Source organism: Coloeus monedula, assembly GCF_965178545.1.
Source record: "Coloeus monedula genome assembly, chromosome: 6".
Classification (NCBI taxonomy): Eukaryota; Metazoa; Chordata; class Aves; order Passeriformes; family Corvidae; genus Coloeus; species Coloeus monedula.
The window spans coordinates 12,269,906-12,390,111 of NC_138786.1; the positions used below are offsets into that span (position 1 = coordinate 12,269,906).

Here is a 120,206-nt window from a genome sequence, read left to right on the forward strand (position 1 = left end):
CCCACCCACTTCTTTCATGGCTGTTCCTAGCATCAGTCCCACAGAATAAGGTTTGCATCCAGCATTTGCTCTTGCCATGCCATTCTGCTGAACTGTATAGGAACAAATGGTGTAGGGAGCACCTTTTTATCACCTTTTTGTATCTGTTTTATTTAGAGCTTTGTAAAATCATTCTCCCTTTGTTCAGAGTAATGCAGTTGAACCTTTTTTTTCCTGTTACTTTTCCAAAAGAAGGGGGCAGGTTTGGTAGGTGCAGTTAGTGTGGCTGTGCTGTTCTGATGTTTGGTGGGGATTTTTTGGTAACAGTTAATTGGGAAAGATAATCTTTTTAAAAACACACATTCATTCTGGAGAGAGAAATACAGTGACGAAAAATAAGCAGTTCATCATGCAGTAAATACATAATGCTAAACTGGCCAAAATGTTTACAGGCTCATACCTGATTTGAGGGGAAAAAATAGGCTATTACCTATCAATTATTTATGCTTCTTTGGTTAATGCTGTCAGAGTTCATACAGTGATACTTTATACAAAAATAAAATGCAAACTAATAAAGACTTGGTTTAAATGTAATAAAATACTATGATGATAAGTTTATACAGAAAGAAAAAAAAGCCTTTACCTGCCATAAACTTTAACCACCTGATGTTCTGTAGCTGAAAACATATTCATGAACTGGAGACTATTCCACAACTTTTTCCATTACAAAGAGTATTTTTCAAACTGTTCAAATGGAACTTACTAGCTGGATGATCCATACTTTTTATGTGTTTTAAATTCATGAATATGTTAAGATTCCTGCAGTGAAACTATTCAGAGTTAACTTTTTCTGTATATTGTCAAATGAATTTTGTCCGTAGTGAAGAGACTATAGGATACTTGAAAATACTTGAAGAAATTGTACACGTACTTCACATCTTTGTAGCTCTTTTATTTTATACCTAGAGATTGGCTGTTAAACTAAGATAAAGCATCAATACCTTATAAACTATATATTTTACTACATGGGGAAATCACTGGCTTGTTTTTTTTAAGGGCCGTGTTGAAGTTTACATTATAATGACAAAACCAGGTACTGTTTTCCTTTTTTTATTTTTCCTGTGACATTTCAATCCATTGGACATTAAATGTGAATTGGATATACAAAGCAGTTTTACAGGTGTAGCTCATTTGCTGAATTGCAATAAAATTTGTCATCTAACATGAAAAAAATAGCATTAATGTGCTATTTTCAAGAAGCCTGTTCTAATTTGGCTGATCATCTGCTCTTTGTCTGGCTGCAGGTCTGTGGGACATTTTAGTGGCTCGTTTCAGGAGACCTTTGTTGTACAGTTTTGTGTCTGATCTGTTCAACTAGAGCTCCTCCCTCCCAGCTCCAGTGTCGCCTTCCCCCAAGCCACCCTTGTCAGTCAGACTGCCACCAGTGGAAGAGATGCCTGCTCAGGAGTCAGGGAATGGGGCAAAGGGGAAGGCAAAGGGACTAATGCAGACCTTGGAGGGTGTCTGTGAGTGCCCACACCTAGATGTGCTACCATTCCCTCTGTTTCAAACTGTGTGAGGTCATCACTGAATGTTCTATACCACCAGGGAAGACAGAGGGGAAGGGGTTTGATCATTAATTTGGAGGTATCTCTGTTGCTTCACTTCTCACACACCGCCTGGTCTGTGGTGGAGCCTTTTTTTAAGCAAAGCAAAATAACAAGTGTTAATATCACTCTTGGGGGAACCACATCAATCTTCCTGAGCTGGGGCTGGTGCTGCATTGCCAGCAACTGAGGGTGTCACCCCATGGGCTGCCTGGGGACATGCAGAGGATGAACTCAGCCTGAGCCATGCTCTGGTGAGATGGTGCTCTGGCCTCATCCTTGGGCAGGTTTGGGGGTGCAGTCGTGGACTTGGTACCTGCTGGGGGTGTGCTGAGCCTGTGAGAGACACCAAACCTGCCTCTCAGGAGCTGAGGCCATCTCTGTTCCCTGGGATTTGGATGGACCTGCTGCTCCTGATTCCTCTGAGGGCACCACAGGGATGGACGTGGGGCAGGCCTGGATGGAGCTGAGGTAAGTGCAGCCTTGGAAGCACATTCTCCTCATCACGGGTGGCCTCAGGTCTTTCAGGTTTCCTCGAAGGAAGAGGAGCAAAATGAGCAGGGGCCTTGGTGGGCAAAGTGTGTTGTGCAACTGCTGGGTGCACAGGCAGGAATTGTTTGCTGACTGGTCCAGACTCAGGTCTAGAAATGTTACCATTTATTGTAGCAATGACTTGGGAAGTTCTCACAAAGAAATACACATGTCTAGGAGTTATTTCACATGACAAAGTGTCTCCTTTATTTCCCTATTAACTCAAAAATGTGTGTGTATTCATAGGCCGTACTGTATTTAGTTCTGCAATAAACAGGAACTGTTCTTCATTTCAGTGACAGTGGTGTTTTAAGATGCAGATCCTACAAACATTTAAAATGTCACTGGTGGATCTGATGTTTGTTTTGGGAAAGTTTTTCTACAAGTAGCATAAAAAGACAAGGCATATAAATTACATGAGAGGGTTTTCTATACCCCTTGTGACCAGAGAACCCCCAAATTTCCTCTCTATCTCAGATAAGTCCTGTGCAGGTCCTGCTGATTACTGAACAGGTGTTATTTTTACACAGAATTTAACAGCCTATTTGGTAGCTTGGAAAACCCTGGGACACTAAGATGGGAGGTGCAAAAATTTGAGTGACATGCTTCAAAGAGAAACAATTGCTCAAAACTCAGTGTAATCTGGAGATGAGCAAAGCTCAAAACTACAGCTCTGAGGTATTTTGTGTACTTTGGAACAATTAAATATTTGAAAGTATTTCTTCACTTGTCAGCCTGCTCCTTTCCCTTTACTGTTCTGGCATCTCCCCCCACCCCAGCCCTCCCAGTTGTTTTCAGCTGCTGTCACAAGTGCTCATGGTAACTCGCTCACTCATGCTAAATTTTGGGTCAATATGGTGCACTATTGCTCAGGCCAGCAGAGTTTCTACTTCTCATTAAAGTGCAGATGAAATGACAATCTAGATGTCTTCAGATAATGTTTGCTCATCATTAAATCATGAAATTTAACAAGGATTATGAAGCATAAAGCAGTTTTTAACCCAAATTTCCAGACAAAAGTATTCATCTCTACTTGAGACATCAGATGTACAATTTCTGAAGCAGATTTTACATCCAGCTGCTCTGTGGCAGCTTAGTCTTGGTCTCTCAATGTGTGGCAACTGCAAATGATAGCCAAAGTGGAGGGCAGAGGGGAACTAGGGAATCGCTGTGGAAGTAGCTGTTTATCACTAGCTATTTTCTTCCCTGAAACTTTGGGGATTTTTTCAGCAATTTAAAATAAAATCAAGTAACAAACAGTCCTATTTGGGGTGTCTTCCTGTCCAACTGCCCTGGTATGTTTGTTTTTCTTTCCTCATACTTAACTTAGTGCTGAAGTTGAGTCTTAAAAATTTTTCTAGCTTCTGTCTCCCAGTAAAGATCTTGGTACCCAGAGCAGTCATCTGTCACTGTGACTCTGTAGTTGAATAGAAATAGTTAAAAAGGCTACAAGAAAGGCATCTGAGTTGAGAGGTCTGAGCTTGTCTGGTTTGTGTCTTTAAAGAGATGTTTTAATGGCAATTCTTTGTCATAAACAAATGTGTGTTATATGTGAAGTAATAGCCAGGATCCTTCACAAAGCACTTAAGAGATTTATGTATAAGAAATGGCTTCATTAGCTAAGATAAATTTGATATTGTTCTGTTTGTTTTCCAGGCTGCAGTGAGATCTTTTGATCTAACTCAGGCATTCCCAAATATTTATGTCTCACTTTATGTTTTAGTTTACAGAAGTAAGAAAGATGCTTTGCTTTTATGGTGCCTTAGAAGGCTTTAGATATTTTGGTTACACAACTCTTCAGTGTCTCTTACTGGTTTTTCTGCTACGCTCTTCATATGTGTTCCTACTTTATGTCTTTAGCAAAATCTTGTGATGAAAGTGAATTAGATTAATACTGGTCAGGTTCATTGAGGGAACTGGTAGTGCCTGAAATGTGTACCAGCTTTCTTGTAAGGTGGCTTGAAGTCATATGGCTGGATGGGGGATGGCTTCTCTGTACATTTGGGAGAGCTGTTTAGGGAGACACCTTGACTGATATTCCTGGATGAGAGATGCGCAGGTGTGCCAATTCCCACCCTAAGTATGATGGTTTATTCATGAGATCATGGAAGCTGTCGAGAAACCCTTCATTCATTTATTGCTTTCTGTTGGTGAGGGAGGATTGGGGTATGGTGCAGGGCTGGAGAATCCTTGGAGTGTTTAATGAGCAGCTTTATGTATTTATAGATGAGATTGACTGAGACTGAAACCATCCAGGAGACACAAAAGGTTGCTTCTCATTGGATTTAAAAAGAGAATAACTTTGATCATTTCAAAAGCAATGAAGCCTGATGCTCCAGTGAGAAAGGAGAGTGGTAATTTATAGCTGCCATTAAGGGAACAAAGACAAAGACTGAGGGAAAGTTTCATTCTGAAGATTTACTAATGTGTATAAACCGCCCTTGCAACTAGAAACAGCTCGGTATTTCTCACAGAACAAAACAAAAGAGAAAGGGCAGTGAAATGGGGATGGGAGGGAGGGGTGGAAGAGAATACTGCCTGCTTTTGCTTGCAGCTTGAAAGGTCAGACATTATTTAGGAAATTATAATTTCAGTGAATAATGTATGAGCCAATTTTACCTGCCAAAGGAGTGACAGCTGTGAGAAATCCCTAGCTGGGAATGGAGGTGGGATGGGGCTGGGTTGGGGGTGGGGTGATGTGTGGGTTTTGGCATGGCCTTCAGCCGGGGATTCACGCTCTGCAGTGGGGTGTAATTACACGGTAAAAATGTCAATATTATATTCTTGAACAAACGCAAATGAGGCTGGAGCGAGTCGCGTGTGTTCGGGCTGCGACAGGCTGCTCGCTCGGGCCTGTCTCTGCGGCGGGCGATGGTTCCCGGGCCGCGGGGAGCCCCGGCTCGGGCACAGCTGCCGGGGGCACCCGCAGCCTGCGTGTGGGCTATTCCCGCTCCTGCGGGGGGCAGCGGCTCCGCGGGACACCTGTGTTTGGGGCGCTGCGCAGGTGGGCGAGCGCCGGGGCGGCTGCCGGGGCTTCCACGGGCGCGGATGGGGCGGTTCGCGGGCCGGGTGCGCCCACCGCGCCCGGGGCAGCGGGGCAGGGCCGGGCAGGGGAGGGGGCGGCCCGCCCAGCCCTCGCCGCCCCGCGCCCGCTGTCAGTGCGAGGCGGGCCGGGCGCCCCAGACACTCCCTCCGCCGCCGCCTCCTCCCGCCCGGCGGCAGCGGCAGCAGCGCCATCGATGGGGTCCGGCGGCCGCCGCGGCGCGACGGGGGCGAGGGCGCTGCCGCTGCTGCTCCTGCTGCTGCCCGCGCCGGCCGGCCCCGCCGCGCTGCCCCTGCCCGGTGAGTGCCCCCTGCCCCTGCCCGGTGAGTGCCCCCGGTCCCTGCCCGGTGAGTGCCCCCTGCCCCTTCCCCTGCCCGGTGAGTGCCCCCGGTCCCCGCCCGGTGAGTGCCCCCTGCCCCTTCCCCTGCCCGGTGAGTGCCCCCGGTCCCCGCCCGGTGAGTGCCCCCTGCCCCTTCCCCTGCCCGGTGAGTGCCCCCGCTCGCCTCAGCCCCGGACAGCGGCTCCCCCCGCGGGGCACCGGGCGGTCCCGGCTCTCCTCTCCTGGCCGGCCCCGGGGCGGGGGAGGCCGGCGGCGAAGGGAAGGAGCGCGGGGCCGGTGCCGGGGTGAGGTGCGGCCGTGGCGGGGCTGTGCCCGGCGCGGGTCGGTCGCTGCTCGCAGGGCGCTCGGGCTCCGCGGGTGCTGCCGCTGCCCCGGGAGCGGGATGAGCCCCGGGACGGGGCACCTGGGGAGCGGGGTGTGAGCGGCGTGTGCTGCGGGTGAAGCTGCCTTCGGTCCCCGCGGAACAAGCCCAGGGATTCTCCCGCCGCCGCCTCCTGCCAAGTTGAAGGCTGCGATGTTTGCTCATAGTCTCGTTCCTCCAGGGTCTCTCTTCTGCTCTGAATACTGTCACTGCAAGGGGAAATCTCGCTCTCTGTGCCTACGGGTTTTTCCTAGCCCTCTTTTCCATGCCTTTCAATGCATTAGTGCTGCGGCTTCTTGTTGCGGTCCTTTACCGCACGCTGCAGATCAGAGGGGCGGTGTAAGAATAACCCAGCAGAGCCGCGGTCCTGCCGCTGGCACGAGAGCTGATTGATGTCTCTGTGTCCTGGCTTAGAGGGAAGCTCTCTCCTTGCTGTGTGTTTTCTGGGACCCCTCTTGCCGGGACAGGTGTGTCCCGCTGGCTCGGGTAGGGGAGAGCTGGCGGTGCTGCGGGCACACAATCAGCACGTGTGGCTGATGCTGCTTTATGCCCGCTATTCTTCCCTGCCCATCCTTTCTTTCTGCCCCACCTACCTGAGTCCCACTAGCTGGAGGCGCGCAGCTATTCCCCTTGCACGACTTGCTCCTTCAATTCACTGCCTCCCGTATTTTTTAATGGCTTGACTTTTCTGCTTTGAGAGGAGGCAGATTCTGCTGCTCTTCCCAGCTGTTTTCCACTGTTTCCCACCTTCTCTTTGTTTTCTGGTGGTAGCATCTGGGGACCCCATCACTGCTACTGGAGCTGTGTGCACCTGAGAGCAAGGAAAGCACTGCTGCTCTAACACTGGCTCCTTGCCTTGTTTCCCCCAGCCAAACCCCAGGAGGAGTTAAAACCAAGTGAACACTTTCTGCAGTTGGCAGCTGCTGCAGTACCTACAGGCACATTTTGTGATTGGGGAAAAAAAAAAAAAGAGCAGGATGAATGCTATAATTGTAAATGGGAGAAGTGCTGGCTGAAATTCCCCTTTAGAAAGTGATCCCCACCATAAAAAATGGCTGACTATTGAAGTAGTTGCCTTCTGCTGATACTCATGCCCTATTTCTTGTTTTAGGAGGCACTTTTTATACCTGTGTGGACTGTTGCTTCTACAATTCTTCTTTTAAGCCAGTTGCTGGAAATCTTCCTGATTCCATGTTTCAGCTTTCCTCTGCTGTGTTAAAAACTTGTGCTGATGTCTTCTGCTGCCTGTAACTTTTCTTCCTCTTCTGTCTACGCTTCATCTCCAGGACTTCTTCCTGTTGGTGTTTCCCTTTCTCTTCATTTCCTCTTCTCTGAAGTTTCCACCTGGATATTTTGCTTCAGTGCTTTGAGATGGCTGGCCAGGTGATTTGGCAGTGCTGCTTACCAGATACTATTCTTGTATTTAAAAAAATTTTTTTAAGATTATACATCTTTTTAATGGTAAGTCAGTCTTTTAATGGTTTGGTGGTGACTTTGAAAGTACATTTCTATTGACTCCTCTTGTTATTTTAAAAATCATTGGGCTTCCTGCAGGTGATGCATGGATGTGATCATGAACTCTTTTGGTGACTGCTTTTGTTAATCAGAAAGATTAACAATCTCTGATGAATCTCTGAGACTATCAGTTGAATTTCATGGAGCATCTAGCCCTTAAGAGATTGTTTTGGATGTATTTATAAATGTGCACAAGATCTTAACATGGGCTTATCTGAATTGCATATAAATACATCTGTGTGCAGGTAGAATATTACACAAATTGAAGTGCAGATACTGTCTCTGCATGTTTCTGTCCTGACACACAAAACCACACAGTATTCTCGTGGGCACCACAGAGAGGTGCTCAGCCTTGTGATCTCCTCAGGGATGTGTTCAGGAGACATGCCCTGTTCTCCTCCTGCTGACATCTCTGCTGAGCCTGCTGTCTTTTCACAGATGTGGATGAGTGTGCCCTGGGGCTGGACGACTGCCACCCAGATGCTATTTGTCAGAACACCCCGAAGCTGTACAAGTGCATGTGCAAAGTGGGCTACACTGGCGAAGGGAAGAAATGTGAAGGTAAAGGGACCAGAGCACCACGTTCTGTCTGTGTCAGCATGGAGCATTTCTAAGAAAATAGAGCCACTAAAAATAATGGGGGACGATTTTTGGATCAAAATAGTCATTGTTTCGTCACCTGATTTACTTCTTGTTTACAAAATTAAAGGCCTACCTTGCATGGGTTTTCACCTGTTCATATCACTCAGCCTGATAATGACGTTGTTGTTTAACCAGCAGCCTTAAAAAATATAAGCTAAAGCTGCAAGGGGGTCTCAGGGTGTTTTCTCAGTCACCAGAAACATTCAGCAAGAAATGCATTAAATATAGTGTATTTGCAAGACAATGATGATTTTGGACAGCAGTTGCTGCTTGCATTTACGCAGTCACATCCCTGTCTATAACACTCAGGCAAGCATCCATCATACTGACTTTTGCTTTATTCCTCAGACGTTGATGAATGTGACAATGACTTCAATGGGGGCTGTGTCCACGAGTGTTTCAACATTCCAGGGAATTACCGCTGTACTTGCTACGATGGCTTTATGTTGGCTCACGATGGCCACAACTGCCTGGGTAAGGAGTGTGTTCAGGAGCAGTGTGGGTGGTGATGTGAACACTGCCCTGTAGCTGCATCCATGGGGAACACATGGCAATCTCTTGGGCTCAGTCAGTTCAGGGAGAGAAGAATGTTGCATGTGGGACCAAGGATTTCCAGGTACTGATGTGCCATCCCAGTGTGGGCCTTTCCCCCTCTGTAATTGAGGATCATTGTGCTATATTTCTGTGGAGTGCTTTGGGTTTAAGGGTGTCAAATGTCATCTATTATTATGCTAAATGAGTTTATAGAAAGGAACATGTGCTATCGCTGTCCTCTCTGTTCCACAGTTAGCTTAGTCAGGTTGTCAGGTGTGCTTCCAGGCTTAGCAATCGTCTCTCTCAAACGTGTCTGTAATGTGGGGGCTTCTCACTCTTAATGTGTCTGAGTATTCCCAAAAGGAGAGGATGATTTGGAGCGTGCAGCAGCTGTATACGATGGAGGCCACTCAAGAACAGAGGGACCAATCCCAGTGCGTGGGTTTTCCCTGGGTGGTTAGTGTGAGACAAAGGACACACCTCTGGAAGGGTTTTCAGGGCAGCACTCCGCTGACCCTCCATGCACACTCTCTCTCTGACCATCTTTTTCTTTATTTAAGACGTCGATAGTCTCCTTTTTGTGTGCCAACAGGTGAAAATCTTTAGCAAAGGGTAACAAGGCCTCGTGGCTTTGCTGCGGTAGGATCCTCTAGCACCGAGTGCAGCAGTGCACAGAAAGGTGGGAGCTGTCAGCCTGCTGGCAGTGCTGCCGCAGAGCCTCGTGCTGCTGAAGCTGTCCTGCTTCCTGGACCCCAGCTGGGCACCCCGTGTGGCTCAGCCCTGTGCTGCCTGTGCCATTTGCTTTTTTGGACATGGCTCAGTTTTCCTCTGCTGCTGCTCTCCATGTGGGTGTGCCCAGACACACCTCCATACCCTTGGCAGTCAGAGGGAAAGCTGCTCTCCCTGCATAACTGAAGTGAGCTTGGCTGGGGCACTTCCCACCAGTGTGTGGCACATCAGGTGGGGGTCAGACCACCCCCAGGCTGTATCTTCTGCTGGGACAAATCAGAAAAGCTCTGGAGTATTCAGTGGGATTGTGTTGGGGTTTACCTGCTGGGAACCTGTTGTGTGCCCAGCTTTCTACAGAGTAAGAGGAAGAGAGGGTGAACTTACCAGGTTCCAGATATTTAACTAAATAAGGTAGAGAGGGAAACAAAATATCTGTGGATACTTTAAAATAACAGAACATCCATCTTATTTTTGCGTTAGTGTAAACACAGAGTGGAGTTCAGTTGAGGTTACCATGAAGGGCTGGATGTGAAGGAACACACAGCCTCTGACAATGGCACCAAAAGGCATGTGTGTATTCTCTTTGTACCCAGGGCACGCTTCAGCTGGGTTGTTTGTGACCAGCAATGTAACTTAGACCAAAATCTACCACCTGCTGTGTCACTATGCTCAGTATTGCATGGCAGACCTATAAAATAAAATGTCATTGACATACAATGAGGGTTTTACCACTGATGTGCCAATTTTGAGTTGTGATGTAAACGTTAAATAAATATTTTGGCATGCAGCAAATTGGATCACATCTTCTCTTAATCTGTTTATTTACTTTGTTCACGCCAGGGTTGCCCTCCTCTCACCCTTATTTTTGAAGATCTCGGCTGTGTGCCTGGGTTTAAGCCAAATAGACAATTACTTGTTGGAAAGAGATGATTTTTTTGAAAGCTTTCCAAGGTCTGTAAGACAGAAACATCTGCTGGAGTTCAAATCTATAGCACTAAAGGCTCGTGGTGGCTGTTTATTCATGATTGTTTGCACATTCACATAGCTGCAGAACTCTAAAATACTCAGCTCCTTTGTGATGGACATATGTCAGCCGCTCTTTTTCTCCAGCAGGTCACATTCTTTTGCATCCAATTGGCTTACTCACTGCCTTCACTAGACATTAAATCTGTTGTAATACTATGTTATGCTTCTTACTAAAAGCCTCTCTTTCTCCTTTTTTTTAAAAGACAGCTGTTTTCTGCCAGAAATGCTACAGTGTTAACTTAAAAACATTGTGCTATTAGCCAGGAACAATGAACAGAACAGGGAGCAAACATGATGTTACAGATGAATTTGCAAATGAGACCAGTGCTTTGCCTCAGCAGGGTTTTGTCCTGTTTTTAAGGGACTGAGCATTTTTGAGCTCCTGTTACAATTTCTGAAAATTAGGCTAGAAAAAGTATTTGGTGGTAGTGGTTACAAAAAACCTGTGCTTATTAAGGGGTAAAATGCCAAAGAATTGGGAGATTGGGATGGGCATCTTGTTGTTCAGAGGCTTAGCTAAAGTTTTTCTACTCTTTGGTTCTCTTGGTTTTCTAGCATGCAGAATCCTTCTGTGTTCTCTGGTGTTGCTGAGGCTCTGAATGTTGCAAAATCAAGATTAAAACTGCTTCCAGAATTTCTGCTCTTGTGCTTGACCGCAGTCAGGCAACACAGCAGCAGCCTTGATGATGAGTGATGATGTCCTAGACTTGAGGGAGGAGGATGATAAATCAAACCAAGTACCAGAACAGATGTGGTGTGTGAATTCTAGCTAGGGTGAAAGGAAGAAGCAGGGGATAGGTTTTTAACTGAATTTGAGGTTTGTATTCTTCTTGTTCCTCATTTGCTTCAGGATGTGGAGGTTTCTGGGAAAATGCCTTTTATAGCTTGGATGGGTTTGGATCCAAAGGGTCTTGTCCCATTGAGCCAGACAGACCCAGGTGTGATTGCTCAGCTGGATGTTCCAGAGCTGTGGAGTGCCAGTGCCAGATCCAGCTGCACTGAGGGGCACGGAGTGTTCCCATGGGTGCTGGGGGGCCTGACCTGGCTCTGCCAAGGCTGCTCCTCCTTAGCTGTAACCATCAGCTCTGGTTATTTGGGTTGGCCAGCATTTCTTGGGAGCCCTGTGGCTGCTTGGGCAGACTGCAAACAGGGCAAGAGCGGCAGCAGAAATGCACTTTCCCAAGGGTGGCAGCACAACTGCAACCACGGGGTAGCCCGGGGTGTCTCAGCTGCCTGGGTGGTTCCAGCCCGAGCCGATGTCTGTCTGTACCGTGGGTTGGTGTGAGCACGAAGCTGATCTCTCTTTCCCCTCTCTCTTTCAGACACAGACGAGTGCATGTTCAACAACGGTGGCTGCCAGCACGTTTGTGTCAACACCGTGGGGAGCTACGAGTGCCGCTGCAAGGAAGGGTTCTTCCTCAGCGACAACCAGCATACCTGCATCCACCGCTCTGAAGGTACCGCCCCTGCCCCCGGGCAGCGAGCAGCAGCTCCTGACAGAGGCAACAGCTCTAAACCATCTTCACAAGTATTTCTAAGTTGAGGTTTTCAAAGCTGTGAAGGGTCTTGAAGTCCTCACTGCTTTTAAAAGGAGCAGTGCGTCAGAATCTTCTAAGAGGCTTTAACGACGCTACATCCCTTCCTCCTCTTTGATCCCACCTGTGTGTCTGCGGTGTTGTGCTTGTTAAAGGCTGTACTCCCCGTGTCCTTGATGCTCTGTTGTGCAGCTAAGCTGTGTCCTAATCCAGGGAATGGCAACAAATGGAAAGACAGCAAGTTCTGACCATTTTCACTGGCTTTAGTTACAGGGCAATACCTGAACTACCTTCAGATACATTTTAGATTCCCTGTACAGTGTTTAGGTTTCAGCTAAGAGATTTATTGTTTGTCAGCCCCAAAGGTATTCAAACCTAGTGCTTTGTTTTGAGTGAAACCTTTGTGAAGCGACCTTTGAGAGATCAGAGTCTTGGATATCTAATTAGACATCAGATTGAACAAAATTATTTTGGATGCCCTTAGGAAATACTTTCAAGTGGTTGCTCAGATCAGGGAGTTGTCCATTGAACTGTACAGTGAAAATCTTAGTAAGAAGTATTTAAAGCTGCAAAGCTTTCTTTAATCTATGTTGGCATAACTGGAAGAGGAATCTGAGCATGAATAAACAAATCTCACTTTAAAAATCCCCACAGTGAGGAGATCAACATTTAGAGACACATATGGCCATCCACAGATGAGGGTGCTGAGGTGGCTGTCATCTGGCAGAGCTGAGTTGATCTTTTGTTTGGATTCAGAATTTGTGTTCCCAGTTCCTCTGGCCCTGGGCTTGGTCTCACGGGGACCGGGTGGTTTCTCAGGCCGTGGCTCCCGTTGTCACTGCAGGGGCTGAGCCAGGAGTGGGGGCAGGCAGGAGGGCAGCAGTAGTGGGACAAGATATGTGGCTAGCAGGGATGTGAGTTTGTGTGCCTCTGTGGAGGAGGTCTCTAAGGACAGAAACTGGTTTCTTGAACTCCTTGTCTTGTCTGATGCCAAGGGAGGAAAAACTTCCAACTCTTCACACTTGCTGCTACTTGAGTACATTCTACTCTCCTGAACTGACAGCAGCAGCATTCCCTATTAATATTTGTTCCCTAAATTGTACCTTTGGAATTCTACCTCTCTTCTTAAAGATGCTTTTAATTTCTCGTAGCTTTTTTTTCCCAAAGAGGCCTTTTGTTCATAATACCGAATACTAAACTTAGGCCATTTTCTTTGGAAAGGAAAACAAAGAGGGGAAAAAATATGTGGGATTTTTTTTCATAAATACTGTCAAATAAAGTACATCTTTATCAAAACCCATCTTAAGAAAAAACCCCAACACGCTGTTTTGCCTGATACATTTTTTTCTTCTTAGTAAAACACTGAAGTGTTTGTTTTGCTTTCTTTAAAAGCCATTTTTTTTCACATTTTCATGCTGTGACTGTTTCCCTCCCACCCCCCTTCATTACTATAAAGTACTGCTCGGGATTCCCCACCTTTTTTTTTAACCCTTTTTTTTTTTCCCTTGGGTGGGCATGTCTGTTGTAAGCCAAATCTCACTGCTTTATCTCTCCCCTCACTTTGTTCTCTGCTTTTCTGCTCATTTCTGGGACTTCTGTTCTCTGCCTTGTGTATGCATTGCTCAGTATTCATACTTTATTGGTTCTGTTTCGAGACCTCACAGCACTGATCAAAGTAGCTTTTGTCTCCTACTGCCTAGACCATCTACTCAGTTGTGCTTCTTCTCTGTAAAATGAGGGAATATTTCCTTCCCTGTCTCCCAGCCCAGCTAAGATTCTTCATGCATTAATACCTGACAGACTTTCCTTGTGGTCTGCTGTATTGGCCTTTAAATACACAGAAGTAGAGTGAACTGGAGCTTAAACCACAGGAACTGAAACTGTCCTGGGAAGTTGTGTGCAATCCTATTTCTTTCCTTGTTTGCCTGCTGAAATGAGTTGCTCTTCATCTGTGTGGGAGAATGAATTACCTTGGGAGGCTGTTTACCCAGGGAAAGGCTGTTTCGTGGCAGGGCAGCCATGCATGTGCACCTCGTTTCTGGGTTCAGCTTGCCCCGTATTGGAGAATATAAAAATTTGAAGGAAAACAGGTTTTTTTGTGAGTAAATATGTAGTACATCTTTGTGGCTGATATTGCTCTGGATGGCAAATCTTGCTGCTCTCCCTTGTGGTATTTCACAGTCATAGCTCTCTGCTTGTTGGGCTGAATTGATGGGAATGAACAGGATCTGTAGGATGAAAGCCACGTTTCAAATTGCTGTGTGGATGCGTACACAGGGCACCATCTCACTGTCACTCTAGGAGCCTTGGCTGTGGAGAACAGGGATAACTAGAGAGCTTTTGGGGAAAAGTTGCCTTAACATGAGGATGTAGCAAGCATGATGAAAGACTAAAGCATTCCTGGGATGTCCTGTTCTGCTGGCTGTGCTGATGCTCCTCACCATTTTTCTATTAGAGGATGCCTCTGAGAACCTCTTCTAACTCTTTATATCATTGCATCCTCTCCCTCTGTCCTACGGAGTGCCTGCTTGAACATGCCCTAAATGGAGCCTTAATGCTCTTAGCAGATTGGGAATGTTGTCCTGACACCTTCCGTGCGAAAAAATACAAAGATTGAAACACAGATCATACATGTAAGAGATTAATTTAGCATGACCTGATAGGGAAATACCATGCTGGCTTTTTTTGCCTGTGTTTTGCCAGCGACAGGAGTGCTCACATTTCAGGCTTGCTGGGTAACTTCAAGAAGGTCCAGTCATCAGAAAGGACTCATCTGGCTTGGGATCTGCTCAGCCAGGCAGGCGCTGGATTCACCTCTTTTGGCTGAGAGTGGCAATCCAGAGTCATCCATCCCAAGATATTTGTGAGACAGTAGGGCAGGGTCTCCTGCAAGAGAAATGGTGGGTCTGGGAAGTATGTGATGGGATTTGACCAAAATTTGTTTGGGGTTTGGTTCTGGACCACAGTCTGCCACTGCAACAGCACTGGAACAATGTGACCTGGGAGACTTTGTGTCCACCAAGGAGTTTGCAGTCGCACAGCTTTTATGGCTTTACAGATGTGTTTTTAATACAACCTTATGAAATGGGGCTTGGAGAGGTTTATGACCTTTGGAAATAAGCAGCAACCCCATAGTAAATGCTGGAATGTGTGAATGTGGGTATCTTCTATGAAACTGCCTTTTGGGTAGCTAGATTTTGGTGGGTTTGGTGGAGTACCTTGTTACACAATGAATACTTTGTTATTAAAATGCATCCTGGTCTGGAAAGTGCGGCTTTAGCTTTCTGTGGAGACCTGATTGAATTCTGCTCTCTCAGAACGGAGCAATCCCAAATGGAGCATAGAAACCATTTGTTTGGTGTCAGTGAACTTTACCAAAGTACCTGCTTGAACAGTTTCCCCTTTGGTAGCTCAATAGAGACAAAAGAATGACTTTGTTAACAGAAGCTAAGCTGCTAATTCCCTTAATGCTCTCTAACCCCTCCGAGCTAACAGACCAAACCATACTGCATGCTTAAGACCAGAACTTTCACAAAAACACCAGTGCTAATGAGGCTAATTTGTGGCCTCATAGGTTGTCTCCTTCCTTGACTGACACAATAATGGGTGACAGCTTTCCTGTGGGCTCCTTGGGCTGTGTCTGTGCGCTGCAGGTTTTGAAGCCTCATTGTCTTGTTGGACTTCTGGAGAGTCCTCACTGTGGGAAAGGAATCAAAAAGCCAGTAGAGCAGAATAATCTGGGCTCTGCAAAGTCCATTCTTTTGTTGCTTAAAGCTGTCTTAATAGAGAAAGGGTCCTGTAGCTGGTGCTTCAGGGGGCGAGAATAGCGGTGTGGAACAAGGACCTAATTGAAGTGGAGTGGAATAATGGTGACCTCTGCCTCACAATGCAGTGGGTTTGTTTCACTTAGCTATAAGGCTGCCAAAAGGGCTGTGTAAGTTTAAAAAATATATAGGATGTGGAATTGATCACACAATCCCTTTCCAGCAGCATGGTCACCCTTTCTGTTCTGCTTCTGATTGTGCATCTGCTCAGCTCCAGTGGAGTTTGCTGGGGTGGTGTGGGATGAGCCCTTGCAGCCAAAGTGTGCTCCACTTGGTCTTCACAAATGAAATGTTCTCACTGAGAGAGAGAACATTTTGGTGTAACTTGTCCTTTTAAAGCCAGATGTACCAAGGGAGAGAATTTGATGGTAAAGTTATGCTCTCTGTATACCCCAGGAGAGCATTCAGATGTCTTCTCTTTCCTGGTTTTGTAGCACTGTAGAGGACTTCATCAAAAATCTGTGGTATTCTGTTAAAGAAAACCTATTTGGTCTAATGATCCCTTTGGGTAACTCAGCCAGCTGCTGTGTGTTTTTGTGTTGTGTGTGTGCAGACTGTACCACCTTCTTGCCAATGGCAAAGCCACTGATTGCACTGAACCACAGGGCAAGGTGGAAGAAGTTTTTACAATTATTTTAGGAGCTATTCCTCCCCATTCAATTGACTTTATCTTTTTGCAAAGGCCAGACGAGACACTCTGGCAGTCACTGAGTGCTGTGTGTGGACTGGCAGAGATAAAAATGGCAGAATGTTTTAGGAGGTGTAGCAAAAGAAATAGAGTCACTAGTGTCACACTGGTTCTTCATTTGGTTAAAGCAGGCACTGGCACTAAATTCTGTCTAGCTGGGAAGGTGTGTAGAAATACAGAATATGGTAATAATACCCAGTGATGTTATTTTGGGTGGTACTTACTGAAATCAGGAAAAAATTGAAAACAAAATGGTTAACAAAAAGAGAACTGATATACAGCACGTGTGCAATCTGCATGTTGGCCTGGTGTCTACTTGGTCACTGCTGAGATAGGTTATGACTCTGGGAATCTGCTTTGTAAGCCAGTAATTGAAACTGGGATGACCCTTGTGACTGCTGTTCTAAACATTCCTGAGTCTGCTGGCTGCTCTTTTAAGCAGAGAAATAAGAACTTCACTTTGGACTTGGATCTTGCCAGGACATTTCCACTTTTATAAAAGAAATGAGGAGGTTTTATGAACACTGGTATAAAGTGGGAGCATTGAATGAGAATGCAGGTGCTGCACAAACCTGTGGATGTTGCTCTTTGACCTTGCAGTCAAAGAACATGGGCACAGAAAAGATCACAGAAGGAGAAACCTTGGGGCCATTGACTATGCAGGACTGGACTTGCTGCCTTTCCTCTCTGTAAGCTGACACTTCTTGTCCCAACCCTGCGGAGCCTTCCCAGGGTAGCAGGCTGGAGTACGTGTGTGTATTGAACTGACTTTGTTGCCTGCACACAGAGGTGCTGAGGGTGCTGAAGCTCTTGTACCTTTCCTGTTTTGCAGAAGGCATGAGCTGCATGAACAAAGATCATGGCTGTGCCCACATCTGCAGAGAAACGCCCAAAGGAGGAGTTGCCTGTGAATGCCGACCAGGATTTGAGCTGTCCAAGAACCAGAGGAGCTGCATTTGTAGGCAACATTCTGCATATGCTTATGGTTTCCCAAAGTGAACAAATGGTGTTCTGTTTGCAGTGAAATGGGATTTGGTATGTTTTAGCTAACGAGGGATGATACGCCTGAACTGTGTGCATTTGAATTAAACCAGAATTGATGTCTTTTCTGGACACTGTCACACAGGTCAATTAACTGCTGTAGTGTCTGTAGTTTGGGAGTTGTGCCATCATTCATAATGATGGGAAGTTCAGCTCCACGAGAGAGCTCTGCACTGTTTCAGTCTCACAGAGTCCTTCAGGACAGGGGCACATTAGGAAGGTGTGTTGGATGCTCAGCTGGCGATGGAATTGCGCACCGTCCTTCAAAAGTGCTGGAAGTACTTGTGAGAGTGACATGTGTTTTCTTCCCAGTGACGTGTAACCACGGGAACGGGGGCTGCCAGCACACGTGTGATGATGCTGATAATGGGCCTGTTTGTGGGTGTCACCCCAAGTACGTCATGCACGTGGATGGGAAAACCTGCCTGGGTCAGTATGCGGTGGAGGGAAGTAGTTTGCTGTCGATGGCCAACTCGAGGATGGTGTGGTGGTGCTGTGTGTGTGCATGATTAATGCCCCTCATAAGAGCATGGCTAGAAAATGTCAAGGAATTCAAAATTAGGGAACCTGATAGTGTGTGAGTGAGTTGGTTGGCAATTTATGCTTCCCTATATAAGTAGCTACCTAATACTATTGCAACCTGTAATTATCACTGGTCCCCCCTGAAACACAAGGCCTGTCACTAACCAAAGAAGGTTTCCTTCCCTCTAGGGTATTCTAGGTTCAGTTTCTTCAATAGCATGAGTCAGAGAGTGTAACCAAGGAGTACATCTGTTAAAACTGGGACTCTGAAATCAATTAATGTATAATTTTGGCAAGGCAGTTATCCAGTAAAGAAAGTACTTAAGATTGATAAACTCTTCCAGTCTCTGGAAGAGTTTGTTGTCTGTTGATTGAAATCAAATGCTCAGGCATAACTGGCTGGTCGTTGCAATTAACCCACGATAGATGATGACAGTGAGCTCCTCACAGAACAGTTCATGACAGTTCAATTAGTTCTTTCATCTTGTTGCTGTTTGCTACATCTGTAGCACATCTTTTGTTTTGTTAAGAGTACTGAAGCAAACATGACTTGTAAGGAAGCCACAAAAGCAGAGTATTCTCATGGTTTTGACTGAAGGGTCTTCATGATTTTTATTACTGCTTGCTCTTTAAAAATTATTTATTTCTGCCTGGCCAGTTCCGACTGTCTCTGATTCAGTGTGTGATGAAGCTGTTTGAGTGTGTGTGTGTGTGTGTGTTGGATGTCAGATGAGGATTCTGGTCAGGGCACCTTTACTCACTTGCTTTTTTCATGTTCCTTACAGAGAGGCAAGAGGCTGCTGTTGACATTTCTGAGGGAAACACTACAGCAGCAGCTGATGTGGACAAGAGAGTGAAGCGACGGTTGCTTATGGGTAAAAGTGCTGATCCAAAATAATTCTGCTGCTTGTTGAAACTATTTAGATCAAAGAGTTGGTGTGGGGCTTTCTTGGTTTTTTTTTGTTGTAACCTTCAGCTCTGGGCTGAATTCTGCCTGAGATTATCCACTCCCTCTTAAGGAGATAATATTATTCCATAATGTTCAGACCTCTAAATGTATAGCCTTGTTTTCAAAAAGAATGACAGAGGAAGAAAGAAGATGCACTCTGTCTTCCCTTGGAGGTTGAACACAGCGTGCCAATAGTGCATGTGAGATGAGAGACTGGGAGGGAATAAGCCAGTAGAGCTCTCAAAACTTGACAATAAGTAGCATATGCTTGATGCTGCAGAAAACGAGGATAGAGCTAGAAAGAAGGCTTCAAAAAGCAGACATTAAAAAATGTTCTTTGCAGCTCTCTCAATCAATACATTCTGTGTAAAATTGCATTTGTCCAGCCTGTGAAAAGGTTGTTAGACTGACTGAGGTGATTAGACTGATGACAAGAGGATGAATGCCAAAGAGGGAGTTATTTCTGGTTGGTTGGCTGTGAAGAACTGTGTTTTAGGAGTGTTCACTAGAAAGATTTGGTGAGATTGAGACACAGTTTGCATAGGGGGCAGTGAGAGGAACAAACTTTGGTTGAAATGGCACCTGGGTTACCAGGCTGAGGGGATGCTCAGTGAGGGTGTTATCCACCATGACTGGGAGCACAGGTAATGTGGGAAGGTGAGCTGGGAGGGATTTAAGGAAACTGGTTTAGTAGTGCTGAGTGAAACCAGGTGTTCCATTGGTGGGACGTGTCAGAGGATCAGGCGGGATTGAGTGCAGGCATAAGGAAACAGACTGACAGTAAGAGATTCATCATCAAGGAGCAGGGATTTGTGTTTAAGACACAAATAGAATACCCAGAAGATGGTATTTTGGTTCCTAGAGTTTCCAAAAAAACCTGGAAATAGCTGAGGCAGGGATTTTGCCAACACATGCGTTTAGCAGTTACTTGTGTGTTCTAGGCTAAATGTTTGAATAGCAATGTGCTTGGTACTGTGTCTTGTATCCCACAATGTTTCTTGGTACCATTATAATTTCCCTGAGCAAACCTGAGCTTCGTCTCGTTGGCCAGAAACGTGTGCAGTGAACAACGGCGGCTGCGATCGCACCTGTAAGGACACATCCACCGGCGTCCACTGCAGCTGTCCCGTTGGATTCACGCTCCAGTTTGATGGCAAGACATGCAAAGGTGGGTTTTATACTCCTGGACACGTGTACCAACAACTGTAAGGTGTTACCAAGTCCTGTAGGGTATTAATCTCCTAACAAAGGCAGCCCAGTGTCCAGAGGAAGGCTGGTGTGTGCAGTCTCACCGAAGGAAGGACTGCACCGAGGGTAGAGGGTGTGGTTTCCTCCACATCAAGTGTATAATGTGCAGAGATTCTCTTCTGCTCTGCCCTCCGTCTCTCCACTTCCACCTCTTGTGCCTCATTTTTTGGAGGTGAGGTTTGGGAGAGCAAGAACAGCTCTGTGGCCAAGCAGAGGCCAGCAGGTGTGTGGGTACTTACAGGTCTCCAGTCCAATAGCAATAGCCTGCTGTACTACCCACAGCCAGCTGGACATTAGAGCAGTTGGTAAGTAAATACCAGTGTGTAAACGGGGATGTGTTTTATAAATATGCACTGGGCCAAGCACCTCTAATGAGGGCACTGGCAAGGACGAAAGGCATGGTTGGGTTGTATATCATATTGCTTTTCCAGTAATTAGATGTTAAGGCTGTTCTGCTAAGCAAAAATGATGAAATCGCCAGACCTGAGTCAATTGATATTAGATAAAGGCCTCATTCTACTATTGCCGTGGAAAGGATGGGGTAGCTCAGGAAGTCTCTGAGATTTCTGCAGGGCTTATGAAGAGGAAATGGAGAGAATGTTTAAAACACTAAAACCTCTTAGAGAGCCTTGGAGTCAAAGTGTTTCCAAACAGAACTTAGGGAATGGTCTTTTATGAATGCATTACCCAAATGCAACTGACAGCAATATATTAAATGAGAGCAAATAACACTGTCCTGGGGCTGAATGGGCTGGATCATTCTTAAGAGTTGGATCTGATCTTCCTTACAATTTGTGGTAGTCTCACTAGATTTTGTTTCTGGGCTCCTCTAACCGACTGGACGTGACTCTTTTCTGCATCTGGCACTGGAAGTAGGTTGATTGCTGAAGCTCTGTTTATTTGCTGAAGGCTTTTTTTTCTGTTACAGATATTGATGAATGCCAGTCCAATAATGGAGGCTGTGATCATTTCTGTAAAAACACTGTTGGCAGTTTTGATTGCAGCTGCAGAAAAGGATTTAAATTATTAACAGATGAGAAGTCCTGTCAAGGTATGTGCACTAGAGAGACAATGGTACAACAAAAGTAGGACAAATCAGCGTGGCTTGGACATCTACTACAATGATGAAGTGATAATGGACTCCAGAATAATTTCCATTCCTCAGTTTGGATTTTTTTCTTCTGAAACAGCTGTTGAGTTAATACAGTTGGCTTGATGCTGTTGTAGGAGATATGTTCAATGGCACAGTGAGATATTATCTGGAAGGGACAGAGACAGCATCATCTTAAAAAGCTCTCTACAAGGTTAATGCTTCCTCCTGCCTTAATGATCTTAAAATAATTTACAGGGAAAATTAGGCAATGTCTCTCTCTCCATCTTACTGACTGATTCACCATTACAGTGAAACTATTTTTTCTTAATAGGATCTTTAGTTGCCATGAGCTCATTATTAAGGAAAAAGATATAACATGATCTATGAAATTACAGGTCTGTAGACAGACTGGAACCCCTGTTCTCTAAAACACCTCGGAGCATTTGCTCTTGAGGATGACATGGATTTCTCCTGTGAGACCTACAAAGCATATTTGCTTTGCTGTATAGTGGCTGTATGTATAGATTTAGCAATCTTGTTTAAGCTGCTTAAATGCACAAAAAATGTGAAGATCAAAATGGTCTGTGGTTGTGGAAAAGCAACAGGATAAAAAAATGTCAATTCAGTCAGCCAAATGGGGAATTATGCCGTTTCCTAGGCAACCAGCTGACATTAAAGGTGAATTTCAGAAAACAGAACTGACCAAGAGAAAATAATTTTCACCTAGGGTTTTGGTGCATTCTTATCCTTTATAAATAGACAAAGAAGGACAACTATTTACACGGGAAAAAATTGCTATATAAACATCCGATTTTCAAGATAGCTTGTTTTGGTTTTTTTTATTAAAACTGTTTACGGATGTATTTTAAAGACATGCATCTCCCTTTTGCCCCTGCCACTTCTGTTACTTTCCCTAGGCTGCTTCAAAAGTGGTATCATGATGCATGCCAAAACCAGAGGAAAAAGATTGATGAAAACTCTTAGTGAAGTTGATGCGAACTTTTTTTATGTCTTGCAACATTCTTACCTGGCATGCAAAATGTACTAGCACAGCAATTTTAGGTACTTTTGATGGTATAATGAATGTTCATTCTCAGAGAACACTGTGATTCTCAGCAGGCTTAAATCAGGCACTGTAAATTCATGAAGAGCTTCATTCAGGGAGAAAAAACAAAGGCAATGCTTTCCTTTGTAGACTTCTTTTCTATGTAGAGTAATCTTAATGAAATAAGAGTTTTGTCAGCAGTTTTCTTCTCCCATAGAGGAGAAATAATTTGTTTTAAACATAATTGTAAAAATGTAGCATCAGTTTTTGCACTTGCCAAGAAAAAGCTTGTTTGGCAAACCAAGCGTTCTTTCTAAAAACTGTCATTTTGTTATGTTACATTATGTGCTTTGAAAGAATCTGCTTAGTTCACATAAATCTGCACATCTCTGCAGTTGTTGAACTCTGTTGGCTCCTCAGGGCTCCCTGGCCAGCCTGAGAGGTTCTGATGCATCCCTTTAAACCTTGCAGACATTGACGAATGCTCCTTCGAGCGGGCGTGCGACCACACGTGCATCAATCACCCCGGCACCTTCGAGTGCACTTGTAACAAAGGCTATGCCCTGTATGGCTTCACACACTGTGGAGGTGAGTTACAGACACACACAGGCCCTGGCACAGAGGGCTGTTCCCACAGGTCTGCTTAGTGTCCCTGCAAGACACAAACTGAGGCAGATGCAGGAGGCCTACGGAGTACATTTTGCTCCTTGCTGTGATAATGAGACACAGCAAAAGTAGAAACTGATCCTGCTTATTTCTGTCTTTGCTCAAGTGATTTTGCCTTTACACCGTGCATGCAAAAAGGACCTGTAACTATTAGGACAAACTGATGGGTTTTGTACTTGGATCTGAAATCCATAATTCAATACAATTTTCACATGCAGAAGAGTCATTGACTTCAATGAAAAGTCAGTGGAGTGGGACTTGAAGAACAGGAAGCTCTGAGTGACTCTGAAAATTACAGTTCTGCAGGTTGCTGTTGTGCATGTGTCAGATCCTCATGTGATGAAGGTTGGAATTTAGCTGGTGTAGTACCACTTTAGCCTGGCCAAGATTAATACTCTTAAATTTTTTATGTCTTTCCTACAAGAACGGTTCAAGGAAAGAGAAAGCTGTTCGTAGAACCTTAACATGTGAAAAATTCCCAGAATTGACATGAGGAAACATGAAAAACTGGGACACTAAATTGAATCAAACTTGTTTCATATAAGCTCTAGGCAAGGCCTTACTGCCTCCAAAGTTTACTTAATTCTGAGTAAGACCTTTTTATTTCTGAGGCAGAATGAGCACAGTTGGAGATGACAATTCAGAAATCTCTGTGTGCCTGTCCATTCTACCCTCTACCTCTAGAAATTCTGCAAATAAGGTTACAGGGCTACAACATCACTGTGTTTTATTCTGACGAAGAGGGGAACTTATCTGGATAAGGAATAACACTGTCATGTGCTCTACTTAGTAAAAGAAGAGTTCTGGTTGATTCCTCTGCATTAATTCAATTTCTTTTGGCTACCAGTAAGGAAAAGGAACTGTAATTTTGCTGTTGGCTGTTAATTGGCCTTTTCTTGTCATACCCCTGTGCAGAAGGTGTTAATCCCCATACCACAGTAAGTCCCTCATTGACTGGCAATCACAGGCTGGTCAGAGGTGGTAGGGTACTGGGAATACACCTTCTGACCTCTGTGGAAGAAGTCACTAAGTGCTGGGGGTAAAAGGTTGCCATCCTAACAAAAAGTCAATGAAAACCAAAGATTTGGGCTGCTTTTGTGGTATCTTAGGCAGCAGTACCAGTTTAAGGTGTTGCCTTCTTTCTCCATTATTCTTCTGCTCATTCCTACCCCTGCTGTCTCAGTTCTGTTAAGAGCATATTTTCCCCTCAAATCAGACTGGTTTTGTAATGCCTTTTGCAGTGTTTTCTAACAAAATGTTCCTTAGAGGGTATCTAGTTTGGGGACAGCAGTGACAAGAACTTACTGCCACTGAGATATGTGTATGTGGAAGTAGGTACCCTCAGATGCACAAACTTTATGGGACTTTCAAGAGGTTTCTTGATGGCAGCTTTCTGGGTTTATGTACAATTGCCCTAAAGCTATGGGAGAGAAGTGAAGCCCTCCTCAGCATGGATCCGAGCAGAAAAGACAGAGACCTTTTCATTTACCTTTGTTGAAATTCATGAGATTCCTATTGACCCATTTCTCCAGGCAGTTGAGGTCCCCCTGAATAGTGTCACAACCATCTGGTGTATCAGCCACTCCTCCCAGTTTTGTGTCATCTGTGAACTTGCTGCGGGTGAACTCTTGTCCCACCATCCAGGTTTAATGAAGAGGATAAATAGTATTGGCCCCAGTGTTGACCCCTGGGGTACAGCACTGCTGAATGGTATATTCTGCATCAGCATGCAAGTTTGCACTAGAGGCTGCATGTGTCGTGTTGTCAGTGATTTCTCCTCCTGTTGGCATTTATTGGGCGGGACAAGGCCCCAGAATTGGCCAAGAGAGACAAAGGGGACACAATGGTGGTGTTTGCCCACAGAGCCAAAGTGTTCCACAGCAGTTGTCTCTATCAGAGCCCTTTGGAGGGTTGGTCAGTATGAATCCTGCCCATGTTCTGTCTTTATTTCAAATTGGAAATATTAATTACCCAGACAGAGTGCAATACAGATTTGACTTGATCTGCTTTTCTTAGAGTTAATTCATAATTGCTGATGCTGGATATTGTTTAATTATGAGCCACCAGCATTTGGTGTATTTTGACATTTATCAAAGGATTTCCATGAAGACAAGCTATTTCAAGGTGGGTGTCCAGGTAGCATTCCTGCAGTCTTTTCAAAACCCTACTGAACAGTATTTGTGTCCACATTCACCTAACAGAGTTAGAGTGCAGAACTTGGGGAAGAGGAACTTTTAAAAAGTATTTTGTCTTTCCTCTGTAGATATTAATGAATGTAGCATCAACAATGGTGGTTGCCAGCAGCTGTGTGTGAACACTCTGGGAGACTATGAATGCCTGTGTCACTCTAACTACAAGCTGCACTGGAACAAAAAGGACTGTGTTGGTAAGGTGTCTAGTAAATACATTTCTACTCCTGATGTGTCTAACGGGCCATATGGTTACAGTCAAATTTGATGGTCTGTCCAGTTAAGTGGTGTGAGTCATTGTTCCCAGTATTCTGTTTTAATTTTTAGCAAGGCGCGATGGTAGTGATGTTGAAACTCATAAAAACAAACAGAAAACCAACCCCAAAAACAGGAGATACTTTGAGGGATTTTGATGCTTTCTTTCCTGTGCTTTTATCTAGCTCATTCTTCTATTTCCTTTTGTTCCTCTGCATGAGAAGGTTTTGCTCATGACAAAGGAAATTACTTCTGTGGCGTGACCTTCCAGAGGTTTTATTTTGCTTTAATTTTCTGTCTAAACAGCATATTAATTGCATGGGTGCTCTCAGGTACTGGCTATAAAAGCAGCTGCACACTGATTTATCAGTAGGGTGAAGGGAGATGTTTTAATTCTGTGAGTGTTTGTTTTATCTTATTTAGAGACAAAAGGTGCCTTGTCTGATAATGTGTCACCCAAGGTATTGCTGCACTGCATTAAGAGTGGTGGGAGTGATAGATGCTTTTTGAGCTGCTCTCCGGATGTCCAGGTATTCTCTGGTAAGTCAAAGCTAACAAAACTGAGCATGTGATCCTGGACAGAGTGTAGGAGTGGCCAACCTCCTAACTCTCATGGAAGACCCTAGAAGTAGTCAATAAACAGATCTTTCCTCTTTCACTGCAGATAATAAAGGGTTGTATCCCTGACAGTGTCCAGGAAAGCCCCTCTTCCTTGTCTTTTATAACCACTCTACCCTCAGATTCCCTTCTCACGACAAGTCTCTTTTTGAAGCTGGGGAGGACAGGGAAGAATTCTCTGTGCTCCCTGGGCCATTCCTTAATTGGCCCTGAGAGGCACTGGTGAATGGGGCAAAGGCATTCCAGCCCTGCGTGGGGTCTGAGATTTTGCCCACACAGCCCCTCCATCCCACAGGACACGGCGTGCGCACTCAGCCGGCGCCTATGGGACAGATGCTGTTTCTCTTCCTGAATCCTTTAAATGGCTTAGGAAGAGACAAGTTCTAATGTGGAGTATTTCATGAACAACACTGGATGATGATACCAATCAATTTAAAATGTGTTTCATGCTACATGAGTCCTCAGTGTGTGCACTGTGCCTGTGTCTGTACTGTCTGTCTGTCTGTTAGGAACACAGGATGCCTACACCCTCACCTGTGGCAGGTCCTCTCAGCTTAAGAAAAAACAGCAAAATGCAAATGCTTCCAGCTGGCTGGGTAATCACCACGTTTACTGTTACATACTTTGATTTCTTTTCATTGATAATTGTGAAACAAAGGTATTTCTGTTGACTTTCTACTTTCCTTCTTCATTATAATCTGTCTCTTTTTTTCTTCCTCATGATTGTAGTTCATGATTGCCGCAGAAAATTCCCCTTATGTGGCTTCATCAGCATCATTCAAACTGAGACTTAAAAATAAAGAAAAAGATCAGTAGTGAAATAAACAGCTAGACTCCTTTTAGTTGTCCAGACAGTATTGACAACATACAACGTGTTTAGGTTGAGCTGTTGGACAGTAAAGTTTAGAAAGCATTTACAGCCATAGACATAAACTACTTTCTGAAATGATGTGGAGTATCTCCTTTGATTTCAGCTCACCCTTATTTGTTTCACCCAGTAGTAGATCTGGTCTTGCTCTCCTTTCTCTCATTTTCTTTTTTCTAATAAAATGCACTACTCTTCATTCTAATTCCAGTTGTGAACCAGCTTCACAGCAAGAGGGTTCTGGCATCTCATTAGGTTTTCTGTGATGATCACTTCATATCAGCACATTTTTTGTTGTCATCATTATGATGTGACATTAGGGTTATCTTAATTTCCTACTCCTTTTTTTAAAAATAATGAGTCGTTGTTTCTTCCTGAAGATGCTTCAGCCATCAAGATAAGCGTAACCTTTAAATTAAATGAAGGAAAATGTAGTTTGAAAAAGACTGAGATGTTTCAAGAAGGTCTGGAGCAGATGATACCAGGTATGGATATAAAAATGCAGGTAAGCAGGTTAGAGCCATAGCTCAGGGGTTAACTGCTTTTCAGATATGAAGTACACCATAAGCAAAGCATAGTGGACTGTAGGCTTTCTGTTCTTCACTGACTTCATGCATCATGCTCCTGCCTGGCCATGATTCTTGTAATGGTTATTTCAGATCCCAGGATCTCCTTGTGGCATCCTTACAGTCTTGCTAGGAAAGCCCTTATCCTTTTTTTTTGTAACACTGCTAGTAAATTCTCATTAAATTCAATCATTCTCTTTGTTCTTTTGATTTCTTCCTTTTCTTCCTCTTTTTATCTTTGTGTTCTTTCCTTTCTCACCTGCTGCCTACTGTCTGATGCCTCACTTAAGAATCTCCTGACCTTTAATGCTGACTCTATTGTCCAAGGGTTATTCCTCTTTTCTCTTGTCTTCCTTTCACACTTCAGCAGCCCCAGATGGATGCAGTGAGGTCAGCTCTTCCATCTGTTCCAAAGCAGAAAGTATAGCCTGGGAATTTACAAAGTCAGCAGAAAATGAGGAGGAGTACTTTAAAAAAAAGAAAAAAATTGGGGGAAGGAGTCATTAAACAATGTGATGGATCAGTGTGTCTGATTGTTTGTCCTTAGCAGAGTAACAGCGAGAAACTGCGCTGAACGCTCAGTGTCAAGTCATGTAGTCCAGAACCAGAGCTTATTCTGGGTGTTTCCTTTAACTAAACCTTATTTCCTCATTGAAACCATGAATATGGTCAGGATTCTGTGCACCAGCTGAGAGACTGGCCAAACTGTTTGTTTACTGGCACATGGAGGTGATTGTTTGCTCCTCTTTAAATCTTCATGATGACACCTGTGCTGAGCACCGGTGAATGTTCAACAACAGAGCTGGCCTAGCTTTTGCTTCCTTTAATTTTGTTCACACAGAGAGACAAAATTCAGTAATGGAGAGCTTCCACTATGTAAACCTAACGTGCAGCTCTGGCAAGAAAGCTCATGGAGCCCTCAGTAGACTGACAGCGACTAGAGAGATTTTTATCACTGCAGACTTTGAGCTTGAAACAAGCCGGAAGGAGGTGACAGGTTGGTTGGAAAATAATTCCAGGTGCGGTTTGAAGCTTCTTGCCATTTGCTTCTTAATTTCTGTATTTTTCACTTCTGCCTGCATGCACAATGATGATAAAAAGTATCTCCTGTTTTGAAAATTAATGTTACTGCTTCAGAAAGAGTGAGGGATGGGGATAGCTTCAAAGAGCTGCCCTGTGTATTTGTCCTTACAGATTCCAGGCTTGTTCCCAGACATCGCTTTCTCAGTGATTTGAGTTGGTTGGTGTTTTGAACTGGGTGGGATTTTGTGCATGGTCACTTACAGCAGCTTTCACCCCTGATGCTTTTCAGACACGTGCGACGTGCGCTGTGCCCGGAAGAAGACGGAAAAGAGGTTCCGTAAAACCATCCGAACCTTACGGAAGACGGTCAGCAGGGACCAGTTCCGCATCCGCGTCTCTGGCACGGACCACGAGGTGGCCAGGAAGGCTCTGAAGCCATCGGAGCCACAGCAGTCCTGTGGTGTGGGACAGGTGCATCCAGGGAACAGATGTGGTGAGTTAGGTGGGAATTGGGAATGAAGCATCTCGTGTGTTTCACTGCTTTGCTCAGGCCTGGCCAGCTCAGAGGTGGAAGTCCCGGGAATAACATCAAGCACAATGGCCTTGACATCACCAGTGTTGCTTTTAAGACTACATTTAATATTCAGTGTAATGCTGTGTTCCTGAGCTTGTGCACATCTCACTTCTCCCTTGTCCCAAGGAAAGGCTGCTCAGAATTTGATACAGTCACATGCACTTCGCTGACTTGAGCTCAGAGTCCCAGAGAATCTTCACGACAGAGTTATAAATTCATGGAGAGCAGGGGGTTTATAGGCCAGCACTGAGAAAAGTCTTAATTATCATGGCACTGGAGGGCACCACCATAATGCAGTCCATAGTAAATGCTTCCAAAGCACAAAAGTTAAGGAGAGGGGTCAGATGTTACATCTTAACAGGGGCCTAACAACCATGACGGCTAATTCAGGCTGCATGGGGTAGGCAGCGTGTAGGTGGATTGTGAATCAGCAAGCCCTTAAAATGCCTGTCACATTGAATTAGTATGTCTTCTAGCAGCAGCATTTGGCCTAAGAACAGATTTTCCAATCCAGTTCTGCTAACTCTAGAAAAACTTGGATTTGTAGAACAGAAAAATTGTTTAAAACATCTGTGCGAGCAAGCAGGGAATTACTTAGGAAATATTGGAAAAAGCTGTAAGGTTTCTTTTTTTTTTTCTTGGAACATAGCAATAAGTCTGAAAAACTTTGGAAAGTTCACCAAGATGAGTTTACAAGGATGTGTTCAAGCTTTTTTTTTGGATGCTAGAGGAAGGCTTTGAAAAACTATGTCTCAGTCCAGTTGTACATAACACAGTATGACTCTGAAAATGTTTGTGATTTCATCTGGAAAAACAGCAATGAGTAAGCTAAAAATGTTGCAGGTGGAGAAGGCAATTTGAATTACAATTAGAAACTGGAACAGTGAAGAAACACAATTTTTTTTAATGTAGCTGCAGAATCAGTTTAATGTCGCAGCACAAATGAAAAGCATACCTGGCACTTCTGTGCTAGTTCAAGAGAGGAAGGGGGCTTTTGGGGCAATGCCCGCCTGGAAAAGTCTCTGGTGTGGTGATCATAAACAACCTGTCCATGGTTAAAACAGAGTCACTGAGCATATGAAGACAAAGGTTTTGAAGAACAATTTGTAGAAGTCAGGCCTCTTCTGTTGCTGAATTAGTGCCACAGTTTATTCTGGACATCCTGACAGGTGCTGCTGTGAGCAGTGGAATGACCCTGTGTGTCTCATGCCTTATGGTTTGATTTGCTCATGCCCAACAAGGTGCAACCAGTAAATGAACCTTCCTTTCTTCAGCTGAGTTATTCAGACCATATCCTTGTGCAGATTTGCTGTGATCAAACAGGCGGTGGAACTTGCACCGCAGTCTTTCACTTGCAGGGGTGTTAAGAAGGTCTCTCTCCTTGTACTTGTTCCCTGCTTATTTACATTAAATGCACAGAAAATCAGTATCTTTGAAAGCTCTCTGCATCACTTGTCAGGCTGCTGGGAGCTGGGCAGACAGCTCATGAGCTGCTGAGAGGACATAAAAGTACAGACAGAGGCAGCGTTGTTACGTACGGCTCATTTCCTTAGAAAAAGCTGATTGTCCCAGGGTGAATGGTTAAGGTAAGCCTGGGGGGCTGGTGCTGCTGCTTGGACTGCCAGTCAGATGGAGCTAAGAAATAGACTGGGGAGAAGAGAATGGAGTGGGAACAGTGAGAAGAAAGGCAAAAAGCTAGCTCAGGGATGTGTGGGAGAGAGTGTTTTGGGTTTTTTTTTCCTTTGTTTTGATCTGATTGTTTTGCAGAGCTGCTTGGGAAATTCTGGACAGGATTGGGGCTCAGCTTACCTAGATATGCTAGTGGTTCTAGGGAGAAAGTGACTCCACAGCAAGAGATACTGCTCAGCAGATGGATTCAGTGCAGGTGGTAGAAGTGGTCTCTGGACAGCAAAGGGACTTTGCTCAGTCTGGCCAGAGGAGTAGGAAGCAGTGAGGGAACAAAGTAAATCAAAGGGACTTACATGTTGTCTTTGATGCAGTTACTGAGTGAAATGCAGGTTTTAGTTTATTGTTTTCAGATACTTGGAATATGGCTAGGTTAGATACAGTTTCATTTATTCAGTGAGTCTCTGCTGGTCGTCTTCCTGTGGTAGAATTCTCCTGGCAAGCACTGTCTGAAATGTTATTTATGTTTGAGCAGTGTCAGAGGGAAAGCCCAGCTCCTGCTCTGACAGCTTTTGTGCTGTGTAACTGGTCTGTAGTCGCAGCAGCAAGCTAAATTTCATTTGGTTTCACACTTCTGGTGAGGTAGTTCTATCCCTGACTTTCCTGTCTTAACTCCCACTGTCTTGAGTGGGGCACAGCACAGAAGAAAAGCTTTAGAAAGGCACCAGGAACAAATTAGATGTGGTTTCCAGGGTATTTTATAATTCTTAATATGCTGGATGATTGCACGTGTGTGTCTGCAGTTCTTTAAAGAGCTGTTGGTGGTAAAAGGGAATTCACTGCTGATTCCATGGGATAGTGTAGTTTATTTAAAGTTTGCTGTTTGATGTACAGTTCTGTTTGGGATTTCCTGGTGCTTTAGAGGTTCAAGTGTTGCATTTTTCTGCCTTGTTATGTGTGAGCTGTGTATCAATGATAAGCTCATTCAGCATTGGCTCATGTTGGTTAATTCCATGAAGTCCTGTGTATGGCTTCCAAGGAGCAGCCAGTGATAGGTCCATAATAATGGATATCACATGAAATGCATATAGCAAAAAGGGAACTTTCATCAACCTTCCCAGAGAACTGGATTCTCTTAACAGAAGTATGATCTTCCTGCATTGAAGTAGATCTTAAGGTAACAAACGTACATTTTGGAATGTCAGTGTGTCAAGGCTGCATATGAACCCTCTGAGGATGCTGGAAATGCTACATGCTTCCTTGAGAGGAGATTTGTCTTGAGGAGAATGCCGTTTCACTCACTAGTCTGGCTACAAGTGTTCCTTCTCCAGTATGAGCTTGAATTCAGAGAGATTTAACAGCCAAAATACTACCAATTCCTTTTCAGAAACTGATTTACCAGAAACCTCCATATTGAAATAAAATAAGTTCAAGCAACAAGCAATTTAGCTGCTTTTCCATTGCTTAAAACTGTCATACCTTGATGACATCCCACGGAGTCAAAAGCACACCTTGCCTGTTCCATTTGTTATTTTTTTTTGGTGTTGGACACACCAATACTTTCAGAGGAGGAAGGAGGCAACGAGAATTACCATTTCCTGAAATGGATGCAAAAAAAGGACATGACAGCATTTCTTTGCTCCACAGTAGTTGCAAGTGGATTCACCCAAAGAGCTGTAACTTCAGAGAACAGCAGGCATGAGCAGCACAGGCACTGCTCTGATGTAAATGATGAGCAGCTTCATCTTGTGTGGGAGGTGTCAGCGCATTTCGTTGCTCAGCATTCACCAGTTTTGTCTCCTTAGCTGAGAGGGTGCAAATACCATATAAACATTTCATCCAAAATGAGTAACCACATCTCAAAAGTTTGTATGTGGTATGATACAGGCATTAGGAAAGTATGAGGAGATCTAAAAGGAAAAGCAAAGAGCTGCCTGCCCTTGCAGTTGTTATAATTAATAGTTGTCTTACACAATGGTTGTTGGGTTTTTTTACAGTTTTATGAAAATCCAAGAAGAAGAAATGAATTATCAAATGGGGGGAAAGGGTGCTGTTTTTCCTGCTAACCTGCTAGCCCTGGCAATCATAGATTCAAGATAAATCCTTAGAATGCGTAACCATCTCATGTGACCTAAGTGTGTGACCCACTAAGACACAATAACTTAAAGGATGCCGCTTCAGAATCAATTTGCATCACTTGTTGGTGATTTTCCTTATAAAGTCAAGGCATCATTCTTAAGAAAATGGTGAATTGGTGGATCATGACCTCCTTTATGAGGTTCATCTTCTCAGCCCCTGAGATACTACAGCATTTGTCTATAGGAGCAAATGCTCAAAGGCTAATGTGTTGAAAAGATGGGAAGAGCCTTTAAATGTCTTTGTAACTGTTAATCCTGGTTCCCTGTGGGCCCCTCTCTTCCCCCCCCCCCCCCTTTTCTTCTTCTTTTTGCATCAGAAAAGCTTTCACTTTTTTTTTTTTCCTTTAAAACATCTGCATGAGACTCAAGACCAGGTTTTTAATGGGTATTGAAGATAAACAAAGGCAGTGGCTGCAGAAATGAAGTCTACTAGAGGCAATTGGTTCTTTTGTTCATTTGGAGAAAAACAATCAAGTTTCTGAAAAAAAGAGCAAAGCCAGCCCGTGGAATTGTGATTTAATGTCATTATTTGCAAATCTTCATATCTGGTTTTGACTGGGTATTTCCCACACGTCAGGAGGGGGCATGCAGTTTCTAGTTTTGCAAAAATGAAGCTCATAAACTTCTGTATTTGTTTTATTTAAGCAAATATCTGGAAAAGTTGAATTCTTAGAGGTGTTTCTTGTGGATTTTTGGTTTTTGTTAATTTTGTTGGGCTTTTTTTAAGGGAAGGTTCATCCTAATTTTATGCACAGTCCTATGGAGCTCTGTGGGATGATTTCTGTGTTGGAATAACGTCCCTATTATTAATGTTACTGTAATTGAATCCAACACTGTTTGTTATGCTAAATTGGGCCCCTGTGAATGCTGTGAGCCTCTAAACAAGTTTTCCTCATTACCCCAGCTCTGTGCTCCGGTGGGGCTGGATGAGAGGCCTGTGTTTGAAACACTTCTAGGTGGACGATGAGGAGGAGCTGGGAGCAACTTACAGGGAATGTGTTTGTGGATTGAATTATCTGGACACTTGTACCACTCTGAAAAGCTTGGTTTGATCTAGTCACATGAAGAAACTGATATATTCATGAGCTTGAGGCATTAAAACTTGGACATGGCATGGAGTAATTCTAATATTTGCATTGAATAGTGAGTATTTCTTAGACTGTAAATGGCAAGATCTGTATGTGGGTGTGCTGATCTTGTACTCTTTTCTCAAATGCACATAGGATCAATCAAAGCCTGAAGTGCTTGGTGTGTCTCAGAAGTCAGAGCTTTTTTCAGCTGGTTTTGAACACCCTGTTACGGTGGTGCAGTGGTGGTAGCTAGTCAACCTTTTTTCTTTCTGTTGTTGCCACCTCTTAGGAAAATCAAAAGGAAATACTTGACTCAAACGGTTCAGATTTAATGGAAAAATTTTCATTTGGCCCAGATTTAGGATCTCAGTGATATTTGAGGAGGTTTTTATAAGTTTACTTTCTCAATTCAAATTTTCAAATATTAGGCACTTGGCTAAATAATCTGGGAAGATTTAGATTAACTCAAGTTGTATTCCACAGGGAGCTCCACAATTTTCACAACATGTGGTTTCAAGGCAAGTAAGATGCAGATGGTAAAGCTGTCAAGAGAGATCTGATGGGATAAGTTCTCACATCAACATTTCCACATAAGTTGTGGGTTTGATTCCTGCCCAGGGCAGGTTTCCTTTGAACTCTGATAGATGTCCTGCTGTTCTGCTGGACTTTGAGCAAGTTTAAGAAAACTGAAGTACAGTTTTAAGATTGAATTTGTATGGTCAGCGTTTCTGTTCAAAATGCAGAACAGAGACACCCCTTCTCCCAAGTGTAAAAAAACCAAAAGCCCAAACCACCCCAAATTTGACATGTGATTAAAATGAATGGAAAAAGGCAGGCTGAGGGGAAAGAGCAGAGAGCAGCTATTTTCTAGCAAGGCCACTCAGAGCGTTGACTTCCCATAGAGCCATGGAGTATTATGAGGGAAGGAGATTTACTCAGGTCTTTCCATTTCTCCTAGGGTTCTAAAGTCAGTAGCCACTTCTCAGAATCACCTTTCCTAACCCTGAATTGTCTTTCCTTGTAGTGGAATTGTAAATAGTGCTCTTTCCTTACCTTATTAGGAATGCTGCAATGAAAGCCTGAATTCATTCATGTTTGTGGAAGTGCACAAAGTGTACAGAGATGAGTGTTCTGTAGGAATGTTTATAAAATGGAGAAAGGCTTGAAAAGTGTGGGAGCAAATGAATGTGTGTCCTTATGAGGGCAGAAGTGATGTGTGGTGGAAAAAGTTAGAACCAGGAGCTAGGACTTCCTCACAAGCTTTCATTGATAAGCTACAGAGCATGGCTTAACCTGCTGCATTTTATTTTTAAGCTAAGGAGGAACACTCACCTATTCCTCTCGGTGTATCAGCCATAAACAAAACTCTTCATCATTGATCATGACCGGTAGTTAATGCCCTGCTTGTTGTTAGTCACATATCCTGAAATGAAGCCAAGGCCAATTTAACTTCCTAACAAAACAGCTATTCACTGAGTGATTTATTGGAGCTATAAACTAAAACTAACAGTTTATTATTGTAACAGGTCTTAAAAGGACAGAATTTTTCAGCACAGCTGAACAACTGGAACAGTGTTTTGTGCCTTTCCAGAGCAGGGTAATTATTAAATACCGGCACTGAAGCCAGCTCTTTTGTGAAAAGTTTGAAAACCAGAACTTTTCAAAGATACTCATGAATATTGCTGGGCTTGCTAGATAATATTGAGGTGTGTGTTTAAGTAAAATGAGTCAGATTGAGTTAGTGCTGTCTATGCACCATACAGAACACAGCAGTCCAGTGCATAGGTAATCATTATCCAAGATCCGGCATCAGAGGAATGGCCAGAATATTTCTGCTTTAAAAGCCTTTGAGGCATAATGTTTAGTTTACTGAATTTGCACAATTACTTGTTGCACTTGAGGTTTTCACACAATCCAGTAATGCTAATAGTTATAAAATATGAATATTCAATAATATTAAGATTAAAGCACTCACAGAAATCTGGAAGCACATTTTTGGCATTTTAGGTTCACTGCTGAATTATTTCATTTGGGAGGAGTTCAAGAGCTCTCTAGCTAGAAGGAGGAGATAATCACTACATAATTGCACTGTACAGATGAGCAGAGAGCACTGGACAGGCTGAGGGTCCAGGGTGGCCTTGCAATGAAGTGTGAAATCCATTCCAGCCCCCAGAAGAGCTCACTAGCACCAAAGGTTATCAGTGTCTGTTTACAGTGCACATGGGAGGTTTTAAGCTCTAGCTGTTGCCAGCATTCCGTTCTGGAGCCCTGGGTGCAGCTGCTCCAGTAAAGGAGAGCAGTTTCACCATGGGGTTTCAGGTCCTACACAGGCTCACTAACACACCTTCATCTATGACGTGTGTTCTTCCTCCTCTAGATCAGTGCTCCCCAGGGGAATATTCTCCTGATGGCTTCAAGCCCTGTCTGCCATGTCCCCTTGGAACATACCAGCCTGAAGCTGGGAGAGTATCCTGCTTTCCCTGTGGAGGAGGTCTAACAACAAGGCATAGTGGGGCATCCTTGTTTCAGGACTGTGAGACCAAAGGTAAGGCCAAGATGTACCTGATGAACTGCATTAATCTGAGGCAAAAATAAGTGCTGCTGCTCAAGTGGGGCATTCAGAGAAGGTTCTTTCTCCTTCTGAGGGTCAGTCCTTCCAGGAGTCTCATAGCTGGTTGGCGTGGCCTAGCTGCAAGGAAATTCAGTAAAGCCTCAATTCTTTCTAAGACTGATTACCAAAAGCATGGGTAAAAGGAAATTACTTAATAGAAATCAGTAGAGGACAAAGTCTTAACAGAAAATCCTACTGCTGCAGTGCAGAAATAAGGGATAGAAATAAGGTCCTGATGCAAACATTTGGTAGTGGTTTGGATTAAGAGTTCTCTCTAGTTTCAGTTAAGATATGTTTACTATTGAGAATTGCAGCATATTATAAGAATTTTGCAGTATCATTGAAGAATTAATATTAATGGTAGTAGTGTGATATCTAATAGTTTCCTTCAGTGTAGGATTGCTGAATCCACAAATACTGTTTTTTCATACTTAATTTTGCAAAACTGAAGTACTAAAAAAAGATGTTAAAACTCTGGATCAAGATAAGAGGAACTGATTTCAGTTTTATTTAACATAAACAAAACCAAGTCTACAAATGAGGTTCAGTTTTCAAATTGGAGTGGAGATTAAAGGGATTCTTTCTATTAACTGGAATGAAGAGCTCAGGAATTTGCATGTGGAAGAGGCCACATGAGACATGGAATCACAGATGCAAGAACTATTTGGAGCTTATCTGAAGCATTTGGATTGGGGCAGCATGTAGGGAAGGACTCCTGGCTGAGCTAGCTTCCAAAACTCAGCAAGGATTATTTGGGAGTAAGCAGAGCTTAAAAGGACTAGAAAAAAAAAAAAAAGACTGTGCAGCACAGAATACTACATTTGATAGTAGATCTTTTCAACTTGTACAAAATGACTTGATAAACTGAAATTGTTTTGTTACCCTCATAGTTTATTAATATGGTTTCATTGCTGCTTTCACATACAACCACTCTGTAGTGCTGCATTTGGGAATTTTGAACCTGCGCAAAATGACCTGATGAACTAAAATTTGCTTAATTACTCAGTTTCTGAAATTACACTAGGTCTTATACAAATGTATAAAAGCATATTCTAGTATGCTGCTGTCTCTTTTTTAACCATGATGTATATTTAATTACTGCCCAGTTCAGTGTTCTCCTGGCCATTTTTACAACACCACAACTCACCGATGTATTCGCTGCGCAATTGGGACATACCAGCCTGAGTTTGGACAAAATTACTGCATTTCCTGCCCTGGAAACACCACTACTGATTTTGATGGGTCAACAAACATAACACAGTGCAAAAGTAAGTACAGCAAGATGGCTTTGATGCTCTCTTACAAATAAAAAGACTGGGCCGTTAATGTTCAGAGTGGCCCTAAGGGCAAAACGTAGCTTTGCTCCAGGGAGCTGGAGAGAAGGCAGAGGTGTTGCTCCTCTTTTCCTGCCTGCCTGCATCTCACCCCACATGGCTCACTGAGGTCTGTGAGAGACTGTTTCTGCAGACTGCTTCCATCATCCTTGTCAAGGTAAGGGATGACTGTGTTTTGCTGGTTGGTGCTGGGTTGCTCGGGGTCTTGCTATTAAGTGTTTTCTCCCTTGATATAGCAGAGTTTGTGTTCTCAGCACCCTGATTTTTTCCCTCCTATTAAGAGGAATGGAAGCTGGCTCACACAACTTAATAGCTGTAGTAACCATATCTTCTTAATAACAACCTTTGAAAGAGGCAATTACAAAGGGAGCTACTGTTCTGGATTTATGGTAGCTGTGGTGTGGGAAGCTGAGGGTAAATTAAAGAGGGAGAATGGAGAGCAGAGGTGTGACGGCTCACAACCACCTCTGGAGTCCCTATATACACACAGATGTATGTAAACACACCTTGACAGAAATGTGAGAGGCTGGCAAAGAGAACTGTACCTGCAGCAGATGCAAAAAGGAAAAAGTGTGTCTGTCACCCGCGCAGCTGACAGTGGCTGCAGGAGAGCTGTAGGGTCACCTCTCTTTGCCTTGTCCTGCATACTGTGTTCCTTTTCCAGACAGGCAGTGTGGAGGGGAGCTGGGAGATTACACTGGATATATTGAATCACCCAACTATCCTGGGGACTACCCTGCAAACACGGAGTGCACTTGGAATATCAACCCACCACCGAAGCGCCGCATCCTGATTGTGGTTCCAGAAATATTCCTGCCCATAGAAGATGAGTGTGGAGACTACCTGGTGATGAGAAAAAGCTGTGAGTCTGAAATATTCACTGAGGCATATCTCAGTGGGCAGCACAGGGCTCTCACAGGCATTGCTGCTTGCAGAAAGTGAATGTAGCCTGGTCTCTACCTAAGAGCAGAAATGTCCTTAAGTGTCAAATGGAGAAGTCTTATTCATCAATGCTGCTCCATAGTTTTTGTTGAAACAAGGGTGCAAGGCTATGATGTGTCAGTGAACTCTGACAGAAATATTGTTAAGAAGGGGTAGGTGGTTCATGCATTTATGCTAAGCAGTTCTAGCCTGGGTTAGGAAAGAGGAAATGCTTGCTAATCCTTACAAGAGCCTGATGTGTGGATAAACAGCCTCAGCTTCTAGTATAGGCACGTCCTTCAAACAGCAGACTGGTTTTTTTAGGAAAAAGGAAAATATTCCCTCACCAAGAAGTCCCTTGTTCATGGCCTGCCATCCACTGATGGCCTGCCACATTTTGAGGAGTTTTCTTAACACCAACAAGCATTTTTGTGATGGTCGTTCAACCTATTTTCTAACAGCTCATTAGTATGAAGCGCTGTCACCCAACTGCCTATTGTGTGTTTTCTTTGAAAGCTTCTTCCAACTCGGTGACCACATATGAGACCTGCCAGACCTACGAGCGCCCCATAGCTTTCACTTCCAGGTCTAAGAAGCTGTGGATCCAGTTCAAGTCGAATGAAGGGAACAGTGCCAAAGGATTCCAAGTTCCTTATGTAACCTATGATGGTAAGCGGGTGTGAGCAGCTGGGCTGATGCGGGCTAGTGCAGCCGCAGCAGTGCAGAGCTTCCCTCCCTAAGCAGCAGGGCAGCCCAGCGCTCCCAGCGGTGTCACTAGGAGCTGCTTCCAGTAGCTGTTTCATTTAAACCCAATTTAAGGAATTCTGCAGTGCACTGCAGCCTTTTAAGTGCCACCGTGCTTCCAGTCTTCCACAGACCTAAACAAAGAACTGGGGTTCTGGGCTCTGGCCTGCAAATTGCAGAGCTCAGAGCTAAAAATCTAATTTTTATGCACTTCTGTGCCTTTCCAGCTGCTTCAGGTGGTCCCAGTTAGGAATTAGGCAGAGCCCAAGTACCTGTGATTTATTGTGTTGGTGCTATCATTTGTGACCTAGAACCAGAGAGAAAAATACCTATCTTGAAAAGAAGCTTGAGGGGAAAGATTTTCACCTCATCCTTGTCAGAATCACGAGGTGTGAAACTGGAGCTGAGAATTTCCAGTTCAGCATAAGTGAAGTTCTGTTCACACTGGATTAATTGTGAGGGAGTCATCCCTGCTGTGATCTGCAGAGTTTCACCAGTGGTGGATAAATAATTTTTCAGTGGAGACCTCTCCTTTTGAAGAATTTCAGGTTTTGATTGACCAGGGGTTTGCTTTTAAGAAGACATCCTCTTACATAATTTTTTTTCCCTTCTTCCTGTAGAAAGAAGTCAATAACAGGTTGTGGGTGTGCAGATGGGTTCCTGCAGTTCAGCTGGTTTGAAGCAGGTTACTTGGTTACAGTATGCACTCCAGTCTTGGGTGCTTTATGATTTGCTTCTGGCAGATTGATGCTGAGCTGCTCAGCAGAGTACACTGCTCTCATAGTAAACACAAAAATGTTTGGAGTATTTTCTGGCTGCTAATATGTGGATAAAGTACCACTGGTTCTTCTGAGGGCAGGGCTTCCAAGGGTGGCCGAGGGAGGTATTGAGTATGCAAGTGAAGTGAACCTGCAAGTTACTCTCTTGTGCATTCCCCACAGAGGATTACCAAGAACTCATAGAAGACATTGTTCGGGATGGCAGACTTTATGCATCTGAAAATCATCAAGAAATACTTAAGGTACATTCCTTCCACTAAACATGTTGGTTTTGATGGGAAATTATGTTATTTGGTGTGAGTTTGCTTCCTGCCCTGCATCAGGTCTGTTCCTTGGTGCACTTAGACCTGTGCTGCTTCAGGGAAAGGGGGTGAATCAGCAGATCCTGATTGTGCAGAGCAGTGGATATGGGACCCTTTGCACAGAGGGATTGAAGGTGGATCAGACCTACTAGGGAAATTAATTTATTCACTTGGTGCTGCTCCTTGTAGCCTGTGGATTAGCAAAGGCTTTTCCTCCCTGAGCAAAACAAATCTTTTTTGTGGATTTCTCTGACCTTGTTTGGGGGACTTTCACATGCAAGTTGAGTGCATGCCTTTATTTTGCTGGATATCAGCTCAAGTGTGTGCTCATTTTATGGTTCGTTTGCTGTTGCTGGATGTATGAGGAGGGAAGAAATTCTGGTGCTGCTAATGTGGAACACCAGTGACTTCCCAGGGGCCTGATTGTCAGCCTTGCTCCATTTCTAAGCCCCTGAAACACCTGAAAAGTAAAATGCCCATAATCTTTTATGGGTTAGACAGGCATTAAACTCTTGTAATACTGACCCTAACTCCTCTGTGGAATTACAATAAAATCTGCTTCTCTTTGCCCAGGACAAGAAGCTGATAAAAGCATTGTTTGACGTGTTGGCGCATCCACAGAACTACTTCAAGTACACAGCCCAGGAGTCAAGAGAGATGTTCCCAAGATCCTTCATTCGGCTGCTGCGCTCCAAAGTTTCCAGATTTTTAAGGCCTTACAAATAGTTGGCACTGTCCTCAAAAGCTAAACCAGCCCTGGGCATGCACAGAGGGGCTGTGGTAGGTGGGGCTGCTTTCTGTGTTTTACACACTGGCAGAGACACTCCAGGGAAGCTCTCCAGCTCCGTTCTTGGCAGAGTTTGGCTTTCTCAGCTAATATAAATATTTTGGTGAACAGAATTTTGATTCCTTTCCAGATAATACCTTTTGGGTACCAAAGGGTACTTCACAGGTCCCTGAATTGGAGACTGCCCATGATTTCTGTAAGTGAATGGCGCCAAGCATAAGTTTGTAGAGCTCTGTCCTGTTGCTTCATCAGCACCTCTAAAAGCTAATGAGGACAGGCTAAGTAGTGTGGTTTGGGATGAACCCTGGGCTGCCATTAGTGCATATTACCTCAACAAAGCTGAGTTCATGTTTGATCTCGCTGAAAGTGAGAACAGGATTGATGTCTCTCTCAACTTTTGCTACACAGGAAATTCAGAGCTAAGGCTGACACAGTTTTAATTCAAGCCAGTGAGGCCAAGAACTTGACAAGGTGCAGTTTTCCTCAGAACTATATGTGGCATGAAGCAAAGGGTTGAATGTCAGCTTGAATGTTCAGGGTCTGGCTCACACCAAGTCCATGCTAATGACCTATTGGCTTACATGGAGTGGTAAGAATAAACTGGGGGTACCACAGCAATGGAAAACAGGCCCTGACCCACCAGACACTTCCATTTTGGGCTGTCTGCAACTGTTAGAACAGGGTGGATTCTTTGCTAAATCCCACTGTTGTCCCTGTGCAGAGGCCTGGGGCAGCAAAAGGCATCTTCCAAGTTGTATAAAATTCTGTCCTCTGAGCACCTGCAGGTGAACACAGAAGCCCCATTTTAAGTGCAGGCTTTGCATAGATGGTGCTCTTGGTACAACACTGTTTAAAGCTGGATAAGGTTCTCGTATGAGCCTCAGTTGTTATATTATCTACCTTTTCTGAACACCTTGCAATGGCCTCATTGAGCAGAGAAGGGCTGCTGTCCCTGTCTGGCTGGAGAGAAGGAGAGGTACAACGACTCAGCCAGCCTGTCGCCACAAAGGTTGTTTCTGGCAAATTGTTCTTCAGGATTCCCAGACTCTGTGTTCTTCTCCTCAGGTTGTGTTTCCTGTTGGAGACCAGGCTCTCCTGAGAGGGCCTGTAGGGAGAACTGTGTTGATCAAAATGTTGCCTCAGTGCTATTCTGTCCATACTTGCATGTCCTGTGGCCATACAATCCATTGTCTCAGAGTGATGTACCTTGGGGACCTTCTGCCTTGAAGGGAGATTACCACAATCCCATCTACTTGGAAATGGACTTAATGACTTCTGTTTTTTGGTCACTGGCCATGCCAAGGGGTGCAGTGGGCACCAAACTCCCTCTCTGTGCCATCTTAAGAAAGGTATTTACATTTCACAGGGTAGCCAGGACAAATGCTCCCTTTCCTAGGGTGTGGAGTCAGATCTCCTGGGTTTCTTTGCATTGGCATGTGGTATTTAACTGCTGTATGTGAATAATACCACGTCCACGGTGTGACAGAGGAAACCCTTATCAAGAGCTGGGCTCTGAATCTCCTCCCTGCACTGTTGGGATCAAATGGGTGCTCCTGGCTCAGCCTTGCTGAGCTGCTGTGCCATGGTGGTGTGTGTGGGGCAAGGATGCATCTTGGCCATGGTGTGATGGGGAGGGACAATGGCTTTGGCCACAGCTGGGGAGCAGATCCTCTCAGGATGGGGCCGTGTGGTGCCGTGTCTGTCTTGCTGCTGCTGCTGCAGTGGAGCAATTGCCATGGCCTGGGCAGAGCAGGGAAGAGTTTTATGGTGCTGCCAGGAGGGAGAGCTGTGTCTCCCAGCTGGCTGCACCGGGCAGCTGCTGGGGGATGGCTGTGGCAGCGTGGTGAGTGCCCATTCCAGGAATGGGGCTGACAGGCCTGCAGCAAGAGGAGCAAGGCACAGGGAGAATTGGCAGAGCAGAGGGGAGGGAACATGGGTCCTTATGTGCTGTGCTTTATCCTGAACAGGGTCCCTGCTGCCTTTTGGGGAGACAGGACAGGATTATCTGGCAGAAGGCACAAAGCAGTGTCACAGGGGAGGGGAATGGCTGAGGAATGCCAGAACAGGAGGGAGGGTGGTGGGAGGCTTTGCTGCTTCTGTGGTGAAGTGTGCTGTTGTGGAGAGAGCCCAGAAAGGTATTTCCAGACAGTTTCCCTTTGGCTGCACAGCCCCTACCCCTGCACTGTTGGAGGCTTCCCATGCCAGATGCAGTGTGCCAGTGAGCCCCAGCAAGCCACCAGCCACCTCTGTGCGGCAGTGGAGCGCTCTGGAGTGGTCGAGGTGCTGCAGTCCTGCTCAGGCGGTGGGGCACTAAGGGGAGAGGGCCATGATGTGCCAGCTTCTGGGCCAAGCCCAGCAGAGGGGCTTTGCTGCAGGCTGTGTGCTCAGTGCCAAGGGAAAACAGGCCAGTTCTTGCTGTGTTCCCTCCCAGGGAGGCTGCAGATCTGAACAGCTCTGTTTTGTGGTGCAGAGGGACACGCAAATCAGTGACTGGTTTCAAGCAGTGTTCAAGAAAGCCAAAGTTGTGAAACGCCCAAATGTTTCTAGTGGGTGAAATTGGGCTGTCTTGCTCTGTGCACGAGTTACTGACCCCTGCTCTGGGTTTATCACGCTGCACCTCCTCTCCTAGTCCTGCTGTGCCAGCTCTGCACAGCTGCCTGAGACCCATGGCCTGCGTTTGTACAGTGATCTCAGCTTTATGCTCTCGCCCCATGAGCACAGGCCATTGTCATTGCTGGGAGGAGAGGAGTGTGCATGGTCTGAGGCTGAGGAGAAAACCTGCCCTTTCTCAGAGAAGAATCCTCATTGTTCCACAGCCCTGTTCCTTTCCTTCTTAAATAGCAAATTACTCAGAAGCACTTCTGTTACCCTTGATCTAACATTACAGATCAAAATTTCCCCTTTTACTGTAATTCCTGTGTATGCAGTAAAAAGTGAAGAGGGAATTTTTGCTACCTTGAATGCTGGGAGAAGTGATAACTTGCAGAATGTTGTAAACACTTGGCATTGTATCTTCATAGTGATGGTAGTGGCTCTGTAGAAATTTCAATTTCTACTTTCTGTGTGGTTGTAGACTGATGTTGTGTTTTGGCAACGAATGACTCAAAAGATGTTTAACCTTATAAAACAAGATTTAATTTTTGGAATTATAATTAGTGCTAACTGGATGACTCAATGTCACCTACATGAGATAAGCATAAGGCTCTTTTTGATGATTGTAAATTAATGTAAAATGTTTCAGACTGTTACTCTTGATAAGAGAAATAAATAAGTGAACATTTAGCTGCATGAAGTTCTTGGGTAATATTTTTAGTTTGCTGTGCTGCATAATAGTTTGGACACATTTAAGGGTTGTTTAAGAAGTTATTGCACATCAGATACACTTTATCCTGGGAACATCTGCTTACCACAGCATTCTGTTTCATGTAGTATATTGCTAGGTTGCATCTATACCCATAAAGATACAATTCTTCATGTATGAGGTACACATAATTCTGGCAAGTAAAATACCAGAATTATCCTGGTATTAATTCTAAAAATTATTCTAAAAATGTCTCCTATATGATGAGCTGGAGTCAATTGGTCTGTTGTAACCAGCTGCATGAAGACAGGATAAACAACTTAAAGTAACTACAAAGTATTTTATTACCCTGTAGGTTCATCTGATTATTTTTCCTAAAAAACAAAACAAAACAAAAAAACCCTCACACAAAAAACCCCAACCCCAAACCACCTTATTTAAAATGAAAAATAATTAAAAAAAACCCAAACCAAGGAAAACAAGGTGAAAACCTGTTTTAAGACACAAGTTCCCAGAATACTTTTAAGATTCCACCACAGTGTCATTAAATTCACTGGCTTAATTTCTTAGAATTTAAAAATATTCATAGAAATAAAATTTCTATGAATTAGGTCATAGAAAACTGTAAACAATTCAATCTACAGTAATTAATACCGTTTTTCTAGGTTTGTTTTTTTTTTTTTAATATTATGTTGAGATTATCAGCTTTAGTCTATCAAACTTTTATGAAAGTTATCCAAATATCTTCTCCTTAATTTATTCAGCTGGCTGTTTGACCCTTAGCTTCCTTTGATCACAGTGACAAGGACTCGTTTGTATTTCACTGAATGTGTCCACCCAGGCTCATTTGGTGTGGTTTTGGAAGACACAACTGTGTAATTCAGCTGTTTGCTGTGGAAAGGTGGCACTGGTTTACGTGGCAAAGACAGCAGAGTAAACGACATACAGGAATATAGAGGTCCTGGAAAGGTATGGTTACTACAGGCTGATCACAGGAGAAAACTGTGTTATTCAAATATTCTTCCTGATTCTGTGAATGCTACTAGTGCTGAATTGCAGTGGTGGACACGAGTGCTCAGATACCCTCTGGGACAGGAAATGTCAATATGAGCTATCCTGGTAACTCCCTCAACAGTGGGAGCTGAAATTCTGACTGGGACCTTTGGGTGTTTGCATAACAGAAATAATTAATAGCAGAATATGGAGAGGAAGACTTGAAGCTTATTTAAATCCAAGGAATCAGAGGAGGTCTGGTGTGGGTAAGCAGGAAGCAATGGCCTTATGATAATCCTGTGTAACAGAATGCAGGAATAGTGGTTCACAAATCTTTCTGAATTCAATAAGCTTCAACGCGGATGCTTTTTCTCTCATGCATGTAGATGGCATCCTGTAAATGCAGCATGTGGACTGCAAAACCTGTCACAACCAAAATGTAAACACACTTCCACTCTTCCTTTGGATGCTGCTCCACTCAAATTGCTTGTGCAAGGTTGCTGCTGGAGGGGACAAACAAGTACTTCTTAAAGAACTTGAGCCAAACTCAGGTTTGTTTCTGGGGATCCCTGGAACAAACCCATCCTACGACACCTCCTTGCTGCTGCCCATTTTATTTGAACAATTCTCTTGCTCATAGGCAGATTTGCATTCTCTCTTGTGGAAGTCTGCTTTCCACAACACATGTTCTGCTGGGACTGTAGAGAACACCCACGAGCAGCAATGCAAATAGAGCACCAGTGGGGAGAACAGGAGTTAGAGAACTTAAGGGACACATTCCACTCAGTAAGTTAATCTAGTTTTTCTCCAGGTCAGTGCAAATTATGTATCACATTCTCATGCTGCTCTTTAAACTACCTTATTAAATCACTTTAGGTGTTAAAAAGAAAAAAAAAATATCCTCCTGTGTTTAAATTTGTGTGTTAGTGCAGCTTTTTCTCTGATTAAGCAGAGGAGAGGAAGTTTTTCAAATTCTTTGAAGCAAAGCCTGTTTAGTACACAGTGGGAAAAAACAGGTCAGAAAAGAAGACCTTGAAATATTTTTTCTTGTTGGAGATGTCTATAAATACAGAATTCATAAAGGAAACTCCCTCACACTGTCTAGCTGCTAAACTTGATCTGATGCAACCAAAGCCCTCTCTCTTTTTTTTTTTTTTTTTCCACTGGGAAGTTTATTCAATAGGCAATGTAGACCTACAAATCATATGCCATGAAATTTCCATTTTGTGATTATTCTGAGGTTCAGGAAATCAAGGGTTCATAGTTTAAAGGAGAGAAAAATTTACATTGGAAGCTGAAATATTCTGAAGTGGTCACTTGAGATGCAATTTGGTGTTTAGGAGTTCTTAGCTCAGGTGTTGCCTGTTATGCACACTACAAATGTCCATGAAACACTTCTGTACAGGACAAGTTTATGGCTGGCTAGAGGAAGCCTCATCCTCTGTGCCTCAGTCAAATGTGAGAGTGGTAGCTGTCACCTGTTGCAAAATGCCAGCTCACCTGGCTTCTGGAGGTGCTACCTGGGGTAAAACCCAGCCACAGAAAGCAGCTAAGGGCAAGAGAGGTGACTCTGATTTTTGTGAGGTTTAAAGGGGACATTTAGAAAGCATTCCAGAAAACTGGGATTCAGCATCTCTGTGTCCAGTGGACAAGCTTGTGTGTGACACAACACTGCTCACGGATTTTGGGTGGCCCCCAGTTTGCTGTTACTGGTGTAGTGCTGGTGTGAGGGGCTGTGTGGAAAAGCTGAGACCAGTTATTAAAAACAGGAGAGACAGAAAAGTGCTCAGGGGGCCTGTCTGGCTTACATAGCACAACTATTGTGCCCTGGCTCCTGTAGGTGCTAATTCTCTCAGCAAACTTACAAAAATAAAACCCTGAAAAGGCTCATCCATGCTGAGAACAGCAACTTCATTCAGTGGGAGAAGGAAGCTTAGCTCTAGGAACTAAAGGCTCAACACTGCAGGCATTGCTGTCTTGCCCAGGGCTGTCCAGAACGCCCTGCAGCCAGTGCCTGTGGTGTGAGAGGGATGCAGTAGTGCTGGAATAAACACATCTCAATTGCCTCTCCCAGCTCAGTGCAGGACACAAGTCCAATGGGACCACGTGCTCTTGGAGTGGATAAAAAAGGCCTATCTATCCCAGCAGGATATGTTTCCTCATGCAGGACTGGAGAAGTAAAACCTGGTGAAGAAGGCGGTCTGGCTTAGGGACGCTCTGGACACGTGCTCTGGCACAGCTTCATGTGAGATGCTAGAGCCCCATCCGTCCCTCACACACCTCTCAGGGTCTGTTCTTGCCTGGGATATTGTGGAAGTGCTCAAATAAGGAGATTTTTAAGGGTTGGGGCTGAGATAGTGAGGCTGCGCTGGTCTGCCTGAAGCTGCTGTGCCGGGGCTGTGGAGCAGCTCCCTGCGGTGCTGTCCCCGGGCTCCGCGCTGTCCGTGCCCAGGCAGCCGGGTACCATCCGCAGGGCTGCCCACGAGAGGGCAGCATGTGGCCCCAACAAAGACCGATCCTGCTAAAATCCCTGCTGGCAAACAGCGGGTGGGTCTGGATGGGGCTCCTGCGGCAGTAGCCCGCAACCAGACAATCGGCTGAAACGGGGGCTTCAGTACCTCGGCAGCTCTTGAGCCTCACCTCTGCCTCTGATCAATCGTTTGGAAGGGGAGGGGGGTGATTTATAAGTGACCTTGTGTTTTGAGTTGTTCTATTTTTACAAAATGCAGTATGGGACCTAGAAGGAGCCGTGCTGCTGGGCCAGGTATTGCTGCCACTTCAGGTTGCAGTGGAAGGAGACCTTCTCCTGAACTGAGTTCTGACCATTGATCAAGGCTATTCCCCCATCTCTTCCAAATTACTGGTAAGGAAATGTGTGGGTTGAAGGTTGTTGATTTCCAGGCAGAATAAACCTCAAAGGAAGCTGGAGGAAATGGGCCGTGACTGTGTAACTTCAGTTGCTGTTATTTACTTCTGAGAACAGTGAGTGATTCTGGCACTCTGCCTGGCCCCATCACTCTGGTGACTCAGTTCTTACAGATGTCAATAATGGACTTCGAACCTTTGTCTTTAAAAATGAAATTGTGTGTGCAGTCAACTACTGATTTCCTGCATTGTTTGGTTGCTCAGCTTGATCACAGCTTGACTCCTATCAGTGGTTGGACAGATGATCCTGCAGTAAATTACACCCAAGGTAGGGCACAAACACCTCAAAGTGCTGTGTGCCTCATCATTCCTGCCCACAGTGCTCGTGTTCCTGCTCTCCTGGGGCAGCTGCCTTCTTTTTGGGGCATAGTGTGAGCTCAAGTGTCCTTCAGTTGCCTAGACTTGAAGGTGGAGGCATTTAACCAAATCACAACATGGCAAACACAACCTCTGTGTTAGGAGAGCCACACTGAAGCCCTGCTGACGATTCTATACGTGAGCAAATATTAGCCCTGAGTATCCAGTAACATTTCTGGCTGAATCTTACCCATCAGGAGCTGCAGTAGCTCTGCATGGGCTGGGGCAGGAGGGTACAAGGGGAGCTCACTTATACTTGCAGCACTTGAGAGTCCTGGAGCCTTGGCTTCATAAAATAAACATAAGGGCTCCACAGAGGTGAGAGATCCTGTGTTTGACTAACACTGTGGTGACCTCCTCTCTAATGCTGATGCAAATAATATTTTTGTCTTAAATGGATACTGTAAATATCTTACACTCAGATTTTGCTTTATCTCAAAGTTCCAAAATAAAGATATTTTGATGCATTTGATGAATTTAGGATTTGGATGTTTTAAGTCCCAAAATTTGTATACCTTTAACTTACAGCATTCAATCCCTGAGCTCATTGAATATTGGTCTGTTGTGAAAGCAGATCAATTTCAGACTCTATATACAAAACAAGCTACTCCCTTCTCTTCTCCTCTGAAGGAAAGGTGCAAAGCTGTCCTAGATCCAAGCTCCATAAGAAGGTGGAAATGTTTGTCAAAGGAAATCCTTCTATGAATACTCCTTTAACTGGTAGCTGCAGAAAAGGTTCACAGTCAGTCTTTTAAAAAGTATAGTAAGAATGTTGTTCCTTGGTGAATCCCACATTGGCACGAGTTGAAACAAACACCTGTTCTTGGGGCTTTTGCAAAAGAGCTGAGAAATTCCAATTTTGTTCAGCTCACTTGCTTACTGCATCACTGGAGTTTGTTATTTTTGTCACCATCACCTGGTAAACCGGGTAAGCCATAGGGGAACCCTTCAAAAGGCAGTTCTGTTTCAGAGCCGACCTGAAATCGTCCTGTTCCAGACTCACTGTGATTTTTTTTTTCTTTTTTTTCAGGGTTTTAAATTATGTTCTGAGATTTGTCTTCTCCGTGAGGTAAATTCCAGAGAGTTTGCTTGAGAAGTTCCCCCTCCCTCTCCCCAGGTACTGCTATTTAGGAATTTTACCACTCCAAAGCATCTGGAATGAAAAATGCCTCTGCAGCAGATTTATACTTGGCAAGAGGGAAGTTCTTTGGCTAGAAAGCCAGAAAAAGCAGAGGGCTTTTAAAGAGTTTGCATAACTCCTTTCAGGACGGAGAGTTCCCCCCTGTGGCAGGGAGCTCTCAGACACCTGTGCCAGCCCTAAACGTGTTACCCAAACGCAGGAGATGACTCTTTCCTCTGTATAAGCTGCCAGACTTTCCCGATCTTGCTCCTGCTTAGACTGCCTTCGTTTGCTCTCATCCCCAGCTCAGGTTTCAGAACCTATTCAGTCCTGTCATTGTGTGGAGAGGGCAGAGCACTGAGTCTGTGGCCTCACACAGTCCATAGCTTCCATCTTTTATCCTGGAACCAGTGTGCATTTCACACTGATGAAGACATGGGGTTATGGAAAAGAAAACCTTGGATCTAAGCACCCTGGCTAACAGGATGCCAGTGGAAAATGATTGTGATGTGTTCTTCTCCTGGTCCATCGTGGGCTCGTAGTGCCAGTTGTTTCTAAGAATAATTTTTTGGTTTGAGAAGAAAGTAAAAGGGAGAAAATGACAACCCAGTGTTCTATGTTTGCAACAATCAGGGGATAAATATTTAAAACTTCTTGCTGCCAAGTTAGGAGTGGGTTAGGGAATTACTTCCATGACTGCAGCTAGGCACAGATGTCATTGTGGGCACCATGTATCCCCACTGTATCTCCACTAATCATCAAGGTGTTGACTCAAGGAAAAATTTTGCCAGCTGCCTTATGATTAATTAGCCTCAGAGATGTAAAAGCAAACACAGATGTCCCAAGTATCCAAGAGAAATGTATACCTATCACACATGATTTTGTGTGCATACTCATATTTTATGTACTGAGGAGTGACTTTTCACAACGCAAGCACAAATTTTGTAATTCCTATTCACAAAAGCGTTTAAGCAGGTGCTTAAGTGAGTTGGTGAATAGAAATGGGTTGTTCTATTGGAGTATTTAGACCAAGACTGGACTCCTTTGTACCCAGAAATCACTGGCTGATAGCATGGCTGGGCTTTTTCCTGAGTGCTGTGCACAGCCTTTGTTCCTTGGGCAGAAGGAGAGAAAATTACTAACGGGACAAGGAAAATATGGGTGAAAACAATGGCATGTCTCAGCTGGAGAAAACTGGGTGCTGCTCCTGCTCCTGCAGTGGCTGTTTCTCCATGTCTCTGGTTAGGTGTCATTGGTCCAGTGGTTAATGACAGTGACAGCATCCTGCAGCTCCCTTGATGTGGGGAGCCCATAATCCCTTTGTTAGGGATAGCTGGGAACTATTTCAAGAAGCAAACAGGAGCAAGCCTAGCAAAATTCTACCCGTGGAGTGGTTGCTGTACAGATGGTTAGGTACCACCCCTTGCTTTTACAGCTCGTTGTCAAGCTCTGATTTGTCTAGGTGCTCTGAGCGGGGTCTAGGGAGAGACACTGAGTGCAGCAATTCCACTACAGCGATCCTTGGCTCTAGGATGAGCCAGGAGATCCCAGCCCCATTGCTTGATTCTACCTGTGATCTTGCTCTTTGCAGAACCCAGGGAGGAGCCTGTGTCTCCTGAGTGTTGCTCAGAGCCAGCATCTCATCCCACCAGCCCCTGCTTTTCCAGAGCAACAGGCTCCCGGTTATTCCTTAGCAGTTCCTGCTGGACTGACAGGGAACCTGATGGGAAGAAGAGCAGCGCCCTCTTCCTCCTGGCTTTCAGAGCTCAGGAAACCCGAGCAGCAGGGCATTCCTGCGTGTCCTGCCCTGCTCCTCCTTGGTCTCCAGATGTCAGGCGTCTGGAAAGTTAGAACGGAGGGAGAAAACTGTGTTTGTGTAGTGTGAAGTGACTCGCCCTGGTTTAGCCTTAACAAGATCCCTCCTATATATTTAATGACCTGAATGTAAAATTTATGGCTTGGAATGCCCCAGCAGCAGAGGAAGCCTTCAGCACACAAGCTGCCTTTTGCAGGACAGGAGAAGTAAAATCCCCTGAGGTTTGGGAAGTCTGAGTGATGTAGTTATGGTTGGCACTTCGAATATACATGTAGATTACTTGAAAATAAGTATTTGCAGTTCAGCTCTAACATACATACGGGAAGGTGAGAACTAGCATGTATTAATATTTCTTCAAATTAATAATTTTGAAAATTTTACACTGAAATAATTTCGCTGTTGCACATAATAAACAGAGGCTGGTGTGGGTACATGCTGGGGAGAAACATCACCTGCCCTCTACATACACCATTTCCTCCTGTTTTGAAGAAAAACAGCTCTCCTCATGTTTCAGCCTCTTTTAAAAAGGGGAAATAAATGTAAGGGAGCTCTTGCAAGACTTGTCATTTTAATCTCTTGTTTTGCTATGTGTGGCTTTTGTGTTCCTGAAACTCTCATCCACCTGTTGCCTCTGTGCATGAAGAGAACCAGACAGATAAATTCAGTTCAGTCTCCTGGGAGGAGCTGTGCAATGTCTGATTCCTCTCCCAGTGTCATCCGTGCCTCTGGTTCGTGCTTGATGCCACCAGCCCAGGCACTGCACAGAACACACACAGGGGAAGGAGGTTGGAGCTGCACCCAGGATAAACACAGAGAGATGCCCTGGGAACAGTTGTCTCCATGAAATGCCTGTGATGGGGCCCATATCCCAGCCCAGGAGATCCTTTCCCTTGGTCAGCACTGGAAACAAAGGAGGTGAGTGTGGGGTTACTGGACAGACTGGGCCACATTTCTCAGGAATCTCAACCTGGCTCTATTTTTGTTAGAGGATTTCTCCAGCTCTATCCATAGGCTTTGTCTTGCTACAAATGATAATTAGGTAGCCCAGTAAATCCTTCTGGATTTTTGTATCCAAAGTTTTTAGAAAATGACTGGTTTGTCATCTCCCTATTTTTCCAGGTTTTTTCCTGATTATGCTAGAACTGACCCTTACTAATGCAGAGATGGACAGAAAGCTAATTTTAATACATCAATTATTGTGATTTTGTTTTCTTAAGATCTTCATAGTCTTTTCTGTGGAAATGGATTCTCTAAAATTTTCTCTTCGTGCTGAGCAAATTATTCCTTTTGCACCTACTGCCTGCTTCTCTTTCTGTTAAATTATACCACTCTGTGCTTTCTTCAGAGTTTTCTGGGGCATCTCTGCATTTCTTCAGGATATGACAGCCACTAACAAATCACTTCTTTTTAGGGAAAGATGAGAAATCAAAGAAAAGGAGGAAAAAAAAAAAAAAGGACCGACCCACTTTCTGCGTAGCCTGCTGCTGCTTTCCTCCTCACCCGGAGAGGAGATGGAATGGGGGTGTGAACGAAAGTCCGCAGCTCCTCTTCCCTCACGCTGATTAAGCTGCAGGCGTGACTGGAGACTGAGCAGTACAAACCGGCTGTAAATAGGGGTATAACCACCACAGGTGAAGCAAATTGCATTTGGAAGGCTGTGCCGGTGGCGCTTTGTCTGCCCTGTAGGGTGGCTGATAAGATTATCAAAGCTGCGCGTCCTCCCCCCTCCCTCCTAGGGCACTCACGCTGCCCTGTGGTGCTGCCTTCCCTGTCCCCAGCTGTGATGCCAAAGGGCACTTTGGAAAGGCCAGGGAAAGCACCCTTTCCCTCTGTTCGCTCTTTGCAGTGGGTTTGGACACCGAGGACTTCGCTGGGCCAGCAGAAAATCTCTGGGGAAGCTGCCGCGGGCACGGGACAGAGCCCGTTCCAAACCTGCGGCCGCTCTGCTGCACCTGGCGGAGCCGCCAGCCTCCGGTGTCCTGCAGCCGTGCCTGCCGCGGTGCCACCTCGGCTTCCTTCACAGCCCTGTGAAGCCTCTTTTGGACATTGGACTTGATGTTACACAGAGGTGCAGAGGAACATTCTGTGCTGCTCTGGAAGCGGGAAAGAGCAGGAAAAGTGATTTTGTCCCTCGGAGCTTTGACTGAGTGAGGGACAGTGGTCATGCCTGTCTCTGGTGAGCGGATGGGGATTTTTCGGAAACGTTCCCCTATTTAGGTACATTGTATGGGGAGGGGGTGAAATACCACTGGCTAATCTGTTGCAAACAAGTGATTTAACCAGGTGACCAACTTAACCCCTGGGTCTGAGCTGTCCGAACTGAGCCTCTCTCTCAGTGTGGGTCCTGCGTAGTTTGAGCAGATGACTTACTGCTTCTTCCCCTTTCCTCTTTCTCAGGATTAAAAATCAAGAGAGGAGTTAGGCCTTTGTCTCATTTGTTACTCTTGAGCATTGAGCAGATTTTCTTGGGAGCTGTTGGCACAAAGTGCATTTATAACATATAGCAGAAGTGAAATTGCAGGGCTCAGACAAAATGCTTGTGTGCTGAATGGAAACACAGGCTGCAGCCTTGGAGCTGCAGTGTGAGAGGGCTTTCCATGCTTCACCTGTGCTTGCAGCTTTACTCTTGAAATAAGCCAGAGCTGACTGGACATTTGTTAGCACACTGGGCAGAGTGCTGCTACTCTGGGGAGCTTTTATACTAAAAATTGCCTCCTGGTTTCAGTGGCAGCCCTTTTGCTTCCTCCTTGCCTTTGGGAGAGCATGGATGCAGTCATGTATCTTTATTTAATTAGCTGGAAAAGTGCCAAATAGCTCCCAAGGAGAAAAATAAGGTGCTTTTATCCTCCCGGCCATGTGTGCCCAGAGTGGAACAATAGTCCTGTCATGTAATGAGCTGAGTCAGCACAGGGAATAAAAATTATATCTCCCTTTAGACTGTCAGCCCTGTTATCCTTCTGTGGGCTGACACATTGACTGAGCTGGGCTGGCTCATGTGAGGCTGTGAAATAACAGGCTTAGGTTTTACGGCATTCTGCCTCAGCATCTGATTTTTTTCCCTCCTCTCTCCCAGGTCACATGAGGAGGGGCTGAACATACATGGTCTGTCCTTGGCTGCAGAGCTCAGATATGTAAGTTCTGGTATCAGCCCTGCCCTGTACCAGCCATACTCCCCAGGTCAGGAGCAGGGCCTTGCAGGGTGCCAGTTGTCTTGGTGAGCAGAAAGTGGGAGTCCAAGCTCTGTTGGTGGGTGACAGCAAAGCAGAATCAGAGTCCCAGCTCCTCATGAAGGTAAAAGTGTCCTGGAAGTCTGTCTTGGAATAAATCCTGGGCTAAGCTCTGCTTTTCTTGTGGTTTGCCTAGCACATCGAAGGCCTCTCTGAGTTTAACAAGAGCCAAACCCATGTGGATCTGTACTGTCTTTCTGAGGCAGAGCTGCATTTTTTCTGCACCTATTCTATGCAATAAGTTACTTGGAAAGCAGAAAGCTCAGGGAAGCACCTGCTGCCCTCACTTGCTGTTGCAGTGAAAAAAAACCAAGTGTGCTGTGAGTCCTGCTAAGAAAATTCCCTTCTCTAACTATTACATTAATCAGTCTTTATAGCATGGAAGTCTATTAAGTTTGTTAATGTGTGTTAGTTCATGTTGTACACTTTAATGGAAAGAGGTAGAGGAATTTTACTGGAGACTTTGTTCATGCTTAAGTAAAACAAGTTAAAGGACAGCCCAGCCCCAGGAAAAAGGACTTTGCTTCTTGGAAGCTTAGAGAAGCCTGTGAAGAACAAAGGATGTCTCTGGACAGCCAAGGTAATGCCAGCATCCTCATCCTCTAACACGTTTCCTAGCATTGTGTGGGATCAGAGGTAAGTAACTAGATCCAGCAACATCTGGATCATTAGACAAGCAGCAAGAAAGCTGCAAACCTATAGCTGGTTTGCCAAGTTTTGCTCTGATTAACAATCAGTTGTGTTGGTGTTAGTGATTAGTCAAATTGTGCTGTACTTGGACATTTGATGGGTACAGAAACCCTGTGTAAAGCCGCATTTAAGGTGCCCCAGTTTGGCTGGGACAACTTTTGTGGCAGTTTTCCTGGGCACTTGAGTGGACACTGATGATCCAGATCGGTGCTGGCAATGTTCCGGTGAGACCAGGGGCATCCTGAACCTGCCTTGAGCAGAAGGCACCAAACCTCCCCTTGGCCAGCTGCACAGTCCGTGTGGGACTGCGTGACCCCGGCCCGGGTGGGAGCAGCCCCCAGGAGCACACGGGGGCCGGGCAGTGTCGCCTGTGGGGACACCTCCGTTCCCCATGCGGGGCAATCCAGCTGTGCCTGCCGGGGCTGGCCAGGAGATCGCTGGCTCCCGGGGCTGTGTGCGGCTCTCAAAGCCCCGTGCCGCTGCTCTCTTCTGTCCGTGAGGGCTTTGAGAGCCGTGGAATGCCTGTGGCTAACCGTGCTGCCGGGAGAGCAAGCGGGGAGGAGAGGCAGCGATGTGCTATCCCCTCGGAGCAGCCCGAGCTCCCCCGCCGCTGTGGGTGCCCATCCCCTCCGGCCGAGGTACCTGCCGCCCTCCTCACGTCACCAGGCTCCGACTATAAAGCGCAGGCGACAGAGCATCCCCCCATCGCAGCTCCCCGAGACGCGCATCTTCAAGGAGAGAGCCACTCACGGGCGGAGAGATGTTTTATTCGGGGATCCTGACAGAGCCGAGCAGGAAAGAAGTGGAGATAAGGGAAGCGGCGTCTCTCCGCCAGCAGAGGAGGATGAAGCAGGCGGTTCAGTTTATTCACAAGGATTCCGCAGATCTCCTCCCTCTGGATGGGCTGAAGAAGCTGGGCACTTCGAAAGATACTGTAAGGCTCTATTGTGTTTACTGGAAGGAGACTTAAGCTGGTAGGGGAGTGTCTATTTCTTTTTTCACGCTGTTTTTCTCTTAGGAGAAGTTGGTTGTGTGTGGAAACCAACTTGTAAAAAATAGGACTTTTGTATGTAAAAGGAAGGGAGTAGAAATATGATATTAGTTATAACCACAGTTGTTTTCTTCTAGTAGGTGATTTTTACATGCCTGGCACCCAGAGTTAATAGAATTTAAATTTTTAAATTTTTATTTTTACTTTTGTATGAAAATGGTATACTGTTTTCAGTACAAAATTCCTCTCTGGGTCAGGGTAAGTCAAAATGGCTTCATACAATGCATATATACACCCATGTTTGCCTGTGGTGTGTATATACACACAACACATAATCATAAATATTCAGTAAAGTATAGTCATTGGTATTTCAAAATATAAAACTGTCAAGATCACGCTTCAATAAAGGCTTATGCAAATATGGGGTTTTTAAAACCGAAGAGATATAATGTTAGGTTTAAAATATTTACATATACAGTGATCGATGTGGTCCTGTACTTGGTATTTATTATTCGTCATGTCTGGGGGCAGGAGAGCATTTCTAAATACTCTATAAATATTTGAGCTTTCTCTACTGAGAAAGGATGCTTCAATGTAACGTTGAAAGTTCTGACTTAAGGAGTAAAATTTAGGAAACATACCTACCAGGGAAAGCTCATCTAGCTTTTCTTGCCCAACTGTTGCAAAATTCTTGCACCTTGCAAAACAATAGCTGCTTTTTTTCAGTGCTTGATAATGGGTTTTGTTGAAAAACAAAGTCAATCTTTTTATTTTTAGTGGCGTAGTTTTGTTCTGTCAGAGCCTTCCTGCTCACCTGGGTTAGGCTTGGCTCTGCCTTCCTGAGACAAGTGGAATGAGTTGGCTGTTCTCTGCAGTGCACATGGAGATGGTTTTTTTGATATCTCAAGTGTTTTGCAATTGTAGGAAGTGAAGCTCCTGCCCAGGGAAGGTCTCAGAAGGAGCTTTCCCAGTCACCACTGAATTGCAGCTCTCCAGCAGGGAGCTGAAGTGCCTTTCAGGGAGTGATGGTGTTATTATTACTGCTGTCAGCAGAGTCTAAATGACAATTTGTGGTTCAGTGACCCCCAGCATGCGGGGCTGAGTCCCTGATGTGGGTTCTGCTCTGCCCAGATAAGAAGCAACAGGCAGCAGGAGCCAGGGGCACTGAGCACTGAAGCCCTTTGCCCTGCACAGCAAGGTCCAGGTTTTGCACCAGCAGCAGGGACAGAGCATGGGGCTCCTCGTCACCACCTTGGACACAGAGATGTCACTCGAGGTGTCCTCCCTGCTCCCGTGCTTTGGCTGCAGCATCACAGCCCCTGCAAGGAGGATCTGCATGGGGACCTCTCTCCAGGGATATGCCAAAGCCCTGGGGAGGTCCACAGCTCCCAGTCCCCTCCAAGAACAAAAAGAAGGTGCATATGGCAGAGGTGAGGCGCTCGTCTGGCTACTCTGGCTGGGGTGGGTCTCTGGCTGGGGTGGGGTGAGAACCCAGCTGGTGTGGGCCACCCCATGGCAAAACCCCCTTGTCCCCACGCCACAGCAGGGTGTGATGGCGCAGTGGGCACCTGTGGCCAGGGCTCCCTTGGCCACAGCCTCCTGCCTCGTGGGGTGTATGGGGAGTCCCCACACTGAGAGCACTGGCAGGTGCTCAGGCCCATCCCATAGTCCCACAAGAGATTCCATGAATTTCAGAGGTGTGTCCCTGGGTTGTGTTACAGAGAAGCGATGCTGCCACACTCACCCCTCACACAGCTGGGGTGGGAGAGGGAATTGCTGTGACACTGTGTGTCCCCACTGCTGTGGCTGCTGGGATGTCACAAGAGATGTCCCCAGGAGGAGCAGTAGATTGTGCATCGCTGAGACTGGAGACCCTCCAAAATATGGGACTCTGCCTTGGCGTGGCCCCAAATTGAGAAGCCCAGAGGGGCTGAGCTGCATGGTCAGGAGGCCCAGGGCATCAGAGATCTTGGCCCAAGGTATTTGCATGGCTTCCTTGGGAATAATTGTGCACCTCCTCACAAAGCAGCACATTTTTGTGCCCAAAGCTGCGTGGCAGCTGTGGTGACGTGGGCGGAGGGGCTTCTGATGTGCCCAGCGTTATTAATGCAGGGTTTCCCGCGGGGGTTTTCCAACAGCCTTGGCAGGAGCAGAGAGGAGGGAACAGCTCCTCAGAGATGGCGACAGGTGGTGAGAACAGATCCTGTCTGTCACTGTGGCAGCTGGCAGCAAGCATTCCAGTTTTGGGGAGAAATCCCCTTCCTTTTGGCCACAGAGCAGGGGGTGCTGTGCGCAGCGAAGCAGCAGCAGGTCAGCAGGGTGGGTGTGCTGGCATCCTCCAGTCTGTGTGCCATTACTCAGCTCCTGAAGCAGCTCTGCCAGTGATGCTGTGCGCAGGCAGAACTGATAAATACTTGTTGTAATCATCCATTTCAAAGCTCTCATCATTTCCAGTGAATTACTCTGGCCCAGACCGAACTCTAGCTCCTCACTCCCTTTATGTACTCTGTCCATTATGAGACCAAGCTATAGAAAAGCATACACTGAATTTGGCAAATGTAGGGCTGGATGTAGAGAACAGAAATGGCTTTGTTTTGATGACTCTGCCCTCTAATAGCCTCTTTCCTGAAGCCCAGAAAATTGGCACAAGATGGTCTTTAGCTGGGATGTGGGCTCCCTGACAGGGTAACCATGACCCCTTTCCCAGCCTGAACAGGGTGTGCTGGCTCTTGCAGCCCCTCCTGGTGCTCTGACACTTCTCCCTTGCCCCGAGAGCCCCCAGTCCAGTTTGGAGCAGCTTTGCCTGATACAGTCCCTCATAGCTTTACAAGCTGGGAAACAGAGTTATAAACAGTAACAAACACCAGCAACAGCAACAAAAGCGTTTCCCCTTTCCATCATGCTCTCAGACCTCCCCTGGGCACCCTCAGAGAAGCCCTGAGTGCCCTGTGCCATTCCATAAATTGCCCCGGCTGTGGGAAGCTGGGGCTGCATTTGGGTGTCCCCACTCTCCTGCTGTGCCCACCCCAGAGTTTGGGGTGTCCTGCCTGAAATGCAAAAAGCTCTAATGTTGCATGCACTGCCTTGCCCAGAGACCTGGCTGCTGCCTGGGCATGCAGGGGTGCAGGGAGGGCTCTTGTCCCACCTCTTCACCCTAATAGAGGGGCTGACAGCACAGGATGCTGGTAGAAGATGTGAATTTGGATGAAGGATGGTAAGAAGAGAGAGAAATTGATTATTTCTTGGGATGAGATCTGTTGATGCATTAAAACTTTTTTTTTTTTTTTTCCTCTACTCTCTAGGCACAGAAGAGAGGGCAAACCTGAGATGGGTTTATGGAGGAGGGGAGCTGGTGTCTTCCCTGACTTTCACCTCCACCTGAGTGAAATTGTTGATGGGTCTGGTTATCTATCCCCAGATCTGGAAGCCAAAATAGAGGGAAACCTCCCAGAGAAATGAATACTACAAGCTGCAGCAATGCACTTGCTTATAAATCAGAGAGGAACAGAGCTGGGCAGAATTATTTGTGCTTTTGACAGTGAGTGGTAAATAACTTCAGCAACAGAGGGTGTCTCTGCTCACTTCTTTAGGTTTCTACTGTGACATTTTTAGAGCATCATGGGTTTTTGCAAGGTCTCAGGCTTGGAAATCCTGATTTGTATTTATATAGTGTGAATGATACCAGGAAAATTATTTTTTCAATGACACAATGAAATGTAACATTTTATGTTTTTATTAAACTTTCAACAGTTTTGTGCAATGCAAAGGAATATTGTACCAGGTAATCTGGGTTCCTTCAAACGCTTCCAGGCCCATACTGGAGGGAGAACACAGCTGCCTTCCCCACTGCTGTTAGGAGGAGGTGTTCCCTCTCTCCCTCCCTCCCAGACATGGTCTGCTTGCAGTTTGCCTGCAAAACATGTATTTGCAAATGTCCCCAGGCACATTATCCCTTTACCAAGTATGTATCCATCACTTGAGTCATCTCCATGACTAACATCTCTCACTCTGTTGCACACAAGAGTCAAGGGAAATCCAAGTCAAAGCAAACTAATTAATAGCCTGAGACAGGATGGTGCTGCAGGGAGCCTTTTCAGCCCCCTCCTGACAGATTGTTGCTGTCTTGGAGCACACCACAAGGAATATTCGTCCCCTCAGAGGCAGGATTTGCTGTGGTTTTCAGAAGGGCAAGTGTCAACAAAAGACAATCCCATTTGTGCTGGTAACTTGTATTCACTGAGTGGTGGATTTTTTTCCTTTTGGTGATGCATCCTGCATAGGATTCATAAAACCAGGGTCTGAGAAAACCCAAGTATGTTACTGATTAACTATCCATGGGAGAACGTGTAGTTAAAGCAATTTAGGTTGAATTCAAGGGTAGATGACAGTTAAAATAGCCATGAGGAGTGAGTTGCAGATTGAGGCCAGGCAGATCAGAAGAGCACCCAGACTGTCCTGGATGATGCCACTCAGAAATTTCTGTTGGTCCTGCCTGAGTGGGACTGGACACAAGGAGGTGACCACTGCATGATGGGCTGTCTTCTGGCCAGCTGGGTGAACTTCACCCATCTACTTCTACACTCCCCTATCCCCTCTCTGGTTGTTTTTAAAAGATGTGAAGAATTCCAGCTGTGTTCCTGAGCTGCAGTCAAACATAAAGGGTAAAAAGGACGTCCCATCCACTGTCAGAAAACCCTGGCTTGCATTTTTGCTCTGGTGAGGAACGCTGGAGGTGATCACTGTGCTGACTGTGCACCTACACCTTATGCCTCATACAAGGGAGTCCTCCCTTCCAAACTGATCTGCTTGTCCCTCCACACAGGGTCCAGTACCAGTGCAGCCAGTCTGCCTGCCTTTAACCCAGTTAAATAGTGCTGGTTGCAGCCGTTTGGCCTCACTGGGAAGGCAGCACAATGTCAGATCTGATTCCTCTCCATCAGAAGTGTGGCTGTGTCTGTACACAGGACATGCTCTGTAGTGTGCTGGTCAGACACAGCACCTGCAACCCAAAATGGCCATGGGATTTTCTTTCAAGTAGCAGAAATAAGAACAGTGGAAAGTGGGGATGCAAGGAGCTGACATGTCCCAGTGACCACCAGTGCTGGCTGCAACTGCCCCATCCCATCAGTCAGGTCCAGCTTTACCGGCCACTTTGTGCCCACAGCAGGATCTTAAGCGCCAACGTGGCTGCAGTTATTTTAGGATGATGCCAGGTTGCATTAGCCTTGTGTAAGTGGTGTTACTTAACATGCTGTGCACAAGGGTGGGCACTGGCCAGCTCGGGGAGCCATGGCCCGAGGTTTTCAATGTTATCTTTACTCTGATATTCCCTTGGGATGAGGAAGTTTGCTGGTTCAGATGTCTCTGCAGACACACAGGCTTATTTAATGTGAATGCAAAAATTCAGGAATAAGCCAGTAAGAATGTCTCACCATGGACAAATTAAAATCAGAAGGAGAGGCAGATTAGCCAGGCAGAGAAATGAGCAAATAATCAGGCAGAGTCATTTCACCTCCAGCAGAGCATGTGCATCCGTCTGTGATGAACATTAAATGTAAAAAGGCTTTTGGGAAAGAGGTTGGGGGAGATCTTGAGAGGCAGCATGCTTCTCCCAGAACAGAAGGAAATGACAGAGAAAGGAGAAGTGTTGGGAATTCCAGGGAGAATATCTGCCTACCTCAGACCAACTTACCTCTTCCCCTCCTCTCCTGTTTCTCATGTGGCATGGCACTCAGGATTGGTCCCATTTACCCACCCTTAGCAGCTAAATAAAAATATGGGGGAAGAGACACACAGAGCAAGTTTAGACCTTCTTCATACTTAGGTGGTGAATGTCATTGGAAAGGCAATTTGTTACATCTGAATTTCTCACATCACTACAGAATTCCCAATATCAAGAGATGAAGGCAATTATGGATGAAACAGCAGCTTGAAAAGGCCGGACTTGTTTGGATTCCTATAGGCAATCGAATCTTGAGTTTGGTAAAAGAAAGGCATCCCTCCAAAGTCTGGTTAATATATTGAAAGTATTATTCCCTTTGCAATACCAAGTAGTTCTCTAGTGAAAGCCAGGTAAGCCAGAGCTAGCTAGGAAGAGTACTTGTAGTCTGGGAATTCGGGAGAGTGAGTTTAGGGCATCCCTCCCATGAGAGCAGCACTGGCCCATGGGCACCACAGGCAGTCTGGTGACACAGGCCCCTGTGTGGCTTTCCTCTGGCTTCACCCTGCTCTTCTGTGTGTGTTCTTTCTCAAAGCAACCACATAACATCCTGCAAAAGCGCCTGATGGAGACAAACTTATCCAAGTTACGAGGCAGCCGAGGCAGCTGGTCTCCAAAGGGCGATCTCTCATCACAGATCAACAAGCTGAACCAAACCAAACTGTGCAGCTCAGGGAAAATGGAGGATGAAGAGCTCATAGTGGTGAGCTGCCAGGTAATAGTCCCTCCACAGCCTTTTGTGATGTTTTTTCCCTGCAGATTTTATTTCTAACAGTTTCAGGCTGTGCTCTCATTCTCCATGTTTCCCAGTTAGGGTTGTGCTCCCACAGGGTTGTCATGGCTGTGTGGATGCACTCCCTCTGCAGCTCCAGGCTGCTGTGGCAGAGATGCCCACCTGGGAACCATAGTGAAAACTGGTCTTACGGGTGTCTTCCCCCACACATCAGGGCAGAGGGGGTAGCTAGGCTGGGGCAGCCTGCTGAAATGCTGAGGTGTAATTATCCATGGCAAATCCTTGTGCTCACAGCCTGCTTGTTTTCCTCAAGTGCCATCCCTATTTCCTTTGCCCAAGGGTTATTTCACATTTCTCTTCCTTAGCCCCATGCTCTTTTGTATTTCCCACTCTCCACAATATTCTCCCCTGCCTGGGGCTGCCCTATCTGCTCTCTGCAGTGGCAAATGAGCCAGGAAGGGCTCAGGACCCTACATGCATCTGAGCATGCAGGAGAGCAGGGATGAACTGGCATGAGGAGAGCTCAAGGGGACCAGAGATCCTGAACACTCTGTGCTCATCCTGCACCCCACACATCATTTCCCATCTCTTCTTGCTCTTGCAGTGTGAGGGGAAGGAGCTGAAGGCTGTGGTGGACACCGGCTCACAGCACAACCTCATGTCATCTGCCTGCCTGGACAGGCTGGGGTAAATATCCAGCTGATTTCTGTTTTGTAGGAGCATGGCACCTGGCAGCACAGGCACTGTCCTGGGGCTGGGGCTTTGCTCATGTCAGTGATGGTCATTCTAGAAGGGAGTGCTTTGGGCTGTGACTGGGTAAGCCCCTGAACCTCCTGGTACAACCAAATCCCATCCCAATCTTAAATGGCAGAGAGATGGAATAGGAAACCACTGATACCACCCTATTCACCTCTGAGGGAACCTCTTCAGACAGCTGGATGCCTTTGTATTTGTTCACTGCCTGCTTGTCACTCAGTGCCTCAAGAAACAGCTGAACCTTTCCCAGCCTTCTGTGTCCCCAGGGCAGGCGTGGGGCTGCAGCCCAGCCCAGCTCTGCAGGCTCCTGTGGCAGGGCAGCGACCAGGCTGCTGGACATGCCCCCACCAGAGGCTGCAGCACTGCTGGCCCAGCACCGAGTGTAAAGGAGCTGTGTACATGCATGTTCTCAGAACTGGGTCTCCGATGCTGCTCCCAATTACAAATTTCTCCTGGTTAAAGGAAGAGGAAATGTATTTACAGATTGTTAGAGAGGTGACTGACAGCCATTTGCAGCAAAACTCACTCGTCTCTGAGAAACAGGACCAGGCATCAGCTCACAGGATATCAAGGAGGTTTTGGCACTTTATTCCCATGGAGTCATTGCTATTTTTTGCAGTAATTATGAAAAAAAAAAAAAAAATTACACCTTCTCCTTGAGCACTACTGCATGGCCCTGAATGAATGGTGCCTGTTCCTGTCCTAGTATTAATTACTTCTTTGCTGAACAGTGCTTAGTGACTGGAAGGTGGCTGTGCTTACTACAGCCTTGTCCCAATCTGTGGAGCAGCTCAGCCAAGCTTAGGATGGCCACAGGATGGCATTTGGAGGGATATCATGGCCTGGGACAGTTCCTCTGCTCCCTGTGTTACTTACACGTGTCCGGTGCAGTTCTCACAGCACTGCTCTGCTGCAGCAGCCCTGTCCTTCAAAGAGCACTGAAGAAAGAGCTTAGAGCCTGTTTCTGGTGCCCAGGTCTCAGGGGACTCAAAACAGCACATATGTGTCTGATGCTCAGGCTCAATTCCTCCCTTCTTTTTCAAAAATCTTTTTGTGTCTTGTCAGGATGCCAGTCACTCTCCCCCTCGCTCTGAGGGAAGCAGCAGAGTAGGCTCACAGGTTGCCAGCATGAGAAATCCCCTGTGGAGCTGTAGGAGGTGCAGGAGGTGGCCAAGGAACTCCTAAACTTCTCAGTGATATGTTCCCACTGGTTTTTAGGGCCAGACTCCAAGAAAGCAGCAGAGGGGATCCAGCTCCTTCTCTCTGCTACCCTCCTGGTCCTTGTACCTGTGCTAAATGGTGTGGGCAATGCCCAACTCAGTCCCAGGGCCTCTGAGGGGGCTGGTCCCCCCAGGACAGATGGACAGACAGACACAGACACACACACGCACTGCTGCAATGCGGCTCAGCAGAAAGGTACCTCAAATAGCTGAAAATTGATACAGCTTTTATCCAAGGGAGAGATCAGCACCTCAAACAGCCTTTCCATTAGATTCTTGTTCACTTTAAAAGAGAAACTGAAGCTAAATAATTAATTAGTATTGTCAGACTGGTGTAGTTAGAAGCTGTACCTCTGACAGAAGTATCTCTGACATTCTTGTTTTCTTTTCTTTGGGCTGATGTGATTGATCTGTCCCCATTTCCTCTGAACAAATCCAGCACCAGTGCCTAACAAACTAACAAACTGATTGGGCTGCCCTGGATGTGAGCCATGTTCAGCATGGACAAAAGGGGACTCAGGGGGTACCTCATTACTCTCTACAACTACCTGAAAGGAGGCTTGAGTGATGTAATGAGTGACAGGACCAGAGGAAATGGTCTCAGGTTGTGCCATGTGGGCTTTAGTTTGGATATCTTCCAAAAATATATATATAAAAAAAAAAAAAATATATATATATATGTAATATATTATTATATATAAAATTTCTTCACTGAAAGGATGGTCAGGCCTTGGAACAAGCTGCTTAGCAAAGTGGTTGGCATCACCATGCCTAGGAGTGTTCAAAATATGTGTGGGTGTGGCATTTGGGGACAGAGTTTAGTGGTGACCTTGGCAGTGCTGGGTTAACAGTTGGACTCAATGGTCTTAGAGGTCTGTTCCAACCTCAACATCTCTGTGATTCCATGGGGACACAGTGTCAGCGCCACTCGTGGAAGCTGGAGTGAACTACCCCCTCCTTACACCCACACTGCTTTAGAAGCAATTTTGTATTCCCCAAGCCTCGAGGAAACGTAGGAAAAAGATTCCTCAGGTAAAGCCAAAATCCAGTACAGAGCTGTGCTTGGGGCAGCCCCAGGGCTGCACTGTGGGTCCTGCTGTGGTCTGATGTGGGTGTGGGCTGCTGGCTGCCTGCAGAGCATCCACAGAGAACCTGCCAGGGAAGCAGCTTTCCAATAACAGTGTGGTAAATGAGCAAGGCTAACAGCACTTCAGGTGTAAGCACCCTCCAAACACCGTTTGCTCCTTGCTGGAACAGCCAAGCCATGGCCATCTGATGTTAGGGGTGTTTTCAATGCACAGGTTAAAGGAGCATCTCAAAGCACTCCCTGTCGAAGACGAGATGGTTTCGTTGCCGAACAAGGTCAGAGCCATAGGCCAGATAGAGTGTCTGTCCCTCACAGTGGGAGCGGTTCCCGTGGAGTGCGCTGCCCTCGTCGTGGGTGAGTGTATAACCCTCTGCTCCTCCACTACGGGCTGGGGTCTAATTCCTCTCACCGCAGCAGGACAAAAAAAAAGCTTTAGGAAGATGTTAAAATTAAAATATTATATGTTCTTGTTTGGCCCCTCAGAGGAAGGGGAGAGGAGGTGTTCAGCAGGCTGAGCTTTGTCATGCTGATGGAGCAACTCCTGCATGTCCCTGCAGGCACACCCGCCTGCCCTCCTGCCATCCTGTACCCTCCTGTTCTCCTCTGGAGTCAGTCCCTTTATAAACAGGGTTTTGTTTAGTAGAACAACCACGAAGGAAGGAAGGATGGAGTCACTGACAAAAAGCACAGGAGGGCATTTTGAATGTATAAATCTGAACTGTCCTGTTTTTTTCAGAAGACAACGAGCAACCCTTCTCCCTTGGGCTGCAGACACTGAAGTCTCTGAAGGTAGGGGTTTTCCAGCAGAATGCTTACCTGTGCCGGTGGGGGAGCTGGGACCACTCTGAATTGCAGTTTTCCCTCTCACCTAGAGGCATTTATTCTCTACAGTGTGTCATAAACATGGAGAAGCACCACCTTGTTCTGGGGCAGATGGACAGGGAAGAAATCCCTTTTGTGGGCATTGACAGTGCTGAGGCAGGAGAGCAGTAAGTAGTCTGGGGAGGTGAGCTGCATGTCTATCCCTCAGCCTGGTGGCAGGGCCCCCTGGCAGGGCCAGACAGGAGCTGCCAGGCCTTTTGCTGGAGGCGAGTGAGAGGTCAATGACCCCGGCAGAAGTCGTTTTCATCAGCTCATAAAATTTTGAAACAGAGCTTTTTCGGCAACCCTTGTCAGCTTTTACTGTTTTTTTTTTTTTTCTAGTAAATATTGTACATCAAAGCGGGTGTCTGAAAAGACACTCACAGGGGAATGCCTTAGGAAATGTACTTTTTGGAGGTCACTAAGAAGACTCCTTGAGCCCTGCTTTGACACTGTTCACAAACAAACCTTTGTCTGGAAAATATTTATGAAGCAAGGCTGACAAACCCACATGAATGTTTGAGAGAGAGATCCTGTCTGGAGATAACAGTGTTGCCACTTCTCCCTGCATTACCCCAGCAGCCCTCCTTCCAGCTCTTCCTGGTGTCCCAGATTTTTCCAGCCTTATCTCCCTAAAGAAAGATAAAGATGTGCTGCACCTCCTAAATGTGTGTGGCTGGCTCTGCGGCAAGCAGGCCGCAGGCAGGGCAAACCTCCTCCTCCCAGGCACTGCACGGGGCTCTTTCTTGCTGAGTGCTGTGAAGAAGAGATGTATCACCGATTCCTGCCTCTGACTCATGAAACCGGCAGGCACCGAGCGCCTGACAAGGGGGGGTCTGCACTTCTGTGCCATCGCAGGCAGTGCTTGTGGTTGCTCAGCGATGAGCAACCTAAAAAGCGTTTGCTCACTGCTTAAGAAAGAGCGTCTGGTGGATGATGTAGGTCAGCATCTTCTTTAGCTGCCTGTCGCGACCAGCCACAGGGATTTGGGATGTCCTGCAGCCCCGTGCAGCTCAACCCTGCTGTGCTGGGCACTGCCGAGCTCGAGTGGGGTGGGGGAAGGAGCACAGCTCCCTCAGCCGGTTGCATGGATGGGCATTGGAGAGCGCAGGAGGGATGTGGGGGCTAGTGTGGGCACTCAGGGTGAGAGCGCAGGTGTGCCTGCTCTGTGTCCAGGTGGCCCGCCTGCCGTGTGTCCGGGACAGCCGATGGCCCTGGCGCAGCGTGTGAGCCCAGGGAGTGCCGGGTACAGCACTGTGGGGGAGCCATGCCAGACCACAGGCTGGTTTCCCTGTCTCCTTTGAAACAGAGATGCGAGAGACGCAGCGTGGTTCTGTCGCCACTGCAGTGATAAATTATTTCTTAGTACTGCTTTCAAAGTCAAATTGTGCTGCTTTTTTTTTTTTTTTTTTCCCCCCCTGTGAAAAACGCCTGTTTTACTAAATGTCTTTTCCTTCCAGTTTCAGCAGTTTGGAGGCATAAAGAGAAATTGAAACACCATCCCCACACAAGAGCTTGATATCAAAGAAATCCTGTGCAGCTGTTCCAGATGAAACAGCAACGCTCTGCTTTGAAAACATTTATACTAGGCTACAGCTTGAGTAGAGCTAAATGAAATCCTGTTTGTAGCCAGTAATTTAGAGATATTGTCATGTTTATCTATGGGTTTTGAGAAACAAACGTGTGCTTATTTTCTGGACTTTTCTATATAGTGTACTCTTTATTACAAACAGTTGGGAAAACCTTATGAATTTCTTCTGATGAGAAAAATACTTTTTATAGTGGCCTCATATGAGTAATTGTACTTAGCTGTGATTAGAGGCTATCAGAATGAGACTTTTATTAATGATTTTTCCAGGAGCTAAGCATTTATATTCTCTTAATCAATATTGCCACATTCAAATGGCCATTACCAGGAAGTTACTCGGAGTAAAATAACAATGTTAATACTACCTAGGAATTATAGCTCATCCTGTTAGCATAGTATTGTTGCCATGTAATTAGGGATGCAACTGCTGGCTTGATGAGAAAGAGTAGTTGCAGAATTATTAATGGGTTATAGGCTTCTCTGCAGTGGTGTGGCAGAAGCATAGGAACAGGGCTTGGGAGGGCTACCAGGGTGATCTCCTGGTGTGGGGTTGGCACCAGCCCTGGGGCTCAAAACCTTCTAAGGAGGGATCCTCTGGGCAAGACTTGGCTGCCTTCCTGTGGGAGTCATCAAGTAAATAAATCCTTACACCGGGCCAAAAAGCAAAAAACAAGCACAAAAGTGTGTTGTCTGGAAGCAGCAGATGCAGTGCCCTTGGTTCCCCCTGCCACCAGGACCTGTGCCTACCCCTGCCCAGCCAGCACCCAGCCTGAAGCCCCTGCAGCACCCAGGCCACTGCTGGTGCAGGTTATTGACTCCAGCTGCACTTCAGTGCTGCTGCCAGAAACGCCATATTTTTTATATCTGTCTGCAAATTGCCTGGGTTTTTAAGTACAACCCCTGATTACCCTCAGGGGAGGCGGGAGTTTTTGCCAGGACAAGCATTTCATTTGGTGTCACTGTCCTGGAGCAGCAGGGTTGCTGCTTAGCCCATGCTGTACGTTATTGCCTGGGGGAGCCCGGCCTCGCACAAATGCAGCTCTTTATGTTTCCAAAACCTTACGGGAATTAATCACTGTCATCTGCTGAAGAGGCATTTTTAAAATTCAGAATAATATCCTTGTGATGTTGTGCATCCTCTGATGGCCAGTCCTGCTGCAGCTGGATCCTTAAGGGATCTATTTGTGCTGCAGGAGCAGGAGCTGCTCTGGTAGCTCTGGCTTAGCAAAAGCACTTTGGCCCTGGCATCAGCCACAAGCACTGACAGCATTCCCACTTCGGAAGCTTCTTGATGGTTCTGGGTGGGAATCAAAAAGTTTTGTCACCTCATGGCCATCGGCAGCCAGGCTCCTGCCAGCTGATCCAGTGTGTGCCCACTCCCACCATCCCATGCCTGCCAGGGAATCTCAGCTGGAGCTTTATCTCCTGCAGTGGGTTTGAACCTCTTTTCAGTATTGGGTATATCCAGCAAACCTGAACTATCTGTATTTTGAGCTATTTTCTATTTTGGTGATAAGTTTCAGTGCTTTCTCTACATACAATATTTTATATAACAGCTATAAATATAAATATATATATATACATTTACAGGGTTGGGCTGCCCACGGTAGTCCCACTGATGTGTTGTAGAAATATTTCACTAAATATGAAATATATTTGATTATTTTATATGCTATGAGTTTGGTACTTTGGTACTTTTTCTTTCTGTGCATATTACTGTGCTAAATGTCAAATTAAATCCAAATAAAGTTACACTGTTATTGCTGTTTATTTGCTTGCATGCTGGATATGCTGGGGTTTTTTGTTTTCAGTGCACATCTCTGTTAAGAAAAGGAGTTTGTTTCACTCTTTAGTCTGATGGGGCTCTACAATGCTTTTGGAAATGCTGTTGAGAATTGCCATTGGATTGAGGGAGAGCAGCAGTGGAGATGTATTAACCAGGCCAGGTTAAATGGTACACAGCACTTGGGGTAAAGGTGAGCACTTGAAATCCCAGCCTTCTGTCACCACGTGTCTCCCTCCCGAGGGAGGTATGAGATCCTTTTCCAAAGTTTACACTTCGGAAAGCTGTTTTGGTGTTTATGCTGAGTTTGGTGAGCTCGCTGGGACAATGCCAGTGCAGGTGGATATGAAAGTCCTTTGGAAACTCTGGAAAGCTGGGAAAAGAAAGTGGCCAGGACACAAGAGAGGCAAGGCATGTGACCACAGAGATCTGGGTCTTCCCCAAAGCTTTGAATGTGGATTTAGGGACTTCCTGTCTCTGCCTGGATGGGCTTTAGGCTGCTGCAGCAGTAGTCTAGCTCTGTCTTACTGATGAGAAGTTATCCTTTCACGCACTCCACATCCCACAGCAACAGCCTTTGGTAGAGCAGCAATGCTCTAAGCCCAGTAAAACTGGCTCTCCTCAACGCTGGGCTGGCACTTTCTATGAGCATGGAAAGAAACCAGGCTCCAGCAATGAAGTGGGGAAAAAAAAAAGGATCAATGTGCAGGCAAAAACAACGTCTCGTGCTTCCTGGAGCTGCTACAGGTTTCTAGATTTACTCAGACTGTTCCTGATGCTAGAGAACAGAGTCCCAGCACACGCAAATGGAAAATCAGTGGGCAAAATTCCATCCCTTCTGCACAGAGTAGGGCTAGCCCTGGAGCTAGTGGCCCTTCAGAGCTGGCTCCTGTGAACAGGATCTCTATAGGACAGGACAGCTGCTATAGCAGACAGGCGTTCACCTCCGTGCAGAGGGATTATAGAATATGGGAAGTAATACCAGATCTCTGCATCAAGCACTTGCATGGTCACAGGGCTAGATGGTACAGCAGCTGAGTGCTGCAGAGCAGCTCAGCAAGCCCTGGGTGCTTGCTCCTTCTCTCCAGCACTGGTGTGTGCCTGTGCCCCTTTGGCAACCTCTCCCTGACATGAGTTTGCAGGAAGGCCTTGTAACCGAGGGACCTGCTGCCTCTTGCCAGGTGGCTGGGGCAGAGAAGAGGGCAATGCCTGCAGCCATCTGAGATAAGGAGGACTCAGGAGATAAAGAGACAGCTGTGAGAGGATATTATGAGAAGCCTCTGGGGTGGTAGAGGGTTTTGTTGAATGTTTTATTCAGCTGGTTAATGCTGTCATGCTGCACACAAACATCTCACAGGTGAGGGCAAGCACAACCCCCTTCCCAAGAAGCCTCAGGGAAATCAAGCCAGCTGCTCCTTGGCCAAAGCACTGTTCCTCGTGCTCATGTGGCCAGCAGAGTGCGGCGGGACAAAACACCTTTGCTCCCTCCAAGACCATGTCTTGTCTTCATTTTGGTCATGCCTAAAGCTGAGACAAAGCGCACAAAGAAGATATGAAACAGAACCTTGGTGAGCCCGTTGCTTCAAAAGCTGGTGGAACATGCAGGATCTTGATGATTGGGTTCTTGCAATTAAGATGGCCCATGTGGGTAAGGCATCAACACTCGCTGAAAATTGTAGAGACCTGGAGATCTGGTGGAGAGTGGCTGTCAGGCTCTCAATGCATGTCTGTACTTCATTGCAACTAACACACCCGAGGGCATGTAGGCAGGCAGCAGCAGAGGAGGAGCACCCTGGGGCTGCACAGTGGGGTTCTGCCCACAACCCCAACACCTTCCACCACATTTGCTAATTAACTCCTTCTGGGCTGCCCACTCTGCAGCAGCACTTGCTGCTGATCTGAGTGGAAAGTCAGAAGCCATTGCCAGGAGTAACCCTACAGCAATCATTCACATGTGTTTTGGATCCTGCTGAGATCCACCAACATCTTTTCATCACCTCTACCAGCAGAGCAGCTGATTAGATGAGACCTGCTGGGGTGTTTCTTCACAGTTATCTCCAGGGTAATCTGTTATCTAACAGCTCTCCAGGGAGGTCCTTTTTTATGGGCTTTTCTATTACTGATGATGAAATGATGCTCAACATATTGTGAAAACAAATCTAATTCTTACGTCTCAGAAGCAAATAACTTGATGACTTATTTCTATATAAACATTTGTCTTGGGGCTATATATTGCTGGGTTTATTTTATGGGACAAACATCAGTTGAGGTCTGTATTGCTTTATCACCTGCTGCTTAATAGATGGAGGTGAAGTATCAGGTTTCCATCAACTACACGTCTGCTCCTTTTCCTAAGATGAGATTCCTCTTTTCCATGGGCTCTGCACTGCTGGCAGTAACCCAATTTGTCTCCTCCTCCTCCTCCTCTGTTAACAACCGCACGGCTGATGAAGGGCTGCAGGCTCTGGAGATGACACTGCAGGTATCAGTGACATTTCAACAGAGATGGCTTTGCTGCAAAGGCAATTGATTTAATGATTTTGTTACTAGAGTGGTGCTGCCACCACTTCCCCAGGATGAGATTTCATTGCTCCCAAAGTGGGTGTGAAGAGAGTCGACAACCTAAAAATATCAGGAGTTTAGGAATAACAGGAAGCCACGGCAGCAGGAGAACTAGCTGAGGGGGAAGCTACAGGGACTTTCTCTCTGCTTCTTGAGTGCATCAGGATCGATGCCTGGGGCTCGTGGCCGCCCCCGCAGGGAGACGCAGTTGGATTCTCCAGAAAAGCGCCTCAGCTCGCACAAGGGGAAGTGGTGCAAAGTTATGTGCTCATTAAACCTAAAGCCACCCAGTATCCGGAAACAGGTGGGGATCTGCAGAATGTGGGGAGCTCTTAGTGCTGTTTCAGCCCCCTGTGTCTCCACCTGCTCCCCCCAGACAGTGGCAAGGCCAGCACTCATTTACTGCTCACCTCCTCTCACCTCTTTCTCAGAGACCAGGAGAAACAACCTCCCCCCTTCAGCGGAGCTACTGCAGGTGAGGAAACCACTGTCTAACACTTTGAGGTGCCTCTGGGGTTTCATTGCCTGTGGGGTGGCACAGCCTGCCCAGACCCTGTGCTGTGGTATCCAGCTGGTTGTGCTTGGCTTGGCTTGTGCTTGGCTCTGGGCTGGAGTGCAGGGACCCTGCTGGGGGACAATGGGCTGCAGTGTCCCTGTGCTCTTGCTGGCAGCAGCCCCATGGGTGACACAGGGGCTGAGGAAAGTGGTGCCCTGGCTTGGTGCCAGAAGAAAGGAGCAGATGCTCCTACCAAGGGATGAAGCACTAAGAGAGGACTGGCAGGAAGACTGGGGAGGGAGACCTGGACCCAGCCATCTAAAACCTCTCTCTGTTGTAAGGAGAAGGTAGGCAGGGCCAAGTACTGCTGCTACCTGCAACCCAGGGCTGCACACCTGGCCATCGAATATTCCAGGTGTTGCCAGCTGGGAAGCATCTCAATGGCAATGCTGGCACAGGCAGCATTGAAAAATACTGCCTAAGGGAAGGAGCAATATTGAGACCTGTGATCTCAGTGAGAAAACCAATATATTTTGAAGTGTTGTTATAAATCTCAGTCCTCTGTTCCTCCACAAACAAGATCACATGGAGCGATCAGGTGAGTGATCAGGCACTTGACAGATGCAAAATATACTGAGTCATGGAGAACAGGGGCAAAGAGAAAGTGTGCAACACCAGACAGCACTGCCTATTAATTTGAAAATAAAAATGTAATTGGGAATTAATCATTGGTCTTTCCTAGATCACAAATCAAAAACCCGTTTCAAAATCCCTGGGTGGATGACGAAGCCCAGGATGAGTGCATTGCAGACCAGTGGCCTGGTTTTATCCAGGCCAGTAGAGATCAGGACACATGAAAAGTGATGAGGACTTTGCCACTAGCCTTTTGGTTGCTGGTGGGGAAGGAGAAAACCCATAAATGGGCAAAATGTGCCCTGGAGCTGGTGTAAAAAAGAAACTTCAACAGTGCAGTCATATGAGAATCCAGTGAAGTGGGTCTGCTGTGAGAGGTGCCCTGGGAAGGCTGTTCAGCCTTCTGGTTTGGCAGGCTTAGAGAGGAAATCTGTGGATTTTAAGCTCCTACTCACAGAGAGCTTCTATACTGAAAGCATCGTGATGCTTCTTGGTTTAGACTTCAATGGCATTTTTCAAATTGACTTTTAAGGCTAACAGAAGGGATAATGGGCTCTTGTTCCTTCAGGAGACGACAGTGTATTTTTAAAAACAAATTACGCATGAAGACTAATTAACTTGGCATTTACAGCTTAGCATTCTCCTGGCTAAATTTGCCCCAACTGAGACCACGCTTTGTTGCAAGAAAAGTTCTGCCTGGCATCTTGTTCCTCCTGCTGCTTCCTATGCTGTGATATTAAGGTCACGAGCCACCTTCCAATGTCCTGTTCAGTGACTTCCAATGAAGTAGTGAGTAGGGTGAAGATCTCAGGTTTAGCTGTGAGGGCTGAGAGGTGTCACAGGGGGGACATCTCTCTTATGGTCCTGGTCGATGTTCTAACAGCTAGGAAGTGCCTACTGGGTTCACCTGTACCTATGCAGAGAGCATCTGAGCACAGTGGCAGCTGGAACAAAGCTATTTGGAGAAAGCTCTAGCACAATGAATCACTGTAGTCTGTACACAGGGAATTAATAGGATGCTCTCATTCAAAAATTGTATTAGAAGACACTGATGACAATGAGCCCACATCAGTTGCTCTCCCTGCACTTCCGCTCTCTGCCATCCCAAATCAAGTTAAGGTGATCCAGATGCACCTCTTATTGCTTTAGGAGAAAAATATGTTTTGTTTGTTCCTAAGGGTTGCAGGTAACTAATGCAGCAGAGGCCAGGCACAGCAAAGGCCCAGCACTATCCTTGGCACTGTGAACTGCCACAGCTGCAGGGCGGTCAGTGGATCAATCCCAAGGGTCAATCCCCAAGGCCCAGCCTCAGGAGAGAAGCTCTCAGGACTCTGCATGACAGGATGAAGGGATAACATGCACCAGCCTTAAGGCTGGTTTGTGGGAGGGTTGCAGATCTGCATCACTATGTGCTCATATGTGCAAACACAAACCTTGAGTTTCTTTCACTCTTTTAGATTATTTTCTCTTGATTTTTAAGTCTGAATTGACACATCTTCGACCAGCAAGGTCAGTTATTCACTTTCCTCACAATCCCCACAATACCAAACCATAAACATAAGTAGTGGTGGTGGCTAAACAACCAGATTCAAAGGACACAAGCATAAATCCCCAAAAAACCACTCAGTTGTAAAGCTCAGAAGCTCTAACCAGGGGTCCAGTTTGTTAAACATGATACAAATGAAATGGACTCAGTATTCAGCTTTTGAGGCTGATGAGCTAAAATTAGGGCAACTTGAGAAGGGCAACTTGGATAGTGAAGAAGAGAGGATGGCGAAAGGAAGGACATGAGGTTTTAGCAGAATTAACTGTGTGCTAAAATAATCCTTAGGAGACTGGTATCAGTAACCAACTCTCCTGACATCTCCTTTGCATGGAATATGCTGCTTACCCATCACAGCTGCATTTAGGTGTAGAAGCAGCCTCCCAGGGAGCACTGCTCAGAATGGAGTGTTTCCAGGTAAGTCCCACTCTGTGGGAAGAAAAGCAAGGCTGTGTATTTAGTAGAATCACCTACCTGCATTTATTGACCTCCCCAGAGACCCTGGCTGCTCACCACCACTAAGCCATGGGCTGGCCCAAATAGCTTTCAAAGAAAGCCACCCAACTCTCTCTGAAAAAGGCCCCAGATTTTAATCTTTTAATTGATGCAGCAAATCTCTTTTCTGCCCTTGAGCTGAGAGAAGTGGGTGCTCTTGTCAGGCAGAGAACAACCAGAAGCACATCTCAGGAGCACATGATGTACTGAACTCTCCAGAGACTGCTAATGATGTTTGATTAATTTTCATTATCGGCGTGAGCAAGCTTTGAGCTCTCTCTGCATCTGTCATATTTAGAGTAGTCTTTTCTTCCTTAGTTAAACAGCAGCTTCTACGGACAGTGATCTAATTGTTCCTCAGCACCTGCTTGAAGCTGTCCAAGTTAAGTATGGATATTGTGTAATTTGCAGTACATGTGATTTGGTCCTTAAGGCTCAGATCAAATAAAATGGAATAGCAAATGAGCCAGTAATTGAGTTAAGTGGAAGGTACTGCGCAGGCTGGCGCTGGGGTCACAGAAATGCTTGGGCTGGACAACACTGACAATGGAACAAATCAAAATACGTGTGTTGTGGTCACCCAGCAGCAGGATGAACAGCCTTCTAGTGGACATCCTGAGCTCAATAACCCATAGAATGCTTTCTGTCTACCAGGGCAACTGGCTTTTGCAGTGGATTTTATTCTGAGTCTTTGCTGTGCTGCAAAATTATTCAGCCAGGGCACAGAGAGTTCAGTTGCTGCTGGTGGGGCAAGTGCCCAGGATGGGTTATGTGCTGTCACCCATGGGCCTGTTACCATCCTCAGGTGCACTGCAGGGAGCCCCTGTTACTCACACCTCCCAAAACCTGTCCTGGGTAAGGCCATGGCCATGGCAGGACAGAGAACTTCCCAACCCCAGAGCTGCTCCTGTGCCAGAAAGGGGATAACCGTATCAGCATTCAGCTGCAAGCTCTCTCAGTTGGATAGTCCTGGAGGAGTCCTTTTGTGGGTCCTTTGGTGAGTCCTAGTAAGGATCTCAGCCATTTTTTGGTTATCAAGCCTAATTTTGATTTCCTCCCAGCCAGATGACAACATTCACCCTTTGAGGCGAATACTGAGCAACTGGGAGTGGTACAGCCAAAGTCACAGACTGAGATCTCAGTCCACATATGAAAAGCTTAGAATCTGAACAGGAAAAAAGTTAAAAAAAAAAAAAAGAATATCGTCTTCTACCTCACTATAGCATTACACTGGACTGGCAGGCAGGCAGGAGAACTTATTCTACTTTCCTCCGCTGCCACCCAGCTTCAATGCCTTGAACTCATCTTTATGCTCCGTATTTCTCATCTGCTCCTGCTCATTTTGCCCGAAGAACTGCTGGCTTGATCAGTCTCAAGGCTTTGCTCGTGGAATGAGCACACAGCTTTTGGAGGACTGGCAGGACAAGTCTCATCCCCAAGAAAAGCAGATTGTTTTCACCAGAATATTAGTCCAAGCAGCTACTTGCCATCTACTACATGAAATCAGGAGTTACTTGAAGTGCTGTTAGATATTAATTCACTTCAGCATACAAGGAGAAGCAGCACCAATGAAGAGAAGAATATAGTCCCTGGAGCCAACCCAAAGTCATTCCTGATTACATTACCAAGGAGCAGTGTGCAGCGTGAATGGCAAACCCAGCCACTCTCCCCGTGTCTGGGTGGTGGAGAGCTTAATCCCTCTGCTCTGACGATCAAAATGCTGCTATTTCAAACAGATCTTTCTTCCTTGGAAAAGGCTTTTTGGTAATTAAAGCAAGAGGCGTTGTCTGGGTTGGAAGTCGGAGCCTGGGCACGCTGTCGGGTGCGATGAGGCAGTCAGGGGGAAGCTCGCAGGAGCTGCTTTGCAGGGTGTTGTCATGGGAACAGAGCAAGTAGGGCATTCGCCGCTCCGCATCCTCCACACAAACGCTGGCAGGGCGGCGGCACAAAATCGATGCTGTTTGCAGCACTGGGAGAGCCAGCTCTCAGGTTGTCTCGAGCAGAGACTGGACCTGAATGAAATGCAAAGGCCAGAATCTCCCTTTGTGTGAAAGTGGTGTCATTCCTGAATTGAGTGGAAGACTTTATGCTGTGTTTGGGCACATTTTAACTGCCTATGAATCTGGCATCCATAATGGTTAGTGGCAGCAGATGAAGGGTTGATCCTGGTCATCACCATGGTGGGCAAGCTCAGAATATGAAATACTGCCATATTGTCAATACTTGTGGTCATCTGAAGTATCTGACTCACCTTGCATGATGCTGTCCTTGAATGCAGCTTACCTTCTCTGTGCAGGTCTAGGTATGTGGAATTGTTGGAATTTTCTCCATAAAATACACAAATACTTTCTGTGATATTGTGGTTGCTAGGGGCAAGCAGTGGTAGTGAATGGTTTCCTGGATAAAGAAGAATACAGAGATTCCTGCTCTTTCAATTATTAGGGATATGTATCTAAAAGGAAAAGAATATTGTTGCATCACAGAGACCAGTGGAAGCAGAATTAAAGGCAACACGTAAGACAAGATCTGACAGAGGTTGAAAATGCTAATAGGAAAAGGGCTAATGGAGCAAAATGCAATTCATTGCCTCCAAGCTTTCATTTTTGCCTTGCCCAGGTCTGCTGGCAAAGTAAAGATCTCCTAATTAAAGCAGGCATCTGCAAAGTAACTGCGTTGCTGCCGCTGACCCAGGCCAGCAAGGTGCTGAGTGAATGCTCCTCATTTCCTATCCACACCGAAGTGTGAATGAGGGGCCCGCAGCCATCCAGGGATTGCTTGATATGTGCTTTGGAAAAGTGACCAAAATAGCAGGCAAGGGAAGAAAATGGAGCCAGTGCATGGAGGGGTTCCCAGTTTTCTTGCTGAGGTTACTGAAAGCCCCTCTGCTTAGCAACAAAAGTAATGATAAACTTTGCCACAAAAACACTTGGAGCTGTATCATAAACATAATCTTACTTTGCCTTTAACCTATCTCTCCCTGGCTATGGTATTTCCATGCAGGTTGCAGCAAAGATTGGAATGAAATGGCTGGCACTGGGTAGAGCACATTCTGGATTCATAGTGACATTACTTCTCGTGCTGATCCCATTTAATATAAAACAGGAAGCCTGAATTTATTAGAGTAATCCTAGTGGATTAGTCTGTATACAGAAGAAGAAACTGTGGTTCCTTTTTGGGCATGTTTGCCCCCATGCCTCTAGCAAAAGCCCTCTGGGGCAGAACAAGGAGCAGCAGATGAAGTGTGTGGAGCAGCACTGACCTTGTCTCTCCCATGAGCAATACAGGCAGGGCATCTGAGGTCTTGCTGGGTCAGGGCTGGTAGAGGCTATTTATAAGTTTTGGATTAAACAAACAAACGCAGAAGCTGTTCTTCATGCTGCAAGGGATGAAGCCAGAGTTGTGGACTTACAGATCGTGGTTGAAGAGCTGAAGCCTCTGTCTCACCTACAAGCTGCTGTTCCATGTATTTGCAGCATGTCTCCTTTGCTGAAGGAAGGGACTTGCAGCAGGAATTACACTGATAAGAGCATGACATATGTCACTAATTGAAACCACACACAGAACACGGCGTGCTCCCTGTGTGTGTGATGTGGGGACTCAACTGCTGCGGTGTGTGAGAGCCCTGACTGACCTTGCATTAGCAGAGAGGGACCTTGAACTCCCACAGCCTGCAGAAAAGTCAGGAGTGGATTCACTGAGACAGAAAGATAAAATAAATGCACAGCTCTTTCAGCACTTCCCTCCATTCGCTTCATATCATAAATATCAATACAAATATAGAAATACAGAGGTAAACAGCCTGCCCAGCTTGCCCTTTCCATATGCATGCATTTCTGCTGTGAAAGGCTTTATGTAACTCCTGACAGCAGATCACAAAATAATGCCTCGGTTATGGAAGGAAGCCACGAGCCATTACATTGCATTATGGTAAGGTAATGGAGCTCTGAGATGAACTGGATTTGGAGAGCTTGCTTTTATTGTCAACCTTGTACCCCATCCAGCCCACTGGCATTGATTTCTCTTTGTATTCTCCAGAGACCAAAGACCACGAGACCAGAATAGCAGCTAGACCTGAACCAAGCCACTGGGGTTTTGGCCCAAAACAGAAACTCATGAGACAAAACTGTGCTGTTTATTTGAAGGGATGCAATACCAATGACAGAACATATTCAGACAGATGCTGATGACCAATCTGCTGAAAGGTGAATTTCTCATTAGCCTAGAGCAACTGACATTATAATTAATCTCTTCCCATGTTTCTTTCCTAAGTAAAGGCTGCTGTGACAAGTGCTGCCATCATTTTAATTTTTTAACTGAAGGTAGGGAATAGAGAAAAAAAAGAATCTGCATTTACTTGGTTTTTCTTCTCTGCAAATGTCACACCACTTTCATGTTGGCAATAAGTGCAGAAGTGCTGGTCCAATCACTTATTTACATAATCCCCTCATATTTTTCTTTTATATCATTGTTGATAATGAAAAGATTTTCTCAGCTGGGAAAACAAAGGGAAGCCAGGCAAGTTCTGAATGTGAATAGGCTGAACTGACATAAGAAAATGGTAATTTGCATTAGTAAAAAATAATCATAATGTGGATTATTTAAATTATGGTAAATAGCATCTATCCCTACCTGCCCTGAGGAACATCCACCCCGTGACAGTGAAGGCCCGTTCAGCTGCAGTGTGTGAAGCAGCCCTACACCAATTGTTTGACACAGCACAGCAGAGTCCAGCGTAATTACCACAGAGCATAAAGGTACTTTGCAGAGAAAAGCTTTTAAAATACTCATATTCACATGTGAATCAGTGCAGCACAGTAAGGAGGAGCAGAGGCACAGCTTAGTGCTCTGTTGGCTATGGAGACCACGTGGCTTTGGGAAGGCTCCCGCAACAGGAAAGGAAATGCAGGAGCTCACTGTGCACGTACAGTGCCTAGAAACATAAAGCTCTTTATAAGCTATTTTTGTAAGATGACTGAGTGGGAAAGATATGCCCCTGGAGCGGCCACCCTGCCCAATGCCTAGAGATGCACAGCCTGTGCTGTGTCTTTGTTGCATAGCCTTGATTCTTGTTCCCCAAAGCCTGGCTCAGGCTGTGCCCCAGTAGCCCAGGGGGATGTACCCCACGGCTCACCCCTCCACAGCCGGGGCAGACCAGGGCTCCCCCCTCCCCAGAACCTCAGAGGCAGAGCGTTTGAATGATCAAAGGCACTGCCAGCAGCTCTCTGGGGCACTTGGTGTGTGAGTATTGATAATGGAGACAAACGTGAGAGCAACTACAAAACTGTGAAACCCCTAATTGAACAGAGCACTCTGACAGCAAAGTGCAAGGTTTAGCTTCGAGAGGCCAGTGCATACTTACAACTCTCAAACAAATCTTGTTATTAAAGCACAGTGCATGTTATTTTTAAAAAGCACACTAGATGAGAGAGCTCAGTTCCATTAACTTGAAAAGGATTGGTCCAGTAAGGACAGAGTTAGCAGTGCAGGGAGCAGCCTGCAGCCACTAAAGCTCAGACTCTGCCGATAACCCAGTGAGAGCTCTCTTGAAGATGAAACATATCTTCAGCCCTTCTGGAAGATTAGCAAGCTGAAAAGCAATTATGCTCATGGCAACCATTTAATAATTTCCTTAAAATCAACTTTTGTATACATTTTTTAGCTGCCTTTCCTCTTTTAAAAAAACTGTAGTTTAACAGTATTGCTTCTGATACTGGTGTGCTGACAAATACATTAAAAAAAAAAAAGAATGGAAACAAAACTGAAAAAAATCTAAATGTTAAGACAGAAACTCCCAGGGCTCTTTTCTTAATAATTCATCCAGAAGCCTTTGCTTACTTAATCACTTGTTATTGTTTTCTAGGGGAAGAATGGGCTCATCTGGAAGAAGTAACCTTTACCTAACGCAGCACCAAGAGCCTGTGGCTCACAAGTTCCCATTTCTTTATTTTGGTGCTCCTGGCTTTGAGGAAACTCCAAGACTGGGCCTGAAGATCCCAAAGGCTGTTCCAGCCACCTAAATAAAAGCACATTTATTACCTGTGTATCAGACCCCTCTGATTGGGTTAAAAAATTAGTTTATCAGGCTCTCTTTTCCTACACCAAACTCTTCCAAAGGCAGCGATGCTTCTGAAACTGCGTATTGTTTACTTCAGCTCAAAATGTGATCTGTGTTTTTCTAAAGATTCACCATGTTTTTCAACTCAGCAGTCAACCTGCCCATCGTAGACTACGGCTGTGGGTGGTGGGGAAGACACAGAGCCTTCATGCTTCAAACCACTTTCAGATACAGTCATTAAATAGACAAATTGTTTGGCTAAGGCTGAAACCTGATGTATGCTCATTACAGTCCGCTGGCAATTTCCCCATAATTTAAAAAAAAGGTGTTTTGTGTTTCCATAGTAACTTGAGCTCCTTTCCTGAGATGTCTGATGCACTGCTAGGGTTACATAACCTATTGTATTAGGAAGGAGTGAATAGCACAGTTGAAAAGTCTACTGAATCTAAAGGATTATGAAATTACAGCCACCAAGTGGGGGCTGGGGAGGGAGAGGGGAAATAGAGCAGCTTTCAGCCATGTACAGCTTTGCTACTGAGCAATTTAGACAGACAACCATGGAATTGCAGAATGGATTGGGTTGGAAGGGACCTTAAAGATCCTCCTAGTTCCAATTCCCCTGCCATGGGCAGGAACACTTTCCACTAGACCAGGCTGCTCAGAGCTCCATCCAACCTGGCAGCTTGAACACTATCAAGGATGGGGCATCCACATCTTCTCTGGGCAATCTGTTCCAGTCCCTCAACACCTTCAAGGTAAAAAATTTCTTCTTAATATCTAATCTAAACCTACTCTCAGTCTGAAGCCATTCCCTTTGTCCTGTCACTACCTGCTCTTGTAAACAGTCCCTCTCCGCTTTTCTTGCAGGCTCTCTTCCGGTACAGGAATGGCTACAAGAAAGACAGAAGGTATGAAAAGGAGGAGAAGGAATAAATGGGTTGAGTCACACAGCCTGCTGCTCCTCTGTGAAGGTGTCAGAGGAGCTGAGACGAGCCCAAGCTGTTTTCCAGGCTGGGCTCAAACCCTTATTCAGCAGTGGCTGCTGTACCAGGGACAGGCTGGATCCATCCAGCCCTGGCTGCATCAGGTAGGTTTGGGGTTCCTGCACAAGTAGGGAAGACTCATAGACTGCTTGGTCTGCCAGGTCTTAGGGAGCACAGCTGGAAACGCTGCTTCTCACCAAGGTTGGCCACCCTCTGCAAGAAGGTGAGCACAGCTCTTGGGTGGAAATAATTAACAATGACATGACAAATGGAGAACATTGCTGGATTTTAGTGATGTCTTCTCAGAAAAACAGCTGTCTATAACATGCATGTAGATTTACATAACTGTATGTTCAGATGTACAAAAACTGGATTCTATGCTGCTCACACACCTCATTTAGTGTGGTACTAATCACCACTTCTAAGCCATTCCAATATTCCACTATTGGGGGAACTACAGGCCCATCAGCCTAACCTCTCTTTAAAAAAAAAGACATGTTGATACTAACGTGTGTCCAGAGAAGGGTAACAAGGCTCCTGAAAGGCTTAGGAAATGTCTTAGAAGGAGTGGCAGAGAGAGATAGGTTTGTTTAGCCTGGAGAAGAGCAGGCTCAGGAGAGACCTCGTCACTCCCACACCTGCCTGAAAGGAGGGTGCCGTGAGGGGCTGGTCTCTTCTGCCGTGCCTGCAGTGAGAGGAGCCGAGGAAATAGCCTTAAACTGACACAGGGGATATTCAGATTAGATATCAGAAAAAGTTTTTTCACTGTCAGCGTGGTCAGGCATTGGAATATGTTGCCCAGGGAGGTGGTGGAGTCACTGTCCGTGGAGATGTTCAAGGGGCTTCTGGATGTGGCGCAGGGTGATACGGCTTAGTGGTTACAGTGCTGGATTGGTGGTCGGACTGGATGATCTCGGAAGTCTCTTCCAATCCTGACGATTCCATGGTTCTAGGAATATTTTTGTGCGGCCGGCCCGCGCCCCGGAACCATCCTGCGGCGCCGCCGATTCCCGCGGGGCCGCCATCGCGGGCGGACGGCGCCCCACGTGAGGGCGGCGGCAGGCGGAAGTGATGGCGGCGGGGGCCCGGCGGCGGCCCGGCGGCGACAAGCGGCGGTAAAGCGGCCACAGAGCGGCGGGGCCCGACATGGCGGCCCGCGAGGCGCGCCTCTGCTCGCTGCTGCTGCTGGCCGCGCTGGCGGGCCTGGGCGCCGAGGCCAAGGTGAGCGGGGAGGGAGGGGGGGGACGGGTCACGGTGGTGCTCCCGGTACCGGGCCCTCCCTCCGCCGGGCGCTCGGTTCCCGCGGGTCGTTCCGCCTTCCCGGCCCCGCTGCTTCCCCGGCCGGCTGTAGGGGAAGGCCGGCGCCAGTGGTTTTGTGGGGGCCAGCCCCGGTTGCTGCGCTCGCCTCACGCTCGGCGGGGTTGATGTCGCTTTGCCGCGGTGCCCGGGGACGCCGTCACACAGAGCTGCGGGTGGCGATGGAGCTGCTGTTCCCGAGGCTGCCGGGGCTGGGCCGGGCTGAGCCCCGGGCCCGCCGCAGCTCCAGCGCGGGGCTCCGCGGTCGCTGCCCGGCCTCACCCAGCTCCGGCCGCCTCACCCGCGCTGGGTGCAGGCGCTCTTCTCTTGGGCCTTCTGGGTTAATATTTGGGGCTGTTACCGTAGTTCTCTGTGACGGGCAGAGAACACTGTGTCTTCTCCAGTCAGAGTGCCCGCGTGTCTGAATTTTCTGCTTTTCAGCGGTAATCAGCTGTTTGACTCCTCTGAGGCGAGGCCAGAAGTGGTTTGCTGTATGGTGTGTAGATTATGGTGTGGATTTACGTGCTCTCCTGAGACCCACCTGCAGTGCTGCATCCAGCTCTGGGGTCCCGAGCACAGGAAGGACATGGAGCTGTTAGAGCGAGTCCAGGGGAGGCCATGACCGATGATCACAGGGGTGGAGCACCTCTCCTGTGAGGAAAACCTGAGGGAATTAGGATTGTTTAGTCTGGAAAAGAGGAGGCTCCGGGGTGACCTAACTGCACTACCTGAAACCTTGCAGCACCTGAAGTCTGTAAGAGAGACGGAGAAGAACGTGGGCAGGCAGTGTCAGGACAAGGGGGAGTGGTTTTAAACTGAAAGAGGGTAGGTTTAGATTGGATATCAGGAAGAAATTCTTCTCTGTGAAGATGGTGAGACACTGACACAGGTTGCCCAGAGAAGCTGAGGGTGCCCCGACCTTAGCAGTGTTCAAAGCCAGGCTGGATGGGGCTTTGAGCAGTCGGGTCTAGTGGAAGGTGTGCCTGTGGCAGTGGAGTTGGAATTAGATGATCTTTAAGGTCCCTTCCAACCCACACCTTTCTGTGGTGCTGTGCTAGTGCAGTCAAGGTTTTCCAGCTGACCTATGCCCACTTAGTGCTACTCTGACTTGGCTATTCAGTGTAGAAGTTCATTATCAATCCTTGTTCACACATTCTTTTGTAATGCCGCTGGAAATTGCCGTGAACTTTAGAGAAGCCACGTTCATCCTTTGTCTCTTATTATTTGCTAAAATAAGTTCAGTATTGTTTCATTCATTTTAAGCTCATCACTGTGTCTGTTAAGCAGCTGTCCTCATAAGCTGGATAGTTGAGTCATCACCATCAGCAATTTCTGCATGTGTGGTTTTTCTTAAAAAGAGGAATGAGCTTAAACTCCATTTTTTTCCCCTCGAGAATGTGTTTCTATCTCAAATAATAGTGTTACTTGACAAATTGCTCTACTCCCTTAGTATTTCTGAAGGGTTGTTCCTAAGCTTGTAGGAAGTCCTGAGTAAGACTGTTCAGAGATACTTGCAAGTAGTTTGTGTTAAATATTTCAAGTATTATGTGAAGAATACTTTCTGTAGCCCTGATAATATAACTAATATAATAACTGATGATAATTTGTTCTAAGCATGATGTTTACTTTACTTTTAGAATTCTGAGGATGTCCGGTGTAAATGCATCTGCCCTCCTTATAAGGACCATTCAGGCCATATTTACAACAAAAATGTTTCACAGAAAGACTGGTGAGTGTGTGTGGCACATGCAAAATGATAATAAGTCTTACTGGTTAAAGACCTGTCCTGTAGTCATTACATGAGAATCTCCTATGCTGGTGCCAGGACAAAGCAGAGCATTTTCATAACTTACTGGAGCTTTTCTTTCAAAAGTACTCCAGAATTCAGCTCTAGCAAGGGACGAGGCTTAAACCCTATGGTTTATGCCCTGTCTTCTGTTTTGGTTTGCTTGCTTGCATGTTTAATTGTTTGTTTATTTAGACTTGGAAGTAGTAGAAGGGAACAAAGTGGTGTATCTTGAATCCAGTGATTTGGAATGGTGTAAAGGCAAGGGAGCACAAACCTGGAGCTGGGAGTTGGGGAGTATTGTCTTTGCTTGCTCTGCTCGTCAAACCCATCCTGTCATTTAGGGACTGTTGTTTCTGGAGTTTTATGCAATTCCAGTAGATTTTGCACTTTTTTAGCAACTTGAAACTCTGACTTGGAGAGGAAAAAATTCTGATATTAGTATTTTTTATCTTCTCAGTAACAGACTTACTACTGTACTTAAGCAGCATATAAGATTTCTGCTATACTTGTGCAGTGTATTGATGCAAGCTTTCAGTCATAGGAACAGCAATTGCACAGATTATATCTTGATTTTTGGTTTTGTAGCTTGAGTGCTGCATTCTTCCACAGAAGAGAATGTAATTCTGCTTTCACATAAATGAGAAAATTAAACCCTCCACTCCCCTCCAGAGGCTGTGAGGTGGCACTCAGCAGTTGCAGCTATGAAGAAGAAATACAAAGAGCACAGAAGAGATGAGCTGGTGCCTGGCTGAGTGTTTGCAGTGTTGTAATTTAGCCCAGTAGAGTGTTGAGTCCCAGGCTGCTGCTGTCACTCCAGGCCTTTTGTTTCACTACCTGCTGCTGACTGTGCCAACTCTGAGGTAACCAGGAGAAAGGTGAAATAGGATTTTGGTTCTGTCAGTGCTCTGCAGGGACCCAGGGGGTTTGAACTCTGAGTAACACCCTGAGTCAGCAGAAGGACCAGCATTACATAAGTTGTTGTTGGAAGCAGCTGTCTCGTGGCAGCTGGATTTTAGTGCTGTGGTATAGAGTGCCCATAATATTGTCAACCAGGATTTTCCACAGGGGACTGACTTACATGTGGTAATCTTTTAAGTCAAATGCTTTTGCTGAAAGCTGAATGCTCTTTATTCACCATTTTGGTGCTTAGAGAAACAACCCAGCTGAGTTCCTTTTTTTAAAATTGTTTTTGCAATGTCTGTACCTTGTGATGACAAGAAAAAAGAAATTCAGTTCATGAATGTCAAAGAGAGGCTAATCTCCCTTCACATACTGAAAGGATGGAATAAAGTATGGTGAAGAAAGAAGTGGAATTAGTAGCTGGAATTTACGTTTATCCGTGATGTCGGTGTCAAATGATGCATTTGTGCTGGATTCATATCCTTGTACTTGTTCTGCTAACAGCTTTAATACTTTCACTGAAAAATGAAGACACTGTATTGAGTTAGAAAGATCTTAAAACTTGTTTAGCAGCTTGTCAGTAGCTGAATTTCTCATTTAAGTGAAATAACTGCGGCATAGTGATTTATTTATACCTGAAGTTTAGAACAACTGAACTTAAGCAAAGGTGGCTTCTCATCTCCTGCAGCAGAGTGGAACAGCACAGCTAAAGGCAGCTCAAAACTGACTGGGCAGTTTCTGTGTTTCCTCAGTGATTGTCTCCACGTGGTGGAGCCTATGCCTGTCCCTGGACCTGATGTAGAAGCATATTGTTTACGTTGTGAGTGCAAATATGAGGAGAGAAGCTCAGTCACAATTAAGGTAAGTGGTATAATTCTGTTGGCATATGTTAAAGACTTCAACTGTTTAGTAAATATGTCTGTTGTCTTTCAGAGAAATACTATTTTTAAAAGGAAAACTTTTCTAAGGCAGTCTAAAATGTAACTTTTTCTGTAGTAGTTGCTCACAATCTTGAGCAGTAACAATAGCATCAAACTTTAGCTGAAGAAGTGAACCTGATCCCCTTTGTTGAAGATCTCTGCTTTTGAGATCAGACTTCACACTTGCTAAAATTTTGAGTATTCTGAGATACTTTGTCAAGCTTTGGGCTTTGTTTTCCTTATTATTTCAGAGGGCCTGTCATTACTCAGCTGCCTTACTTGCTTACTATAAATTTTCTTTACCCACATTTGTTCTAACAGATGTTTTCTGTGTTCTTCACATTCTTGTCCCATTGGAGTCGTTGAGGCCTGGACTGGTGTGAAAAGACTGCAGTATATCTTTTGGTTTTTGACAACACAGACTACTTTATTTTGGGATTTTAGAAGTTTGGTGTTTTGTTTTGCCTTCCCATTTTGCTTGGTGACTGAATACAGGTCTGTGCTAGAGAATGGGAGATCATTGGGTGACGCCCCAAATTTGTCACAAGTTGAATGGCCAGACTGTACAGTTGTCTTGGTTGAAGAGAGGTTTGTAACACCAAATTGTTTTAAGAGGGATAGCATACGATTCTTTGCAAGGTCTCACTGTTTCAAGTTGCCCTAAACCCTTTTAATACCATGTTGTAGTTTATTGGTTTTCCTCTTTCTGGATTTTAAGTCATCTGATGACACTACCATAGATCAAACTTTGCCTGTACTCATCTTTTGGTCCATGTTGCCTGTTGTGAGGCTGGGGGGGAATGTCACAATTTTGGCATAAACTGTGCTTGTGTTATGTAGGTGACAATCATCATATACCTGTCTATTTTGGGCCTACTTCTTCTGTACATGGTGTACCTTACCCTGGTGGAACCTATACTGAAGAGGCGTCTCCTTGGACATTCACAGCTCATACAAAGCGATGAAGACATCGGGGTGAGTTCACCAGACTCTTTGAGCACTTGGTTAGTGTAAAGATTGGGATGGTTGGTTGATAAATAATTATTTGGGGTGAGCAGCTTTTATTGCCAGGCTATGCTGGGAAAGGAAGAGAGAGCTGTGTGATGACTTCTGTGAAGCCACTCTTTCATATTTCACTGGGCTGGAAAGTAGTAAGGTGAGAACTGCTTCAGTTCCACCAGCTCTAGGCACAGATTGTTTTCACAGAGAAGCAACAGTGTAGGAATAGAGGTAAGAATATAGAGGAGTACAACTTTTTAAGAATTAATGATCCAGTCTTGGCAGTGATCATTTTTATGTGAAGTGCTTACTGCTTAGATTGCTCTCTACAAAAAGAAAGTATGGGAATTGCATCTTTTATTGTTCCAGTTTGAGTTTCCTGATGCTAAAACTTAAAGAAGAAATTACTATAATGAAGTAAAATAGTGATGGATGCTGAAATAATTTCTTAGTATTACAGCCAGAAATCAAAATGTGGCAGTATATTCCAACAGATCAGGAGAGCTTTTTTTGGGAGAAGAAGGGGAGTAGTCCATTAATGACGTGGTTTCCTGTCATTACTGACCTTTCCAATCTCTAGCACTGGGTAACAATCACATATTTTTGTTGTGAAATCAAGGTACATAAAGCATAGCTGATTAAAAACTATTACCTGGGAAAATGCTTAATTTTGAATACTTAATTACCCCCTTGCCAAACAGAAACACCTTTTTAAGTGAAGATGGCTGAAGATTATGTCCTATTGTTTCCAAACTTCCCCGTGTATTACATGTAGACATGTTTCAACTGTCTTTGTAATGACAACATAAGATTTTCACAGTTACCTCTGGAAGGATTTTGGGTTGAGTTTTGGTTTTTTCTTTTCTGAAAAAAAGGTATTTGAATAACTCTCTCTTTAAATTCTTATGGCAAATTGGGCAGTTCCTACTTGAATTAAGTGAGCTTGTGCTGTATGCTATACCTCAGACAAATGTATACCTTAGATAAATTGTCTTAATGCCTCCAACTGTGAGTTAGTCTTTTGATTGTAGGTGGAAGAAGTGAAATAAGTCCCATGGCAGAGTTCAGGTTAACTGCAGAATGAATTTACCTTAAAGTCTGGATCCATCTTAACCAATGTCATGTTTTGCTGTAGCTGTTCTGTGAACATAACATCATTTAAGGTCCCTTATGAATGATTCCCATCCTTGCCTTTCCTTTTGCAAGTTCTTGAGGTATTCTTGTCACACTTCAAAAATACCATGTCCATGGATTTTGTGGCTGAATTTCAGGGCAGTGTGTTCACTCTTTCTTGTTGCCCATTGGTGACAGTGGCAACTGATCAATGTAAGCCACTTCCTTAGCCCTCTTTCCTCTTAAATTCTTTTACCCCTTATTGTCTACATAGAAATGGACAGTAGCTAGCCTTGGAGCTGAGAGTCTTGTTTGTCAGGAAGGCCACTACCATCTAGACTGTCCTGTGTTTTCCCACCATGTGTTCTACAGTAGAAAACAGTGTGTTGCTATTATGATTTTTTTTTTTCCCTGTGAATGAAGTGACCTGTTTCCTGTTAAGTGCCCATTCTAGGTATATCCAACTGTATAACTTTTTATGGTGAGATGACAGCTCTTTTGATCAGGGATAGTTTCTTGTTCTCTGTGAGTATATTTTTTTAATGCTCATTGTGGCTTTGGGACTTAGAGCAATCGTTTCAATAGATATCATTAATAATAATCTCTGTACAGCTGAGAATTGTCATTGAGCTGCTTTACACAGTCATATCACAAATAAAGCATCCATTAATGTAAATGTCTTCTGAAAAAAAGTGTTACGGAAAAAAACAAAAGGAATGTGAAATGTAGGTATACAAAAAGACAGTTATTTAATACAGGACATAGTTATGTTATTTTTCATTATGCATTGTATATATGATGCTTTCTGGCATAGCTTTAGCAGCATGATTTTGTCCAAACAGTTTGATAGCCAAATAAGAAGTTCAGTTCCACATCTTACTGTTTATAACTTGGCTGTATTTACTAGCAGAAAATAAAGCCTTGCAGGTACTGTTAGAAAACAGAGTAAACGTTAAACAAGCACTTGGTTTTTGTTGGGCTCGGTCACTTAAACAGCTGTATTGACACTGTGCCTTCAGACAGCTCAGCACAATGGGCTTAGTTTGGTAAACAGCAGAGTGTGTTGGTTTGATATAGAGGCTGTGTGTGAACATCCTGAGGTGCCTGGCAGGAAATGGCCAGGAGCTGGCAGAGAGCTGGCTCTGATTCAGTTGTGAAGTGCACTCACTACAGTAATGGGGTGCCTGGTTCTGCTCTGGGCTGCTGTCCCTCCAGTTGCTAATGGATGCAAGACTGTAGGTCTGATCCTGCAGCTCACCATGATGGCTCTGGGCAGCAGGCAATTGATAGTACAAAGAAGTGTGGTGTATTTGGGGAACCTGTGGAAGTTCCTGTGAATGAGAAATTGAAGTACAGTTCCAACAATTCAAAACCTCTCTTGGTCGTTGTTACTGACCAGCTTGTTGGAACATCTCGTTTACCTTAAAAAAAGACGACACCGAACCAAACCCCGCATCCCGTGGAATGTAACGACACAAAAGACTCTTGTAGCTGGAGCTGCTGAGGGGTAACTGTGGATTTTTGCTGTTCCAGGACCACCAGCCTTTTGCAAACGCCCACGACGTGCTGGCCCGCTCGCGGAGCCGCGCCAACGTGCTGAACAAAGTGGAGTACGCCCAGCAGCGCTGGAAGCTCCAGGTCCAGGAGCAGCGCAAATCGGTCTTTGACCGTCACGTTGTGCTGAGCTAATTGGGGCTCAGGGAAGGAACTCCAGGGATGTGCACTAGTGGAAAGAGCTGACAGAAGTCTTCCTGATCCTGCCAATTCAGAGGAGTTTTCTTGAATGATTTGTTATTGATTAAAAAAAAAAAAAAAAGAAAAATTAAAAAAGTATTTGAACTTTGAAGGAATGTACTGGAGTGGAAGCAGATTAAAAAGATTAGTTAACCAAAAGCTTAAATCTTTGTTTTCAAATGGCTTTTACTAACAAAACTGAAAAGAAAACAAACCCTAAGATACCTTGGGTTGCCACTGTGGTACATTACTTACAGTTGTGACTTTATGGTGGTTTTTAACTATATATTTCTCTCTACTATTTATGTGGTTAAAAAGTACCTGGGAACACAGTAATTGCTTACAACTCACTAATCACTTTATGTAAAGACTTTTTGTAAATATACTTGGATTTTCTGCTGATTGATGCTAGGTACTGGAAATTGAAATCTTGCAGTGTAGTTTTGGTCTCAGAGAATGAAACCCTGCTGGCTGTGTTCATCATTTGGTTTCTTGCACTCGTACTTTCAAGATGCTTGTATGGCAAGTGATGTCTGCAGATTTAAGGCAAAACATAAGTGGACACTGACTCCTGGAGCTGCATATTTCAAGTACTGTGATGTAGATAAATTCAAATGCAGTGCACATTCAAGACAGTGTTGACATTTTGTTCTATTTTGCTTTAATAGCTTAATATATTGTAGGTGTATGATAGATCTTAAAAAAAAATCTTTCCCTTTCTTTTCATGGGTGAAGTCTCAGGAGTTAGTATATGATGAAATATTTATTATAAAAATCTTCCTGCATTTGTCTGGATCGATGGTGTAAGGCACATACTTTCTCTAGCACCTGTCATCTTGGGAGTTAGGTGTATTTTTTTATCTGTGACTCTGTACTCATCTCTCTTCAGAGGTTATACAGTTGCTAGATTACTAACTTTCATATATCCCCTTTGGAATGTAACAATTAAAGATAAAACTGATTTTTGAAAAATGGATCTGCATTATCAGTTTGTCATCATTTTTCTCCCTCATTATGCTGCATGTACATTCCATCCATAAAAGCACTTCTCTAAAAACGCTTCAGAGTAGAAACGCACTTGTTCAGTGATTAGGTAAAGAAAGGCTCATCAAATTGCTAATTGAAAGAAGTTTTTAATCCCTGACTCAGATGTAGCTGTGCACATGCAGTTACATTATTGTGTTACAGTTCTCAGTTCCGCTGTGGAAGGAGGTGGTACATGGAGGAATACTCTGTTTCTGGGTGCAGTTTTGGCTTGCTTAGTCCGTGCCTGGGGGACAGATGGTACCTGTGCTCATAGCTCTGCCAGGTTAGGGCTGCAAACACAGTTGCCCCATACCAACATCTGTACTGACTGAGCTCTTCTGCAGGTACCGAGCTTTGTTTTCATGTCAGTACTGTAGACTTCCAGAACTGAGTTAATCTGGAGGGATTTAAATCAGGTGATGACTTGGTAGATTCACAGGATTCTTGCTTTAAATAAAAAAAAAAAAATTGCACAAGGTTAAGAAAAATAAATTCAGGCTTGGGTTCAGTTTTTGTGTTCAACATTGCCCTGATGAGTGGGAAGTTGTTCAGTTGGTGGTGTTCAGTTGCTGGTTATGACACTGATGTCCTTAGGTCCACTAAAGAAAAATAATGCAACCTGTTTGTGGAATACATGCTTTGTTTGTTGAATATCTCCCTGTCTACCAGTCCTGGGAGTTGTTCTACCTCTTGGCTGCCTTTCCCGTGAGGCCTGAAGCTGGTGTGGGAAGGAGGAGGCTGAGTACAGTACTATGGCCCACAGAGGGGCAACAGAAGGTGAAGCTTTCTTTCCTTGATGAATGACAGTCACAAGGAGCAGGACTGAATGTATGTACATCTTTTGGTAGTACAGGTATTTCTAATCTTCCAGTGTCTCCTGAAAGTTTTAAGCTAAACTTTTTTGTGTGGTGATACTTTGATGGATAGAAGGGCTGAACAGTGAGATAGTCTTAAGTGTCAATCCTGTAAAATGTGGGAATTTTGAAGAGAGGTGTCCTATTTCCTTGCACCTGTACAATTGGACAGCTGTATACTGATATATGTAGCATCTATGTACCTGTACACATTACATTATAGGTTCCATACTGTTTCTCTTTTTAAGCAAAACTTGTCTTGCTACTGTTTGCTCACTGTTTTCAAATCTTCTCTTCTTATATATATTCACCTTGTATATGATGTTACAGTTAACACTGAAAGAATTTTCCAAAATTACAAATTTCCAATTTCCAAAATTAAATTTAAAGGCATTATGCTGACTAATAATATGTGTCCTCACCTCTAGTGGAGAGAAATCCATAACAAATTTCTAAATAAATGCTCGTGTTTAAAATGAAGCTATGAAAATTAGTTTGCTTATGCCTTGATAGTGAATATTTACCTAAATTCTAACTGATTGTTATATTTAGACATTAGAGTACAAAATGCCAATAAATGAAAATACTGCTTTGTATTTTCATTACTATACTGTAGTAGTCTGCAAAAGAATGCAAACAGGAAGTGAACAAACCACATTCCTGATTACTTTTTCAGGTAATCTGGATGTGTTCAATTACAGTTTCAAAATTTCTAGCCCTTAATGCCAAGTTTTGTTGCCATCATAGCTGTGGTGTGGGTGGAAAAGCCCAACCAGAAATGAGCAGATCTAACTGTAAGCTACTTTGCATGTTGTCAATTGACTATAAATTGCAGTAGTCATTGACTCAGTGGAACAAGCTACATAATTCAGGTAAGAGACTTGCATGTTGCTGTATCTAGCCACAGATCTTCACTTAATATCAATGTTCTTGTAAATCACTACTACCAGCCATTTACTAACAGTGTTTTCATAGCTTTTTAATGAATCCTGTTTAATTTATAACCTATTTAATAAGATGTAAGAAAAATGGAATAATAACTTCTTTTTTTTTTTTTTTTTAAATATCATTCAGACATTTTCAGGTATTCATCACCCTTATGAGAGCACATCTTGTTTCCCTGGATTTTACTTTCATCTGAAAATTGGTGAGTCTCTAGTCTAACAGGGAAATGTTCCTAACACTTGCATTTTGCACTTTGTGCAGGTGTTGAGGCAGCAGGTAACTGTTTTATGTAACAGTTACATGGCAGAGATGTCAGTACTAAGAAACAAATACTGCAAGTATCTCTTCTTGAGGGGTTGTGCTGGTTTTGGTTTCTTGCTCTGGAGTGATGTTGTGCTGTAATTTTTTTTTTTTTTTTTGCTATGTAGCAGGCTTTGCTTCCTCAGTGTTTTTAAGTTGTTAGCAGTAGAAAGTTTTTAGGCAATAACCCAACCTGTGTAAGTAGAAAAGGGAAAGTTGGCTGTCTGCTATTTTATGAAGAGTGTATATTCACCTCTGAATTTTTTGCATGCATATTAATGTGAAATGGATGTGTGTTCATGCTTTTAGCCTACCTACAGAAGTACCTGTTTAAGATGCATGTGACTCCCACTCCTGCCTAGCAGCTATAAATGAATTCTTCACTCCAGGATTTCTGTTGTGAAATCTGTGTGCATTAGAAAAAGAGACAGCTCTGCATACAGAGGCATTTTCATAGAATATATTGTGGGAATAGGTCCATATGAAGTAAAAATTCTCAGTATAAATATGGCAGGTATGAAGTCATTAGAAAACATTACATTATCCCCATATCCTTGTGAAGGATTAAGGGAATCCCTTTTATGTTATGGAACTGTTTGAAGCTCTGCCAGATTTCTGTGAGTATGGAATCCAGAAGTTTCTAGTAACCTAGTTTAATGTTCAGGTGTGGTTTCCATTTTAGAGGATTTAATAGAACCTAAGTGCTTTAGACAGCAATGTATGGATGTACAAGTGGATGGTGAGTAAGAGCATTTTTGGATCCATTCTGTGTAAGCAAGTACGGCTTGCATTCTGTGAGGATGGTTCACAGAGATTCTTTAAAATTAACTGGTTATTTCAAATGTATTTTAAGTAGCTATTAAGTAACAGTCATTACATTCTCAGCACTTAGGCTGATCTTTAGCTGTTTGAATAACAATATTGGGAAGGCACTATAGTGGAGCTTCTTATAAACCACTGCAAGATGATCTTTGTAATAAACATATCAGAGTGATTTGAGTAGTTACACCTGCTGTAATGCTGCTCTGAAGAGAGGGTGTGAGGGTCGGCCAGTCTGATTTACAGGTTTCTAGCAGGGCCCCAACAACTGTGTGCCATCCCTTCTTTGTATTACTAGGACATGCATTTTTCCTTTAATAAATTGTTTATTTCTTAACCCTCCAGCAGTAGGATTGTTTTTAGTATTTCATGTCTGTGTTTAATCTGCAGGTGAGCACAGAAGGAGCATGAGGACCCAAGGAGATGTTGTCAGATTTAGTAGAAATTCTCTCGTCTTTCTAAATTCTCTAAACTTCTTGTAAATCTTTGTATGAGTGGATGTAATACCTGACAGACATGGAATTAAGACTGAGATCCATTCTCTGCACAAATTTTCCATCTTATTAGGATGATATATTGAATGAGGCATCAAGTGAATAGAGAGAAAACTAATTTGTCTTTGGAGGCTCTTTGGTATGAATAAGGGAGTCTTTTACTGGAATTGTAGATTGAGGTTTTTTCAGGGAGGGGATGGGAGTGGGGAGAATGCCTCAGATGTTGGCCTGCTTTATTTGTTGTCTGTATACATGTACGATTTGGTGAATTTGGAGCAAGCCAGACCTATGTGGAATACATATAGGTAGATTCTCTTAGTTTCTAAAGCTGAGGTGAAAGGAGACTGCTTGCTGTTTCTTCAGGAAACTTCAGTGGCTTTATTAATATCTATTGTGTATTAATTTAATCAGTGTGACTGACTTGCACCTTGTACTTTTGAAGTGGGACGTTGTCTCTTCTACCTAATCTTCCAACACCATTCTGAAATGTCACAAATGCATTAAAAAGTCTCTTCTGGAAAGTGTCAGCAGGGCCTAGCGTTGGTGAGTCCAGGTGAGTTTTTTCTACTGTTCAGTGTGAGTTGTTCAAAGTATTCTGTAATTTATGTGTTTCCAGGCTAAATGCAGAACCTGATGGATGGCAAAAGCTACTGTAACCTCATCTGTGCTGAGGCTCAGCACATCCAGCTGGCAAGGCCTTTCTGTGCAGACCCACTGGTCACGTTTCACGTGTACCCAGAAACACCAAACCAGGTCCCTTTGTCTGAAGATTTGTCATTCCTTCCTTTCATGTCAGAGCATCTCATCACGGAGACCTTCTGCAGTGAGCCCTGCCCCTTTCCCTACCAAATGCCCCATTCCAGTCTCCACAGAAGTGAGTACTCCTATGGGTCAGCTTTCATCAGGAGGAGGAATGAGAGGGAAAGGCAGCGTGTTAAGTGTGTCAATGAAGGCTACGCCAGGCTGAGGCACCACCTGCCTAAGGAATACTTGGAGAAGCGGCTCAGCAAAGTGGAGACCCTCCGTGCTGCTATAAAGTACATTAGGTACCTCCAGTCTGTGCTGTGCACTGAATCTGTGGTGGCAGGAAAAGGTGTCATGGAGCCAAACCAAGCACCTAAAGCCACTCACAAACAAACGCAGTTTTTGAAGACGATCTAAAGCGTTCCAAGGCAAGCCAAAGGCATTCTGTCTGGGAATGTAGTAGCCACTATGTTAATGACGTGCTTGTTCCTGGCACTTCCTAGGAGCAGATCGTGGCCCACGTCAGTGTCAGCCCACACAAGAGCTTTAATGTTGCAGATAGTAACTACACTTAGATATGAGAAAGACAGCTGGGAAAATCTCAGCCGAATGACCTAAGTTAATTCATGAAAATCAGAATGCATTTCTAAATTTGTCACCAAGCTAAAAATGTAACACCTATATGTGTGAAGTAACTGTATGTATCATCACAACCTGCATGCTTTAAAATAAAATCTTTCTACTTATGGGACTGAAATTCTTCTCATTTTCTCTAATAGTGCTGGTTTACTCTCACATGCGCTTCCTTAAAATATTCAGTCTAATTGCCAGTGTTTATTTTAAAATACCCTTTTAAAGGTTCCAAGGAGTGTTGTTAGATGCCAACAGAAAGGATAATTTAGTTGAAAAGGGTGAAAAATAGAGTAGGGTAGGAGGTCTCTGAAGCAGAGTTACTGAACATAGGAAGAGCGTGAAGTTTTGCAAGTGCTGTTTGATCATTTTCTTATTATTGAATATTTTAATCACATTGAAAACTTTTGACTTTGCATAATTTCTATTGAAAATTGGATTCTTCTATAGATGTCAGTGCCCTTAAAAATTGCTAGGACTGGTTAAACAATACACAGTATAAAGAAGGCTGGCAAGCTTTTGGCCATGGGCATAAAAATAATCCTGCAATAGAAACTTTTTGGGACTTTGACTAATAGGCATTGAGGTCTGGAGTGGTCCTTCCCAACCTCCCAGTCTGTTCCTCTGTACTGCTGATGGTTTCAGTTAAGTGTTATAAAGTAGAACTGTGTGGAGGTGATGAAGAGAGTCTAGCTTGTATCTGGTAAAGTGTCCTTAACATTTACTCTGTGTAAGGGAATCATTGATACTAAATATTCTGCTGACAGTGTGAGAGCATGTAGGCTGGCTGTGCAGTAAAATGTACAAAAAAAATGCTTACAGACTTCCTAAGTGATGTATCCTTCTCCCTACCTGCAGTCATCCCTCGTGTTACATTGTTTTTATAGCAGTGCATTGAAACATGCCTAAGAAACGCCAATTAAGTGTTCCAACCCCCTCCTCCCCGCAAAAAACCACAAACAAAACCAACCAGACAAAAAAATCAACCCACAAATGTCGACTCTTTGTCTTTCTCCTAAGGAGGAAATGAGAATTAGGGATCACAGCAGAGGTTAACACATAGATTTCTGCATTACAATATGACATATTTTTGATAGGCACTTTATAAGAGAGGGGTAGAATTCATGAATCCTTCCCCCTTACTGTGAAAGGAGAAAGTTGTAAAGTGAATTGACCTTGGTTTGTCTCAGCTTCAACCTTTCTGTGCACATTTCAAACCAGTTTATTTGTCACACCCTGTGGTGGTAAGCTTTTTTTAAAATTTTCCTTAATCTGAACTGTAACTGTGATGCTGTTTTTCACCCTGCAATCATAGGCAGAAGCCTGGAGGACACTGAGCTCTCTTAAAATGCCTTCCATGCCCCTGCAGTCCTGCAGTGCAGTGCATCCATGGGGAGTTGAAAATTGAGCAAATGTGTGGCAGTCAAATGGTCCTCTCTGCAGTCACTTTCTGCTGGGTTTTAACCAGTAAGGTCAGGATGTCCAGTCCTGGGAGTAACAACTGTGGCAACCTCCATAGCAACTGGGAAACACTGGCAGCAAAAGGCTTCCTGTGTCCAACAGGCAAAAGGGTGAGGTTTCTGCAGTCAGACTAAATCCAAATGGACCAGATGCAGTGTTACCACTAGCTGGTAAGTCTGAAATACTGCTGTGCCAAAGTACTCGGAGTTATCCAGAAAAAACAGCACAATTGCCTTTGTCAATGCACTGTTTTGTGTAGAAACAGGGGTCCCTACTCTCAGCTGAATGGTGTTAAAATGTGCTTTAATGCAGAAGTGATAGTTTCCTTTCTTTGCAAAGTATTACTGATTCCATCTTGGTTTATAACAGGAGTTTGTGCAGTCATGAAATAAGTGGATGTATTGTGCTGTTTTGCTGACTTAAAGATGGATTTTGCAGCAGTTAATCCACTCTTCTTGCTGGGTTTGCTGTGCTAGTTTTCTGAAATAACATAGAAATCTGGCAGTCTCCATAAAAAGGACTTGCAGATCATATTTCTTAGACAAGAGACAAAATATCATCTAAACATGAGTGCTTAAACTGCATTTTGTAAAATACATGAAGCACTTAAATTTTATATGTTGTTGAATTTCCATGCAAATTTTATCCTAAGTGTGTCTAAGCAATGTTTTAAAAGAAAATATGAATGGAAGGTAGTCTACTACATCTTTTGAAATTACCAGAGATAGCATCACATCATTGATCTTACTGTGACAGCCTCTGAATAGTTATCACTTGTCACATCTGAGCATCTCATTCTTTCTCGTTGCAAGCCATAATCCTACTGTTAATAAAACGTGACAGGACAGCTGAAAGATCAAAATATTTCCTCTTAATACATCACTATAAATAACAGGAAAATGTAATCTAACATCAAGTTCAAAACCTGTCATGTTTACTCAGCTTGTCAACTTCAGCTGTAATTTCTGTCTCAGCTTGTAAAACAGGGAAGGGTTTGGCTGGGTCTGCGTAAAGGAAAGCTTTAAAGGAAGAGTGTAGGTATTGGAAAAGAGAACTGGGTGTTACAGAGGGAAACAAATGTTGGAGGGAGGTAAAAGTTATTATTTTCCTGGGGATTTGCACAGTATTTGTAGTTTCCTTGGGTGTTTCTGCCCTTTTTCCAGGTTAGCATTTGGGTGAGTGAAAATAACTGAAGTCAGTGATGTGGGTTCATCTGGCCAAATGCCAGTCTGAATATTTTGAATTCAGTGTTTTTAAACAAAAATAAGCAATTAATCAAAATTACTGGGTTCTTGAGGTCCACTGGACAGCACTTGCTTGTTAGAAATGTCAGTACATTGTCTCTTTTCATCCAACAGGTCACAACCGAGTCCTGCAGGTAGCAGCTTTTCCAAGAATGGCTCATTTGGAAGGGTCCCTGCCCAGGGCTCAGAGATATTGCAGTGTGAGGCCAGCTCCAGACAAGTTCTCATGTTCCAGTGCCATATCTACAGTTAATCCCTGCTGCAGGAGCTCTTTTGTCGTGTACCCTGCCTGGATTGCTGAGCCCCTCACCCCCCAGAGGTAAAATCAAGTTCCTGTTTAAGTCTATGATTTGTTTTTTTCCATGGTATCTATTAGGATAAACCAGGCTCGTGTGTCAGACTAATAAATTAGCAGCTTAAACATCATTTGAGCTTTCCCATCCTTGCACTGGCAGTTTTTTAGATGTATTAACTAAAGTCATTTGCTACCTTGGAGATTATGAAGAGCAAAGCCTGAGTAAGCCTCTTCTCAAAGAAACATTCCTTTAATATTATTGGGATAAATAAACACATCTTGCATTAATAGCCGTCTTCCATGAAATGTTTCTAAATGCTTTGTGACAGGCAATTATTTTCCCAGTTTTGAACTAGAACCTGTTATCAACCACAGCTTTGTTGTTTACTTCTCTGTTTTGCTGTTCCCGGAATGCTCCAGTGTAAACCATCAGCTCCAGCACTCTGGAGTGCACCTACTGGAGATGGATCCTTTCCCCTGATCTGAAGGGTTGCATTGTCTTGCCGTGTAAACAGCAAGGGGGCTGGTGCAGGTAATGCTGGCCTAGGATTCCAGCATGCCCCTGGCTCAATTCCTGTAAACCCCAAAAGCAAAGGAATCTGAGTAAAAGCAGGCACTGATGTGTTTTTCGCAAAATCAAGGAATTATCCCAGCACAAGCAAGTTTTCTGTTTCTTCCCACACGATTTGGCCTGTGGGAGTGCTACAAAATGAGGTGGAGTGTTCCAGTTCTTAAATCTTACAAGATTATTTTCTTCATGACCTACAGAATCTATTTCTTTCAGGGCTGACCCATTTTCTTTTCTTCGAGGTGCCAATGGATTAGCCACTGCCTCCCCTCCCCAGGCCCAGCATGGAAGAGACTGGGCGGATCAGGGGGCCTAGACAGCAACGTGCCTGTGCTGGTGAGAGGGGAACAAGATGGATTTTATTACCGTGGTACAGTAAAAGAGGAGATGGAGGTGAGTGATGGTTGCTGTGTGGTAGCTGAGAGGATGTGTAACAGGGAGCAGTCCTCACACACTACCTGGTTCAGTGTAGCAGTTTTTGGTTCAGCTGATGAGATTAGAGATCACCAGGCCAGCAGGTGCCTGAGCAGCCCTGTGCTTGTGCTGGCACTGGGCACTGAGCCAGGCTCAGCCAGCCCGAGTGCTGCTGCCAGCAGCATAGGGGCTGCTGTTTTGTGTAGACACAGACCCATCAACAGCACAGGAAAAAGGGTTTGTGTTTTATGTACACATGGCCAGCTTGAGTCAGCCACAGACCAATGGCTCTGGGTCTTTCCAGAAAGGTTAGTGAAAGCTTTAATTCACTGGTTTGTTAGCACTTCAAACTTAACACAAAAAAGAGCCTATTCTTTCTCAAGAACAGGGAAGTACCTCGTCTCATTGTTGATAGAAAGCCTCTTGACAGATAAAAATTCCCAACAATCCCCCCCAAGAAGCAGAGCTAGTGTTGTATGTAATGGGGAAGGACTTGGACATGACTGAACAACAGGTCTGAGTGGCTCCAGTGTCCCTTGTTCCTTGGGAAACACAGCAGGGTTTGTGAATACACTTGCCTATAGCTTTTTCTCTTGGGAAAGAAAATACAGGTCCTAGTGGGAGTGAATCTGAACATATGCTTCACTCATCCTGCTTTCTGGTGAGCCTCATGGAGCATTTTCTGTCTGTCTCAATGCTGAACTAACACCACACACTTTAGCTGCTGTTCAGGCTTGTTTTGGCCTAGTCATATAAGCACAGGATGGTCTCCTAGTGAAAGTTGCATTACCTGGCACATTATGGACTGTTTTTCAGTGGAATTGTTATTTTGTTCCTGGTAACAGAGTGAAAGAGACATGTTTCTGGTAGAGTTTGCCAAACCACTTGTGTCACATGGAAGGCATCCAGTGTGTGTGCAAAAAACAGCTAAGGATGACATCCTGGAATATGTGAATGGGATGAAGCACTCCTTACTCCCTGGAGACAGAGTGCTGGCACCCTGGGAGCCAGATAGGGCCAGGTACGGCCCAGGAACCGTCCTCACAGGCATTGAGACAAGGGATCCTTTACGAGGTGAGAAAAGTGGTGCCATCTTCCTCCTCTTGTTCCTCTGGAACACAAGTGAGGCTGTCAGGATAAACTCTAGTCACAGTGCTGCTGCCAGAGAAATAGCAGTGCACAGACTACAGCTTAGTGTTCCAAGCTTGCAGGAGCTGATGGGACTGCTGATGGATATCTGTGTGTAACCTCACCAGTCTGACCCTAAGGAAGTTGTGGCCCATAAAAATGTCATCATCTGTGTCTGTGGGTGTAGCTGGGACAAGGCTGTGTCTGCCATGTGCAGGACTGTGGCCTTTTCATGACAGATACAAGTGAGACAACTATCAGGAAGCATTCATCTCAGCGTAAGTGCTCACATTTGTACCAAATGGTACATCTGGGGGTGATTTTATCACCCAGACGTAGGAGATTTCAACAGCTCATTCATTTTTCCCATGTCTGACAGTCAAGCTCCACTGACTTACCAAAATACTATTCTCAGAGCAGTACTGCTAACTTTGGCAGCAACAACAAAAATTACTCTGTCATCGTTTTCTTGTTCATCTGATGACAAATTGGGAGGAAAGATGCTGCCAGCCCTGTTGTTTTAATGATGCTGCCCACTCCTCCTCTGTGACATTGTGGTGAGGGGTTAGAGAGGGGCAAGAGTTGATCCTGCCCTTTGACAGGACTAGAGAAAGTACATAAAGCTGCAAAGGCTGATCTGTCTGTATGCACTGCCCAGGCAGGCCAGCTGCTTAAGGCTGCTTACTTTTTCTCTTCACAGCCTCAGAAGATGAAGAAATTATGGTCCATTTCTGGAATGACAAGAAAGTGAAACTCCCCCGTGGTGTGGCTCTGTGGATCCCTCCTAGCCTGTGGGAGAGGATTGTGGAGATGATCCACATGCCCTTCACCAGCAGGGTGAAGCTCAGACCAAGTCAGGACACCAACTCTTGTGTTTTTCCCTGCAGTCCTAAGCCAGCCCTGATTCCTGTTTGTGCTGTACGTAGCCTTGCCAAGCACTGCTTGCTCTGCTCTCCCTGCTGGCCAGATTTCCACCACCACTGTGATGGTGGTATCTGTTTATCAGCCTGTGTAAGGTGCATCTGCTGCTGCCATCCCTGTGCTGGTGCCTGGTGGCCTCTTCCCTCCAGGTCTCTGGTCTTTCCGGAAAAATCTGAAGAGGCAGAGTCCAGCAGTGAGCTCTCTCCAGGTCTTCTAGAACTGAAAGGCACAAAGCAAGGAGAAGCTGCAGCTGTGGCAACATCTTCCCCCTCTTCTGGCTCAGAGTGGGACCTGAAGCCATCCCCCATGAAGAGTACTGTGGGGGACAGTGCTGTTAACACAGGCTCCAGCTGTCTCGAAAAGCCCAGGCTAAAGGATTCTGCAAGACCTGAGGGGAAATACTGGAAAAGAAGCCACCACAAGTCCCATTCCAGTAATTCAGGTACCTTTTAACAACCCCACAGGAAGCAGCTGTCAGAGGTGGTCTGGGCAGGGCAGTCACTCTGCCTGCAGGTTATTGGTATTAGTACTGTAAATTTGCATATCAGACTCTGATACAATTCCTCTCCCTCCCCAATGTTTCTGCTGCCTCATCTGGCTCTTCCTTTGGCAACTCGTCCCATGGAAAACTACCAGAACAATTAATTTCATTTGGAAGTACAGATATTCCTCTCTGTTTCCTGTCATTTCCCTATGCCTTTTATGATGCTAACATCTTCATTAATCTGCATAGCTCGTCCATGCAGAATAATCAGAAAGAATTCCTTTCAGGCTTAAAGTGCATTTTTCTCTCTTCTGAAATGAATGTTTCTCCATTTCAGTTCTGGTTTCACTCTTAGATTCAATTTTACTCCTTCCTAGGACCTGGAAGTTGTAGCAGCACATGTACAAAGGGCCAGCTGGAATCCAAAGCCATCTCCACTGGGCACATATCCAGTGTGGCCCCAGCTAATCAGTGTGCAATATTTGAAACCATTGAACAAACTCCCAGAGGGCAACTCACAGTGAAAAAAATCCTAAGAGACCAAGATTTCAAGCCATCATCGAGGGTAAGGTAATTTGTATTAATATTGTAGTTATGTAAGCAGGAGGTTTGTTTGAATAGAAAAAATATTCTTGTTAATGGTCTGGAACCTGGCCAGAAAACCACATTGTTTGTAACTTAACTGCTTCCTAAGGCCATCCACCAGTTTTGTGATAGGTAGGAAAGTTCTCCAGTAATGAAACCAAAGCAAAAATCCCAAGCCCTTAGGAAGGGCTGAAGCTACTTGGTAAAATGGAAACAATTGTCAGTAGCCATGTGAGCATTCAGTAATGGAGATTTCAATTCAGAAAGCTGCCAAATGCCCATTGACATCTACCCAATATTGAACCCACAGAAAGGTGCTGAGCTCTGCCAATCAAACTGTGATAGTCACAATCTCTGTCTCTCAGAGGTAAAAGCAGATTCTTTAGTAAACAGTCTTTGCTGAGTTTTTTCTCTTACTCCCCCACTAGAAGCCACAAGTTTAAACAGCAGATCCCTACCCTGAAGCTGGGGGATACAGAGTAAGCAAACTGTGTCACAACTAGGAACAACATCACTTCCCTGTTCTTTAGGCCTGGTTTCCCTTGTGCTTTAGAAAATCCAGGAAGAAAAAATAATCAGAACACGAATGCTAAAAAAAGCAAGCACAGAAATGAGGAAGGAAAAAAAATTACAGGAAGAAGGAGAAGATGAAAGAGAATGTCAGGATCAACAGAAACAGTGCTCGGCACAAGAGCATTAGGGGTACAGTTAATAAATTTTAGACACGAAATCAAATATTAGTTCTTCTGTACCTTCATCCTCTTGCTGCTGTGAGCTGACTGCAAAGTAAAACTTCAAATGTTCTAAACTTGCATGTTTAGAGATGAATCCATGAATAACATGTCTTGGTGAACAGAGAATATACTGGAATACATCTTGTATTCTCACAATTATATGCATTCACTTTAGGCAGATGCCTACCAACTTATCAACTGCATGGTTCCTCCTTTCTATTTCTAGTCTACTTTATTGTTTAAATAATCATAGTTACATAACTGCACACCTTTGTAATTGATTTCCTAGGAATTTTCAGGCCAGTATGGAGCTCCAGGCAGGCAAGCTCTATGTTAGCAGTGTCAGGGCTGTGCACTGAAGCGACATGAGTTGCCGTTTGGTAAAACTAATAAGAAAACAGAATTGTTTTGTTCCAGCCCCAAAGCAGCAGCATGAATCACAGTAGTGGATGCAATGTGGTAATGCAGGGTATAATGACGTAATTTTGTTCCTGTAAAATAGCCCTTGGTGATTTTAAACCCAGAAGATGCATTGCTACTCTGAGATAGCTGAAGCAGTTTTATCATATGATACAGGCTGCATCAGAAGTGGCTTGCAGCAAACAAGTGGAGTTAGAAGACAGGCTTCCCAGAGGTGCTCTCTGGGGGGCTGATGTCCTCTCACTGCAGTCAACAAAATCCTCCTGACTTCCAAAGTAAAAAAGTTTTTAATCAAAGCCTAACAGCTTCTGAAAAGCCTTTGTTCTTACCGTCCAATTGTGTGTTTCAGCAGTAGAGTTTGTCCTAGCACAGAAAATAGAGCATTATTAAAGCTCTGTGAGGCAGAGGTGCAGCCAGGAAAGCAGCAGTTAACAAAGACACTGATGCTTTTTTTAGACGAGACTTCTGAGGGATTTGTTTTCTGTCCTCCAGGAAGAAGGCTTTGCAGCATCAGAAAAACAAAGATATAAAGCAGCATCAGATGATAAATGTAAAGTGACTTGTGCTGGAGATGACAAACCTGATGTTATAGACCTTGTCAGAGCTCGCTTGCAACAAAGCAGAGAGAGACATGATCAACCAGGATTCAGTTCATGTACAACTGATCAGGTTCAGGGGCCGAAATTTCAGGTAAACTGCTTCTACTATATCAGTGCTACATATATTAAGCAAATCAAGTTCTGATTTAGGTACTGTCTCAGTACAATATCTTTATGGATGACTATATAATTTTAATAAGTGAGGAACTCTATTTTCACTCACATCAAACTTGACCATCCTCATGCTTTATTCCAAGGTGCTACATTAAATTCCTAACTATTTGGACTTGACTTTACAATTCTGGAGAGATCAGATGAACTAGCACGAGCACTAAAAGCCTGAACAGATGCACATCAAGAGTCCAATAAACCTCCAATTTGTCTACGGTTCTCTGGAGTGAGCCACAGAAATTCAGCAAAGCAGTTTCTGTTTGTAGAAAGCCAGAGGGAATGGAGAAACAATACAAGCCGACAGCTGAAAGTATTTTTTTTTCAGGATTAAAGCAGAAGCAAAACTTGCCAGAGGCTAAAGGACCTGCTACTGTAGATACAAACAACAAAATGATTAGCATTCAAGCCACTGATTTTTATATTCTGATGAAAATGATCTGAAACCTTAATACTATCAGCTACAAAAAGACGACAGATCTATATAGATCATATCACTAATTCTAGATGTGGAATCTGGTCCTTTGGGAAAGTTAAGCATCCAGGGAGTTTTGTTAGTGGGACTGCTCATGTTTAAAGCATATGAACTTGGTCATAAGCTGCAGTGTGCAGTTGCTCAGCAGTAAATAGGATAACTCAGGGTACCTCCACAGCCCACAGAAAAGGGGTTTAGCTTGGTCTGCAAAGCCTGCAAAGAGACAGGACTGGAATCAATAGTTCATGTGCCTGTACTGAACACCTGACACATATTTAGCACGTTTCTGAGTTGAGGATCTAGGCAGTGAATTTCATTTGCATTTTATTTCTTTCCCAGACTAGTAGAAGTACAGATAGGAGAGTGGCTTGTGAGCCAGCTGCTCTAAAATCAGTCCCAGCCTACAGAAGCTAATGCACATTCATATTCATACCACATGGATCATGCTCTCACTGGTCAACACTGTGACATGGGGGTTCTGTCTGAGGATAACACAAAAGAACCTGTCATCACAGAGGCTTGATCATGTATTTTATTCCACTGATTGTATCTTTAATTGTTTAGAGCAGAAGAATCTGGAATTACACAGTGACATAATTGGATTTAAAAGGCACACAATGTACAAACATTTATAAAAATCAGTGTACAAAGTGGGCTACATATAATTGCATTAAGTAGAAAACAAATATACAGGCCATGAAAATGGAGTCCCAAAGAGGAAGCTACTATTAAAGTGCTAACAAGAAAAAGATATTTATAGTTCATTACATGCATTAAAAAGAACCTCATATTTTATTCCTGCTACTGCCAGGAAACAACAAATATCACAGAACAAAAGTTAAATCAATACTTTGTCCTGCAATGACATCTACTATGTGGGTTTGTTCCACCATGTCCTCTGACATTGCTGTGACAGAATAGATGCCAGGAGAAACTTCAATGTAGAAGTCTTTGGAAGGTCTTCTGGGCTTTGAGGGGAAAAAAAAAAAGAAAAGCTACATTACTAGTTAGTCATCTTAGATTTTCCAAAAAAAAAAAAAAATTTGTGTTTAGGTAAAAAAATACATTTCAGCTGTTATACAAATGTACTAAGATTTTTCTAAATATATAGAAGGCAGTGTAAACAAAACTGTAAAATGTTTCTGTCAGTACAAAAATTAGCAAGTGCCATACTCAAAGTATTTCAGCTAATGTTTCAATCAGTGGAAGTAATCACTGTGCTGTAATCTATGTCTCACAAAACTTGAAGTTACCAACCTAGGCAGTTTTGAACATAAACCTGGGAAGCATTCCCTATACCAAGGGTGCTCCCACTAATTTATACTGTGGTACAGATTCCATGTTTCTTATCTTTTGTGGCTTAGAAGTTCCTGAAATTGATTTGCTGAGATGTTAGGCTTTGAAAAATAAAGAGTTTTCTTCTCCTTGAGGAACAGGAGTCTTCAGAAAGCCTGTGGGAGGGCCAAGTGCAAGAATGCCACAATCTAGTTTCTAACTAATTGTGCAAGTCTCTGTATGCCCATTTGACTGCCTATACATATATTATGATTGTGAATGCACCACTGGTTAATCTTCTGTGCCATCAAGGTCTCCACATCTGTCACAATTTTTTTGATTGTCACATTGATGCAAAATGATAAAAGAAATACTATCAAATACCTCCACTTAAACCCAAAGTAGTCTATACACTTACACGTTGGCAAGTGTGAGCGTGGCTGGGTGCTCTGGAACCTTCAGTCCTCTGGAAAGAAAAAGATATTATTTTCTAATGATTCAGCACACAAGGCAAATCCAGCCCAAGTGTGTGGATGCTTTAGGTGCGTGAAATTTTCCCCTCCAAGAAAGGACTGATAGGACACTGACTGGTGCCACAAGAAGTTACTCTGCCTTCTCCCAACCCAACACAAAGCTTGGATCAGTCCAGGCATTTCTAAGTCTATAAGGTCAACCTACATACATGAGTGTGAGTGTCACAGAGATCAGGTGGATAACAATTACCCCACAGCAAGGGAAGGAATAACCTTTCACCAAAACCAAAAGTACCTACTTACCTCTTCTCCTGTGGAATCCATCTTTCTTTCTACTTTCTTGCCATGATATTTGCAGAAGTGTTTGATTTCATGTTCTTTGCACTTGTGGACTGATGTAGAACCATAGTACTTCTGGATATCAACAGAAAATATGATGTGGGAGGCATCAAAGCATACTTGCAGCTACTGCAGATTTGCAATTGAAAAGGGAACTACACAGATACTGATGGTGTGTATTAATTGGCTGGTTTGTTCTCTGTGAGGGTGAAAACAATGCCTGTATCTTCAAAGGACACCTGCTTTCTGGTACAAGACTCTATCAGACAGACCTGATTTTAGATGCCTATTTCCTGACACAATATGTAGGGCAGGGACTCGGACACCTCAGAACTGAATTCATGAAAATGTCAGAAGGAGTACTCTGTAAATACCTGCCTGATCAGGCTGGTCAAGAAAAGCCCTCAAGGAAGAAGGCATAATTTATGGGTCCTTAAGAGGACATACATGCAAGCCAGGTGCTCTGCAACCCAGTCAGTGAAGACTGGTTCTGCAGGGCATATGCTGCAGCAGTGCTCTAGAAGCAGAACATGTTAATACTGAAAAATGAGTCAGTAAAGAAGCTGAAGTGTCCTCAAGGCTGGAACCATTTGCATAGCAGTTTTGAGAAGTGTATTTAAGCCCACAGCAGCCCTCTTCTGGCTCTACTGCAGACTTACTGGCATCTTCCCCACTGCAAATGAAACTCTTGAGTACAGTTCTGCTGCCATCTGTTGTCACCACAGAGCTCCTCCCAAGGCTGCCTTTTTGATCATAGGGACCAAAAAGTGCCCAAATACCTTTTATTTCACTTATGTTTTTCTTGTCCCTGACTGTCAATACTAAATGTAACAAAAATAAGGCAAAGAGCAATTATTATTTCCAAATCTACTGCTGTGCTTTATTCCTTGAGCTTATGCACAGATCAACAGATCTGGTTGCTTGTATTGCAGTTTCTGCAGAGCTACAAAATACATCAAATGCTCTCACCTGGTGCATAATGCTTCACAGAGCATCTCTTTTACATGGTGGCACAAGGCAAAAAAATGAAATCCAACTTTTGGTGAGAACTGGGTAAATTTGGGTCCCTTAGTAACCCCAAACATCTCATCTTAAACGACAGTTTTCATTGTTTGGATTTAAGTGCCTAAATGGTTATGTTCAGCTGTAGATTTTTATTTGCACTTTGTAAACTTTATCCATGAACTTACAGGTCTGACAATTCTCCCCTTTTATGACTCTTTTTCTCTACAGAAATGACTGAAGCAGTACTGTCTTGGCTGGTGCATAAATGTGGAAGTCAACCACTGCTTGTTCCAACTTTAATACTCTTAACAGGGCACAGGATAGACCCCACAGAATAATTTAGTTTGGAAAACACCCTTAGGATCATGGAGTCCAACTGTAAACTTAGCACTGCCAAGTCCCTGATAAGGATGAGTCTCTCTCTACACTTTGTTTCACCTTGTCTAAAACTCTGTTCTGCCCCAGATGTTTTAGGATTAACTGGTTGCTGTGTATGTAGTGCTTTGAAATGATAAAGGAGTTGCTTAAGAGCTAATCACTTGGTGTGTTTAAGCACTCTTTTCTGTAATTTAATTGCAGACTAAGGCTCTGTATTAGCCCTGCAGGCAGTGAGCTCCCTGCTGTGTATCATAATAGACCCCAAAGGGCACAAACTGCTATGGAATTCTCAGAGCCTTCAGTGCAGTATCTGGGCTGCAGGGCTGTGAGAGGCAGCTCCCAGTCTGTCCACCCAGCAGAGCAGTGACACCTGCCAGCCAGAGCCAGCATGAGAACAGTGGAGCTGTGCATCCATGCCTCTCAATTTCTACTCATCACAAACAAAGAACTGAGCCCACACTCCTAATCCAGTAATAACACCCCAAATCTAGTTTGACCTGGTTTTGTCTGGGATAGAGCTAGTTTTCCTCCTAGTGGTTGGCACAGTGCTGTGTTTTGGATTTAGTACAGAGTGTCGATAACAAAGTGATGTTTTGGCTGTTGTTGAGTAGTGCTCAGTCAAGGACTTTTCTCATGCTCTGCCAGTGGGGAGGTGCACAAAAAGTTGGGAAGGAGCAGGGCTGTGACAGCTGACCCAAACTAGCCAGAAGGACATTCCATACCATAGAATATCATGTATATAAACCGGGAGAGTTGTCCCAGGGGCTGACTTCCCTTCAGGGACTGGCTGGGCACTGGTCAGTGAGTGGTGAGCAACTGTATTGTGCATCACTTGTTCTTCTGGGGTTTTATTTCTCTCTCCCCCTTTCATTACAATTATTATTGTTGTTATCATTAGTATTATCATATTTTGCTTTGTTTCAGTTATTAAACTGTTCTTATCTCAACCCACGAGTTTTATTTTCTCCAGATTCTCCTCCCCATCCCACCAGGGGAGGTGGGCAAGGAGGGAGTGAGCTGTATGGCACTTAGTTGCTGGCTGGCGTTAAATCACAACAGCAATACTGGGGGGGGAGAGGGTAACTCTGAATTCAAAACAAACACAAAGGACACAAAGCATCTCTTCACTCGAGATTCAAACTCTCCCTTATTTCCACCAGCCAGAAGAGGCTATCAGCCAGCATGAATGGCTCCTGTTCCCCTCATGACAACAAAGGGTTACTATGTCATAAGGCCATTGCCCAGCAGAGATACTTCGGAGCACTGGAAACATTCCATACCTTGTGACACAATGTAATTTGTGATGTCACTGACATTTCTGTCTCTCTAACTATACTGCCTTTCCACCAAGAAATGGAGAAACCTTCTGCTAAAATCTGTACCGGGTTACTGGTACTGTCTATAGAAAATGCTGGTCGTGGTGTTTATCAGCCAAGGTGGTACCAGCTCAGCTGGTCAGGACAACACCGGTGAAATGTACCCTGCCACATGATGCTGAATGCCCCAAATTTCTCCATCTCGGCCGGCATCACCGGCTCACTGGCTGAACCTTTGCCATACAATGAGCAAACCCGAAGTCTAACTTTTGCAGTAAAAATAGCGCCAAGAGGCCTCCGGCAAGGCACATCGTGAACATTCCCCTTTGGACGGGTCTGGGGGTGACCCCTCACCTCGCATTCCTTTGAGACTCCCCTCATCACCTTCACAAGCGAAGCGAACGCTGCACTGAGGCGTTCCCGGTCTTCGTCCTGCAACGAGAGACATTCCTGGTCACTCAGCGTGCTGCTCGTCGCTTAGAGGGCGGCGGCGGCGTGCGCGGGAGGGCCCGCGGCCCGTATGGAGATGTGTGCGGCTCTATCCATCCCCATCCCGATCCGTATCTCCGCGTGCCCGTGCCCGTGTGCGCGCCACTGACCGGGGCCGCTCCCGCCGCGCGCCGCCGCGAGCGCTCCAGCAGGTCGCGCGCCGGCCCCGCCGAGCGCCCCCCGCACGCCATCGCCGTCCCGCCGCCGCACTGCGCACGCGCCGCCCCGCCCCCGCCCGGGGGCGCTCCGCTCCGCCCCTCCCGCCCTCACCCCGCCCCGGGGCACCGGGGCAGCCCCTGCCGGGATGCGGCCCCACCGAGGGCTGGGGCCGGTCTTTGTTTTTCCCTTACGCCCGCGCCCTGCCCTAGGTAATGCAGGAGAGGCGCGTCCGGGCTGGCTTTCCTTGAAAGGGTCAGTGAGGTGCCCGGGTGCTGCCCCCCGGCTGTCCCCGCCGCGCGACAGCGGACAAGAGCCAAGAGAAGCTGGAGGTGCCCGGCCCCGCCGTGCCCCGTGGTCTCTAGCGGAAAGCGGTGCTCCCCGCGTGGTTTTTCTTTTAAACTTTTGTGGTACGAGATAACAGTGACAGTAGGTGGCGATGGCTGGCCGAGTGACGGGCGTGTGGGTCAGAGGGCAGAGCTGCACACTCGCGGCACCCAGTCCGCAAAGGAAAGCCCGCTCGCCCGGCTCGGGGAGGGAACCCACGCAGAGCCTGGGCCCGCTGCGAGCAGGATTTGCCCAACACGGCGGCTCGCTCCCTGGTAGCCGGGTCTGTCCCAGGAGGGCAGTGCCAGGCTGCAGTCACCGCTCGGAGTTACCAGAGCGGCTTGGGAAGTGGCTGTGGCTATGTGTCAGTAGAGCCACTTCGAGCCTTCGCTAACCTCGTGTGCACCGAGGTGACGCTAGGAAGGGCAAAATAAGCACAGAATCTTTCTTTACGTGCAGTATGGCCAAGGTTAACATGGAGGCCCTGATCCTTCAAGTCCTTAATTTTTGTTGAGAGCTTTGCCAGTTGTAATCTCTTCGGCAAACAAGAAAAATAATCCTCTCCGAGTTTACATTTTGTTGTCATCTTCCAGTTGTTTAACCAGAGCAGCAGCCAGCCCCCGTAATAATCATACCCTTCACAGGCTGCTTGTTCATTAAAACATTGAAAGCCCCCAATCAGTGTTCAAATCCAGCTTAACTTTAAGTTTGGTCTCCTGTACTTAAAAGAAAATTTAGGCAAGCTGCTGGAGTGCTTGAGGTCTGGGGAACTGAAAGCAACATAAATGGGGGAGAAAAAATAATATTTGATAAAAGCAACGTTAGTGTGTTTGATGTGGTGGAGAAACAGCCAGAACAGACTGCTTCCTGCTTAATTGGAAGTTGAACATCTCTGTTTGCATCATGCCTTGTTAGCAATGGTCTCCTGGAGAGGTGAGTGGGTTTGCTATGTTGCTGGTCTTGTGAAATATACTTGGAAAGGCCCTCCTATGTCGTTTTCATAACAAGGAGAGAAAACTGTGTTCATTTTTTATTCTTGCCAGGTACTTGTAGCAGTAGCTTGTTGTTCAGGAGGTAAATTATTCCTGTTGTGTTGAAATTTAAACTCCCACCATTTTTTGATGTTTGGTGACACAGTACTCCTTTTGCAGCTGAGTAAATACATCTGTCCCAAGAAGGCTGACAGCTGAAATAGCTTTTGCTTTGAAACGCACATTCACATCAGAATCCAGATGAGAGTTACCCTTATTTCCTGTATATTCATTCTTTTGAAATATAATGGAGGTTTGTGAAATGCTGGGCATTTCCACCAGATTCCTTGTTGCGTGGGATGATGGATCAGAATATCTGAAGACAATGTATTTCATTTTTCTGATGAGATGGCGAAAGCCAAGAATAGTTTATCCTGAGCACTTGATTCTGGGTTCAGAGAAGTATCCCTGTTGTAGGAAAGATCATGAGCATTTACCTAATGCTGAATACCATTTTGCTTCCATTTCAGTTGCAGGAAAGAAAGTCAGCAAGTGCTTAAAATTCCCAGAAATGTGAAGTGCTGGAATTTGTATTTCAAGTTGCAGAACACACGTTGCTCTTTATTTTTCTTCTGTACCTAGTATAATTTGGTTAATCTATTGTGAAGTGACTTGTTTTATAAATGCCTACATAATACTTCAAGATCTAGGAGCAGTCTTTGTATTACTATATTCATGGTCCTGCTAACAGTTATCATACTGCCTCTTCTGTATTATTTTATATCAAATGTTTTACGTGGGTTTCTCATCTGCCAAACCATCAGAAGTCGTGGACACGTGTGCCAGGGAGGTGGCCCACACGGTGCTGTTGGTGGCCTGCCGGAGAATATGCCATGCAGGGACTTTCTTCACCTCTGGTACGCACGATGCCCTGGGGGGCCCTGGCTGGGCCGTGCCAGCGAGCGGGACACCTCAGAGCATTCCGCATTGCTGCCAGGAGGCGCTTCCAGGAGGCTGGATCTGAACCAAGGTACCCGGCATGAAGTTCAGAGACACGCCGCTGCCTCCCTCGTTCTCCACAGGTGCTGTTTTAGTGGGAGCTACCCCATGGAGCTCGGGAAAGGCCCGGGAGCTCCCTGGTTCGTAACTCCCTAGTGGGAGCCATCTGCCCCGCGCCTGGCGCAGGAAGCGCGCTTCCCGCACTCCACCTTCCTTCCGCTCTGCCCCGCAAGCGGCTCCGCGCCCAGAGGAGCCCAGGGCTCGTCGTGTTTTAAATAAAAACCAAGCGGTATCGCCCCTCCGGGGTAGAGCGAGGAGGAAGGCTGTCAGCTGGGGAGCTCAGTCCTCCCCTCCTCCTCCTCCTGTGCCCATCGTATCTCCCCGCCGACCGGCCGGCCCTGCCTGGCTGCTCCCCTCCCTCCCGCCTGTCCGGGACTTGGGTTTGGGGCTGGGGGGGACGGCGCCCACCCGTCCGCGGGACCGGGACCGGGGCCGAGCGCTGCCGGCGGGAGCGGTGGCTCGGCAGCCCGGGGCTGCAGCCCGGGGCGGACTGCGCTGCGCTGGGGGAGCAGGTTTCTTTGTTGGCTGCCGGGCGACTGGTTCCCATTAATCTCCCGCACTGGCCGTGGCCGTCTCCACTTCCTGCCTTTGCATACTTCTCTCTCCCTCGATCTCAGTCCCTTCCCACCCCCTTCCCTCCCCCCTTTCTTTCCCTCTTCCCAGCTTCTCCAAAAAACCTACAATCGCCCGGGCTGCGGGACGGGGGCTGCAGGCGGCCGGCGGAGGGAGCGCATCCCTGCGCACCTCGGTAAGGGCCGGGGAGCCGCGCTGCCGGGCGGTGGTCGCCTCTGGGGACCAGGGCAGGGGAGCGGGACTGGGGGGAGAAATTATCGGTCGTGCTCCGAGTGGCCATCCCTGCGCGGCGAGAGCCTCCCGCGAGCGGGGCGGGCCGGGGACGCGCGGCGGGGGCTCGCCGGGCGCTGCGGGTCCCCGGACCGCGCAGCCCCGCGGCAGCGGAGCCGCCGGAGGCCGTGCCGGTGCGGGCTGGCCCCGCGATCGTTGCGGGAACCCTGCCCTGCCCCGAGGGAGCGCAGATGGGCGGAGGATCCTTGCGCACGGGCGGAGCGGGGACTCGGCGCTCCCGCGCTGGTGCCGCCGCCGTGCCTCGCGGGACGCTGCTTTTTACGTGGGTGGTGAGGGCAGAGGCACCGCAGGGGGACAGAGCCCGCGGGACCACTTCGCCCGGAACGGGGTAACTCCAACCCGACTGGGGAGCCAGCGCGCCGAGCGTGGGGCTCTCAGCTGGGGGAGACGGGGAGCTGCAGCACTTCTCTTCCTTTCCAATGCCCGCTCGCATCGTCGGTCCAGCCGGCTGCGGTGTTTGCGTGCGTGTTGAGAAGAGTAGAGGAGCCACCTGGACTCCGGCGGAAGACTTCGGGATCCCAGGACAGATTTGGCTGAAGAGCTAAGGGAGTTCTGCAGCAGTTCACTTGGTGGGAAAATCAGATGTCCTGCTCTTGGCTTGGTACCAAACGTTTGCATTACTAAGGTCACTGCAATCAAAGAGTAGCGGTTACATACGAGAGAGCTTTCTTGTGTTTACTCCAGTTTTGTCAGTCCAATGTACGCTGAATTTAGTAGTTAAGTTGAATGAAGCTGGGTGCATAGTATTACTGTATGGAGTATGCCAGTAGTAGTGTTTTCTACACCCTGCACTAACTTGGGGAATAGGTTTTCTTTCATTTCTATGCTGGCTAGTTAGACTTTAACTTCAGACATATATTAAATAATCCAATAAAAATATCTAGACTGCTCAAAACCTGTGGAAGACGAAGGATGAAACTGTTAGTTGTAGTCTGGTTTTTGATGATAGGATGCGTTGAAGGGAGGTTGATTTGCCTTTAAGACTTAAGAATGTTTTGTTTATACATGATTAATTTATAGTCGGTGGATGAAAATATTCCATATAGTGGAAGGGTAAGTTAACAGGGCAAAGGTAAGAGTATCATGCATTTAAGGTGACACTTGAGGAAATAATTTACGTTTTAGGAGCACCAAAATTTAAGTTTCATTGGGGTAATCAGGTTATGCAGGTGAAATAGTGGAGATATGTTACCAAGTTGACATGTAAGAGTAAGATTTATGAGTTTGAGCATTCATTTCCCTCTTGCTTTAAGTTATTTAAAGTAAAACTGCAACACATTTAAAGCAATGGTGATGACTTCATCAAGTTAGCACGAGTTATAGTTAAGCACCTTTTAAAGTTAGCTACAGTCTATCCATGTTAACGAGACAGACGTGGAACTGATATTTGCTTCTGGGGTGGAACCAGTATCCTCAGAGAGTATGGAGTGAGGAAAGAGGCTTTTGGGCAGAGGTGGTAGGGATGGTGGTGCTGGGCCTCACTGGGGCATGGAGTCTGTCCTGCTCCTAAAAGTATGTAGCATGTATTTTCCTCTTGTGAGCAGAAATAAGAGAGACCTGCCTGGCTTGGCTTTCTGCTGCTTCCTTCAGGGTGCTAAACTCCCCCAGCCAGCCTGTGCAGCATAGTCACTGCCCTTCCTGGCTCAGGGGAGGGGGAGAGGTGCCTTCTGTCCTCTCCTACCCCTGCAGCATGATTGTGCTGTGGCTGCCAGCATGTGCTCCGAGAAGCTCAGGATCAAGCATTGCTCTTTCCCTTTAGCAAGTGACTTAAGGTACATTGTAGCTCTTTAAGGAGTGTGTGACCCCTTATTATTGGTGACCCTGTAAACCATTGTGTAATCTGTTGACTGTAACATACCATGCCAATTTATTCTTGGTTGGGAATTCTTGCCAAGGACTTGATGGAATAGCATGATTTTATCCACTTTATTGTTTTCATTGTGTTTCATAAACATCTAAGACCCTCTGGGAAGAATCACTGGGGCGGCTGGGCCTCCTTTTTCTAATTGCTGGTTAAATAAATGTTGCCAGTTTAAAAAAAAAATTAAAGTGGTATGCAGGATCTCAGAATGCCTGGAACTGCTAAACACTCATGTTTAGGAAGCAGGACTATTTTTAGTGTAGGGGCATTTAAAGAAATGATACAAGCCCCTTGTGAAGAGGTCACTGTGAAGTACGCTAAAGAGCCTGCTTTTAACTGGAAAGCAAACCCAAGTTTCCCACAGCTGAGTAAAGCAAAAGATTCGTGTTTCCCCACTTAACTGAAGAGGGACAGGATGGATTTTTTTTTGTTAGTTTACAGTAGTGGGAGTGAGGAGGCCCAAATTCTTATCATACAATGACAACAACAACAAAAATCCTGGTCTTAATGACACCCTTGCCTTTCTGATTTCCTCTAGTGACTATCTGCAATGGAGATGTAGGACTGAAGGGCATTTAACACTTTGGGAGCGTGGCTGGGAACTGGCAGCTGAGAATTTGGTGTATCCCTTGGGATCTGTGTTTGTGGGAGTTCAAATGTCTCTTGAATGGATCCATGGTTGCCATCCTTGTCTATACCTAGAAGAATGGGGATAAAACTAGAAAAGAAAAGAGCACGTGTATTGAGAACTCCAGGTGATTTGAGATCCTAAATCAGTTCTGAATATGGGACTGAGGTTGCCAGATAAATTACTGTGAATCCAGAGAAGTCTTTCCTCAATTCATCTGCCTGAGAAATGGAAGTCCTTGCTTTGGATGGCTTAAAAGAATGTGGTTTAGGTCAAAGTTACCGCTGTGTGCTACAAACATCATATTGCCTATGAGGTCTTGAGTAATCTAGCTATGTTTAATGTAACCCAGGCTCCTGCAGGGCAGAGGACCAGCATCTGGGCTGATCAGACTTTCAAAACGTACCAAATGATAGTGGAGTTGATTTTTGGTCCAAACTTCATTGATGTCTTGTTTAGAATAAATTTAGATTAAGAATTTGGGATTTTCCTTTTTTTTTTTCTTCTCCTATTGCTGAGTGTTAGTTTTGTCTGTGTGCTGTAAAGTGTGTGCAACTGTTGCTTTTCAGATTTTTTGGTCTGCAGTTGGGATTTAGTTGGCAGTGCAGATAGAGACAAGTTTGGGGAACTGAATCCAAATATTTACATTCTCAATTTGGCGTAGTTTTTGTGCTTGTAAACATTCTTAGTCAAATTGAACTTTGGTGAGGTTGTAAGTGGCTTTGCCAAACCTTGGAGAGCCACACCCTACAAGACCTGAAATTCCTCCTTTTGGGAAGAGTTTTGGATATGCTTTTTGAGTGTACGTACATCAGCTGAGAATTAGTACTCATCATTTTCACCCCTTATTCGATTGCAAAATCTTTTCCTGTTTGTTGCTTTATTTTTTTATGTAGAAATGTCTCATGCTGGTGAGCTGTGTCAAGTTAAATGTCATGGAGGAGAAGTCCTGCCCACTTATGAGGTCCTGTGCAGATTCTGTAAATCCTGGTCTCCTATGCTGCTCTAGAGCTCTGCCCTGGTAGAGAGGGGCCATGGTGGAGATTCCCCTCTCTCTGTAGCTACTGTTTTCCTGGTCCTTGACGTTTCGTTGTGCAGAAGTTTAAGGACTGATCTGAGCAATGGGGATACTTGCTTATGGAGTTTTTGATTTAAATCCTCTTCTCATTAATGTAGGCTTTGAACAGCTGTCGGATTTTGTTAGAAACTTTTTATTCACTGGGGACCGAGCCTGAAAGATGTATTCTCCCTTAGCAGTTGAACTTCTGAAGTCAACACTACTACAAACTGTAGGGATGGGGATTAGCTACTACATTAACACTTTGTGGCCAAACCACCCTCTTGTGTGGGGATGCCTTCCTATTTTGGGCTGTTGCTGATAATTGGAGTTTGCAGTTAGGATAGTTTAGTTGCAGAGAGCTGGAGACTATTCTAGGATAGAGGTGACTGCGTTGCAGTGAGTTACAGTAAGAGTTCCTACTCGTCAGCTGAGGTCTGGAGCTTTGTGTTCTTAGCCAGCCTAGCCTGGACTGCCTTAGCTTAATCCATGGTGAACATGTTTAGAGTAATGTAACTTGTTCTCCATCTGGAGTGTATCCTCAGATAGTTAAAGCTGTTCAGGGAAATGAATGGTCTAATTCATACAGCCAATGCTTTTGCTACATTCTACTGTGAGCTTCTGACCTTGGAGATGTGCTTTGTAGGTTGAGGAACACAGGACAAGAGTAAGGTGTTCATTTTTAGTGCCACCTT

The 120,206-nt window shown here is 45.2% G+C and overlaps 6 protein-coding genes across 6 annotated transcripts; 5 read left to right on the forward strand and 1 right to left on the reverse strand.

Moving 5' to 3' along the window:
- Nucleotides 1-5,356: 5,356 nt before the first annotated feature.
- SCUBE2 (signal peptide, CUB domain and EGF like domain containing 2) lies at nucleotides 5,357-41,259 on the forward strand (the record flags this gene model as incomplete). Its single annotated transcript, XM_082283211.1, has 22 exons — nucleotides 5,357-5,459; nucleotides 7,815-7,937; nucleotides 8,367-8,492; nucleotides 11,630-11,764; nucleotides 17,187-17,312; nucleotides 17,708-17,824; nucleotides 18,703-18,792; nucleotides 19,918-20,034; nucleotides 21,043-21,165; nucleotides 22,724-22,840; nucleotides 25,182-25,304; nucleotides 25,786-25,902; nucleotides 26,490-26,576; nucleotides 27,226-27,330; nucleotides 28,253-28,408; nucleotides 28,724-28,927; nucleotides 36,220-36,387; nucleotides 37,560-37,721; nucleotides 38,452-38,649; nucleotides 39,225-39,377; nucleotides 40,394-40,473; nucleotides 41,107-41,259. 22 exons carry the CDS (start codon nucleotides 5,357-5,359, stop codon nucleotides 41,257-41,259), a joined length of 2,883 nt encoding a protein of 960 aa, XP_082139337.1.
- A 15,250-nt stretch (nucleotides 41,260-56,509) lies between these two features.
- Nucleotides 56,510-83,204, forward strand: NRIP3 (nuclear receptor interacting protein 3; the record flags this gene model as incomplete). Its single annotated transcript, XM_082283441.1, has 8 exons — nucleotides 56,510-56,683; nucleotides 62,995-63,174; nucleotides 63,797-63,879; nucleotides 66,470-66,609; nucleotides 66,992-67,044; nucleotides 67,147-67,244; nucleotides 73,206-73,353; nucleotides 83,139-83,204. 8 exons carry the CDS (start codon nucleotides 56,510-56,512, stop codon nucleotides 83,202-83,204), a joined length of 942 nt encoding a protein of 313 aa, XP_082139567.1.
- A 1,115-nt stretch (nucleotides 83,205-84,319) lies between these two features.
- Nucleotides 84,320-92,981, forward strand: TMEM9B (TMEM9 domain family member B). Its single transcript, XM_082282944.1, has 5 exons — nucleotides 84,320-84,475; nucleotides 86,188-86,279; nucleotides 87,992-88,100; nucleotides 89,000-89,134; nucleotides 91,805-92,981. The coding sequence occupies exons 1-5, from the start codon at nucleotides 84,401-84,403 to the stop codon at nucleotides 91,958-91,960; spliced, it is 567 nt and encodes a 188-aa protein (XP_082139070.1). The 5' UTR covers nucleotides 84,320-84,400; the 3' UTR covers nucleotides 91,961-92,981.
- A 136-nt stretch (nucleotides 92,982-93,117) lies between these two features.
- Nucleotides 93,118-98,078, forward strand: ASCL3 (achaete-scute family bHLH transcription factor 3). The gene is made up of 2 exons (XM_082282945.1): nucleotides 93,118-95,032; nucleotides 97,060-98,078. Exon 2 carries the CDS (start codon nucleotides 97,065-97,067, stop codon nucleotides 97,602-97,604), a length of 540 nt encoding a protein of 179 aa, XP_082139071.1. The 5' UTR covers nucleotides 93,118-95,032; nucleotides 97,060-97,064; the 3' UTR covers nucleotides 97,605-98,078.
- Nucleotides 98,079-99,347: 1,269 nt separating this feature from the next.
- Nucleotides 99,348-111,634, forward strand: LOC309573799 (uncharacterized protein C11orf16). Its single transcript, XM_082283003.1, has 8 exons — nucleotides 99,348-99,448; nucleotides 100,637-100,841; nucleotides 101,628-101,778; nucleotides 102,645-102,873; nucleotides 103,628-104,290; nucleotides 104,710-104,897; nucleotides 106,567-106,761; nucleotides 110,634-111,634. Exons 2-8 carry the CDS (start codon nucleotides 100,675-100,677, stop codon nucleotides 110,637-110,639), a joined length of 1,599 nt encoding a protein of 532 aa, XP_082139129.1. The 5' UTR covers nucleotides 99,348-99,448; nucleotides 100,637-100,674; the 3' UTR covers nucleotides 110,640-111,634.
- Nucleotides 107,883-112,786, reverse strand: AKIP1 (A-kinase interacting protein 1). The gene is made up of 5 exons (XM_082283004.1): nucleotides 112,699-112,786; nucleotides 112,454-112,531; nucleotides 109,365-109,475; nucleotides 109,007-109,054; nucleotides 107,883-108,281 (listed from the first exon to the last, which is right to left on the reverse strand). The coding sequence occupies exons 1-5, from the start codon at nucleotides 112,777-112,779 to the stop codon at nucleotides 108,138-108,140; spliced, it is 462 nt and encodes a 153-aa protein (XP_082139130.1). The 5' UTR covers nucleotides 112,780-112,786; the 3' UTR covers nucleotides 107,883-108,137.
- Nucleotides 112,787-120,206: the final 7,420 nt, after the last annotated feature.

Excerpts from the sequence above, each read along its gene's own strand:
- TMEM9B (XM_082282944.1), top strand. The coding sequence starts at position 84,401 with ATGGCGGCCCGCGAGGCGCGCCTCTGCTCGCTGCTGCTGCTGGCCGCG. Across the intron at positions 88,101-88,999 it reads GAAGCTCAGTCACAATTAAG|GTGACAATCATCATATACCT; the intron begins GTAAGTGGTATA and ends TGTGTTATGTAG. Across the intron at positions 89,135-91,804 it reads AAAGCGATGAAGACATCGGG|GACCACCAGCCTTTTGCAAA; the intron begins GTGAGTTCACCA and ends TTGCTGTTCCAG.
- LOC309573799 (XM_082283003.1), top strand. The coding sequence starts at position 100,675 with ATGGCTCATTTGGAAGGGTCCCTGCCCAGGGCTCAGAGATATTGCAGT. Across the intron at positions 101,779-102,644 it reads CAGTAAAAGAGGAGATGGAG|AGTGAAAGAGACATGTTTCT; the intron begins GTGAGTGATGGT and ends TCCTGGTAACAG. Across the intron at positions 104,291-104,709 it reads GTCCCATTCCAGTAATTCAG|GACCTGGAAGTTGTAGCAGC; the intron begins GTACCTTTTAAC and ends ACTCCTTCCTAG.
- ASCL3 (XM_082282945.1), top strand. The coding sequence starts at position 97,065 with ATGCAGAACCTGATGGATGGCAAAAGCTACTGTAACCTCATCTGTGCT.
- AKIP1 (XM_082283004.1), bottom strand. The coding sequence starts at position 112,779 with ATGGCGTGCGGGGGGCGCTCGGCGGGGCCGGCGCGCGACCTGCTGGAG. Across the intron at positions 112,532-112,698 it reads GCGCGGCGGGAGCGGCCCCG|GACGAAGACCGGGAACGCCT; the intron begins GTCAGTGGCGCG and ends CTCTCGTTGCAG. Across the intron at positions 109,476-112,453 it reads GAGTCTCAAAGGAATGCGAG|AAGTACTATGGTTCTACATC; the intron begins GTGAGGGGTCAC and ends GTTGATATCCAG.